This window comes from Haliotis rubra, unplaced genomic scaffold (assembly GCF_003918875.1).
Source record: "Haliotis rubra isolate DU_JTF1 unplaced genomic scaffold, ASM391887v1 Scf66, whole genome shotgun sequence".
NCBI lineage: Eukaryota > Metazoa > Mollusca > Gastropoda > Lepetellida > Haliotidae > Haliotis > Haliotis rubra.
Window position 1 is genome coordinate 2,729,295 of NW_025767368.1, and position 144,179 is coordinate 2,873,473.

Below are 144,179 nucleotides of genomic sequence, written 5' to 3' on the forward strand. Positions count from 1 at the left end.
CTTGAATCATCATTAAATATGCACAGGTAATTATTGGAAATGAAATCTTCCAGTATTTTGCCTTTAGTATTAGTGTTAGTACTGCCCCAGAGTGGGTTGTGACCGTTTAGGTCACCCATAATAACACATGGCTTTGGGAGTTGATCATAGAGTGATTGAAGATCAGTCAGCTGAAGGTTCGATGAAGGCGGAATATACAGAGAGCACAATGTAAATGCTACACCCAGAGTAAGTCGCACTGCAACAGCTTGGAGAGTAGTATTAAGAGTAACAGGGCTGTGAATAACGTTCTGTCGTATAAGGATAGTAGAACCTCCAGTAGCTCTATCACTTGGAGGGGAAAAATAATTATAGTCTTCAAACTGGCGTAAGTTAAAATGATCTGTTTGTTTCAGATATGTCTCTTGCAGACAGAACGCTGATGGTGTTAAATCTTGGACAATTAGCTGTATTTCATTAAAATTTGTCCGGAGTCCTCTACAGTTCCACTGCACGATATTGGTAGATAAACCTATCTTTTAGGCGGATTAATTGGGGATCTACCCCGCACTGTTTTCGAGGGCGACAAGCTATGTGCCCTAGAATGGACGTTTTCGGACACGTCCATGTCCTCAAGTGATCCATATTTGTTATACAATTTGACTTTATCATCGGAACCTTTTGGGGCTCTGCCACTTTGTTTTTTCAAAGAATCTTGCTTCGGTTTGCCTTTGCTTTTGACGATTGTTGGAACGTTACTGCTAGACTGAGACATTTGAGACGCCTGAGAAGACGTATCACGATCATAATTTGCTTCTGAGTGTGTTTGGGGCGTGCGAGGAAGTGGTTCCGCAGTTTGTGTAGACATACATGATTCCGAAGTATGCGTAGAACGCACGGGTGTGACAATTTCTGGCTTGTTCGTTTTGACCCAAGTCAAATCAGTTTGGCAGGTTACAGACGATGTGGATACTGGCGATGTATTTACATGTGGCCTGATTTCAGAGGGTGTCTTAGTGACAGATGCATACGTATCGTTTGGCAATGTAGATTCAACCAACTTTTTTGCATCAGCAAAGCTAATGTTTTGTGTGAATTTAATTCTGTTGATGTCCATTTTTGTTTTTCCACATTTTGCAGTCTTTGAAAAGAAGAATGGCTACCCGAACAGTTTGTGCACTTTTTAATGACATTGTCGCAGTCTTCCGTGACATGAGTCGTCTCGCTACAATGTCCACATGTTACTGGCTTTGTGCAAGTATTTGCGCCATGACCATATTTTTGGCATCTATAACACCTTAACGGATTTGGAATATAGATATCGACTGCAATGTTACAATATCCTGCCTTAATAGACTGTGGGGGATTCGGGGTTGAGAACGAAAACAGATAGGTGTTAGTTTGAATAGTCTCATTGTTTTTGCGGGTAGTGAACCTTTGACATAAGTAACTCCTTGGTCCTTCATTTCCGACACAATATCCAGTTCCGTCAGCGTCAGTCAACAAGCGTTCCCTGTCTCTGATTATGCCTTTGCTGGTATTCAGTGTTCTGTGTGCTGCTGACACGGAGACAGGAACACCCACAAATGATTCAATAGACATTAGGTTTGATGCTTGTTGCCTTTTGCTACATTCAATTAGCAATGCACCTGAACGTAAACGTTTAATGTTTTTGACGTCTCCCGCAATGCCATGTATACCCTTTGATACAGCAAATGGGTTTAATTTCAGGGGCGTTTTATCAGGACTTTCCAGCACCAGGAAACGTGGCCAGTAATCAGTAAGTTTGAATGTCGTTCATCGTCGTTGTCCAGTGGACGTTTGGTTTTGAGGGGGTTTGGTACTCCATGGTTGTTTATATAATGGTTCATCATCCGAGCTCCCCACCCGCCACGGAGTGTCATAAAGACAGTGCTAATAACAAGTGGATCTCCGACTTGCAGCACCAGGGATACCCGGATGATATACGCCAGCAGAAGAATTAAAGAATTAATTAATCTACCAGATTGGCCCATGAGCCACCGCCTTCTGGGTATATGACTCTAGGCAAATTACAAAATTGATGAAGATGCACTTGAAATTCAATTGATAAATAATTTAGCCAAGACTTTTCCGTACAGGGGGCGATGAATTTCACTTTAAACGGGGTGAAGGGCGCTTAAGTGACCCAGCAATCACGAGGAATAAAGTGAAATTAAGATTGCGAATTGTCATATTTTACCTTGCCAATTGAAAATTTGAATCTCAGAATTTTATTCAACTTAGGATAAAAGTTCTTTAACAAACGATCATAGTTTCAAATCGCTATTATTGGTTTGTATTACAAGGGGGTATGCACATCAAATGAAACACCGACAACAAGGAAGGTTCGTCTAAGTTAACGCTCATCACGTATCACACGTGCATTTGTTTCACTGTTCCAACTACTGCGCTTACCCCCTTGTAATACAAACCAATATAAGCGATTTGAAACTATGATAGATTGTTAAACAACTTTTATTCTAAGTTGAATAACATTCTGAGATTAAAATTTTCAACTGGCAAGGTAAAATTATGAGGATTCGCAATCTTAATTTCACTTTATTTGATTTACGTTTTTGTATAAAGTGAAATTCATCGGTACGTTTTCACCGCAAACAGACTATACCTGCCAATCTGATCGAGAAACGTTGCACTTTTTCAGGAGGGCTTTGGGGAATTTTGTGAAACATATTCCTTAAAGGACGATGAATCACCCAATCTTATTGAATTCAATACTGCTGTAGTGACCTTTATTTAAAACGTTCCAAGAAGCATGTAACTGCCATCGATGGGTTAATTAAGTGTTGAAGTCAGTACTCATAGAAAACGTCGACATGGTTGTATTTGTTTTAAAGAAAAATTGAGGACAAGACTTTGCATAATGCACAACTGACATTACCTTTGTGAATCAATATATTGGCCTTTTCAGGAACTATTTTTCAACATTTGGTATGTTATGGTCAAATTTAATTCTTACCCCAGTCATTATTGCCCGGGCCTTCAGCGTGATAGCCAGACACCTTACCACTGCTTTATTGCGCTCCACTGTGTTTACACCAAATTGCCCACAAACTTAACATCACTTCATTTGACTTTCAATGTATAACAAGTTTACCTCGGTGTAGTTAAATTTGTCCCTTAGTATATTAACATGCATTTATATATTGGGAAATCTAACAACCTATTTTTAAAAAAGGCATATTTCCTAAGAAATGGCAACTATTTGAAGACGAGATATCCGAGGATCATTGTGTGCTTTGGTTACAATAAATCGATGTTTGAAAAATAATACTGAAGTCCGGTGGATGAAAGCACTGAATATCAAGGCAGTTACAAAAAGACTACACAGACATAATTGGAAAACACCAATAGTGCATTTGAATAGTACAGCACAGAAGAGATCAAAATTGACTGTTGTACATGTGACCAAACTTGAATACGAATAAGTACAAGACATGTGAATAGCATAAGAGTCAGATTGTGTCTACGTGGGCAGACACTGTGGCAATGAATGGCTAGAATAGTTGTGCCAAGGTTGAAGGAACCTTCGTCAATACTTTGTCAATCTGACAGTTTCGATACAACCGCAAAAAGTGAATAAATACGGAACATACAGAAATACAGATTACATCAAAGTTTAACACAACTGTGTTAGTAGATATATCAGCATAAACTGATTTCGTCAACACAAACATGCCCTGACAAAATCAACATAAGATTGTGTTTATAAGACTACGATTACTTGGGTAGACACTGTAGAGAGCAGAAAGAACGGAATTATAGAACAGACCGTCAAGATCACTGGATCTAACTTAAAGAGCACTGGATCACTGGATCTAACTTAAAGAGCATGACTGAGGTGATACTGGTAGCCATCTGGGTATCTGGATTTCGTGTCACAAACCGATCGCTGCTGAACGAACGACTCAGCAATGGTTGATGAGTATCGCTCAACGCATTTGGGTTACGATGACATGTGTCAAGCATGTAAGTGAACCTAACCACCACGATAACGTTAGTCGCTTCTTACAATGACCATGGCTTGCTGAAGACAAAATCATCGAATTGCGACAGCCGTACCGCTAAAATCGCTTTAGGAATCGGGGGGTGGGGTAGCCTAGTGGTTAAAGCGTTCGCTCGTCACACCGAAGGCTCGGGTTCAATTCCCCACATGGGTACAATTTGTGAGGCCCATTTCTGGTGATATAGCTGGAATTTTGCTAAAAACGGCGTAAAACCATACTCAGTCAGTCAGTCAGCTTTAGGAATGAGGGCCCTCGGGTCAGACATGCCGGATAATATATGCTTTCGTGTCAAGGACAAATTAGTTCTTTGTTGTAAATCGTGAGAGATGTTTCTTGGCAGTGATGGTCTACCCTTCACTATCGAGCGTGCACAATTCTATAGGTGACGTCTCGGTCGCGTTCACCTTCGCGTGCAAACATCTTGACATTGCTCTCTGAACGCCGACATCTTTCATAAAACAATCGCAAACTTCTATTTAATGATTTTCTCTCCTTTGTTTTGGGGGTTACTCTCAGCATGGCCTGTGTACTTCAAAACGATTTTCTATATTGTAAAGGTCGATTGTGCTTGTTCTGTTAGAAACACCACAGGCAGGTCAATATGTAACCGTAGTGATATGCAAAATACCCTGAAGTATAAAGTACAGTACATATTGCATATTGTTCAGTAGGACCGTGCGTGTTCCAATGTCAGGGAGCGAGATCTAATAAGTTTTCAATGTGGCTCCAACTAATCCTGACGCTATGCGTAATTTCTTCATGGTCGCGTTTTGGACACACCGCGAGCTTTTGCACAAACATCAGCAACATTGCGGAGATTGCAAGAGATAGAAATCTTAAGGTGCCCAGCACCGAAAGTTTTAAAATGTCATCTGTGACATTATTGCAGTGTGTGCGAAGATGCCTTGGCTGGACCCTGTGCAAGTCGATTGATTTTAAAATTCCAACATTTGAATGTATTCTAAACAAAATCAACGCTTCTGATGTTGACCCGTCGGAGCTGAGAGTCCACACAGAATTTGTACACAGGTAAGCATTATTCTTCTGTTTTCATGAATCTTAGACACCTGCGTGGAAATCCATAAGACAACTTCAGATGCTGAAAACTCATCCATTGCTGCTGATAAAAAGACATATATTTCACAAACATTTAATCTTTATTTCTTGTGCATTTTCTGATTTTAGGTGTTATTGAAAGAAGATAGGAATGTTGTAATTAAGTGAAAATGAGGCTTACGGGTATTATGTTCAAAAGCATGAATTCTTTGTAAACAGCCATAGAAGACTTAATCAGTGCTGTAAGAAGTTTGGTCAGTAACTGCATATATAAATATAAGGCTAAAATACCTTGACCCAGACAAGGCTTATCCGGAAACTACTGTTTAAGTACGACTGTTACTCGATACTCGTATATGTTCGTACATCTTCACATAGCGATTATTCCCCAAACATGATTCCTTAGTTGAGATAGTTGTTAATCAGGGACGCTCATGTGTACATGAAATGTATCTTTGGTGTTTGTTAGCGTTTCCGTAGATACGCGTGCTTAAGCTAACACCACAGGGCATTATTGTTTCATTACTTTTAACTGAAATAATCCGTTTTCCAGTTCCATTTCAAGGTGGTCGAGGACGTATGCTGGTTTATGCTTCAACCACACATGCCTTGATGACCAATACTGTGAAGCACACGCTGGGTACACAACATGTACAACGTTGCCATGAGCAGAACATCGCAGAGTGTTCAAAAGGAATGACCCCAATAGGGTTAGCAACGACCAAGGACTAAAGTATCGTCGGAAATGCTAGAAAAATGCTTTTAGACATTTATTTAAAGTATTACAGTTACTTAAATACCAATATCACTTTAAGAAACATCTACCTAATATAGACCGAGGGAATAAATGTTGAGACGTGTCCTAAAATGTGTTTTACTTATGAAAATATCGAAAACTTAGAAATTTAAGGGGTAGTGGAACGTTGTTGTTTTTTTTCTATAAACATTAAGTGCCTTCGTTATATCATCAACATGCACGTTTTGTCGATAGGTGAAACTGACACCTTAGCACTCGCCCGGGTGAGGGGTCATCTCAATAGAATTTTTTGTTCAAAATGTTGAATATGTGTACGAACAGTATACGTATTGGTTATGTAAGGGATCATGTGATATCCACATTTCGCACACCAACAACACCTATAGATATATACATACATATATATATATATATATATATGTATATATATAGAAAGTGATGAGAATACCGAGCGTACAGTAGTACATATATAAGAAGAAGTTTTTGAAATAATCACACGACACGGATCTTCTCCAACATGTTTCACTTTTATCTTCAGGGAGAAGTGATTACAGTTAAACGGATTATGTTATGACGTCAATTTGTCATGACGTCACAATGCAACATATATATGTATACAAATGTTGTGACGCGGCGTTGCCATGACGTCACATTGGCGGCTTTATATTGACAGTACTAGTAGCACAATGAAAACAAGTATAATTCAGACACATTGCGTTACCTATTTAACGATGGACACAATTCTTTGATGAAAAAGTTTTCTTTAGCTTTACGCTGCATGGCGTCAGCAGTATTCATTTTATAGAAAGGGAATATTTTAAATTTTATTTCCTTTCCTGCTGCGCATTTGTCAATGTGAGCGCTTAAGGGCATGCACCTTGTTTTGGGGTCCTTAATCTGTTGTTTATGGACGCGCATTCTGTCCCTCAAGCACTCCGTTTGTCCAATGTATTCTTCATGACACCCTTGGCATATAATAACATAAATAATATGTTTTGCGGAGCAGTCCATGTTAGAGCGTACATGAAATAATTGTTTCCTGTTTTTGAACTTTATACATGAAGTTTCAAGTATATATTCACAAGTTCCACAATTTCCCCGTTTACATTTTGAGACACTGAATTCTGTAGGTTTAATACATGAGTCGAATGTGGCACGTGTCAATATGTGTTTTAAGTTACGGCTTTGGCGTTTACTCTTTATCATTGTGACATTAGCCATAATTCGATTCATTTTCATATCAGCATTTAAAATTGGAACATTTTGTCTTATGATATGAAAAAGTTCCTGATTCTTGGGATTGTGCGTTGAAACATAGGCCAGATTGACAGTGTTATTTATTTGTTTATCACGAACTTTCAACAGTGTCCTTCTGTCTATGTTTATTGCTTTCTTTATTCCATCTTCCACAAGAAGAACTGGGTATCCACGGGACTGTAGATATGATTTTAGTTCTGCAAGTCGTATGTTCCTTGTCGGTATTTGTGACACAATCATGCAGATACGTCTTGCTAAGTTATAGGGAATGCTTCTCTTTATATGACTCGGGTGGCAAGATGAAAAATGAAGGTATTGTTTAGTATCTGTAGGTTTATAATATATATCTGTTTCTAGATTACGTCCACATAGTTTTACCATGATGTCCAAAAATGGAAATTTCAGAATAATTTGAGTCCATGGTAAAATGTAAATGTTTGTTCAAGTTATTTAGGATGTTATAAAACAGAGTTAATTTTTCATCTCCAAAGGGCCATAACATGAAACAATCGTCAAGAAAACGTCGCCAATTTGTTCTAAAGTATTCAGCGACTTCAGGTCCTAACTGTTCTTTCACTTTGGTTTCCAGAGTTCGTTCCAAATACCCTAAAACTAACGTAGCATACGTGGGTGCAATTTTGGTTCCCATTGCTGTACCCTTCATTTGTCTATAATGTTCCCCATCAAAATTAAATGTATTATTATTCAAAATGAATGTAACACTTTCTATGACGAATTCCTTGGAGAATCGTGTTAGGAGTAATGCTGGATATTCGTGTAACCAGAATGATATAGCTTCAATCCCTAAATTGTGTGGAATATTAGAGTATAAATGTTTGACATCAAACGTAACTAGTTTGGTTTTTTCTTGAGTTTGTTGAGGTAAATAGTTTAGGAAATCCATCGTATCTCTAGTATAACTGTGCACTTTGGTAATAAAAGGTTTAAGCACTATGTCAATAAAATTACTCAACCGATGTGTAGCACAACTAGGTCCTGCGATTATCGGCCTAAGTGTCAAATCATTAGGGTGTTCTGTTTCAATGTAGCTATCAGTAGCATGTTCACATTTATCTTTAATATCCCGACACTTGTGCACTTTGGATAATCCATAAAAGTTGCTTTCTTTGGAAACGAAATTTGTTAGGTAATCTAACTCCTTTTTAGTTGTTTCTTTTGAAAATGTAGTTAGAAAATCTGTAAGTTTTTTATGAACATTGGCATTGTTTATAACCTTGTAATTTTCCTGATCATTAATTATTTCCAAAGACATTTTCCTGTAATGTTTAACGTCCATAATGACAACAGCCCCACCTTTCTCGGCCTCTTTGATAACGATGTTTTTATCATTAAGAATATCTTTAAGTGCAATCCGTTCTGAATTGGAAATGTTAGACTTATTTGAACATTTTTGTGGTAATAAAGGAACATTAGATATAGAATCAATGTATTTATCTAGATGTGAATTCCTACCTTTCTTTGGAATCCAATAACTTTTGTTTTTAACGAGTGATGTATCCTCTCCTGTGTTAGAATCATCAAAATACTCAATATTCCTTAATTTCCGACAAAACTCATTGATATCACTTTGAAGTTCATTCACATTATTACTATTTGGAGTCGGTGTAAATTTAAGTCTATATATGTGTGTGTTTGTGTGTTTGTTTTGAAATAAAAATACGAATTATTGACATTTATTGTGCATTAGAAAAAATCCCATCACTTGTGTTATTTTATCTGTTGATTGTTGAAATGTCCAACGTTTTAATAAATGTTTTGCATGACACCAGTATATTTCATTGCAGAAATATGGATGTAATTCCGTCAATTCAATCTGCTTGTGAACATTGGCCAAAGATTTAAGGAAGTCACTGGTATAACTTCTTTAGAACAGATATATTGTGATCTGGCTATGTCGAGGTAGAAAAGGATGAGCCATAATAGCTTTTATCTTGTTGTTTGTTTTGCTGAAGAGTCCGTGTATTAAAATAATCAATTAGTCAAAGTAAATTTATGATGGCCCGATGTGTATAAAACAAACTGTGTTGACGCAAGTACAGATTTTATTCAACTATGACAGATATTGGAATGAAGACCAGTAGAACACAGTAGAATCCAAATCTGACGAGTCTGAATCCGTGTCCTCATGCACTGAGATCACAACAGGTGTCACAACACTGATGTCCACTCCGTCACATTGACGGTATTGGCGTTCAATGTCAAGGACGTGGTCGTGTGCCTTCTGCCACACTTCAGGGATTATCCTTCCAAACGATGCATGGATCAACTCCTTCACTTGCGAGAGCTTGAAGTAGTGTTGTTCCTCGCAACGAACCCTTTAGAGTTTGCCCATATAAGTTCGATTGGGTTCAGTTCATAATGTCTCACAGGTGAAGGTAACACTACGTGACCGTGTTGAGCAGCCAGCACATCGGCCCTGTACTGGATGGGCTTCCTGTTCATGCGGATCTTCTCCATCAACTGTATCTTTGTTTCTGCCGGTCTGTAGTGAACACCACACGATGTGAGGAAACGGTAGCTGGCATTGTCCATCACTATGACAGTGGGTTGATAAAGATTGGGCAAAAGCAGATGTTCCATCCAATCAATGATTACACCTCCGTTCATCTCCTGATGGTAATCTCCAACCGTCGATCAAACCTTTGTCCCGGCTTCCTGCATGAAGCACAATCCTTCATGACAGCATGTCTTGCTTGACTGTATTGATTTTGCCATCACAAGGGATAAATATTTTAATGTCAAAACAGTGAAGGATCTTTTTAGTGTTAATTATCATTTAATCATTGAATTTTCAAAAGATATAGAATTGCTAGATAAATTTTGATGAATAGTTTGTAAATAGATACATATTTTATTATTGGTAGTTTAGATGAGTAACTACGATTTTTAGTGGCTGTACCCTCGAAGGGGGTTAAAGTACTGTAACATTATTGTCCTCCTGAGAGGGTACATAAGTCCCAAACTTTCAAAGTAAAATGTAAATTTACCACATTTTAATCGTAGTATTTTTGTTCTTTTAACTTCCGGCTAAATTTTCCTCCAATCGTCAGCGCTCCCTAGTATGGTGAACTACCTTCAGTTGCTGGTGATCTATGGCATTTTAGAAGTTGGGAAGTATAATATAGAACAAACTTTATGGATAACAACTTCTTTTTATTTGTGAGTGCGACGTTTCGATACAGATTCTTGTACCGTTGTCAGGCATGAAAACAGTACAAGAATCTGTATCGAAACGTCACACTCACGAATACAAAGAAGTTGTTATCCATAAAGTTTGTTCTATATTCTATCTTTAATTATTGTTAATATAGATGTCGTTTTAGTCACGATATGGCTGAAATATTGCCAAAGTGACTTTGAATATAATCATTCATTCTATATATCAGGGGACACTGAATAATATGATATTGGGTCCTCAGACTGTTGTGTAAAAGCGATTCGGAACACATTGTCCCAGACACAAATAGCTAGCTAGTATATCTTATGCTGCATCTCTTAATCACATCACTACTGGACTATGAATCAAAAATACGTACATTTGTACTGACAAGCACATGCAAGGACACTGCACATACGGTGTTAGGACATAACCGCTCTATGTATTATAGCATCTCCTCAGTCCAAGCACTTTACATTATTGTTATAACGGCACATACAACAGCTAACTTTAGCATCATAACGTCTGTTCTTGATCACTGGAATGTCTGGTCCAGACTCGATTATTTACAGACCGCCGCCATATAGCTGGAATATTTCTGAGTGCGGCGTAAAACTAAACTCACTCACACATATTGAGTCTGTTCAGTCTGAGCTATTTGCGCCATCGTATGTCTGTTCATACAACAGCTTACATTGGTATTATAAGGGCTCTTCTGCCCAGAGCAATACACATCAGTACCGTACTGGTTCTGTAACCTGGCAACAACAACGCGCCTGAAATTACAACGGATCCTAATCAGTTTCCACTGTCACAAATCTGAAACATATAAACAAAATTTACAATACTGATGTGTAATAGATTGACATAATGTAATGACCGTGCTTGCACTAGAGCGAGAACGAACAATTTAAATCTTAAAAAACCTTAAATTCCCCTGTCTAGCCCCGCGTATATTAAAGTACACTTGGGTCTCAGTATGAGATTTGTAAAATTATTCTCGGGAAATTTTAACTAAATGTTTTACCCGCATAATAGGATTAAGCATACATCTATTTGACTTTTATAATCTATGTACTAGCAATACCTTGTGTTCTCTTTGAAAATATCCATAAAAAGTACTTTTGTGTCTCAATATGAAATTTTAAAAAATTATTCTCTGAAAATGTCAATTGTTTAACTTTTTACCCAAAATAGGGCTTCGGATAACATTATTTGACTTTTCTAACTCATCTATTGGTACTACCTTGTGTACTCCTTGAAAATATATATGAAAAGGTAAATTTGTGTCTCAATATGAGATTTTAAATCTATTTACTGAAGATTTCAATTTTTAAACTTTTTACCCCAAAAAACTGGACTTAGCATCATATTTCAAGGGAGGACTTTTTAATACTCATTAGTTATAATTTAAACATGTTGAAAACACTCAAATCATTTCTGTACCAATTATTTGGAGGTTTTCTTTACATTTTGATTGGACTGGTACTGGTGCAAACTATTCCCTTTCTTATGTCCTCCTTACTACCGCTTCAAGCGAGAGAAATACCATTTTTCCTGTACCGAGCTGTTACGTCAGAACTACAACAACTCATTAGCAGGACACGTTGCACGGCCGAGAGTTACATGTAGCTCTCCTTAGCATTCTCACTTTTCCATCTTCTATATCTCTTAAACACACGGTCTGGCATGTTGTTGTTAGATGCTGCCGGAGCACCACCGCTACGTAAACTGCTTGATAACAGCGCTAGAACCTACACCGAAACGTCCCTCTCACTGTAGTTAAGAAGTTGTTCATCCATATATTGTTATCCTTCCTTACTGCTCCATCTTATAAATGCCTCCCAAAGAAGTCACTACGTGGACTGTGCAGATCATAACTGTTAATATTTGTACCACATGATCATAGTACATGGAGACAACGAATCCAAGAAAAGATCCCTTAATCTCCAGTAAACAGAGAATTGTTGTCTCTTCTGAACATACAACCAGATGCACATTTCTTGAGGCTTATAAAACATATTGGTCGGAATCTGCCCGAATACATGCATGGTTTAGTTATCTTTTCAAACAATCACCAGACAAAAATGGTGATGTGAGATTCATAAGGTATTAAATCCGATCTTAAAAAGTCAGCATATGCCAACAAACATACAGGTTATATTCACAAATCAGACGAAGATGCATTTACAATTCTTGAATCATACAACTTCTCAAGAATAACTGGCTCCCTTTCAATCACGGACTTGGCCAATTTCCGTTTAGATTCTTCGAGCAAACTCAAATACACACACAAAAATAATGTCAGTTGAAACTCTCCAGCCTCACACACTAAAATGTGCATGCCTTATAACGAGGAATAAATGTAATTGTAGATCTATTCCATTCTTCACACTTGAGACAAATAGTTCCAAAGCTAGAAACTGTTATTGAACCTTCACTCAAATGACAAGCTTCCCTCAATAATTGTTGCACATTTTTTTTAACCAGTCTTTTAACCAGTTGTTACTTTGGTGTGATAGACAAGCCTCATAACTTTGCTACAGGAAATGCAGCGCTTTCAGCCACGTCGAGATATGCCATGCCTCATCACTTGACCACATGCCTCATCACTTGACCACGGCCGATGAGGAGAGACATCATCCAGTTCCACACAGAAGGTATCGAAACCAATATCACTGGTATCTGATTATACAAGTCTCTTAGATACTGTAACTTGAGCTAGATATCAGGAACAATACTTATCTATGCAACCTTACCAAAATGGCAACCGTTTGATACTCGAATCCGACAACTTAATAAAGCTATGCATTAACGGGGATGCACGAAGGTAATTACTCAAAGACCCTGTCATCAGCTGGAAAACTGGACCCATCACAATTGTCATGGACATTATCTGACCACCAACAACAGCTATGTATTTAACTGGGAAATATCTATTTTTATATTGCAATAACACAGCAATCTCATCCAATACCTTATCCCTTATCAGTCTGGAACACCCATGGCCAATCAATAGATGATGTGTCAATCCTGAAACATAACCACTCTGCTTACCAAGATGGCAACCAATGGAACGAAACCTGATCGAAGTAATGCTGCTCCTAACACGCGACTTTCGTCCTGTGAAGAACCTGCAAGAAGATCATCATCTAAAAACGGTACTATTCTGTTCCCCTCACACTTCGATTTCCTAACCAACAGTCTTGTAATTATGGAGCTGATGGAGCTGATGTTAAAAGAGTTGTGACAGAGAGGATTCCTGTTTGATGAAACCATTAGAATCCAAAATGATCAGAATGAAGGCGGGGTGAGGTGAGGTGAAATTGGGTTTTACGTCGTGCTTGAGAATATTTCGCTCATATGACGACGTGCATGCGTGTACGGCTGCTTGTACTAGCCCAGGCTGAAGCAGGTTTTATAGTGCTAGTCCACTGAGATACCATGCCGCAGTGAAGCATGAATATCCCACCCAGACACATTATACTAACTCCGAGCCGAGCAGTCCTTGTTGTACCCATTAATGCCGAGCGCCAGGCAGGGACCAACAAGTACCATATGTTAACGTCTTTTGGTATGACGCGGTCGGGGATCGAACCCGCGACCTTCCTCTCTCTCCGGGCGGACGCTCTAACCACTACACCACGGAGGCGGTCTCGGTATAAAAGGTGGAAATGTCGATGTGGTCATGAGCGGGATGGATGTCATTATTTCTGATGTAATTGCAATCCTCATATTCTACACATAACTGTTACTTCTGCGAAGATCTAAAATCAATCCTTTCCTTCCAGAAGACTGGACTGAAACGGACAAGGAATTAACGGCACAAATCATTTACAACACCATAACGAGTAAACTACCCAACTGACAAGCCTTGAGAACTTTAGATTCCCTTTAGTTGAGCCACCGGCTGTAAACGTCGTCATTACCTGGGTTGATATGTTGTTTTGGGGACGCTCTCTAATAAAGTGACTGAAGTCCCTGCATCTGAAGCATGTTTCTGTCTGCTGGCACAAAAATGTTGATTTGTGATTGGTTGAATATGTTGGACAGAAGAAGCAGGAAGAAAACCGGTTGCTGACTGTATTATTACAATCTTAGCATGGTATTTCCCAGTATTATAACATAGCTGCTGCTGTTGGTCAGATAATATTCATGAAAATTGTGATGGATCCAGTTTTCCAGCTGATGACAAGATCGTTGAGTATAGACGTGGTCTACTTCTGTGCATGGCCAACCTCCGACATAGAAAGAAATGTACCAGGAAAACCAGGAAATCAGAGTGTTTCGTATGTTTAACATCCTTTGACCTGTATTATGAAAATGTCAAAATGTATTCGAAGAATATGTTTTTATGAAAAAGTCTTTGGTTACAATTAATCGATTTTTGTAAAGAGATATTGAAGATCGGTGCTTAAAGAGATAGCTGAATATCAGCACAATTACTGTATGCAACTACATTATTGGACATTATTAGATATAATCAATAGTTCACTTGAATAGGTGCTAAAGTCTAATCGGAATTGACTGTTTAGAGTACATGTAGCCAATCTTAAACACGAATAAATACAGGGCATTTAATTAGCACAAAATATCTTTGGGTCAGTAAAGCTTTAAGGTTCGCCAAAACATTACAGCCACCAGTGCATTGTATGCCATACGGCCTCCATGGTGTTGTTTTGTATCCAACACATTCAATTGCCATCTTAAGAATGATATTTACCCTGGCAGTTGCCTGTAAGTGCGCATGGTTAATATATGAGTGCGGACACTAGAACAGTTGTGTCGAAGTTGAAATGACCCACGTCAATACGTGGAGATATCCCAGTTCTGAATACGGATTACACAATCATCCAGACATCTATATGTTCGACACAACGGTGTTTGTACATATCAGCACACCCTGATCTCTTGAACATGAGAGTGTTTTTACTCACGAAGACAATGTGACGATGAAATTAATGAATAGTATATACGAATATACCAATGTATCCTGACTTAGTCAAAATAAGACTATTTGGTTAAGTAGGTACTGAAGTGTTGCAGGGAGAACGAATGTATACAATAGTCACCCTTGAATCTAATCTAATGAGCATTACTGAGTGATACTGCTAACTTTGAGCAAACCTCTCGTTACCTAGAACCCGTTTCACAAACAGATCGCAGTGATACTTTACTATAACGATTTCTTTGTTTTATAACATCGAATTACGATTATTTTTTCTTTGTTGTTAAGAGAACGATGAGCATCGATAAATGCAATTGGGATATAATGACATGTGTCAACCATGTCAGTGAGCCTAACCACCAGAGCCATATTAGTTGCCTCTTATATAAGCATAGGTTGCTGATGACCAGTTCTAACCAACACAATCCTCCAATTACGACAGTCGCACCACTAACGGCACTTCATGAATCAGGGCCCTGGGGTTAGACATTCCGGATAATATATCTCGTGTGAAAGGCAAATTAGACAATATCGAAGCTCCAAAATTAAAATACAAAACGTTTCTGTAAATCGTGAGAGATGGTTCCAGGCGATGATGGATTAGAACCCTCTTTAAGATTCATGTCTGCAGTTGCAAAAAAAGATCTATGCTCTGGAGCATTTTTGTGACCGTACGGGTATGAAAGTTAATCTGAGTAAGACAAAGGTAATGGTTTTCCGTAATGGTGGTCCATTGAGGAAATATGAAAGATGTTTTTTCAAGGGAGATCAAATAGATGTTGTTTCATCATACAAAACCTTGGTCTTGTTATTACACCCAAACTTTGCTGGAGTAAGACACAGGATTCTCTTGCAGCACAGGCAAATAAAGCATTATTAGCTATTTATACTTATTCAAGGAAATTTGGCAGTTTATCATGTAAGGACGTGTTTAATATATTTGATGCCACGGTTGTTCCAATATTGTATTATAGTTCAGAAGTATTGGGTGTAAATTATTGTAAGAAAATTGAGTGTGTTCAGATTAAATTATGCAAATGGATTCTTAAAGTTGGCAGAAATACAACTAAAAGAACAGCACGAAATGCGCGTGCATTAGTGACTACTGCTGATTGACAAATTGAGAGAAAATGAAAGTCTATAATTTTCAAGGACTGATTTCTTCAAGGATGAAAATGACAGGGGGTGACCCAAGTATGCAATTACTAAGTACATACAGCGCACTGCCTGTGCAGCTGGGGTACGTGTCATCTCGCCAGCTCAAGATTTTGTTGAGAACACGTTAACGCACGTGCATCTCACCTTTCGCGCTGTTCCTTTAGTTGCCAATGCGCCCTTGTAACAAACTGGGAAAACGCACTCATAAATGATGACAGTTTCTTAAACAACTTTTTGATTTTTGTGACAAAAATTATGCAATTTTTTGCTAGAGTTGGTCTGTTGTTTTTATTGCACTCCGCGATGTCCCTGCGGCTATATAAGTTCAGCGCTATATATAGTATGACCAGAAATTATTGAGAATTTTAGGAATATGTTTAATTGGATTTCTAGTTTGATTGTTTTATGTCTATTTGTTTTTGTGTAAGACTGCAATTCATCGGTATCATTTTGTCTCAAACGGACTGTAGGACTGCGTTTTGCAGTATCCACGGCTCTGGCCAGACGATGAGTCAAGTGAACAAACTAGATGTAGCTGGCAACTGCTGACTGCGACTCCCCAACTTCAAGGCGGCCTATGGCGATGTTTCGATTGGCGACACTCAGTCGTGGCATGATGATTTCATCTTTTCCAGGCAAAAATGAATGACAAAACTAAACACAACGTTTGCCGTTTTAAAGTCATCGATATAGCATGATTTTCTGCTTACTTGCACGTGCATTTTGCTTTGTATGTTATCTTAGTGACGTTTTGGTGAATATTTCTTCCAACCCTTCTGGGCACCCGTGAAGAGCCACCTCCTCGTGGTGGGTGCTGGGTCACTCTAAGAGCTCTTCAACCCCCGTGTGGACCCGGGGTCAGATAGGTCCATAGCACCCCATTCCTGGTCGCAAGGAGCGACAGAATAGGGCAACCTGTTTGCAGTGGGTTGCGCCCCTGTGTCAGTTGAGGACGGGAGTCTGGTGGTTGAGGGCACTGGTTCAAGGAATAGCGTTGCTTTGCCCAACACACCACTTTTACCCTTACTTCACCTAGACGGGTGGTAGAATAGGCCCGGTTCTACCAATCGGCTGGTCATGCCAAGCCCTGTGTATTTGGAATTAGATTGAATATATTTGTCTGTACCTTTTTGACTGAACTTTCTTGGCATCAATTATGTACAAAATTCATTGCAAAATGTTTAAAATGGATTGATTACTTTGCCTAGAGTCTTAATTCCCAGAAGGCGATGGCTCATGGGCCAATCTTGTAGGATGTATCTTTTTTTAAATTATATATCTCTGCTTGAATATTACCTCCTGGTATCCCTGGTGCCATATGTTGGCGATCCACAGATGTGAGGCATCGTCCTTGTTGACACTCCATGGTGGGTTGGGAGCCAAGTGGATGGAACATGACTACTACCAACATGATTCCACCTTACAAAAAACGATCTCATGAACCTGAAGATTCGCCCTCTTCGGAGGATGATGATATTTCCACACCAGTAATGAATCTTAATAATTGGTCAAGGTTTTTGGTCATGTCCTCCACAAACGGAAATCCACTCAAACTTAATCCTTTTGCCATAGCAAAGGGTATTGAAGGTTTAGCTGGGGATGTCAAAGAAATTAAGAAGTTACATTCTGGTTGTCTTTTGATTCAATGCAGGAAACAAATTCAATCCCCGATCCTCCTTTCATCAAAATCGCTAGCTAATGTCCCTGTACAGATTTCTCCTCACAGGACATTGAACAGCAAAGAAATTGTGTGAGATGCAATACGTTGTCTCTCGGACATGACGGAATCGGAAATGGTGACAGAATTGAAACCACTAGGTGTTACTGACGTCAAACGCCTCACATTGAAGAAGGACAATGAAACTGTATTGACGAACACGTATTTATTTACATTCTGCTTACCAGCTCGCTCAGAATTGTTTAAAGCTGGCTATTGTAACCTGAGGGTGGATGCTTTCATCCCTAATCCACTGAGATGTTACAGTTGTCAGAAATATGGACACGGGTCAAAGTCATGCCGTAATTTAGCAGCTTGTCATCGATGTGGTGGAACATGTACCATGTACCAAACCTCCTTCTTGCGTAAACTGTTCAGATAGCCACCCTTCCTCCTCCAAGGAATGTCCTGCTTGGAAATTACAGTCAAAACTCTCGCGCACAAAACATCACCATAATGTCAGTTTCCTAGAAACAAAGAAGATGGTTCTTGCCCAAGAGCAAGCTGGACCAACTTATGCCACTGCTGTGTCAGCTCGACTTCCAGAATCAAAGCCAAGAAATGTTTCACTTCAGACAGTTGGTTGCCAAACCGACTACACGTGGACTAAGACTTCCGCCCCGACTTTGCTATCTACTCAAGTTAAACAGAAACCATCTCAACAGAGCAAACTCAAGCAAGTATATCTCAGACATCCTGTGATAAGTATTCATCTATATCAGAGACACGACCTACATCAGACTCAACTGTGAAGCAAATCGGAAAAAATACATCAAATCTAGAACTGAACCTCCAAAAAAGAATCTTAGTGGAAGAGCTCCCAAAGGGGAAAACACCAGGTCCAACTGTTTAATAAGTTTGGTTCCCTTGAGGACATGGATGTGTCCGATAACATCCATTCTCGGACACACAGCTAGTCACCTTTGAGAAAGGTTAGGGGTCGATCACCTGTGAATCCCCCGAAGAGATCATTTCTTCACCTCTAGTACAATGGAATTGTAGAGGACTCAGGACAAATTTGAATGATTTACATCTTTTAACGCAAACATTCTGCACACAAGAGACAGATCATTTTGACTTGCGTCAGTATAATGCATATCACTATTTTTTCCTCCTGGTGATAGAGCTTCTGGTGGATCACTTATCTTGTTGAGGAATAATGTTATCCATAGCCCAGTTCCACTTAAAACAAATCTTCAAGTCGTTATAAGCCTTAAAATAACAATAATAATAAGTCATCTTCTATAGCGCACAGTCTCCAAACACCAAGTGATTGCTCGCGGCGCTTAATCAGAATCTGATTATCATTACCCCGGATAACCCAAGCTGCCTGTTTTGCGCCAGAAGGTCACATGACTTTATCCAACCCATTTTCAGCTGGGTGAACAGAGGCAATTTTGAACAAACTCACTTGTCTAAGGTGAGACCACATGTATCACATGTGCTTCGTTGTGGGGCAGGACGGAAGTCCTAGAAACTCTCAGAGTCAAGCTGTCAAACACGGTCACCCATCCAAGGACTGTCCGAGCTCAACGTTGCTTAACTTCAACTGATTCGTGACCTGAGCTCTGTGCACAAGACCAGACACCACCACACGACTTACATTACAGGTTGCTTTTACTTTATGTTCTTTGTTCATCCCGCCATCATCAGCTGTTCAACTAACTGATCTGCAAGCTCTTTATGATCAACTACCTACCTATCATGGGGGATTTAAATGGCCCAACCCACTCTGGGGTGGTACTAATACAAATAGCAAAGGTAAATTACTGGAGGATTTTATATCAAATAATGATTTATGCATTTATAATGATGGTTCAAATAAATTTACATATTTGCATCCTAGCACAGGAACCTATTCAGCACTTGATTTGTCGATTACTATTGAGTGAATTTACATGGTCAGTCCATGATGACCTCTGTGGACGTGACCATTTCCCAGCAATACTAAAACCAGTGAATCCATCTGATGTTCCCCCATCATCAAGATGGAAGTTTAAAAAGGCCAACTGGCCTTTATATGCAACTCTCTGTACTGACAAACTTAAACATGATTGTTTTATTAATGTTCCTGATGCTATAAAATGCTTTTCTGATGAACTGAACAACATAGCTTACGAGTGTATACCAAACTCCTCTGCAATTCCTCTCGTACGTAAACCATGGTTAAATGTTGAATGCAAACAAGCCCACAAGGCACGGAAAAGGCTGAGCATTATTTCCGTCACCATACTATGGTCCATAACTTGAACAAATTTAATATTTTAAACGCTAAACCACGGCGTTGTTTTAAACAAAACAAGAAGACAAGGTCATCATTATCCCCCGCAATGGCAAAATACTCTGCAATGAATATGTCTACGATTTACTATGTCAAATGTTTTGGCGTGTATATAACTAAGTGGAAGGAGAGTACTGAAAGGTTTCAAATTTCTGCTCCAGAAAGGAGTACTACCACCAAATTCAGTTGAAGCCAACATTGTTGCCATGGAAACTCATTTTTTTATATTTTATTCAGAAATCCAAAACTACCAAAAGGCACCAGTTTACCACTAGACCAACCTATGTATGAAATTTGGTGACGAAACAGTGAACAGTTTTTAAGTTCTGCTCCAGAAAAGAGCACTACCACCAATTTCAGTCAAAGTGAAATTTGTTGCCATGGAAACGCCAATAATATTTTATTCAGAAGTCCAAAACTACCAAAAGGCACCAGTAGACCACCAGATCTATCTATGTGCCACGTTTGGTGAAGAAATAGTGAACGGTTTTAAAGTTCTGCTCCGGAAAAAGAGTACTACCACCAATTTCAGTCAAACTTGTTGCCATGGAAACGCAAAAAAAATATTATATTCAGAAATCCAAAACTACCAAAAGGCACCAGTAGACCAACATATATCTATCTATGTGCCAAGTTAAGTGAAGAAATATTGAACGGCTTAAGAGTTCTGCTCCGGAAAATACAAATGTGCACGGACGCACGGAGTGCATTTTAATACCCCCAGCAAAACGGGGGATAATAAACGCCATTTGGGCGAAACTATGTCTCTAAAATCAATGCACGTACGCCAATTTCTAAAGTATGGAATATGATCCAGATCAAGGGTAAGGGCTCTAGATCTAGTATTCACCACCTAAAAGACGGAAGCCAGTTACTAATACATCCGATAATGCTAATAAACTTGGTGAAACACTAGCAAAACATTCCTTTTCATCAAATTATGTAACTCAATTCAAGAAGTATGAAAACTGCAAGAAAAGAAATCTATTAATTTTACTTCAAATAATGGTGAAGATTATAATGAGGTGTTTTCGATTCATTAGCTCCATATTGCTCTTGAGCATGCCCAAGATACTGATACAGGGGCTGATAACATCCATTATCAGCTCTTGAAGCATTTACCGGAATCATGTCTGGAGACCCTTTTGAATATTGATTTTAATATTTCTTGCCTTGGGAAGAATATGCATAAAATTGAAAGACAACTGCAGCTTTTCTTAAATAAGATTTATAAATGGTGTTTGGAAAATGGATTTTAATTTTCAAAATCCAAAACTAATTGTATCCATTTTTGCCGAATGTATAAACCTCATAAAGACCCAGAATTATATCTAGATAACACATATTAAAGTAGTAAAAGAAGCGAAATTGTAGGGTATGCTTTTTATGAGCATTTGACCTTTCGACCACATATTAAATATTTAAAAAATAAATGCCTGAAGGCTCTTGATTTGCTGAAAGTTACCTCTAACACAAAGTGGGGAAGGGATCAGAAAAACCCTCCTCTAACTGTACCGAGCTCTTATACGATCCAAACTTGTAAACGCCTCCACTGTATAAGGTGGAGCCTGCAAAAGCAACCTTAAAGTTTTAGATTCTGTCCATCACCAAAGTCTAAGACTTTGTCTTGGATCCTTTCGAACTTCTCTTGTTGACAGTCTTTATGTCGAGGCCGATGAGCCTTCTCTAAAACATCGCCGTATTAAACTCTCCTTGCAGTATGTTACAAAACATTTTTCCAATGAGTCCAACCCTGCATACAACTGTGTTTTTAATTCTCTTTACGACGATCTGTATGATAAGAAATCTTCTCTTACTCTGCCTCTTGGATGTCGAAGTAAACCTTTCCTTTCTGCTGCTGGCATTGACCTACCAAATATAGCTCCTTCCCGTTTGCTTTCTTCTCCTCCTTGGCAATTGGTTAGGCCAAAGGTTGACATAACACTGAGATTTTAAAAATCGGAAACTAATGAATTACAATATAAACAAGAATATAATCAATTAAAAAATAAATATAATGCACACAAATCCTTATTTACAGATGGATCCAAAGATGGTGGCGCAGTGGCTTGTGCCACTGTCATTGGATCCAGAACAATATCTTCTAGATTACCAGACCACAGCTCAATTTTCACTGCCGAAGCAAACGCCATATTAACAGCCTTAAAATATATCAATAAACACCACAAATGTAAAGAATATTTAATTTATTCAGACTCTCTTTCGTGCCTTCAGGATATTTAAAATCTTTCTTGCAAACGTCCACTTTTAATTGAGATTATTGAACTGTATAATGATCTTGCTACTGGCCAATACGACATCGTCGTACCCAGCCATGTTGGTATTTCTGGCAACACAACGGCCGATTTTGCTGCTAAGGCAGCACTCAACAAATCTGTGACACCACTTCTTATTCCATGTACTCATTGTAAAGCCGTTATTAGATCTTATATCCGTGATCTGATGCGAAAGAAGTGGGACACCCGGGTGGGTATTAATAAATTACATGAAATAAAACCGTATATTGGTTACACCGACTTGGGTTGTCAGTCCACATTTGTAGAGGTCATCTTGCGATGATTTCGTATTGGCCATACGAGATATAAACATGAATACCTGTTAAAAGGTGAGGATTCTCCGTTTTGCATCCCTTGTGATGAGAGAATCAGGGTCAAGCATGTCTTGGGGCAAAAGCAGATGTTCCATCCAATCAATGATTACACCTCCGTTCATCTCCTGATGGTAATCTCCAACCGTCCATCAAACCTTTGTCCCGGCTTCCTGCATGAAGCACAATCCTTCATGATAGCATGTCTTGCTTGACTGTATTGATTTTGCCATCACAAGGGATAAATATTTCAATGTCAAAACAGTAAAGGATCTTTTTAATGTTAATTATCATTTAATCATTGAATTTTTAAAAGAGGTAGAATTACTAGATAAGTTTTGATAAATGGTTTGTAAATAGATACATATTTTATTATTGGTAGTTTAGATGAATAACTGCGATTGTTTATGGCTGTACCCTCAAAGGGGGCTGAAGTATTGTAAAATTATTGTCTTCCGTAAAGGTACTTAAGTCCCAAAGCATTCAATGTAAATTTAGACCGACTGCTATTTTTAATCGTAGTATATATGTTCTTATAATTGTGGCTAGAATGCCTAAAATTGCTAGCTAATAGCTGAAAGGATGGTGTAAATCCAGCTAGGGTCCATGCAGGAATTAAGCAAATGTACTGTAAGTCCCAAGTCCCATGGTATGGTGATCAACCTTCAGTTTTTGGCAATCTATAGCCTTTATATTGTATTGTCATCTATACTCAAACTGTTTTAGATTTAATTACTAGCTTTAAACTCGTCCCTGTGATAATCTAGTAATTTTACTGTCCTTCGTAGACGGGTTTTTATAATTACCATTAATTACTATGAATACCAATTAATTGTTCCCGTCACGATATGGCTGAAATATTGCCAATGTGACGATAAATGTTAACTCACTCACCCAGACCCTTCTAAATCAAGGGGAAAAGTTAAACTTGCCGCGTTTTGGCACTGAAGCTGTTTACAATCACACAAAGACGAAATTTTGGAAAGCAAAAGTATATCTGTATTGTTTTTGCCGCAGCTACATGAGTCCAATATATTCTCAAAAGCACCTATGCGTTATTGTTTTGGGTTTTTTTCTAGTTTTTTGTGGGGATTTATGTGATTTATTATTAATTTTGAAGAGTGTATATCCAGGTGTAGTAAACAAGTCATGGGGGAATCAGCTGATACTAAAATAATACCGTACATGAATATGTCAGGCTTAAATTTCTTTTAGATGACATATAAGCTGAACGGTGATGTCTCTGTCTCTACGCGTGCAAACATATTATCATTGCCAACACGTTCAATAAAGCATGGCAAAGTGTGAAATTTGATGTTTTTCCTCCTTTGTTTGGGCCATTATTTTATATTTATTCTAAGCATGGCCTGTGCAGTTCAAACAATTTCTATTTAGTAAAGATCGATTGTGCTTGTTTTGTTAGAAACGTCATGGGCAGGTCAATATGTAACCGTAGTGATATGCAGAATAAACTTAAGTATAAAGTGCAATACATATTGTTCAGTTGGAAACCGTGCGTATTCCAATGTCAGGAATGAGATATACTATTCTTTCAAATGGGCCGACAACTAATCCTAACCTTATGCGTAATTTCTTCATGGTCGGGTTTTGAAAACAGCGAGAGCTTTTGCACAAACATCGGCAATATTGCAGAGATTGCTAAAGATAGACATCTCAGGGTGCCCAGCGACCAAATGTTTCGAATGTCACATATGACATTATTGCAGTGTGTTCGGATATGCCTTGGCTGGACCCTATGCAAGTCGATTGATTTCAATATTCCAAAATCTGAATGTATTCTAAACCAAGTCAAAGTTTCTGATGTAGACCCGTCGGATTTGAGAGTCAAAACAGGTGCTGTACACAGGTAAGCATGGTTCTTCTGTACAAGCTTACTATAGTTTCTTCAGATGCTCAAAAAAGATAGCATTTCATCTCACATTTCATCTCTATTTCATTAAAAGATAAATCTATTAAATTGTTTGCGTGAGTATAATATCTACTTTTAAGGTTTCATTTAAAGAATTTAGGAATTTTTTAATCATGTGTAAATGATTCAACAGGTTTTACCGCCTCCGTGGTGTAGTGGTTAGAGCGTCCGCCCTGAGAGCGGAAGGTCGCGGGTTCGATCCCCGACCGCGTCATACCAAAAGACGTTAAAATATGGTACTTGTTGGTTAATGTGTAATATAAACAGTTTGGACACATATTTCAGATAAAAAGCACCTTGACTCAGACCAGGCTAATCCGGAAAACCCCGAATGTTTCTGGAAACTCGTGTATGTTCGTACCTGTTTACATGGTGTTTATTCCCCAATCATAATTCCCTAGTCAGGATCACTGTAAATCAGACACGCTACCGCTCATATTGCTTTGGACCAACTCAATCATTAAGTCACCAGAAGCGTTTCCATAGATACGCGTGCGAAGGCTAACATTACAGAGCATTATTGTTTGATTACTTTTAACTGAAATGCTCCGTTTTTCAGTTCGATGTCAAGATGGTCGAGGACGTATGCTGGTTTATGCTTCAACCACACATGCCTTGATGACCAATACAGTGAAGAACACGCTGGGTACACAATATGTACAACGTTTCCATGACAATGTTACACAGAAATTGGATTTCTTGTTAATGTTCAAATACGTTATCTGTTCTTCATGGCAATGGTTTTAAAATACCGACGATCAATTGTGTAGCTGTGGAACTGGAATGAGGAGTCATTCTCAACTTTTTCCTGATGAATGTTGTTTCCAAATGTTTCTGATTCCGGGTTCGACGGCACCAGTTTAAAGGACAATTAGCATCATTTATCGCCATGGCAACTGTCAGCAGGAAGTACTTGCCGCTGTTAAACTGTGTTGAGTACAGTGGTTGAGTCATATGCCATCACCCTTCAACTGTTGTCAGTTGCAAGTGTTTGGGCTTTTTGTAAACGACTTCATTTGAAAGCGTAGCTACTCTTAATATTGCTTCAAGTCAATACTACTTACAGCGAACAGTTTCTATCAGTGTTACACGGTGTTGTCAAGGTTTATTCCTTTAATAAGTTCACCTACTTTAATCAAGAGTACAACACAGTATTGACAACTTTGGATCATTACAAAGTTCACCTTGTCACGTTAAAAGTATAATTTGTCCTGCCTGTTTGCAGGATGAGTGAGTGAGTGACTATTACCCAATGCAGCTTCTACAATGAGCAATGTTGATAAAGGTTGATAAAGAAAGCAGGATGTTTCTATACCCGAAATGCATCTGTTTTATACCAAATGTAGGCCTTGACAAAACTTAACCACTGAATCTGAATTTCATCATTGATAATTACTTTGGAAATAAGTTGGAAGATAAGTTGACATGACTTTCAATATGGTCATCCTGATCAAAAGTCAACCATTACATTTGAACGCTGACAAAGAAAACAGAAATGCTTTAATGTTTCAACATTTCTTTACCCGAAATACATCTGTTTTATAACAAACGTATGCCCGTGACTATTACTGGATTTACAAGCTAAACTTATGCTGTGATGCAACTAGATCACTGAAGCTGGATTTTATCCTTCCGCTTCCAGTGGCTGAGGACTGCCTCCGTGGTGTAGTGGTTAGAGCGTCCGCCCTGAGAGCGGAAGGTCGCGGGTTCGATCCCCGACCGCGTCATACCAAAAGACGTTAAAATATGGTACTTGTTGGTCCCTGTCTGGCGCTCGGCATTAATGGGTATAACAAGGACTGGTCGGCTCGGAGTCAGTATAATGTGTCCGAGTGGGGTATTCATGCTTCACTGCGGCATGGTATATCAGTGAGCTAGCACTATAAAACCAGCTCAAGTCTGGGCTAGTACAAGCAGCCGCACATACACATACACACGCATGCACGTCGTCATATGAGCGAAATATTCTCAAGCACGACGTTAAACCCAATTTCACCTCCAGTGGCTGAGCTGCAGCCAGTTATAATGGAACTTGCTGGAGACATTTTTCTCATACGTTTTAATTTGAATACCTTTAAGTTTTTACGTAAAACGTTTAATGGGATTTTGTATTAATATTTATAATTTAACTGTAAAAACCTGCAGATAATCGCAGTTTTAGTCAATGTTTATCCACCAAGAAAAAAGGTATTTTTGCCTCGCAAAACTGTAATTGCATTTTGTTTACTATTTGTTTCTTCGACACGCAGCTTGGCATATTGTGTGGCTTTAAATTAATACAGCCATAAAGTGATAACCACACGTTAATCTTAAACTAGTTTTTGATCACATTTATAATCACATTAGTCAAAGATTATTCTGTAAGAATACACAGTATTGTATCATAATGGGTAAGCGTCTTTTGAGCTTTTTGGTTTTCTTTAGCACTAGAAATTACATTACAAGTCCTTCTGAATAATAACTCAGATTTCGATTATTCTCTTTGAAAATCTCAACACAGATTGCTTCGCACAAAGGCGATTTTGTCACTTACACTAGAAGGGCAGCTCCAAATTTACTGTAAGTGGTTCAACAGTTTTGCTACATGTTATATTTAAATTGGTGCATTAGGACTATAAAAATCATTGTGATTTTGATTCACTTGCTAAATAAAGTCTCTTGTTGCAAACTGGCTTTTTGTTATTTCTTTACCTGTATTTACATAAACAGCACGCCAAGTGTAAATGATGCATTTGTATGCATTACGTTCTTTTCGAAGTAAATTCTACACAGTTCGCTATTTGTAATGATCAAGTTGTGATAGTGCATCAAGAACAGAAATGGTCACAATTCAAATATATGTATCGATTTGGGTCGTTTTTAAACTACTCTTTGAATTCACTAACTCACTCAAATGTACTCACGATGAATGCTGAATACGGCATTTCTCATGCATATGCTTTTTAAACAAACACAGACTGCGTTTTCTAAGTCCGCATCGGGGCAAATAGCATTGAATACACAACGACACATAAATCATTTCAATTCATCGCTTCCAGTAATACCAGTTTGTTGACATAGCTCGTATCTGCCAAGACTGTATTGCTGGACATTGCACGTTTAATTTAAATCGATATTTCAATTGTAATTTTGTTGTCCGAGTCTGTCCTTGATAAGTGCATCATACCAGCGGGAGCAAATAATATGTAGGTGCAACTGTTTAAATGGAAGAATCTTTTAAGTTTTTTTTAAAACTGAAGGTTTATTTCTACTTCAGAAAAAATATTTATACTGACAGAATTAGTTTCAATCACATTCGTTACTTATGTAATAGGCGCCCTCTAATAGGCAGCCCAGTGACAGGAGTTTCAACGCGGAATGTACCCTGATGTTTCCCTGTTCATGTTTTTATTGTGGACTTTAATATAAGGCGGAAAAACTACAAAACCAGAGGAACAATGTACAATTCCTCTTCGGTTCAATGACATCTGTCAGTCCTTTCAACTAAATATGACACAAGGCAGAAATGTAAATAATAATAATTTATTCTGTTAAATGAAAACAAGGAAAATAACAAAATAATAACAAAAATAGCTCTTCACTTAAGAAACCTTCCCTACACTATACCTACATTCTATATATCCTACTTAATTCCTATAGCTAATTTTTTCCCCATCCCACACTACCTACATGATATACAAAATACCCAACAAAATATACTACATCACAACATATGTATATATCTACCCTACTACTGCATAATTCCTATCTCTCCGACTACCGTTCAAAAGCACTACATCAATAGCTAGTCCTAAGGAAAACCTAACGAGCCAGAGGGAATATCCCCCGCAGAGACAGTGGACTTACTGCTCGGATCACCGACATGCAAGACAATGATATCGGTCGCATCAGGCTCTTATATACCCCGTGAGCTAACCTCCTAAGGGTCATCACAACGTGTTACCATTGGTTAAGACCATAGTAAACAACTTCACTGCGGCACTACGCACCTTCCGCTTCCGCACCAACATGGCGGACAGCGAAGCGATACGAAAGATACCCAGTTACCTAACATGACCGACGAAGGAAATCCCAAAGGAATTTGACTGCCAACCGTGAGTAATAAGTAGAATAAACGACGTCAATACAGCGCTTACATAATAGGTGAAAACGTAATTATATGCCACATGATAAACAAGTGAGCTAATTGCTTACAATCGCTAAAAAATATGTATTGAAATCCACCCAATCTCCCAAAGAATGAATATAAACGACCCATAATTATAACACTATTTCAAACCACCCAACAACCCATATAAATATAAATAAACCCGATTTCCTACACTTAGTTATTTTATTGCTGTCTCGGCGATTTATTTATGCTGCTGCAACAAACATTCGTTTAGCAAGTGTACTACATCAATATTCAAGGACAAATGAACATATTTAAAGCTCTTCAATTTTATGTTTATATTCTACTATACAGTGTAATTTGTAAACCCCCTCAGAGTAAGATGACCCCAGAGAGACGTTCTTGCCGTGAACAGAATTCGAACCTGGACATGTACATTTATTTAAGTTTTCAGATTTATGATGGAGGGGTAAAGGCGATGTTCAAGAGTTTCTGGCCCTTTTGAATGTTAACGTATTAAAAGAGGTAAAAGACTGACGTTTTGAAGTCAGTACTCACTGAAAACTTGCTCATGAATGTTTTTTAATTTGATTTAAAACCTTTAAAATTCAAGACAAGACTTTGCATAATGCACAAGTGCTGATGGCTATATCAGACATCTTACATTGGCCTTTTTAGAAAACTGTTTGTATTGTTTAACATTTCAAACTTGGGGGTCATGTTGCAAATACAATTCTTACCGCTATCACCATTAAACAGTATATGTTTGCACCAAATTACCCAGTAACAATGACCGATGATTACTAGACATTATCAAAGTTAACATCACTTCATTTAATGTTCAATTAATTACAAATTAAACTCATTTCTTTTGTCCCATTGTTTGTTAACCTACATTTCCAGATTAATAAACTAACAATGGATGCATATTCGCGTCTATGAAAAGCATATGTCTTATGAAAATGTCAACTCTTTCAAGAAAAGATAATCGAAGGATCATTATGTACAATGCTTTGGTTACAATTAATCGATTTTTGGAAAAAAATATTGAAGATCGATGAATAAAAAATATAGCTGAATATGATTGAAGTTACTGTATGCAACTACAAAGACATAATTCAAAAGATCAATGGTACACATGAATGATACAGCACAGGCAAGATCGAAATTGACTAATTAAAGTGCATCTAAGGAATCTTGAACGAGGATGAGTACAAGGCATTTAAATAGCACATTACTCAGACACGGTGGCGATGAAACGGTAGAAACGTTGTGTCGAAGGTGAACGTCAATACTTAGAGGTATTCCAGTTTAGATACAACCACAACAAATGACTAAATACGCAATGGTCCAGTTAACCGTACGTTCGGCAACATCCAAGTTCGACACAACGCTGTTTGCATATATCAGAAACATCCTGATTTCCTCAACATGAACATGAGATTGTGTTCACTCTGGAGGACAATGTGGCGAAGAAACGAATGAATACACAGTATTGTTGTATCGTACTTGGTAATTAGTTTTTAGACGTTGAGTATAGGATTTTGTTTATATAAATATATAAAATATGTTAATGTACACCAACACACCCTGACTAAGTCAACATATAGAGGATAGTATATGAGTGCCCATGTCATACTATGTTTACGACACGAGTGCCTAAATGTCGGTATTTCCCGAGCGAGGGATATGCCGATATTTAGGCACGAGTGTCGTAAACATAGTATGATATGGGCACGAATATAATATTCTGTTTATTACCGAAGTCGCTAAATTGAGAAAAATAAACCCAATTCTACTTTCAAACGTAAGCTGGCTACCCGCAGTCGCCTTATGTAGAACGCAACGTCATGGAAGAAACGTGACGTCATAGCACTGTTCATGACGTCACGTCACCATGACAAAGTGATATTTTGCCCAAGGGCATCGTACGAAAAATATTAACCCCGATATTTTCGCCCTCATAGGTCTTTACTTGGGTAGACACTGTAGAGTGCATGAAAAAAGGGATCATAGAAAAGCCATGAATAGGTCGCCCCTGAATCTACCAAAAGAGAAATACTGAGGTGATACTGAAAGCTGATTAATGATTACGGTTTGTTTGTTTTGTTTCTTTGTTGTTTAACTCAACAAATGTCCAGCTGCGGTCTGTAAATAATCGAGTCTGGACCAGACAATCCCGAGACTAACATCATGAGCATCGATCTACGCAATTGGGATCCGATGGCATGTGTCAACCAAGTCAGAGAGCCTGAATACCGGAATCCCATTAGTCTCCTCTACCCTTCAGTATCCAGGTGCAGTAAACAAGTCTTTTCAAACGGGAATCATCTGATACTAAACTGTACAGTACATGCATGCATGTTATGCATAATAGATGACACATGTGCTGAACGGGGACGTCTCGGTCACGTTTATCTGATCGTGCAAACATCTTGTCATTGCCCACGGAACGCGGACATGTTCAATTACTAATTTAATGATTTTCCTTCCTTTATTTGTCATATTAATTTCATACTTATCTAAGCATGGTCTGCGCAGTTCAAAACGATTTTTTATATTGTAAACATCGATTGTGCTTGTGCCGTTAGAAACTACCCAGGCAGGTCAATATGTAACCGTAGTGATGTGCAGAATAGTCTTAAGTATAAAGTGCAGTAGATATTCTTGAGTAGGACCCTGGTTATTTTAATGTCAGGAAGCGAGATCTACTATTCTTTCAAATGTAGCGACAACTAATCCTGACGTTATGCGTAATTTCTTCATGGTCGGGATTTGGGAACAGCGAGAGCTTTTGCACAAACATCGGCAATATTGCAGAGATTGCTAAAGACAGGAATCTTAAGGTGCCCAGCGACCAAAAGTTTCGAATGTTACCTGTAACATTAATGCAGTGTGTGCGGAGATGCCTTGGCTGGACCCTATGCAAGTCGATTGATTTCAATATTCCAAAATTTGAATGTATTCTAAATCAAATCAGCGTTTCTGATGTAGACCTGTCAGATTTGAGAGTCCGATCAGGATTTGTACATAGGTAAGTATGTTTCTTCTTTACAATTGTACGATAGTTTCAGTGATCTGAGACACCTGCGTGGAAATTCATAAGATAACTTCAGAAGTTGAAATCTTGCTTCTGAAAAAAATTCAATCTTATCTCTTTTTCACTAAAGAATTACTTTAGTAAATTGTTCGCTTGAGTATTGTATCTACTTTTCAGGTATTCTATTTTTCAACTTTTTTGATTGATTACTTTAACCGAACTTGCGTTTTCCAGTTCCATTTCAATGTGGTCGAGGACGTATGCTGGATTATGCTTCAGCCACACATGCCTTCATGACCAACACTGTAAAGAACACGCTGGGTACACCACATGTACATGTTCCATGAGGAAAATACCAAAATGTAAATCTAATAACCCAATAGGGTTAGCAATGACCAAGGTCAAGTAAACAAGGTTGTTTTTACAATTAATATATCAAAGAGGTCAAATCTCACAAACAGACTGTCACGATTTCAAAAAAAAGAAAATTGTTCGGGAGACCCTACATGCAAACATTTTTACGCAGAAATTGGATTTCATGTGAAAGTTCCAAACACGTGTACTGCTCTTCATGACAAAAACAATGTTTCCTGGGACTGACGATCAATATTTGGATCTGGAACGGGAAAAAACTCTGTCAGCGTCAACTGTTTCCAAATACACCTTCTTTCCAAATGTTCATTATTCCAGAATCGACGTCACCATTTTGAAAGACAAAAACATTTAGCATCATTTATCTCCAATACAACTTTCAGCGGCCATTATGTACCGCTGTACAACAGTGTCTGCTTTTGGCAGAGATTTCTTATGAATGTGGACAGGGTTTTGTCGCTTCCATTTGCCTATATCTTCCATCGTGTTGAAAGCTGAACTTAAGTTCCAAGTTTTGGTTATTCCGTTTGACTTCATTTGAAAGAGTATTTACTTTTGATATTTAAATTTACTTCCTGAAAATACTACTTACAGCGAAAAGTATCTTGTGTTGTGTTATGAACAGTGTTGGCAACTACGTTTTAATCTTTTTGTTGTATCAAGAGTACCATACAGTGTTGGCAACTTTGGATTATTACAAAGTTCAATTTGTCAATCAAGAGTTTAATTTTGTCTTGTCGGTTTTGACGGTTGATGTGAGTGATTGAATATTGCTTAATCAGGTGAGAAATGACATTGACTTTACATTGGAAGGTTGAAAGAAACCAGAGCCTGTTAAATATTTTCAATATTTCCCTGCTGAAAAGCAAAAGTTTTATACCAAACGTATGCCTGTGACTCTTACTAGAATTGCAAGCTCGATGTATACTGAGCTACAACTAAACTGAAACTGAAGCTGAATCGTAACACATGTTAAATAACTTCACTGAAATATCTTCAAATATTCCTACTTGCTGGAATGTTAGGCATCGTGAGAAATTCATATATTAGTTCAAGTCCAAAGTCCAGATCATGGTCGGATATGTATCAAATATTGTAGTCCCTTCAAAAGTGACAATTTAACTGTTGGCGTTGAGAACGAGGTTATCCCAGAGCAATCGTTCTCCCAGGAAAGGCAACTTAGATTTACGATGTAAGGCGAAAGTGATGAAGACAAAGGGTTTACATACAGATGAATGTATCGTAGGACTGAGACAACTTCTGACATCTTCAAACATATGGGGTACTACTCCCCGTTGAATGTTGTTATTAATGAGACTGAAATCAAGACGGGACATGCTGTTCAACATTCATCTCAAGGGTTCTCTCTTTACATAAACGCGGCGAATGGGTAACCTGGTGGCTCGGTACACGGGAGACCTGGGTTCAGTTCCTTTCACCTTCAATGTTTCTCTGCTATGTATGATATTGTTGTGACATTTCTAAAAGCGTTGTACATTAAGTCACTCCACTCCACTCCACTCCGCTCCACTCCACTCCACTCCACTCAATGGTGATGACATACCTAAAAACACAAACCGGAAATCGAACCCGAGTTTTCTGATACAACTCTGCACAGCCAACTGCGGACCTCCTCAGATACCACATTTAAGTAGTTGTCTACTACATTGGATTAAATATATGATATATCTTTCTTCATTTAGGATAGAACTATTATGATGTTTATGTCGAGTAAATCAGAAATGCGTTGCAAGTTGCAACTAAAAGAACAGAGGCGGAACATTTTTGTGTTATAAGCATCACATGGATGTTCAGCCCTTCTCAGGGAATTACTTTGACCATGGGACTGGCAAGCTCAGCCCTGATTCTATGACTGACCAATTGTAAATTCAGACTCTCTAATGTCGAAAGCTTTTTCAACATGTAGTGATGCCATAACCACAAATCACTTTTGTGCCGAAAAATCATTGGGTGATGGGACTCACTACATCTTTTCGGAAAGGATTTTCGATGTTGTTTAATCATTACTAAAGTTACGACTGACAGTTAGACATCGGGCAAATACACGGAACTTAGTATTGGAAAATACGCTTTAATACACAAATATCTCATATGTAAATAGCCATTCTTACAATGTGGATGTTAAACTTCACACTCAGCAAAAGGGTTACTTTTTTGTCAGTCTGGTTTCACTCAAGACTTTCAACAACCACCTCCTTTTGTTCTTCCTTGATAGCGCTAAATTATAAACATAAGAGACAAACCCCTTAAATTCATCATAACAAATCTCCCTGTATATCATTTAAGCTACGACCGCCTCCGTGGTGTAGTGGTTAGAGCGTCCGCCCCGGAGAATGGAAGGTCGTGGGTTCGATCCCCGGCCGCGTCATACCATACTTGTTGGTCCCTGCCTGGTGCTCGGTATTAATGGGTACAACAAGGACTGGACGTCGGCTCGGAGTCAGTATAATGTGTCTGTGTGGGATATTCATACTTAACTTCGGCATGGTATCTCAGTGACCTGGCACTATTATTATAGTATAAAACGAGCTTAAGTCTGGGCTAGTACAAGCAGCCACACATACACACAGACGCACGTCGTCATGTGATCGAAATAATCTTAAGTGCGACGTTAAACCCCATTTCACCTCACCTCATTTCAGCTACATAATTAGCATGTGCTTATGAATCGGATTCAGATATAACGATAACAGGTGTACGAGTGTGTATCAGTCACCATTTGTTTATTGACGCTTCAGTTCTGGAAATATCATTTCCGCGTCTACCATAAACCTTCTTTGATTGGCATTCTAGAAGTTGAGGAGATGAAAGATGAGGACAATTTTAATGGATATACAACTTCTCTATTCTGTATATTCGACGTTTCGACATAGATTCTAGCTTGACAACGACATAAAAGATAAAGAAGATGTCTATCCTCAAAAATCGTTCCCCTTCACTGTTCACTTTAATGTATTTTTTCTGCAAGTTTAATTCCTGATTTAGTGCGCAGACAAATAATAAAATCGTTAAACATATCAACGCACCTGACATTTCAGTAGGGATATTACAAAAGTATCTGGTAGTGTCAAATCGAACATAATTATGTTTTTGCCCAGTTCGCATCATTTCTAGATTCATGTAACGTTTCATGGATGACGTCCTGACTAGCGTTAAAGATTCGTAGACGAATTTTTATTGTGTGACCACTAAGATTTGTGTGACTTTTTATTTATTTAATATTTGATTAGTCAATTTCGCATTGTGCCAGGTGTGTGCCTACCTACGCATAAATATGTGAGTTATATCGTCTACTCTGTCACTGATTGACGGTACATCCAAACATGTTCAGTGTCGATTATGAAATACACTCTTAAAAAACGCACAGGTGATTTTGAGAATATTGGACTCATGTAGCTGCGGCAAAAACAATGCAAATATACTTTTTCGTTCCAAAACGTTTCAGCGCTAAAACGCGACAATTTTAACTTCCCTTGATTTAGAAGCGTTTGAAGAAATAATTGCCAAAACGTCACCAAGAAAACATGCAAACAAAAATGCATGTGCAAGTAAACGGAAAAGTATGCGGTATCGATCACTATAAAAAGGCAAACGTTGTGTTTAATTCTGTCATTCGTTTTTCCCTGGATAGTTCTTTAGAGCAGCACATCTCGCCTTTGGGATCGTTTCCTGCAAACCAGGAGAAATAAGAGACAGCGTGTTTACCGTCGGAGAAATGAACGTTTTGCCCCCAATTGCACTCGACAGGTCGACAGATTCGGAGGAGACAGTGTCATGGTGTGGGATATCCAGCACACAAAGATCTGATTTAGTGTTTGTCCAAGGGGATTTGACAACAAATCAGTACATCAACAAAGTCCTTGCACGCCACTTGCTTCCGATTATGGACTGACAGAGGGAGTTGTCCCAGCATGACAACGGTACTTCACATACAGCATGGGTCAAGGTCCGGTACCTTGCCATTTCTAACGTCAACCTCTTGCCATGGCCTTCCCAATCACCAGATCTAAACCCGATAGAACACCTATGAGATGAACTCGATGTGTACGTCAACGTCAAAACACGCCTCGGACACTTCCAACTGGCCATCGCATTGTAGGAAGACTGGGGAAGAATTTCCGCAAGATCGACTTCATCATATTCCAGTCTGCTGAGATTGTACCGAGCAGTAATTGCTGCAGATGGAGGCCATACAAAGTATTGACTTTGACGCCATCTTGTGGACCTGTCACCTTGTTACCATTGAAATTTCCGCTTCTTTTTTTGAAGATAGACAGCTAGTTTTAATCTCCTTATAATTTCAGAGGCATGTGGTTTGACAAAATTAGACAATCAATGACAAGGTGTATAGAAAACAGTCCTTTGAAAGAAACCTTTAAATTAAGTTTTATCTTTATGATGAAATTCAATGAAATGAATGTGAAAATGTGTGAAAAAACAAAATGGCGGTGGGTTTGAGACATTCAGCGAAGTCAGTGTTAAAGTGGTAAAACTATCTACCTTAAATGTCTAAGTGTTCTATATAAATATTCTCTTCTGTGTACTTTACTTGAATAGTACTTTGTTTGTGCAAGAATATTTAAAATGTATGATTTTATACCTGTTTCTTAAGTGCACCCCGATAAGGTGCATAGCATTGAAGGTTTCCAAGGTTTTCATTTACAGATGTCGAGTAAAAGTTGAAAGAAACTTTGGTTTCTAGACGACCTAAATTGCAGAAATGTTATAATTTCGTTCTAATTCATAATTGTCAGACGACGGAATGGTACTGAAGTCTTAAAATAAGGTAATGCTCAAAAGAAACTATATAGTGCAAAATATTAAATACAAATTCACAAAAATAAAAGTGAAGTCAAGTGCACCCGAGCAACTGTCATTAGACTGGTGCAACGACTAAAACAAACAGGCAATACGTCAGACAGGCCCTTGAATGGTCGACCACGTGTGCTAACGCCCGCGATGATCACCAGTTCCGGACAATTCAGTTCAGAAATCGTTTCGTAACGGCAACGTCAACGGCAGTGACGGCACTAGGATACCTTATAAGTCGACATAAAGTGTACCGTCGACTAAGAGAACATGATATTCGAGCACGTCAACCCTACCGCGGAGTACATCTGACTCTTCAAAACCGATCTCGTCCATTGACATGGGCCAGGCGAGTTCGACGTTGGCAGATGCGTGGTTGGCGTCGTGTTATGTTCACCGACGAGTGTGGGTTTTGCCTGTACAGTAATGACTGTCGGGTCGTGTTTTTAGACGAGTAGGCGAGCGTTTAGTGCCGAATTGTGTTCAGCAAGTCCGACCGTTTTGAGCCGAGAGCGTGATGGTGTGTAGAGGGATTTGCGGCGATCTCAAAACGAGACCTGCGATTATTCTAGTCAACCTGAATGCTCGAAGATACAGGGATGAAGTTTTGCTACCGGTTGCGTTGCCATTTATCCAGCAACAACCATATGGCATTGTCTACCAACACGATAACGCAAGGCCTCATACAGAAGGACTGACAAACGACCTTCTGCATAACGCTAACATCGTTGTTTGCCGTGGCCAGCATGTTCTCCCGACATGAATCCGATAGAACACCAATGGGACTACCTGGATCGACCAACACCTTGTTGATTTGTATAAAAGTTCACAGTATGATACCACGCGTGTGTCAGTGTCAGTCAAACAGTACTTTCGACTTTGAATGAAATGAAATAGTGTACATTTACTGTAAAATTGAAAACTCTATTGCAATTAAATAAATGTTCATTTATATATGCTTTAAATTTCTCTTCTTTTCTAGTTTGGTCTAACATTGTATACTTTCTTTTGAGTACTAGTTTAAATAACTTGAACACAGTATTATAATGAAACACCATGATTAATGTGTAATCTTTGCAGAATCTTTTTATGCTTAAACGAATTGCTAAAATCTACCACGACCTGGCTATAACTGAATTTATAATAATGTATAAATCTTAATAGACGGAACTGATATGAATGTACAAGGAATATGTCACTTTTGTTAAAAATATACCCGGTAAGATCTGGGGTGCAGAAACATATTTTGCAATTTCTAAAAACAAAATATTCAAATAAATTGAAAACAACACTCAATTATGTTCATTATAAACACGGGCGGTGGGGTAGCCTAGTGGTTAAAGCGTTGGCACGTCACGCCGAAGACCCGGGTTCGAATCCCCACATGGGTACAATGTGTGAAGCCCATTTCTGGTGTCCCCCGCCGTGATGTTGCTGGAATATTGCTAAAAGCGGCGTAAAACCAAACTCACTCACACTCACACTCGTTATAAACACTATGGCATAACTGTATTTGAAAATAAGCAATATTTAAAAAGTTGGAGATTAATGGGTTAACACACATTCCTTAAACTATTTTTATAAAAAGCAAGTACTGGAAACAAAAAAATATGTATAAAGAAGAAGGCAATATTCTAGGGTCGTTGCGGTAAAGTAATTGATTTTAGGGAAAGAGATATCGACCAGATGATCAAAGAGCGAATGACGACATGCCGATGAAACTATAGGAACATGCCTGTTGAAATGATAACAATACACTTGAATAGGAGATGAACACATTTGCCTGTTCGGAAACATGTCAGCGAATACGTACGCATTTCAAAAGCCCTAAAAGTGTCTTTGGATGATTGCATCTCTGTTTAATGTTTAACTTTAAGGTTTTCATCGACATCACAGCCACAACTATCTTGTGTGTAGATCAGAATACTGTCGTCAGAATACAGCTACAACAACTTGTCAAGATGTGTCTTCAGGTCATCCTGGCTTTCTGTAGTGTTACTTCGTATTCATGTTTAGTCGACACCACCAATGTTTGCACTGACATGAGTAACATCCCACAACTGCAAGTGAATTATAACCTTTTGTTAGATTACGTCTATTTCAAATCAATGGAACCACTAACAATTTTACAATGTGCGCGTCGGTGTCAGGGCTGGACACTGTGCAAATCGTTTGACTATTACCTCGAAACTTCTAGGTGTACTTTGAATAAGCTGACTAGTTCTGATGTAGAGCCATCGAAGCTTATATCTGAAGCAGGAACAGTTCACAGGTAAGATCTGTTTTTTTTATTGACCTTATCAATTTAAATGTAAAATAATGTTGTACAAATGTTGGACATTGTGCAAGTCGTTTGATTATCACCTCGAAGATTCTATGTGTAGTTTGAATAAGCGGAACAGTTTTGATGTTGTGCCATCTAAGCTAATATCTGAAGCAGGAACAGTTCACAGGTAAATATCATTTCTCATTAACCGTATCCATTTTATATAAAACCATATTCATTGTTGTTTGTTGCCGTTAAACTCTGGTGATCGTAACTTGATGTCTGTTGTTTAACGCTACACTATCCCTTCTATATGGCGGCGATAATTGAGTTTGGATTAAACAATCCAGTGATCATGATTCTTTGAGGCCCGTCTATATTACAGTGAGTGTGTTTCAAAACATGTCTAACGTGCGAGTGAGAGTTTTGAGTACGTTTTGCAAAACACGAGTTGTAATAAAAACGATATCTAGAGAGTATTTTCTCGGCGTTGTAGCTCCGAACCATGCCGGAATCTTCTGGTTTTAGATTGGAATTCCAGATTATCAAAATAAATAATAAACCCACTATTCCCGTTCTCGCGGGTTCCACTAACTTGTCATCGTCTAAATGTAAATGGGTTTATCTCACACATTTCATATGGTTGTCTATGATCTAAAATCCATCCCAAGCAGTATACAAATCAAATCATTAAAGGTGCGACTCAGGGATGTCTGAATAAGGCCATTCTACCGTTACATTCGGTATTGTTACTCATTAGATAAACCAGAAGTGTTTTGATTGATTTATATCCAATTCATATAAAATCATACTCGAAATGTTCAAGGGTAGTATGAATCGATTTTTACACTGTTTGAACGGATAGTATAGACGAACGTGGCAGTTTGCAACCGTGGAAAACAGAAATCCAACTCACTGGGAAAACTATTCTTATAAGTTCTTTTATCCCATTTGTTTTTAGAATATGCTTTATTTATCTTTTAAGTGGAAATAGACAGGAGTTGAAGACACATCCTAAACGTTGGTATGATTTTAGGTCCCTTAAAACATATGTTTTAAACCAGCAAAAGTTGTTTTCTCTTAGAGTATCGATCGATTATGTTCGTCTCAGACATCGATCGTGGCAAACGCATTGGATAAAATAGCGCGGCGAAGAGAAATAGATGAAAACGGTTTAAGAATTTTTTTAAAAACTGTACGGCAATGAATGCCATTGCCATTTTCCAGGTACTATGGGGTTGTACGACTCGTTTAAATGTTTATTTCATGACAATGAAAGGAAACATGGGTTCAAAGTTTAACCGTCCCTGCCATCGTTTACTGTCTGACAAATGGTCGTGGAACTGGAAGTGTACCGGTCTCAAGTTGGTCTCAGTGTAGTCAGGTCCACTGTCGATAGCATGAGTCGTGTGGTACTTGAGTTTAAAAATGTCTATATATAAGAAAATCAACTCTGCGTCAAAAGTCAAGATCCAATGTGGCAGCTTCTTTGTACCAAGGACTTCTGACAAGGTCACGGGTATATGATTGTAGCATTAAAAGAGTCAATTATGCAGTTTACACGAAGGAAATAATACACAACTTTCGTCCTCCTCGAAAAAATAGGCTGAAATTTGACGATGGAATCAAACTGTAGTGACAAATCTCAAAACCAATCGGTTCATTTAATGAATGAATGACCAGTGATAAACATTACATACATTAGCAATGATAGGAATACGACTTTGAAGTTTCTTTTTATGATATCTATGTATTTCAGATGAAGATATATGTTTATAGAAACTATTTGTGTTTTATCAAAACTTCCCACTAACGCTAACATCTTCTTTCAAAACGTACCCATGCAGATACGGGACATAGTTTTTTCCATCATCACGTAAGGGATGAGCCAAATTCACCAACAAATGGATTATCGTAAGGGTAATTCTCGCTTTCTTTAGAATGTTTCTTTTAAATATATAGGTTTTGTTCATGAATGATGATTCCGTAAAGTGTGGGATTTGAACTTACACCTTAAACAACACAACAATATTTTTTCGAACCATTTAAACCCGTTGAAGACCTGCGGAATACTTCAAAGCTAGCTTCAAAGAGTTGTGATCATTGGCATTTTTATTATATCATGCTTTATCGATTACAGTTACAATATATAACAAGAGGTAGATATAAGGGAGTATTCTAGGGTCACGTTATCAAAACACGTAAGTATTGATTAATCGATTTTGGGAAAGAGATATTGTAGTTCAACTGATCAGAGAAGGTTGAACACCTCACAATAGGTTCATGCAACTACAAAGACATAATTGAAAATAATTAAACACCGATGATGGGACTTTCCTGTTCAGAGTGCGTCAGTATCCCTGTCAACGGTTAAGTGTGCATTTAAATAGCATTGAACGAGTCTGTGGGTCATCACATCCCACGTTAAATATTGAGGTTGAAGGTTTTCATTAACATTACTGCCACAGCCAGCTTGTGCGCAGATAGTCGTCAGAACACTAGTACAGTTTTCAAGATGTGCCTTCAAGTCATCCTGATGTTCCTTATTGTTGCTTCGTATTCATGTTTGGTTGACACCATCAATGTATGCACTGACATGAGCAAGATCCCACAGCTTCAAGTGAATTATAATCTCTTGTTAGGTTACTACCAATTTATATCCATGAAACCACTCACTCCTTTACAATGTGCGCGTCGATGTCTCGGCTGGACACTGTGCAAATCGTTTGACTATTACCTTGAAGATTTAAGGTGTACTTTGAATAGGCTGAACAGCTCTGATGTAGCGCCATCGAAGCTTTTTTCTGAAGCAGGAACAGTTCACAGGTAAGATCTTTTTTTCTATTGACCTTATCAATTTAAATGTAAAATAATGTTGGAACAACATGTTCTAATGTATTCAAGTGTGCATCCGTAAATTTACATATCTGTATGACCATGTGAATTAATTCAGGCTATAGGAAACGTATTACATATGATCCCTGTTGATTAACATAAGAAAAGGTGATGTGAAGTGGTTCGGCTGTTGTAACCTGATATGCAGAATTTCGCCCAGCGGACAGGATATGTACGCTGATCAGGAGTTCAAATCTCATAATTCGTTGAATTATGTATTACCGATATTACGTGATATTACTGAAATATTACATGAAACACAAATAGGTCACGAATCAATTACTTGCATCTGACTGTTGGCGTGTGATGTTACGATGTGCCCCGTTACATCAGTTTACTTAATCAGAGTAAGGACTGATGGCGTGACTTTTCATATACTTTACATTCCCTTTTCAATCCAAAATAAGGTTCTCCGTCGATCATATTTTATTTGAATAATTTTTGAATTGCAAGGGATTCATATTCTCAAGTACATTTGAAAAATCTACTTGTGGGAGCGGGAAATCGGTTTCTAGTATAAATTGTAAACATGTACGAGTATAACTAATTGTTTATGTTTAACTTAAAATAAACGAAATGGAGAAATGTTTATAACAAGGAATTGTTTTTTAAATATAGCTTTGAGGTCGCATACAAACCAAAAGGCTGGAAGACCTTGAATACCAGCTAACTTTGCGTGTTTCTTTGTAACCCCGCATGCAAGAATGTCTAAGTTATGTGGCGGCGTCTGTATACACTGACCACATAAAGAAACTATGCACACAGAAAATATAAAGATATTCAGACAGTGTCTTCATACATAGATATAGGTGTGAACATAGCAAGTATTGGAGACAATCAAACGCTCATGCAGGTGCCAGGCGACATGACGTCATTGATGGTGGCCTATGGACTTGTAATGCGTTACTGCACGTGCAGCCTGTGCAGCTGCACACAACTTGTGAAACTCAGAAATTGCTGTCACTGTCGAAAGCTTGATCTTTGCTCATTCAAACGTTCACAAATTCACATGAAAAGTCACATGTACATCATGCCAAGATTAACATCTGCTCAACGTCATGAAGCCATTGGAATGGTTCGAGCAGGCATGAGCCAACAACAGGTGGCAGCCAATTTCCAATGCCATCGTAACACGATATCTGCATTTGTCAGGCGTTATGGAAACAGTAATGACGTCGCCGACCACGCACGTTCTTGGCGTCCCCGAGTAACGACGCCAAGACAGGACAGATGGATTCGGTTGACTCATCTCAGACACAGGTTCCAGACGGCAGTGACCACGTCCCAAACCATTCCCCAGGCCTTCAATGTTCATTTATCTATGCGTCGTCGATGCACTATTCTGCTTCACGCGCATAATGGTCATACTCGTTATTGACTGTGACTTCGACGTGTGACCCCCCTACTCAATTGTTAACTTCTGATGTCATCGTTATGGATATTGTTCATGTTCTTTTGACATGTTGTTGTGGCCCGATACTTCAGCTTATAAAGTGTCTACATCATTTCGTCTTTTCTGTGTTGTATTCCAATTCTGAAGGAATTTTCTGTGTGCACAGTTTCTTTATGTGGCTAGTAGTTAAAATACCAGCGCCTTGAGCATGCACCAGTGTGTGGATATGTGCGCTATATAAATATCCTATAATAATAATAATAATAATAGGATATAATCGAGTCTTGATAAGACAGTTTAGTAATTGCCATCATAGGTATTAATGCCAGCAGTTAAGCAGAATGACATGCAGCAACTCAGCCAGCAATCTCCCTAATCTATTACAAGTATGGATTGAAGATTTATTCTAAACAGTTACTCAAATAAGTCACCAAGGAGTTCACTTTCTGTCAAGCAGTATAGTTATTTCTACACACCCCACCAGTTTATCTTCCTTTACCACAAAGCAATTTGAATATCTTTTCTGTATTTTATCTGTTCTTAACTCCAGTTCCATCTCGCTGTGGCCGAAGAGCTTTGCTGGTGCCTGTGATGGACATAGCTGTCCTACCAACAGATACTGCCAGGTCATTCATGATGGATCCACAAGGTGCAAAAGATTTTAAAGAACAGACACGTCTATCAATAGTTTTAGTTTGTATCGACAGAAAATGCACAAGGGAATTTGCGGAAAACCTATTGAAGTCTTAATACCGACTACGATGATGATGATGTTGATACACTAATAGGTTCAGTTAACCCTATTGACGGTGAAACTATAGACATCACGTAAAACCTGCAGAAGGAATGCTTCAGATGAGAATAATACAAACTTCAAAGATCAAAGTCAGGATGAAGATGAGGATGTTTGTTGTTAAAAATCCTCTCCTACGTGGATATTTCCAAGAGCATGTCCTGGGACGTGATGGTGATGGAAGGCGAAACCTGTCATGGGCACGTGTGCACTTCATGCTCCAGTATCACGTTCCATCAAATCATTCCTATAGCTTGTATACAGTTTTAATATGACTTATGATCTCCAACGACCTTGTCTTTAATGGTTAAACCGCTCACACCACGATAAGCAATTTTGTTTTAAAGTAAGTATCTTTTGTTATCATCAACTTAATATGAAACAAAGTGATGCTGTGTGTTGTGACCAAAGTGGTAAAGGTCTGAGACTGCATTGCGTCGTGTTTTCTCCCCACACTCACCTCACACTCTGTGATATAACCGGGATACTGTTCCAGGGGGTATTAAATCCAACTCCAAAACTCAGTCTTTTCACACAGGTGTCCTTATATAATAAACAAATTGGAACTTGCATAAATTGTGTCCGGATGTACTGGTGTCTTCAAATGGTACACTCTCAACATCAATAAAATCGCGAAAACCCTTTCCACGTTGTGCTGGACAAATGAGGAACAGGTATATTATTGAACGTATGTTTCGTGCGCAAGCTCAACGCCAACCAATCGCCGACTATTTGCCACCCAATCTCAATGGATTGAACCAAAACGCCATAAACGTTTTCCAAACGGTTCTAAGCTACTTTTGGTATTCTATGGCTACTGAAAAGCTGATTGAACGAAAGAGATCTGTTTTCGTCTTGTGTATTGTACACGGATCATTGCTAGCAAGTTGTTGTTTCAAGCAAGTTCATAGACTTTAATAGTCACTTCATCAACTGTGCCACTATTGACTCACTTCAATATTCAAACGTTAATGTCTGACCATGACCTTTGGAATATCCGGATCTGATCCCGTCCGAGCATCTGTTGGAGGAACTCCATAGACGTCAACATCAGTGGTAAAGTACCAGGAGTGGAATACCGACTGAATATGATAAATATACTCCACACATATGTATAGAAATGCTAAAAGGCTTGGTCAATATCCAAAAATAAGCTTATTACTTTATTGGCGGTAACTGGCAGAATATTTTCAAAAATCTTATGTAATATGTTGAATAAGTGGGCTGACAAAGAAAAGGTATTATGTAATAAACAAGCCGGATTCTAAACAATCGACGACATTTATCATCGAGACGGTAATAAGAAAGTATCTGCCCCTATATATTGTGTTTTTATTTACCTGAAACCTACATTCAATTCTGTCACACGTAATACTCTCTTATGTAAACTATGGAAAGAAAACATTAAGACATGTGTCACATAGCATCTATGTGCTCATGCGAAGTCATGTCTGTCTTTTGGAGAAGGATGTATATCTTTCATGTGTTTGAAGATGACATTAATCTGGCTGATACTACTGAAACAGGACTTCAGAAATCAATTGATAAACTGACATATCATTGTGATATGTGGCAGTTAAACACTGACATTGAAAACTAGTTTGTATTTCGTGAAGGTGGTTGGCCTCTAGGAAATACGAGAGGTTTATGCTTCAAGAGAAAAGAATAGATATTGCACCTACCTATAAATATCTTGGAGTTCATCTCTCAAGTTCCGGCACAGGTATGCTACCCAAAAGACATTAAGCATGGACAATTGTGTTTCGTTGAAATCTCAGATTACAAATATCAATACATTAAAGCACTAAAGTCAGCAATGCATCTGTTATATGTTTCACCGGCCACGTAACATTTTTTATGTGCATGGCAGTTACTGTTATTTTAGAATTCCACACCAAATATTGTAGCTAGTATAGAACTTGGTCGGTATTCCTTGAAGGTAAATCAGGAACTTACATACTGAACAAGACAATAATTTAGCAAAATAATGTTATTCTTAAACAAATGTATTGTTATCGATATGGTTTAGGAGAAAGGGGAACTAATTGATGAATCTTATGGGTTAAGCAATTTGGGTTTGGAAATGTTTCGGTCCATGCTTCTTTTGATGCATTTGCATACAGATTTAAGATATTATTATTATTAACACAGTATTAGTCAGCGAGCCCTGACCACCAGGATCCCATTAATCTCCTCTTACGACAAGCACGGGTTGCTGAAGATCAATTCTAACAAAGATCTTTATGGGTCATGGAATCAAGACCATCGTACAGATAGGACAAACGAGATAAAACACGATCGAAGCTCCAAATGCCAATGCGAAAAAAACGAGTTTTTTCTGATAATCAGGAGAGATGTTTCGGGGCAAGAGTGCAATCTATAAAAATTTAATGATTTTCTTTCCATTGTTTGGGGGATTAATTTCATATATTAAGCATGGTCTGTGCGGTTCAAAACGATTTTCTATATTGTAAATATCGTTTGTGTTTGTTTTGTTAGAAACGTCCGAGACAGATCAATATATGTACGCGTAGTGATATGCAGAATAACCTTAAGTATAAAATGCTGTGCATATTGTTCAGTTGGACCGTGTGTATTCCAATGTCAAGAAGCGATATCTGCATTTCTTTCAAATGTGCCGACAACTAATCCTGACGCTATGGGTAATTTCTTCATGGTCGGGTTTTGGAAACAGTGAGAGCTTTTGCACAAACATCGGCAATATTGCAGAGATTGCTACAGATAGAAATCTTTGGGTGCCCAACCCCCAGCAGTTGCGAATGTCACCTGTGACATTATTGCAGTGTGTGCGGCGATGCCTTGGCTGGACCCTATGCAAGTCGATTGATTTTGATATTCCAAAATTTCACTGTTTCCTAAACCAAATGAACGTTTCTGATGTAGGTCTGTCGCATTTGAAAGTCAAACCAGGATATGTACACAGGTAAGCATGGTTCTTCTGCGGCGCAATTGTACGATAGTTTCAGGGATCTGAGGCACCTGCGTGGAAATCCATATGACAATTTCAGATGCCGAACTCTTGCTTCTGCCAAAAAATATACATTTTACAAAAAATATTTCACTAAAGAATTACTTTAGTAAATTGTTCGCTTGAGCATAGTATATACTTTCAGGTATCAAAGTACTAGAATCTGTATTTTACTGAGAAAATGCAATCCCAAATATAGCATGTGTTACATTTGACCACTTTGTAAATGGCATTGTGTATTCATCATTGAAGAAGTTAGGAAAAGCGTAATCATGTGAATATGAGGCTTACAGGTTTCATATTCATAAAGATGAAATTGGGTATGTCATGAAGTAATAACAGTATTTATCAATAGTTTACTTTTGATATTTAAATTTACTTCTTTCAAATACTACTTACAGCGAACAGTATCTTGTGTTGTGTTCTGAACAGTGTTGGCAACTATGATTGGATCATTTAATTGTATCAAAAGTACCACACAGTGTTGGCAACTGTTGAATATTACAAAGTTCACCTTGTCAATCTAGAGTTTAATTTTGTCTTGTCGGTTTGGACGGTTGATGTGAGTTATTGAATATTGCTTAATCACGCAATGGTGCAGCTATTTGTGGTGAGAAATGTCATTGGCTTTACATTGGAAGTTTGAAAGAAACCAGAACCTTTCGATTATTTTCAATATTTCCTTGCTGAAATGCATATGTTTATGCCAAACGTATGCCCGTGACCCTTACTCGAATTGCAAGCTCAGCTTATTCTGTGCTACAACTAAACCACTGAAGCTGAAGCTGAATCTTAACACATGTTAATCATAAAACACTGAAATAACTTCAAATATTCCTACTTACAATAATGTGAGGCATCGTGTAACATTCATATGTAAGTTTAGGTCCAAAGTCATGTTCGGAATGTATCAAATATTGTAGTCACTTCAAAAGTGAGAATTTAACTGATGACGTTGAGAACGAGGTAACTTAGATATCCGATGTAAGGCGAAAGTGAACAAGGGTTTATGTACAGATGAATGTATCGTAGGACTGAGACAACTTCTGAAACCTTCAAACATTTCGGGGATTTCTCCCCGTTGAATGTTGTTATTAATGGGACTGAATTCAAGACGGGACATGCTGTTCAACATTCTTAGGGGTTCTCTCTTTACATAAACGCGACGAAGGGGTAGCCAGGTGGCTCGGTTTGCGGAAGACCTGGGTTCAGTTCCTTTCATCTTCAATGTGTCTCCGCTATGATATTGTTGTGACATTTCTACAAGCGCTGTAAATTCACTCCACTCCACTATACTTCACTCCACTCCACTCCACTCCACTCCACTCCACTACACTCGGGGTTTTTGTTTTCATTCAAGACTTTCAACAACCACCTGGTTATGCTCATCCTTGATAGCGCTAAATGATAAACATAAGAGACAAAACCCTTTTATTTATCATAAGACATCTCCCTGTATATCATTTCAGCTACTACATTCGCATGTGCTTATGAATCGCTTTCAAATATAACCATAACAGGAGTACGAGTGTGTATCAGTCACCATTTCCTTATTGACGTTTCAGTTTTGGAAATATCATTTCCGTGTATTTCTTTGATTGGCATTCTTGAAGTTGAGGAGATGAAGAATGTGGACAATTTTTTATAGATACACATCTTCTTTATTCTGTATATGTGACGTTTCGACACAGATAGTAGCTTGACAACGACATTAGAATCTATGTTGAAACGTCGCACATACAGAATAAAACAGTTGTATATCCATACAAATTGTCCTCATTCTTTGGCATAAACATTTCCGAGAGATGTACGAAGGCTTTGCATTTCTGGTCAAACAATCTTTTTAGAAACAGTTGCATGATTTGTAGAGTAGTTTGGAACAGGTTTTACCAAATTTCGTTTTTACAATGTCATAAATACGTATTGACTTATAGCGCCAACTGAGTTCGTCCTGAACATCGATCTTGTTACGGTTTAAGATTCTTTTATTAGTTTCATTATCTCTGTCAATGAATAAGTTATGTATGTATTTACATAACGAATTATGTCTCGTTTCGTGTCGTTGAACATTAGGTTTGAAGGTATTCCTCCACATTACAGTTTCACGAACACACGTACGACAACTTGCCACAATGTGCCTTCAAGTCATCCTGGCTTTCTGTATTGTTACTTCATATTCATGTTTAGTCGACACCACCAATGTTTGCACTGACATGAGCAAGATCCCACAACTGTAAGTGAATTATAATCTTTGGATAAGTAATGACCATTATGAATGGAGGAAACCACTAACACTGTTACAATGTGCGCGTCGGTGTCTCGGCTGGACACTGTGCAAATCGTTTGATGTTCACGTTGAACAGTCTGTGTGTAATCTTAATCGGCTCAATAGTTCTGATGTAGATGCATCGAAAATGAAAGTTCAAGCTGGAGTAGTTCACAGGTAATTAATATTTCTCGTGACCTCACCCATTTGATGTAAAAGAGATTATTCATTTATTATTATTCTGAGTGTATTCTGAGTTCTGTGTATATGAAGATCTTTATGAACTTTGTTTTTCAAATATGCTGTTTTTATCTATTAATTGGAAACAGATTGGAGTTTTTTTATGTATTCTAAAGGTTGGTACTATTTTAAGTCCCTTAAAACAAGAGTTGTGTCTCATGTTTAGTCGACACCACCAATGTTTGCACTGACATGAGCAAACTTCCACAGCTGCAAGTGAATTATTATCTTTAAATGGGCTATTACCAATCAAAATTTAAATTTAAATCTCACTCATTTACAATGTGCGCGTCGGTGTCAGGGCTGGACATTGTGCACATTGTTTAACTATTACCTCGAAGATTCAAAGTGTTTTCTGATTAAGGTGAACAGTTCTGATACACCAGGGCTTTGAGTTAAAATAGGAACAGTTCACAGGTAAGATATTTTTTTCTCAATGAATTTATCAGTTATGTTATTTTTACCAATCTGTATTCCTTACAAGTTATCTCGCGACTTGATTTGTTTGAAATCGCTCAAGTTGTCTTGAAATTGTAATCCTGACAAGCATCATATTTTTGTATTCCTTATATATAAGATATAAGGTTTGACAAAAAAATTGAAGTGTCATGCAGTTTCGTCACGTATCTGTGATTGTATCCGCTTTTCAAATATCCCATTCACCATGGGAATATTGATAGGGTTTGTTCGTGCTTAGTACATAGGATTTGCTTGCTTCACCAAACCTTTAAGCGTTAAATTGGAAATTAAAAAGACGTTCAGCTGACTCTCTCTTAATTACTACAGCTAGTATATGATTGAGTTCTGAGCTGAATATATGCTGCATTAGTCAGCATGGGTTGGCCTGCTGCGTGATAGGGCCTGTTTGATACCATTATACATATTCCACCTGAGGTACGCCAAACTGTTCCACACTTGAAATCAAAAGGAAATATCCATAGATGGGTCTGTTTAAGTATTTTTTCAAAGACTGCTCAATTTCACTAGAAACTGATATGATGAAGAGGAACGATATTTGTGGATAGACAATAAAGAAGCTGTCTATCCGTAAAAATCGTTCCCCCTCACTGTTCATTTTAAATATATATATATATATATATATATATATTAGTTTAAATCCTGAATAACAGTGCAGACAAATAGTAAAATTGTTAAACATGTCAACGCACCTTACATTTCAGTAGGGATATTACAAAAGTATCTGGTAGTGCCAAAACGAACATAATTATGTTCTTGCCCAATTCGCATCATTTCTAAATTCCTGTAACGTTTCATGGATGATGTCCTGACTAGCGTCAAGGATTCGTGAGTGAGTGAGTGAGTTAAGATTTTAAGTCACATCGGCAATATTTCAGCCATATCGTGACTAAAGCAAGTTATAAATATATCAACAATTTAAGTGAAATTATAAAATTCTGCCGACGAAGGACAGTAAAAGAACTAGATTATCACAGATATAGATATAAAACTAGTAACTAAATCTAAAACATTTGAACTATACAAGACGATACAATATAAAAAACAGGCTATTGATCGCCAACAACTGAAGGTAGATCACCATACTAGGGACCCTGGGGACTTACAGTACATTTGCTTCCTGCATGGACCCTAGCTGGATTTACACCATCCCTTCAGCCATTGGCGACAGAAGAGAAACCTAGCCATAAATTAAAAGTACACATATTCTACGATTAAAAACCTGGTACACTTAAATTGACTATATGTTTTGGGACTTACGTACCCTCTCAGGAGGACAATAATTTTACAATACTTCAACCCCCTTTGAGGGTACAGCCACTAACAATATCAGTTACTAATTTAAACTACCAATAATAAAATATATATCTATTTACAAATCAGTTAGCAAGTCTAATTTTTTTAAAAAGGCAATAATTAAATGAGAACTTATATGACTAAAAAGATCCTTCATAGTTTTTACTTTGAAATAAATATCCCTTGTGATGGAATATTCAACACAGTCAAGCAGGACATGCTTGACTGTGATTCTTTCATCACAAGGGATACAAAACGGAGGATCTTCGCCTTTCAATAAATATTCGTGAGTATATCTGGTATGGCCAATGCGACATCGTCGCATAATGACCTCTTCAAATCTGGACTGACAACCCAAGTAGGTGTAACCAATGTAGGGTTTTATTGCATGTAATTTATTAATACCTACTTGGGTGTCCCACTTCTTCTGCATTAGATCACGGATGTAAGTTCTAATGCTGGCTTTATAATCAGAGTATGGGATAAGAAGTGGTGTCACAGATTTGTTGAGGGCTGCCTTAGCAGCAATATCAGCCATGGTGTTCCCAGAAATGCCAACGTGGCTGGGTAACCAACAAAAGACGATGTCGCATTGGCCAGTAGCAAGATCATTATATAATTCAATTATTTCAATTAAAAGTGGATGTTTGCAAGATAGATTTTTAATAGCCTGAAGGCAAGATAGAGAGTCAGAAAAGATTATTTACGGTGTTTATTCATATATTTAAGAGCTGTTAAGATGGCATTTGCTTCTGCTGTGAAAATTGAACTGTCATTGGGTAGTCTGGAAGAAATTGTTTTGGACCCAATGACAGTGGCACAAGCAACCGCGCCACCATCCTTGGATCCATCTGTATATAAGGATTTATAGGTATTATATTTATTTCTTAATTGACTAAATTCTTGTTTATATTGTAAATCATTAGTTTCGGATTTTTTAAATGTGGTTAATGTTAAGTCAAATTCTGGCCTCACCAATTGCCAAGGAGGAGAAGAAAGAAGACGAGAAGGAGATATATTCTCCAGCTCAATGCCAGCAGCAGAAAGGAATGGTTGAATTCTGTGCCCAAGAGGCGGAACAAGAGAAGGCTTTTTGTTATACAAATCCTCATAAAGAGGATTGAAGACACAATTAAATGCAGGATTAGATTCGTTTGAATATAGTTTAGTAATATATTGTAAGGATAATTTAATACGGCGTTGGGAAAGCGAAGGCTCATCTGCCTCAACATAGACTGTCAACTGGAGAGGTTCTAAATGATCCTAGACAAAGTCTTAGACCTTGGTGGTGAACAGAATCAAGTAATTTAAGGTTGCTTTTGCAGGCTCCGCCATATACGATCGAACCATAATCAAGTTTAGATCGTACCAATGATCGGTATAAGTGAAGGAGGGTAGTTTGATCCCCTCCCCACTTTGAGTTGGAAACAACTTTTAACAAATCGAGTGCCTTCAGGCATTTAGTTTTAAGTGCTTTAATATGTGGTAGAAACGTTGAGTGTGAGTCAAAAATAATACCCAAGAACTTGGCCTCCTTCACAACTTTGATAGGAGTGCCATTTAGAGATAGTTCCGGTCTTTATGCAGCTTATATTTTCTACAAAAGTGTAGACAATTAGTTTTGGACTTGGAAAATTTAAAACCGTTTTCAAGACACCATTTATGTATTTTATTTAAACACAGCTGCAGTTGCCGTTCAATAGTATGCATATTCTTACCACGACAAGAAATATTAAAATCATCCACAAAAAGTGATCCATCTATTGAATCATTTAAAACCTTGGATAAACTGTTAATTTTGATGCTAAAAAGTGTGACAGACAAAATACTGCCTTGTGGGACACCCTGATCCTGATTATAATGGTCAGACAGGGTAGAACCCACTCGGACTTGAAATTGCCTGTCAGCTAAAAACTTGGATATAAATTGAGGCAAACGGCCTCTCAATCCAAAATCGTGTAAATCTCTTAAAATACCATGTTTCCATGTAGTGTCGTATATAGTCTAAGTCGAAAAGATCGACACTGCATGTTGTTTATTAATTATGGCATTTTTTTTACAAAAGACTCTAAACGTACTAAATGATCGATGGTAATACGGTTTTTACGGAAACCACATTGTATATTAGTTATAAGGTTATTGGTTTCCAAGTACCAAACAAGTCTGTTGTTGATCATACGTTCCATGGTTTTGCAAACGCAGCTTGTCAGTGAAATTGGTCTATAATTAGAGGGATCTGTATGATCACGTCCAGGTTTAGGGATGGGCACAATTATAGCATCACGCCACGACGAAGGGAAATTTCCAGTTGTCCAAATGTCATCAAAAATATGTAACAATGTCTCCAAACATGACTCTGGCAAGTGCTTCAGGAGTTGATAATGTATGTTATCAGCTCCAGAAGCAGTATCGTGAGCCTGATCAAGAGCGGTATGAAGCTCATGTATCGAAAAGGTTTCATTGTAGTCTTCCCCGTTATCTGAATTGAAATTAATAGCTTTCTTTTCTTGCTGTTTTTGATATTTTTGGAATTCAGGTACATAATTTGCTGAGGAAGAATGTTTGGCCAACGTCTCACCAAGTTTATTTGCAATATCTGATTTACTAGTCAATAATGTGTTCCCATCTTTTAGATGGTGGATGCTAGATTTAGAGCCCTTACCCTTGATTTTCTGGATCATATTCCACACCTTTGATATAGGTGTGCGAGAATTCATCTTTGATATATAGTTTCGCCAAGATTGACGTTTACTTTGCTTGAAAGTGCGTCGTGCTTTGGCGTTTAAAATTTTAAATTTGTCCAAATTGTGGACCATAGGATGGCGACGGAAATAGTGCTCGGCTTTCTTCCGGGCCTTCCTAGCCTGTTTGCAGTCATTGGTAAACCATGGTTTTCGTACGTGAGGAATTGCAGAGGACTTTGGGATACACTCGTCAGCTATGTTATTTAGTTCATCTGCAAAACATTTTATGGCATCAGGAATGTCATTAAAAAGTTCAGGTTTCAGATTGTCAGCACAGAGAGCTTCATATAAAGGCCAGTTAGCCTTTCTAAAATTCCATCTTGACGATGGAGGAACATCGGATGGATTAACAGGTGTCAGTATTGTTGGGAAGTGGTCACTTCCACAGAGGTCGTCATGGACCGACCATTCGAATTCACTCAGTAGGTTAGAGTCAGCAACAGTCAAGTCAAGAGCTGAATATGTTCCTGTGCCAGGATGTAAATATGTCTGTGAACCGTCATTATATATGCATAAATCATTATTTGAAATAAAATCCTCCAGTAATTTACCTTTGGTGTTTGTATTAATACCACCCCAGAGTGGGTTGTGGCCATTTAAATCCCCCATGATTAAACAGGGTTTAGGTAGTTGATCATAAAGAGCTTGTAAATCTGAAAGTTGAACAGTTGATGAAGGCGGAATGTATAGAGAGCACAAAGTAAAAGCAACCTGTAATGTAAGGCGAACTGCAACGGTTTGGAGATTTGTTTTAAGTGGGACAGGGCTATGTATAATATTGTTCCTCACCAAAATTGATGCTCCACCAGAAGCTCTATCGCCAGGAGGAGAGAAATAGTGATATGCACTGAACTGACGTAGGTCAAAATTATCTGCCTGTTTCAGATGGGTTTCTTGTATGCAGAACGCTGATGGTTTGAAATCTTGGACTAATAGATGTAACTCGTTTAAATTAGTCCTAATTCCTCTACAATTCCATTGAATTAGAGGTGAAGCCATTATTTCTTTGGCGGATGGACAGGAGATCTACCCCTCACCTTCCTTGAGGGTGACAAGCTATGTGTCCTACCATGGCTGTGGTCGGACACATCCATGTCCTCAAGGGATCCAAACTTATTGTAAAGTTTGACCTGGTTAGTCGACCCTTTTGGGGCTCTGTGACTTTGATTCTTTTTGTTTCCATAGTTTGGTTTGGATTGATTCTTCACAGTTACTTTCACATTTTTGTCAGATGGTTGCTTCTGAAATGAGGATGTGTCTGTCTCAGAAAGTGCCTTAGACGGAGTGATGGTTTGCGAAGGCATGGTTTGAGCACTTGAAGTCACCTTTGGAGGTCTCGCTTGAATTTCAGCAGTTACCAAGGTAGGAGCAGAAGTCCTAGCCCACGTATAGTCGGTTTGGCAACCTACTGAAGTATATGAAACATTTTTTGGTGTAGAGGGCTGAACCGAAGCCGAAACAGTGGCAGCATAACTTGGACCTAAATGTTCTTGAGCAAGAACAATCTGTTTAGCTTCAAAGAAGGACACGTTTCGCTCATGCTTCACTCGCGAAATTTTGGATTGCAACTTCCAGGAAGGACATTCCTTGGAAGAAGAAGGATGGCAACCTGCACAGTTGACACAAAGAGGTGTTTTGTCACAAAGGATACTGTCTTCGCATGTTCCAGCACATCGATGACATGCAGCTGGATTGTTGCAAGACTTGGCCCCGTGACCATACTTCTGACAAGTATAGCATCTTAAAGGATTGGGGATGAAAGTATCCACCCTCAAGTTGCAATAACCTGCTTTCAGTGATTGTGGGTGAACTGGCATACAAAACGTGAACAAATAAGTATTTGTTTTCAAGGTTTCATTATTCTTTTTAGCCGTGAATCGTTTGACATGAGTTACCCCTTGAGAATGCAATTCGGTAACGATTTCAATATCGCTCATGTCTGATAGGTAACGTCCATTATCACGGACGATGCCTTTGCTGCTATTTAATGTCCTGTGAGGGGACACCTCCACAGGAACATTTGCTAAAGATGTTGTTTTCAGAAGAATGTTGGATTGGATTGGTTTCCTGCATTCGATTAGCAGGGAGCCAGATCGCAACTTTTTTTATTTCTTTAACGTCTCCGGCCAAACCTTCAATACCCTTTGCAACAGCAAAGGGATTCAGTTTAACAGGGCCACCATCGGGGGCACACATGACTACAAAGCGAGGCCAATTGTCAGGGTTGGTGATAATATTTTGAGCTTCATCCTCTGAAGACAATGAATCATCTGATTCATGTGAGCGTTTTTTGAGTGGGGGTGCCATGGTTAAAGTATATATGATTCACCCTCCTAGCTCCCCACCCACCATGGAGTGTCAACAAGGACGATGCCTCATGTCTATGGGTCTCCAACAGACGGCACCAAGGATACTAGGAGGGTATACTCAAGCAGAAAAAATCTTGAAAAGATAAATTCTACCGGATTGGCCCATGAGCCACCGCCTTCTGGGCATACGACTCTAGGCAAAAAACATACATGAAATATTGTATTTGAAATTATCAGATCAAAATTGGCCAAGACTTAAAAATATCATGATATAAATCCAAAAATTTTGTGTAACAATTCACAATTGTAGTACACACAGGGCTTGACGTGACCAGCCGATTGGTTGAACCGGGCCAGTTCAACCACCCGTCTAGGTGAAGTAAGGGGCGAAGTGGTGTGTTGGGCAAAGGAACACTGTTCCTGGAACCAGTGCCCTCAACCACCAGCCTCCCGTCCTCCACCGACACAGGGGCGCAACCCACTGCAAACGGGTTGGTGGACCAAATATGCCCCCGGGTCCACAACGGGGGGTTGAAGGGCTCTTAGCGGCACCCAGCACCCACCACGAGGAGGTGGCCCTTCACGGGTGCCGTCAAGGATTCGTAGACCGGCGAGATGGAAGAAAGCGTGTTTACCGTCGGAGAAATGAAATTTTTGCCCCCAATTGCATTCGACAGGTCGACAGATTCGGTGGAGACAGTGTCGTGGTGTGGGACGCGATATCCTGCACACAAAGATCTGATTTAGTGTTGGTTAGGGAAATTTAACAGCATATCGGTACATCAACGAAGGCCTTGCACGTCACATGCTTCCGATTATGGACTGACAGAGGGAGTTGTTTCAGCATAACGTCAGAACACGCCCTCAGACACTTCTACAACTGGCCGCATTGCAGGAAGAGTGGGGAAGAATTTTGACCAATCCCAGTCTGTGCCAAGACTGTGTCGAGCAATAATTGCTTCCAATGGTGGCCATACAAAGTACTGACTTTGACGCCATCATGTGAACTCACGTAAACAGAAGCACAATAATACAGGCTGCTGTTGTGTTGGTGAACTCTTTGTCTATATACGTGTGAATTGTCACCTTTTGACCATTAAAATTACATGAAATAATTGCTCTTAAATTAAAGCAGTAAATTCTTCTAAACATGGCCAGTGCGTTTCTATTTTGAAGAGCGTACGTCACGACGGATATAATTATATAATCTCCTTATAATTTCAGAGGCATGTGTTTTGACATAATAAGCCAATCAATGACAAGGTGCAAAGAAAACAGTCCTTTGAAAGAAACCTTTAAATTAAGTTTTATCTTTATGGTGAAATTCAATGAAGCGACATGCCTTGGAGGTGAACATTCTCACAAATTGTTCCAGCCCCTTTGAAAATGGTCTCCATCAATTTATAAACGATGGCTGTAGCTTAATTATGTATTCAGCCAGTGAATGTCAGACTTGAATTTACTCATTTTATTCATGTACAAGATACTAGTGAAAGGACATATAAGAATCAGAAGATGAATATAACATGTTCTTACATGTATTGCCAAACTGAATTGCTAATACCCTGAAGATCCGGGTTAGAATTGGTCCTCAGAGTGAGTGAGTGAGTTAATATTTAACGTCACATCGGCAATATTTCAGCCATATCGTGACGAGAACATTTGGCAGTAAGAAATAGAATATATATATAGATATTATAAAAACCTGCCGACGAAGGACAGTAAAAATACTAGATAATCACAGATATGAAAATATAAAACTAGCAAACAAAGCTAAAATATTCCTATGAAAGAAGACAGTACAATGTAAAATGGGCTATAGATCGCCAACACCAGAAGGTAGATCACCAAACTAGGGACCATGGGGACTTACAGTACCTTGGCTACCTGCATGGACCCTAATTGGATTTACACCATCCCTTCAGCTGCTGGCGATTGTAAGGAATGTTAGCTACAATTAAAATTACAAGAATGCTACGACTAAAAACCTGGTACTCTTAAATTGACTTTGAAAGTTTTGGGACTTACGTACCCCCTCAGGAGGACAATAATTTTACGCTACGTCAACCCCCCTTTGAGGGTACAGCCACTAACAATCTCAGTTGCTAATTTAAACCACCAATAATAAAATATTTAACTATTTACAAATCAGTCAACAAATCTAATTTTTTTAAAAATGCAATAATTAAATGAGGACTGACATTATTAAAAAGATCCTTCAGAGTTTTGGATGTGAAATAGATATCCCTTGTGATGGAATATTCAATGCAGTCAAGCAAGACATGCTTGACTGTGATCCTTTCATCACAAGGGATACAAAACGGAGGATCTTCGCCTTTCAATAAATATTCATGAGTATATCTGGTATGGCCAATGCGACATCGTCGCATAATGACCTCCTCAAATCTGGACTGACAACCCAAGTAGGTGTAACCAATGTAGGGTTTTATTGCATGTAATTTATTAATACCTACTTGGGTGTCCCACTTCTTTTGCATTAGATCGCGGATGTATGTTCTAATGCTGGCTTTATAATCAGAGTATGGGATAAGAAGTGGTGTCACAGATTTGTTGAGGGCTGCCTTAGCAGCAATATCAGCCATCGTGTTCCCAGAAATTCCAACGTGGCTGGGTAACCAACAAAAGACGATGTAGCATTGGCCAGTAGCAAGTTCATTGTACAATTCAATAATTTCTAATAAAAGTGGATGTTTGCAAGAAAGATTTTTAATAGCCTGAAGACACGAAAGAGAATCGGAAAAGATGATATATTGTTTATATTTACGGTGTTTATTAATATATTTAAGGGCTGTTAAGATGGCGTTTGCTTCTGCTGTAAATATAGAGCTGTTATCCGGTATTCTAAAAGATATTGTTCGGGATCCAACGACAGTGGCACATGCCACTGCGCCACCATCCTTGGACCCATCTGTAAATAAGGATTTGTATGTAGTATATTTATTTCTTAATTGACTAAATTCTTGTTTATACTGTAATTCATTTGTTTCTGATTTTTTAAATGTAGTTAATGTTAGGTCAACTTGTGGCCTAACCAATTTGCCAAGGCGGAGAAGAAAGAAAACGGGAAGGAGCTATATGTTCTAGCTCAATGCCAGCAGCAGAAAGAAAAGGTTTCACTCTTATACCAAGAGGCGGAACAAGAGAAGGCTTCTTGTTATACAGATCTTCATATAGTGGATTAAAGACACAGTTATATGCAGGGTTTGACTCATTGGAATAAAGTTTTGTAATATACTGTAAAGTTAATTTTATGCGGCGTTGTGTAAGAGATGGCTCATCAGCCTCGACGTAGAGGCTGTCAACAGGTGAAGTTCTAAAGGAACCAAGACATAGTCTTAGACCTTGGTGGTGGACAGAATCTAAAAGTTTTAAATTACTGTTGCAGGCTCCACCATAAACGATGGAGCCATAATCAAGTTTGGAACGTACCAATGATCGATATAATTGTAGGAGGGTAGCTTGATCCCCTCCCCCACTTTGAATTGGAAACGACTTTCAACAAGTCAAGTGCCTTCAAGCATTTAGTTTTTAGGGACTGGATATGGGGAAGAAACGTTAGATGCGAGTCAAAAATTAAACCCAAGAACTTGGCCTCCTTTACAACCTTGATGGGAGTGCCATTGAGAAACAGTTCCCGGGTCTTTATGCGGTTTATATTTTCTACAAAAATGTATACAATTAGTTTTGGATTTAGAAAATTTAAAGCCGTTTTCAAGACACCATTTATGTATTTTATTTAAACACAGCTGCATTTGCCGTTCAATAGTATGCATATTCTTACCGCGACAAGAAATATTAAAATCATCCACAAAAAGTGATCCATCAATTGAATCGTTTAAAACCTTGGATAAACTATTAATCTTGATGCTAAACAGTGTTACAGACAAAATACTGCCTTGCGGGACTCCCTGATCCTGATTATAATGGTCAGACAGGGTTGAACCCACTCGGACTTGAAATTGCCTGTCATTTAAAAAGTTGGATATAAATTGAGGCAAACGGCCTCGTAATCCAAAGTCATGTAAATCCTTTAAAATCCCATGTTTCCATGTTGTGTCGTATGCTTTTTCTAAATCGAAAAAGATCGACACTGCATGTTGTTTATTAATTATGGCATTTTTCACAAAAGATTCTAAGCGCACCAAATGATCGATGGTACTACGGTTTTACGGAAACCACATTGTATATTAGTTATAAGGTTATTGGTTTCCAAGTACCAAACAAGTCGATTATTTATCATGCGTTCCATGGTCTTACAAACACAGCTAGTTAATGAAATTGGCCTATAATTGGAAGGATCAGTATGATCACGTCCAGGTTTAGGGATGGGCACAATTATAGCATCGCGCCACGACGAAGGAAATTGTCCAGATGTCCAAATGACATCAAAATAGATAAGAGAGTCTCTAAACATGAGAGTCAGGTAAGTGTTTCAGGAGTTGATAATGTATACCATCAGCTCCTGAAGCAGTATCGTGAGCTTGGTCAAGAGCAGTATGAAGCTCATGTATCGAAAAGGTTTCATTGTAGTCTTCCCCATTGTCTGAATTGAAATTAATAGATTTCTTTTCCTGCTGTCTTTGATATTTCTGGAATTCAGGTACATAGTTTGATGAGGAAGAATGTTTGGCCAAAGTTTCTCCAAGTTTATTTGCTATGTCAGATTTATCAGTTAATAATTCATCTCCATTTTTAGATGCTTAATGCTAGATTTAGAGCCCTTACCTTTTATTTTCTGAATCATGTTCCACACCTTTGATATTGGCGTGCGCGAATTGATGTTTGAGACATAGTTTCGCCAAGATTGGCGTTTATTTTGTTTAAAAGTACGGCGTGCTTTGGCGTTTAAAATTCTAAATTTGTTTAAATTGTGGACCATAGGATGGCGACGGAAATAATGTTCAGCTTTCTTCCGTGCCTTGCGAGCTTGTTTGCATTCAGCGTTAAACCATGGTTTACGTACATGAGAACCTGCAGAGGATTTGGGGATACACTTGTCAGCTATGTGTCTGAGCTCATCTGAAAAACATTTGATGGCATCAGGAAGATCATGAAAAAGTTCAGGTTTGAGTTTGTCAGCACAGAAAGTTTCATATAAAGGCCAGTTAGCCTTCTTAAAGTTCCATCTTGATGATGGAGGAACATCAGATGGATTCACGGGGTTGAGAATTGTTGGGAAATGGTCACTTCCACACAGGTCGTCGTGGACTGACCACTCAAATTCATTCAGTAAGTCTGAGTCTGTAATTGATAAATCAAGGGCTGAATAAGTTCCTGTGCCAGGATGTAAATATGTGCTCGAACCATCATTATATATGCATACATCATTATCTGAACAAAAGTCTTCTAATAGTTTACCTTTGGCATTAGTTGTTGTACCACCCCAGAGCGGGTTGTGGCCATTTAAATCTCCCATAATGATACAAGGTTTTGGGAGTTGGTCATATAAATTTTTAAGGTCAGACTTCCGAAGAGTCGAAGACGGAGAGATGTACAATGAGCATAATGTGAACGCAACATGTAACGTCAGTCGTACTGCAACCGCCTGGAGACCAGTATTAAGTATAACAGGGCTGTGGATAACACTTTGTTTGATAAGGATCGAAGATCCTCCAGTTGCCCGATCACCTGGAGGTGAAAAGGAGTGGTATGCATTGAAATTACGTAATTCAAATGTATCCGTCTGTTTTAAATATGTCTCCTGGAGACAAATGGCTGATGGTGTGAAGTCCTGGACTAAGAGCTGCAAATCATTGAAATTATTCCTTAGCCCTCTGCAGTTCCACTGTACAAGATTATTAGAAGACATTATCTTTTGGGGGATTTACTGGGGATCTACCCCGCACTTGTTTGGAGGGCGACAAGCTATGTGCCCTAGAATGGACGTTTTCAGATACGTCCATGGCCTCAAGAGATCCATATTTGTTGTTTAATTGAATTTTGTTTTGCGACCCTTTTGGGGCTCTGCCACTCAGCTTTTTAGATAAATCTGGCTTGTTACTTTTGGGTTTAGTGATATCTTGTTGAGACTTCGTTGACGACTGAGAGAAGATGGTTCATGATCACGGGAGGACGTCTCTGACTGGATTCGAGATGGACCAGGAGGTGAGTTTCCAGTTTGTGTAGTTGTAGCAGTCGAGAAAGGTTTAGGAGATTCTGTATTTACCCAAGTTAAGTTTGTCTGACAACTTGTAGACACTTTAGTTACCCTAGATGGTACCTCAGCTGTTGGTCTGGCAATAGAAACTTTCTGTTTGTTCTGAGCTGTGGACTAGCTTCTTGGCATCCGCAAAACTAATGTTTTGCGTGAATTTTATTCTATTAATTGCCATTTGGTCTTTCCATACGGGGCAGTCCTTAGAGTAAGATGGGTGGTTCCCTGCACAGTTGGTGCACTTTTTGACATTACTGACACAATCTTCAGTTGTGTGTGTCTTTTCACTGCAGTGAGCACACACAACAGACAATGTGCAAGTATTCACGCCGTGGCCAAACTTTTGACATTTGAAACACCTAAGAGGGTTTGGAATATATGTCTCAACATTGAGGTTACAATAACCTGCCTTCAGTGATTTTGGAGCATTTGGTAGAGAAAAGGAAAACAGATAGGTGTTGGTTTTAATAGTTGTATCATTTTTACGTGTTGAGAAACGTTTGACATACAGTACACCCTGATCCTTCATCTCGGATACGATATCAAGTTCCGACATGTCAGCCAGCAATCTATCGCGGTCTCGCACGATTCCCTTGCTTGTGTTAAGTGTTTTGTGGGCCGTGACGGTAACCGGAATGCCAACAAAAGTGTCAGTGTTCAACAGGTTGGTAGACTGTGGTTTTTTTGCTGCACTCTATCAACAGCGCACCAGAACGTAGTCTTTTGATGTTCTTTACTTCGCCAGCAATGCCTTGAATACCCTTAGACACAGCAAAAGGATTTAACTTTAAGGGTGTGCTATCTTTCGTGTCAATGACAACAAAACGGGGCCAGTAATCAATTTGTTTGGACAGTCTGAGGTCGTTGTCATCAGGATCAATTTCCAGAGGACGTTTGCTTTTTTTGGTTGGGGTTTCATAAGCCATGGTAAGTGTTTAGATTTCATCATCCGAGCTCCCCACCCACCACGGAGTATCACAAAGGACAATGCTAAAAACAAGCGGGTCTCCGACTTGCAGCACCAAGGATACTCGGATGATATACTCAAGCAGAAAAAACAAAAAGTAATTTTTCCACCAGACTGGCCCATGAGCCACCGCCTTCTGTCACCAGCATCTAGGCAAATTTTCACAAATTTGAAAATCCATACATCACATAGTAGATATACAAAAACAAAACATGTCAATATTGTTACAAAATAAAACCAAGCCAAATAATATTAGAGCAATGAAATTTAGTGCTCAGGGCTCGGCATGACCAGCCGATTGGTTGAACCGGGCCAATTCAACCACCCGTCTAGGTGAAGTTAGGGCCGAAGTGGTGTGTTGGGCAAAGGAACACTGTTCCTGGAACCAGTGCCCTCAACCACCAGAATCCCTTCCTCCACCGACACAGGGGCGCAACCCACGGCAAACGGGTTGGTGGACCTAATATTCCCCCGGGTCCACAACGGGGGTTTGAAGGGCGCTTAGCGTGACCCAGCACCCACCACGAGGAGGTGGCCCTTCACGGGTGCCAATTGGTCCTCAGAAACCTTTGCTTGTCGTAAGAGGCGACAAACGAGATCGGGTGGTCAGGCCCACTGACTTGGTTGACACATGTCATCGTATCCCAATTGCGTAGATCGATGTTCATGTTGTTGATCACTTGATTTAGGAGATAAAGCTACTCTGTTTTCAATTTTGCGGTCCTTTATCGTTGATGTAAGACTGATAAAGGTAATTAAAAACCGAACTCGTTAGCGTGAGGTTTTAAATTAAACATTTAGCGGTCATAAATCAATGATAAAGGACCGCAAAATTGTCAACAGAGTAGCTTTATCTTAATTCTAGCACAACTGATAAGCGTTTAAAACCGAACTGTGTGGCGCGCAAGAACACAAGGCGTGAAAGGGCCTTTTCCCTGGAAATCGCTTGGAATCGTCCCGTTCAGGGACAGGTTGTGTAATGAACAAATAAGACATTTTCAACAACATAAATGCTTTATTTCAGGAACCAGTATGCTTGTATTTGTAACAAGTAGCATACATAATTAAAAAATGCAGTTTATACTGTGAGCAAGTACAATTATTTGAAGCGAATTATCTATCTCCCCCATTGTATGGCAATCGACTCGCCCAAATTCAAGTCGTGAACTCGCTAAGTTTAGTCGCCGCTAACTTTATAAACGGAAATAATTGTTATCATATTGATAACCACCCTACTATTCCCAATTTGGAAAAGACCTGACATGCCACGTTTTATGTGGGATACATGGACAGTGGAAGTGGAAGGACTGGGCATTACGGCCGGGACGGAAGCGGTCAGGTTAGGACGTATGGGCCGACGTGTGTTGTCGACGTCATGCCCGCTAGATCTAGACCCGGTTTGAATGCTGCCGATTTTGCGCTGCTGGCGAATTTTCCTGCTTCGTAGTTTCTTCACTGGGATTAGGGTGAAGAAATTCGTCTTCAAACTATTCGTTTTTTACTTCAAAAAGATCAAAGATGCTGCCGTGGTAGAAATTGACGATGTCCGACATGTTTGTTTACAAACAATAGGGTCAACGAGTTCTTGTATTCATACGTGGTGAATCGGTCACTTTAATTAGCGATCTTAAACTACCATTTAAGTACGGTTTGATGAGCTCTCAGCCAATCAGAATCGAGTATCACACAATGTCGTGCTAGAATGTCTATTGCTGAGTGCATCGTTATCCCCTGCTTTCCAATCTACTTTTTGTCTTCTCTATATTTCTGCCACTGGACACCTTCTCTAACATTTGTATTGACAATGTACTGAGTTATATGATCATACACAGTGATTTCAAGCAGTACGAAGTTTGTGACAGGTTCCTAACAGTTCGTGTTTGGAAATTACAACGGAGGATTCTGATAGCTGGCACTCAGAAACCCTAACAAGTCGTGGTTTTAACAGCATATAACAGAAATAATTTTAGCAGCCAATGCTACTGGCGCAAAGCCAGCATTAAAATCTAGCTACAGACGCCCTAACTTCCGACTTTGCTAAAGTTACTGAGTAGTTTTATCCTTTGCTTGTGTTTGAATGGGACATTGAATGTCTGCGAATAGCAACTGCATTGACTCCAGGAATACATCACATGAAATACTAACAATAGTAATCCCCACCCCAACCTTCGTGTTGATGCATGATTAACGCACATTCCTTGGTTTATTTTTTAATAAAAAACTACTGGAAACAGAAAATATATATAAAGAAGAAGGCGATATTCTAAGATCGTTGTGGTAAAGCAGTTCAGTAACAATTTATCGATTTTAGGGGAAAGAGATATTGTCAACCAGAAGGTCAAAGCAAGCGAATTACGACGTGCCGATGCAACTATAGGACCATGTTTATTGAAATGAAAACAATACACTTGAATAGGAGATGATCACACTTGCTTGTTCGGAAGCATCTCAGCTGACAAGTAGACATTTCAAAAGCCCTATAAGTATATTTGGGTCATTGCATCTCTGTTTAACGTACGACAACTTGCCACAATGTGCCTTCAAGTCATCCTGGCTTTCTGTATTGTTACTTCATATTCATGTTTAGTCGACACCACCAATGTTTGCACTGACATGAGCAACATCCCACAACTGCAAGTGAATTATAATCTTTGGATAAGTAATTACCAATATAAATCGAGGAAACCACTAACACTTTTACAATGTGCGCGTCGGTGTCTCGGCTGGACACTGTGCAAATCGTTTGATGTCCACTTTGAAAAGTCTGAGTGTCATCTTAATCGGCTCAATAGTTCTGATGTAGATGCATCGAAAATGAAAGTTCAAGCTGGAGCAGTTCACAGGTAATTAATATTTCTCTTGACTTTTTCTATTTTATGTAAAAGAGATTATTCATTGAGTACCGTTATTATTCTGAGTATACTCTGAGAGTACATGAATTATTTTTAGAAACTTTGGTTTTAGAATATGTTGTTTTTATCTATTGATTGGAAACTGATTGGAGTTTATGATATAGCCTAAAGGTTGGCACTATTTTAAGTCTCTTAAAACAAGAGTTATGTCTCATTGAGTGTCGATTGATAATGTTCGTCTCAGACATCGATCGTGGATCAAATACCGCAGCTGGAATACAAGAGAAATAGATGAAAACGGTTCAGGAAAACGCACATAAAGAAACACTCAAACAATCTGTAGGGTAATAACTTCGTCACATTGCCATTTGCCAGGTACTATGGGGTTGTACGCCTCGTTTGAACACGTATTTCATGACGCCAAAAGGAAATGCAGGGTTCAAAGTAAGGCCGCCCGTACCATCACTTACTATCTGGCAAATAGTCGTGTAACTAATGATGTACCGTTCAATAGTCAGCTCTTAATCTGGCTTCAGTGTAATCAGATCCATTGTCGACAGCATGAGTGGTATGGTTCTTGGCGCTCCTTGGTCTGATCATAAGATCATCTGTGTCCAAAGTCAAGATCCAATCTAGATGCGTCTTTGTACCAAGGACGTTTGACAAGGCCATGGGTATATGATTGTAGCATTAAAAAGGTCAATAATGCAGTTTACACGAAGAAGGAAATGATACACAGCATTCGTCCTCCTCGAATAAAAGCTGAAATTTGATAATGGAATTCAACTGTAGTGAGGAATCTCAAACCTAAACAGTTCATTTAAAGTATGAAGGCCTCCCTTTTTTCATTTACTGTACGCTAAAACACCCATTCAGTGAGGAGCGCATGCAGGTGCCTTGTTATTCTTCTTTGCCGATGTGACGTTAAATAATAACTCACTCACTCACTCTTATCATAAAAGGGAAGTTGCATAAAACCGTTCGGAACAATGATAGGTACATTTGGTTTGATTGGATTATTGTTATATAAGGTTGTTTCACAATCCGGATTTTAATTGTTATTTTTCAGTTTGGATGACTGACTACCAGTGACAAACATTAAATACATTAAATGTGGCCATTCGACTTCAAGTAGACATGTTGGGAATAAGACTTTGAGGTTACTTTTTATGACATCTCTATGTATTTCAGATGCAGATACAGCTTTATACAAACCATTTGTGTTTTGTCACAACTTCCCACTAACACTAACTTCTTCATTGCATACAGCTATTGGCACTCGGTTCTTTCAAAGAGTACCTGTGAAGATCCGGTTCAGAACTGGTCTTCAGCAATCCATACATGTCGTAAGAGGTGATTAACGGGATCGGGTGGTCGGGCTCGCTGACTTCATTGACACATGTCATCGCATCTCAATTACTCATGGTGCCAATCACCGGACTGTCTGGTCCAGATTCAAGTATTTAAAGATATCAGGAATAGTGCTGAGTGCAGCGTTACACAAGAAACAAATGCTCTCACGTCTTTGTTCACAGATCGGGAAGATATACACGTAGTCTTTTTCATCATCACGTAACGGATGTGTAAAACGGCTTGTAGTTCATTAACAATGGATTACCGTAAGGGAAATTCTCGCTCCCTCTAGAGTGTTTCTTTAAAATCTGTAGGTTTTGTTCATAAATGACGATTCCCTAAAGAGTGGGATTTGAACTTACACCTTAAACAACAAAACAATAAATGTTCAAACCATTTAATCCTGATTAAGAGCTGCAGATTACTTCAGTGCTAGTGGCAAAGCGGTTGTGATCATAACCATTTTTATTATATCATGCTTCACCGATCACAAGCATGTTTATTATATCATGCTTCACCGATTACAGTTACAATATATGACAACAGAAAGCAATACCGAGGTCTGGCGAGACAAAGCACACATGTCCTCCTTTGAATAATAATCAGTACACTGGGAATCAATGTCAGTTGTGGAACGTTTTATAATCAAATTAATGTCATATCATCAGTTTTGTTTCTTAACACCTAATGTATTACGTCAGGATTCAATACGTCATACCTCAATGGCATTCAAGTCACACCAAGTATTCGTCTCTGTGTCCCGAGAAATGTCAACTATAAGAAACATGGACAAATATAAAATAAGGGGATATTCTAGGGTCACTTTATCAAAACACTTCACTAACGATTAATCGATTTTTGGAAAGAGATATTGTAGTTCAACTGATCAGAGAAAGTTGAACACCTCACAGTGGGTCAATGCAACTACAAAGACATAATTGAAAAGAATTATAGGACTCTTGTGCGCCACTAAACACCGATGCATCCCTGTCAACGGTTAAGTGTGCATTTAAATATAGCATTAAACGATTCTGTGGGTCATTATATCCCACGTTAAATGTTGAGGTTGAAGGTTTTCATGAACATTACTGCCACAGCCAGCTTGGGCGCAGGTAGTAGTCAGAACACTAGTACAGCTTTCAAGATGTGTCTTCAGGTCATCCTGATTTTCCTGATTGTTACTTCGTATTCATGTTTGGTTGACACCATCAATGTATGCACTGATATGAGCAAGATTTCACAACTGCAAATTAATTGTAATCTTTGGATAGATTACGTCTATTTTAAAACCATGAAACCACTCACTCTTTTACAATGTGCGCGTCGATGTCTCGGCTGGACACTGTGCAAATCGTTTGACTATTTCCTCGAAGATTTTAGGTGTACTTTGAATAGGCTGAACAGTTCTGATGCTGCGCCATCGAGGCTAATATCTGAAGCAGGAACAGTTCACAGGTAAATTTATATCTCATTGACCTTATCCATTTTATGTAAAAACAAATTAATTGTTGTTTGTTGCAGTTAACCTCTGATAATCGTAATATAATATTTCTTTGTTTGTTATTTAACGCCACACTAAGCAATATCCCACCTATATGGCGGCGGTAAATAATTGAGTTTGATCCAGTGATCATGATTCAGTCAGTCCCGTCTATATTACAGTGAGTGTATTTCAAAACGTGTCTAACGTGCGAGTGAGACTAGTACGTACGTTGATGTAATCCACGAGTAGTAATAAAGACAATTTCTAGAGGGTATTCGCTCGGAGTTGTCGGTCTGAACCATGCCAGAATCTGCTGATTTTTAAATTTGATTTCCAGATTATCAAAATAAATAATCAACCCACTATTCCGTTCTCGCGGGTTCCAGTAACATGTCATCGTCTAAATGTCAGTCATCGTATCCAAGTTGCGTAGATCAATACTTATGCCGTTGGTCACTGAACTGTCTGGTTCAGACTCCGACGCCATATTGCTGGGAAACAACAAAAACACAACAAACCCTTTCAAAACGGCATTGTTAACTGATCGGTGAGATATACATTGTTTGTTTCATCATCAGGTAACGGGTATGCAAAATGCTTGTAGTTCACCAAAATGGATTATTGTAAGGGAAATTCCCGCTTTCTCTGGAATGTTACTTTAAGATACAAAGGTTTTGTTCATAAGTGATGATTCCATAAAGACTGGGATTCGAACTTACACCTTAAACAACAAAACAATAAATGTTCAAACCATTTAATCCTGATTAAGAGCTGCAGATTACTTCAGTGCTAGTGGCAAAGCGGTTGTGATCATAACCATTTTTATTATATCATGCTTCACCGATTACAGTTACAATATATGACAACAGATAGCAATTCCGAGGTCTGGGGAGACAGAGCACACAATGTCCTCCCGTGAATGATAATCAGTATACTAGGCATCAGTGTCAGTTGAGGGACATTGTAATATCAAATTATTTGCCAAATCATCAGTTTTGTTTCTTAACACCGAATGTATTACCTCAGGATGTAATACTTCATTACCTCATTGGCATTCACATCACACCTAGGATTCGTCTCTGTATCCCGAGAAATGTCAACCATTGGAAACAATATTTTTTCGAACCATTTAAACCCGTTGCAGACCTGCAGATTACTACAAAGATAGCAGTTGTGATTATTGGCATTTTCATTATATCATGCTTTGCCGATTACAGTTACAAAATATGACAAACGGATGGAAAAGGGGGATATTCTGGCGTGATTTTATAAAACACTCCAGTTATCGCCAACACATGGCTGTAGCGCTTGCGCAGACAGGTTGATTTTAACTCTCGTAGCCTATCGCTTTTGTGATGTGTAAATATGTGAAATACTACGGAAGTACAAGTCAAGCTGTAGGTGCTAGCGCTACAGCCAGGTGTTGGCGCTAACTGGTAAGCTGCGCTAACTGGTACTGTAGTTCAGCTGATCAGAGAAAGTTGAACACCTCTCAAAGGAGTTCCATTTCCGTCTAGCATTATAGTTAGTTTTACACGCCCACCCCCCACACCCAGTTGATATTCCTTTACCACAAAACATTTTGAATGTCTTTTCTGTTCTTTAATCTGTTCTTAACTCCAGTTCCATCTCGCTGTGGCCGAAGAGCTTTGCTGGTGCCTGTAATGGACTTAACTGTCCTACCAACAGATACTGCCAGGTCCGTAATGATGGTTCCACAAGGTGCAAAAGATTATAAAGAACAGACACGTCTATCAATAGTTTTAGTTTGTATCGACAGAAATTATACAAAGGAATTTCAATTTGCGACTGTTGGAATGGTGTGAAAAGCCTAGTATTGAAGTCTTAATACCGACGACGACGACGACGACGACGATGATGATGATGATGATACACTAATAGGTTCAGTTAACCCTATTGACGGTGAACCTATAGACATCATGTAAAACCTGCAGAAGGAATACTTCAGACAAGAATAATACAAACTTCAAAGACCAAATTTAGGATCAAGATGAGGATGTTTGTTGTACAAAAGCTCTCCTACATGGATATGACCAAGTGTTCCAGAACAAGTCCTGGTTCGTGATGGTGACGGAATGCTCCAGCAAATCATTCATACAGCTTACATACAGTGTTCACATGACTGATGATTTCCAACGGCCTTGTTTATGGTAGACGTTCTACGTTCTTCAGTAAACCGTCTAGGTTGACAGCCTGATATAACGTCGAGGACGTTCTGGGCAGTTATGAAGCCGTGGATGCGATTGGGGATTTACGATTCTGTCCGAGGTCTTGTAATTAAGGGGTTCTATGCATGTAAGTAGTTTGGACAAACCCAATGCCCATTTTTCTGTGATGTGAAATTACAGTGTCATTACTGAGCAAATATGTATGGTGTTTTGTGTACAATTCGTATTAAAGAAATACAAGCCACAGACTTTTAGTGTTATAAATCTGTAGTTGATTTATGTATCACTCACCCCTTATCCAATTTAATTTAAGCAATGTTGTGCGTTGTCACCAACGTGGTAAAGGTCTGAGACTGCATCGCTTCGTGTTTTCTCCCCATACTCACCAGAGGGGCGGTGGGGTAGCCTACCGCTTAAAGCGTTTGCTCGATTGCAGAAGACCCGGGTTCGATTCCCCACATGGGTACAATGTGTGAACCTCGTTTTTGGTGTCCCCCGCCGTGATATTGCTATCATATTGCACAAAAAGCGGCGTAAAACCAAACTCACTCACTCATACCACACACCGTGATATAACTTGAATAGTGTTTCGGGGGTGTTAAATCCAACTCCCAAACTCAGTTTTTTTCACACAGGTATCCTTATATTATAAACTAATTGGAACTTGCATACATTGTGTACGGATGTACTGACGCCTTCTAATGGTACACTGGTAATTTGTACGGGGTCACTAGTATAATCATTCTGTTGTCCTAAATATAGATATACCAAACACAGAGGGATGAAAACAATAACATCACGTTTATCATTTCGAGTTATATTTAGAAAAAAACATTATTTAAAATGGCAAATAAGTTGTATCTAAGCATTTAGCGACCATGTAGTATTGTATGTTTGAAAATATTTGACCCGCGTCCTTCACCATCAGAATAACTTGACATGCGACATGTTTATTCAATTTTGATAGATATTTTTGCCATTAATTGTGATCACGATGGTTTCTTAACAGTAAGTGTTATGAAACTTTGAATCAATAGTTATTAAAACGTAAGAAACTAATAATCATTAATTCCTTACTTTGCTCTCTTTTTCAAGAGTTGCGTATTTTCTAAACATAACTCATGATTCAACAATGATAGCAATGATTCAGTAGGTATGCTTTTTGGGGGAGTTCACAACATCAATAAAATCGTCAAAACCCTTTCCACGGGACGCTGGACGCCTGAGGATAAACACATGTTTATTATTAAAAGCTAGGTATCGCCATCTCAACGCCAGCCAATCGCCAACTGTTTGTCACCCAATCTGAATGGTTGTGGGGGCGGTGGGGTAGCCTAGTGGTTAAAGCATTCGCTCGTTCGCTCATCGTTGAAGACCAGGGCTCGATTCCCCGCACGGGTACAATGTGTGAAGCCCATTTCTGGTGTACCCCGCTGTGATATTGCTGGAATATTGCTAAAAGCGGCGTAAAACTAAATTCACTCACTCACTCAATGGTTGTGTCGCCGCAAACGCCATAAACGTTTTCCAAACGGTTCTAAGCTATTTTGTAATAGAAACATTAAGGCTAAGACACATGCATTGTCAAATAAAATGTATGTGCTCATGTGAAAGCATGTGTGTCTTTGGGGAAAGGATGTATATTTTCTTTGAATGTATGTTCGGAGTTCGTGAAGGCTGCTTGTTATCCCATTCCTGTTCACCAATTTTATACAAGTCTTTTTTTAGCTATGATGGCCAAAGAAGTATCAGTTTTGAATTTTATATATTTATTCATGTATTTGCAAATGACTTCAATTTTGCTGATAGTTCTGAAACAGTTCTTCAGAAATGAACTGATAAACTGCCATTTTATTGTGACAAATGGCAGTTGAAAAATTGACATTGAAAAACTTTAGTTTGAATTTGGTGGAGATGGTATATTTTTAGCAAACATGCGAGGTTTATGCTTAAAAAGAAAAAAATAAATATTGCACCTACCTATAAGTATATTTATCTTCTGTTCTGGCATGATTATGCAACTCAACAGACTGACACATTAAGCATTGAAGAAAGAACTTCGTTGAGATCTTCGTTGAAGATTACAAACAGAAATACATTGCCTAAGCACTTAAAGGCATTTGGTTAGTCAGATATTTCCAGTTTTATACATATGTTTGTTTCACCGGCTACGCAACATTTTGTATGTACTTGACGGTGACTGTTATTTTAGAATTCCACGCCAAATATTGCAGCTAGTATGGAACTAGGTTGGTATTCAGGAAGTTAAAATTATTAGATACTGGACAAGACTACTAGTTCAGCAAAATAATTCTATTTCTAAACAAATATACTGTCATCAATATACTTTAGGACAAAAAGTTCTTGTTGTTGTTGTTATTGTTGTTGCTGTTGAGATGTGTTTTACGTCGCATCGGCATCATTTCAGCCATATAGCGACCAGACCAAGTCTGCATGCATAAACATTTCAAGTACAAACCTTAAATGAGGTGAGGTTTTAAAAATATTTTACTCATTACAATATTATTTACAAAACATCATAGCGCCAAATTTGAAAACTAGCAATCCGTCATTCACATTACAGTATTACAATTTATGGTACAGGTCACGCGGGAGAACAGATCTTTTGGAGAACTGATTGCTGGGTTTTACATGTATGTGTTAAGCAAATGTTACTTAGATTTGGGTTTGGAAATGTTTCGGTTTATGATACATTTGCTGCATTTGTTTATTTCATACAGGTTTAAGACATCATTTTATTCTCCGCTATTATATTAAATAGTCCACAGAAAGAAACGTAAGGTTTCCAGTTCTTTCCATAACACAGCATTCACAATATTCTAGCCTTGGTAAGATATAGCTTTCTTGTGTTTTAAGAAACTCAAAAAAAATATTTAAATAACAAACCTTTAGAGTGCATCCTTGAGAAAATGTATTATGCTTTTTAGATTGTATTTTGGTCCGTTGGCGTATAGACCGAAATAAAGCATTTATTTAGTCAGCAATAAACATTGCCATTATGTTTACAGAACATGTGTCTATAACCATGTGTAGGTCAAATTAAATGAAATATGCATAATGTAATTTACCACAGAACAATTTTCAAAGGTTCTTTTGAGTCTATCAGCTAATAGGCTTACAAACAGTAGAAGAATACAGAAGGAAATGAGTTGGGGTTATTAAGTCGGAAATGACGAACAGTTCAGTAACAAACATTGCATTGAAGGTAAAACAAGAGGCAACGCTTGTAGATCAAACGGTTCGAAGATCTCGTTATAATCCAATATCATAAAGTGGCATTCAATACGGCTGAACTCCTAACACCATGATCATGGTGCATGACATGATCATGTTAAAAGGTTTGCTGTTTCCATTGGGAATATACTGCTGCATGAAGACGAAGACTTGTATTCACTGTTCCATCCTGACCGCACGTGTATGTGGGCCTTAGAATAACTAGACTTCTCAAGATGTGCAGTCGGATCTTGCTTTTCTGTATTGTATCTTCATGTTCACGTTTAGTCGACACCAATGTATGTACTGACTTGAACAAGATCCCACAGCTTGCCAAGGATAGTAACCTGTTGGTATCTTTGGAACTCAGCAAACAATTGATAGACTCGTCTCTTCTAAAATGCGTACAACGTTGTCACGGATGGACACTGTGTAAATCATTTGATTTCAACTTTGGAAATTCTGACTGTTCTCTTAATACAGTCAACAGCTCTGATTTAAGCCCAGAACTACTCATACAACAAGTCGGAATGGGTCACAGGTAACCACTCTCTTTATACTTTAGGTTATATTGCTTTTAATCCCCTAGTTGTACCGCCTCCGTGGTGTAGTGGTTAGAGCGTCCGCCCGGAGAGTGGAAGGTCGCGGGATCGATCCCCGGCAGCGTCATACCAAAAGACGTTAAAATGCAGTACTTGTTGGTTCCTGCCTGGCGCTCGGCATTAATGGGTACAAGGACTGGTCGGCTCGGAGTCAATATGTGTCTGATTGGGGTATTCATGCTTAACTGCGGCATGGTGTCTCAGTGAGCTACCACTATAAAACCAGCTTAAGTCTGGTCTAGTACAAGCGGCCACACACACACACGCATGCATGCACGTCGTCATTCTGAGTGAAATAATCTTAAGTACGACGTTAAATTCCTCGGACATGACTTGAAACAGTGAGTGGATATGATTTTACGATGCTTTTAACAATAGTGAGTGAGTGAGTTATTATTTAAAGTCACATCGGCAATATTCCAGCCATATTGTGACGAGAACATATGTGACATTGAAATGGAATAGATGTATATTATAAAAAATTGTCGACGAAGGACAGTAAAACAACTATAATATCACAATTACAACTAAAACTAGTGTGGAAAATTAAAACTAATAGCACTATTTGGACAATACAATACAAAAACTGGCTATAGATCGCCAACAACTGAAGGTAGATCACCAAACTAGGGACCATGGGGACTTACAGTACTGTTGCTACCTGCATAGACCCTAGTTGGATTTATATCACCCCTTCAGCCGCTGGCGATTGAAGTCAAATTTAGCCAAAATTAAAATCACAAGAATACTACATTTAAAACAGCTGGTAATATTTAAATTTCCTTTGAATGTTTCGGGACTTACGTACCCTCTCAGGGGGACAATAATTTTACGCTACTTCAACCCCCTTTGAGGGTACAGCCACTAACAATCTCAGTTACTAATCTAAACTACCAATAATAAAATATGTATCTATTTACAAATCAGTTAACAAGTCTAATTCTTTTAAAAATGCAATAATTAAATGAGAACTTATATTACTAAAAAGATCCTTCATAGTTTGTGATTTGAAATAGATATCCCTTGTGATGGAATATTCAACACAGTCAAGCAGGACATGCTTGACCATGATTCTTTCATCACAAGGGATACAAAACGGAGGATCCTCACCTTTTAATAGGTACTCATGAGTTTATCTTGTGTGGCCAATACGACATCGTCGTATGATGACCTCTTCAAATCTGGACTGACAACCCAAGTAGGTGTAACCGATAGTTGGTTTAATGGCATGTAATTTATTGATACCTACTTGGCTTTCCCACTTCTTTTGCATCAGATCACGGATATAAGATCTAATATCAGCTTTGTAGTCAGAGTATAGGATCAGAAGTGGTGTCACAGATTTGTTGAGTGCTGCCTTAGCAGCAAGATCGGCCATTGTGTTCCCAGAAATGCCAACGTGGCTGGGTAACCAACAAAAGACGATGTCGCATTGGCCAGTAGCAAGCTCATTATACAATTCAATAATTTCTAATAAAAGTGGATGTTTATAAGAAAGATTTTTAATAGCCTGAAGACACGAAAGAGAATCGGAAAATAGTATATATTGTTTATATTTACGGTGTTTATTAATATATTTAAGAGCTGTTAATATGGCGTTAGATTCTGCTGTGAAAATAGAGCTGTTATTTGGTAGTCGAGAAGATATTGTTCAGGATCCAATGACAGTGGTACATGCCACCGCGCCACCATCCTTGGACCCATCTGTAAATAAGTATTTGTATGTATTATATTTATTTTTTAATTGATTATATTCTTGTTTATATTGTAATTCATTAGTTACAGATTTCTTAAACTTTGTCAGAGTTAGGTCAACTTCAGGCCTCACCAGTTGCCAAGGAGGAGAAGAAAGAAGACGGGAAGGAGATATATTTTCGGCATTGCAGAAATGAATGGTTTAATTCGCAAACCAAGAGGCGGAACAAGAGAAGGCTTTTTGTTGTACAAATCCTCATAAAGAGGATTAAAAACACAGTTAAATGCAGGATTTGACTCATTAGAATATAGTTTTGTTACATACTGCAAGGAAAATTTTATACGGCGTTGTGTAAGAGATGGGTCATCGGCCTCAAGGTAGAGACTGTCTAAAGGACCCAAGACAAAGTCTGAGACCTTGGTGGTGGACAGAATCTAATAGTTTGAGGTTGCTTTTGCAGGCTCCACCATAAACGATGGAACCATAATCAAGTATGGAACGTACCAGTGATCGATATAGATGTAGGAGGGTAGCTTGATCCCCTCCCCACTTAGAATTGGAAACGACTTTCAACAAGTCAAGTGCCTACAGGCATTTAGTTTTAAGGGATTTAATATATGGTAGAAACGTTAAGTGTGAGTTAAAACTAATACCCAAGAGCTTGGCCTCCTTCACAACTTTGATGGGTGTGTCATTTAGAGATAGTTCAGGGTCTTTATGCGGTTTGTATTTACGGCAGAAATGTATAAAATTAGTTTTGGATTTAGAAAATTTAAAGCCGTTTTCAAGACACAATTTATTTATCTTGCTTAAACACAACTGCAGTTGCCGTTCAATAGTATGCATATTTTTACCACGACAAGAAATATTAAAATCATCCACCAAAAGTGATCCATCGATTGAATCATTTAAAACCTTGGATAAACTGTTGATCTTAATACTAAATAAAGTCACAGACAAAATACTGCCTTGTGGAACACCCTGATCCTGATTGTAATGATCAGACAAGGTAGAACCCACGCGGACTTGAAATTGTCTGTCCTTTAAAAAGTTAGTTATAAATTGAGACAAACGGCCTCGCAATCCGAAGCCATCTAAATCTCTTAAAATGCCATATTTCCACGTAGTGTCATAGGCCTTTTCAAGATCAAAAAAGATAGACACAGTGTGTTGTTTATTAAATAGTGCGTTTTTAACAAGTGATTCCAAACGCACTAGGTGATCGACAGTACTTCTGTTTTTACGGAAACCACATTGTATATCTGTTATAAGGTTATTAGTTTCCAAGTACCAAACAAGTCGATTATTTATCATGCGTTCCATGGTTTTGCAAACAGAGCTTGTTAGTGAAATCGGTCGATAATTGGATAGATCCGTATGATCACGTCCAGCTTTAGGTTTTGATACTACTATAGCGTCACGCCATGAGGAAGGAAATTTCCCTGACGTCCAAATATCATCAAAAATGTGTAAGAGCGTCTTTAAACATGATTCTGGTAAGTGTTTCAGGAGTTGATAATGTATGTTATCAGCACCTGTAGCAGTATCGTGAGCTTGCTCAAGAGCAGTATGGAGTTCATGAATAGAAAATGTTTCATTATAATCTTCCCCATTATCTGAATTGAAATTAATAGTTTTCTTTTCTTCTTGTTTTTGATATTGTTGGAATTTAGGCACATAAGAGGGAGAGTGTTTAGCGAGATTTTCACCCAGTTTATTCGCAATGTCTGATTTATTGGTAAGTAATTGATCTACATGTTTAAGATGATGGACACTAGATTTAGTACCTTTACCTTTAATTTTCTGGACCATGTTCCAAACCTTCGACATGGGCATTCGAGAATTTATTTTGGATACATAATTTTGCCAAGATTGGCGTTTATTCTGTTTAAAGGTACGCCGCGCTTTAGCATTTAACATTTTAAATTTATTTAAATTATGCACCATAGGATGGCGACGGAAATAATGTTCTGCTTTTTCCTAGCCTTCCTAGCTTGTTTGCACTCATTGTTGAACCATGGTTTTCGGATATGTGGATTTGCAGAGGACTGTGGTATACACCCATCAGCTAAGGTATTCAGTTCATCAGAAAAACAGTTAATATCATCAGGAACGTCAATAAAAAGTTCAGGTTTCAGTTTTGTAGCTCACAGTGTTTCATATAAAGCCCAGTTAGCCTTTTTAAAATTCCGCCTTGATGATGGAGGTACATCAGATGGAGTTACATGTTTTAGTATAGTAGGGAAATGGTCACTTCCACATAGGTCATCGTGAACTGACCATTCAAATTCATTTAGTAGTTCTGAATTTGTGACTGACAAGTCGAGAACAGAATATGTTCCTGTACCAGGGTGTAAATATGTGTTGGAACCATCATTATAAATACATAAATCGTTATCTGAACAAAACTCCTCCAGTAATTTACCTTTAGCGTTTGTATTTGCACTACCCCAGAGTGGGTTGTGCCCATTTAAATCTCCCAAAAGAATACAGGGCTTCGGGAGTTGGTAATATAGAGCTTGAAGATCAGTTTTGTGAAACGTTGAAGACGGAGATATGTAGAGAGAGCATAATGTAAACGCAACGTGCAAAGTTAGTCGCATTGCACTGCCTGAATATTAGTAGTAAGTGCAACAGGGCTATTGATAACGTTCTGTTTGACTAGGATGGAAGATCCTCCAGTGGCCCGATCACCCGGAGGTGAAAAACAATGATATGCATTAAAATGACGAAGGTCAAAAGTATCTGTCTGTTTTAAATGTGTCTCCTGTAGACAGATCGCTGATGGTATAAAATCTTGGACTAATAGCTGTAAATCGCTTAAATTAGTCCTCAGTCCTCTGCAGTTCCACTGCACAACACTATTGGAATAAACTATCTTTTGGGGGGATTTTTGGGGATCTTCCCCGCACTTGTTTGGAGGGCGACAAGCTATGTGCCCTAGAATGGACGTTTTCAGGTACGTCCATGTCCTCAAGAGATCCATATTTGTTGAACAACTGAATTTTATTTTGCGACCCTTTTGGGGCTCTGCCACTTTGGGGTTTTTTTAAACATCAGGCTTAGGTTTAATTTTACTTTTAACAATTTGTTGTCTATCGGATGACGATTGAGACTCTGAGCGTGATTGAGAAGATAATTTATGATCAGAAGAAGACCTTGACGTACCAGGAAGTGATTCCTCAGTCTGAGATGATATCGCAGGGTTCAAAAGCTGTGGAGAGTCGCAATTGACCCAAGTCAAGGTTGTTTGGCAGCTAGTGGATGATATTGTTATTTTAGAGCTAGACTCAGATGGTGTTTTGGCTACTGCAGCAAAACTTTCTCGAAGGTCGGATCTCTGTACCATTTTTTTTGCCTCAGAAAAAGTGATATTTTGGGTAAATTTGATTTTGTTTATCGCCATTTGCTCTTTCCAAATCGGACACTCTTTTGAAAAAGATGAATGGTCGCCTGAGCATTTGGTGCACTTTTTAAAATCGCTGTTACAATCTTCTGTTGTGTGTTTCTTTTCACCACAGTGAGCACACACAACAGACATAAAGCACACCTCAATTTGAATAGAAAATATAACCCTATAACTTTTCAAAGACAAACATCTTATGAACGCACCACCATTTATCTTTATCACCACTCTTAACACAACGCATGGGATTCACGTGCACAACGTAGTAGCCCCCATAATCGTGCATGGGGTGTCATTCTTGATTTTGACGGTTTTCAAGAAGGTCGATAAATCACCAAAGACCATTAATTTTGACAGTCATCTTGCATCACACAGTTGTTAGTGTTTGTTTCTAGCTGTTTAGCGATTACTGTACAAACAACTATGGTCATGAGGAAGTGCAACTGGTGATGCACTCTCATAACATCCATTATCATATCAACATTGATTGATTTTGATCTTCCAGATGTACAGAGAATATGAAATAAACTAAATAGTTAACATCCTCACCTAAAAAGCACATATGGCATGAAGACCAAAACTGTAGAAATGAAGGTACACATCAATTTATCTTCGAGTTGTAATGATCTGAATTATACGAAATTTCGACTTTTTTAGTATGTGAAATATTTGCATGTCTATTTGCTAGTCTTGATATGAAAATATTGTATTTTGTGATAATTATGATGCGATTAAGAACATCATTTCTTTTCTCATGGTATCCAAATAATACCTTTTTCTTATCTAAGTGAAGAAGAGTGCCCGTTTTATGTTGAATCCACGCAATAACATTATTCCAAATCTCTTTGACAATATCGGATTCACAGAATATGTGTTTTGTGGTTTCCACACTTGTTTTACAGAAAGTACTAGCATTGGTTTTAATCAATTTCATTTTGGATAGCATTTCGTTAGTTGATGTACACCTGTGAATAATACTAAATTGGATCCATTGATGTTTTACATTATCAGCGCCCTGAAAGGTATTTTATGGACATATCTCCAATCATTATCAGATAAACATTCGTTTACTTCTAAATGCAATTTAGTTCTATACTTGTTGTTATTATTATGAATTCTAGTTGCCTGTAGTGTATCATAAAATATTCTGCATCCTCTGTTTGGATTAACTAAATCTTGTAAAAGGTAAGGAATAAAAGACATGCAGGACTTTTATGTAGTGTGGTATTTGTTAAGATACAATATTTTTTAATCGTTTTCGAAATTCCGGCATATTCTATAAATTTTGTTTTGCAGTTATACATATTTTTAAACTGTTCAAATATTAGTATGTTTCCTATGTCGTCTACCAAATCGTTTATAGTATTTATTCCTGCCTTATCATAGTGTCTATAGCATTATGGCTTGTTGTCGATACGTAAATTGTCATTGTGCCACAGTGGTTGTGTGAGAATATCATCTTCGTCCTTGATGTTTTGTATTTTACTATTGATGTAATTTCCCCATGAGAATACAATATCTGTCTAAAAGTCATTAGTTCGCATCGTCAGTACATTTTCCTTGATACATTGTTCACATTTTGATACAAAGTTCATATCGTTTGTTTTAATATTATTATAAAATAATGTTTTAAGTTTTGATATTTAGAAAATTGTTATGATAAATAGACATGAAGTGCGCAACTTACAATCGAGCAACAATAATATATTGGACATTACTTCTGTCAGGCAAATTCAGTGTATGAAATAAGCCAAAAATCCAGCCAGACATCAGGGCTGCTAACTTCAAAATGTTACCAGCCCAAACTGGATTTAACCAGACCAAATATGGTGAATTTACTCAGATGTATGGAACATCAAAAAATTTTACCAGACCGACGGGCTGACTAGTTGTAAATTTAGACCGTCCGTCAGAAATCTAGACCATTTCGGTCGGTCGGACGGGCCTTATTTCATACACTGGCAATATGAAGCAAATGTAGATCCAAAACTTCCTGTCAATACTGGCAGAGGTAACCTAAAGTAGAAAGGTACACATGCGTGTATATTCATGGTCTTAGTTCATGATTTATGGGACAAAGACTTGATGAAAATATTCTGATCAGGGAGACATGCTGTTATTGTTAGGTGCAAGGGAATCGGCTTACATTGTTGTTTATTGTTCAACGCCACACTCAGCTATATTTAATCTATTTAATGGCGATCTGTTCAAGATAATCCAGTGGAGACATCATCGATTCACGCATTCGGGATTCCATGACATACAAGAACTACGTCAGCGAGCCTGACACCTGATCCCGTTTGTCGCCTTACGACAAGCATGGGTTGCTGCTGAAGGCCAGTTCTAGCCCGTATCTCCATGAGTGCTAGAGCTAAGACTATTGGCCAAGTCAAGGAGCCGGATCCCTTCAGTAACCTCTTACGAGAAGCATGGGTTGCTGAAGACCAAAGATCTAACCGGGTGTGCACACGTTATGCAAGAAGGAATAACAACAAGTATCAGTATCTCACGGATTCCTGACAATAAGAATGTTTTGGGGTTTTTGTCACTCATGAATATTTATTCAGCAAACAAGAAATCTTCCAAAGTACATCCACCTCCCATATTACGTTTCCAGAACCGATAGTTAACCTAGATTGGACATCAGACTGAAACTGGCTTCTGACATTGTTACTGAAAGTTTCCAACCATGGAATCGAGCTTGTATTTTGCGTCTTTCACGACGATTTTTGTTTGTATCTTTCCAATGACGATATTGTTAATATCCAAAGATTAAATGTTGCAACTGCACTGTTATAATCACTTTTTATCGAGCATGAGGGTCCGTCTGTCAAAAGCTAAATGTTCAACGTATTGTTATAATTGAGTCTTAATTAACCTAATGAAGTCATCGAGAGTGTCCTAAATTCCGTTCTGCTATAGTGTAAACAACTTCTGAGATGCATGCAAAATTTCACGAAAATAGTTTAGGAAATAATCACTTTTTTAGCGAGCATGGGGTCCGTCTGGCGAAAGGTTAACTATCCAACGTATTGCCGCACTTGCTATAAAGTAGCGAGGCGATAGCTTCTTGAAGCTAAATCATACCGCAGCTCTCGGCAGTCGCCTGGCATCGCCCAGCTGCCGTCTCGCAATCAGCGAGCGAGCGCTGTGAGCAAGTCGCAGTGTGTCTGTCTTGGCTTGTACAGACGACCGACCGACCGGCTGGCTGGCTGGCTATGTTATGTTGATGGCCGTGAAACAGTTTATTGTGAATCTCCTTCTATGATTTGTTTGGTTTTCGTAACAAAGGCTTGCCGGGCCTGTTGCTTCCCTAGTTCTATGAACTTTTTTTTTTCTCGTCTTCGCTGATGACAGTGCTTTTACGAGTCTTGGTTCGAATCTCTTGCTTCATTCTGTGGTGCTTGGCGATTTCTGAGAGCACCAAGCGAAATTCTTCCTCTGATATTTTGCTATCGGTGAGAGCGGTGGAAATATGATCGTCTATGGTGTTTAACTTCGCTTCGGCTAGAATTCTAATTTTGTCGTGTTTCAATGCTTTACGTTGCAGTCTGCGAGATACAAACTTAAGGGCCAATCCCACCAACCCTGCCACTCCGGCTGTTATTTCGATGCCTAACACCATGGGTGCCGCCACGACGGTGGATAACAACCCGATACCTGCCGCGCCTAATCCCATGCTGGTTGCCATCAGGGCGGTGTCGACACCGTCCATGGAATTGACAGCCCTGTGATATTTTTTCTGCAATGCCGACCGTGTATCGCGTTCACGTTCTAGTTGTTGTTTGATGTCGCATAACTGTTGCAAATGAAACCCATCTACGGTTTCCAGTGTTTTGCTACTTCGTCGACGACTGGGTACAGTCCCATCCTGTATATAATCTTTATTTATAAAATAATATTTAATTGGTTTTCCGTCAATCTTTGATGAATATATTTTAAGCTGATGAAGTACATATGTTCGTATAAAAAAATGATATGAAGTAAAATTTCAGGCTCCTGAAAAACCATGACCCCTCGAGGCTTGTGGTGGGGACTCTTCCTACTTGTATATAAATACGACAACATTTATTTCGATGGCGATCATGCCAGTGTATTTTTAACCCATACAGAATTCTCACATCTTCTTCGGGGGGCATCTAAAAGAAAGACTTCGATAATAAGTGTAGAACCTTGTATCACATTGATCCACGAGTATGGGACCTCAGTATTCATTCTTAATTCTAACCAATTATGTTCGTATTCCGGCCGGGTGACTAACATATTACCCGTTTGATCTGGTAATGTTGATATGTACGTCGCCTTTTTTATTTCTGGAATGAAACTAGTCATTACAAACCCGTTATTTTTAGTTCGATGATATTACTATCATTATCCACAATAAGATAGGAGTAGGTAAGGATAATATTGATGATCCAGTTCAACTGAGATTCGATTATCGCTTCTCGTCGTTTGTATATAATATGTTACGAACTAGTTTTCAATTGGTTTTGGATAATTCCTAGAACGTGCACTTCAAACCCATAAGATGTATGTTGTCGGGTAGGAAAATTTTGGTGAGCGATATCGTTTCTTCCACGGTGACGGTGACTCCCTGCAGACTGGTGTAGGCATTAACGTTGTGTGTAAACGGAGCAAACATGGTATTGTTGTTGGTAGTTTAAAGGAGAATCGACTCTGTTCATCCTGGACGATTGCAGCGCCAACAAGGAATTCGTGAAAAAAAGATGCGCTGTCGTACCTGGCCTTCTCGGGTCAGCACACGAAACACAGCGTTTGGGTGCTGACACAGAAATTCAACTCGGTGCTGAAAGACTTACATGAACAGACGCGATCGGTCGCCGTATTTCACTGCAAGGACATGGATTCGTTCGAGAAATGCTTGCGAGAAAATGACGTGATTCCCAACAGAACAGAACGAGAACACGTGAAGAAACTGCTAGCAGAAACGAAACACGCCAAACTCGTGCTAAAACGGACCAACCCGTGGCTTATCGAGTGTTTTAGCTTAGCAACTGCTTAGCAAACTGCTAGAAATTTTATTTATATAGACATAGCAAAGCCATTCATAGTCAAGTTTTACCTGATTGGCTTACCAAATTAATACTATGATGAGTTTTATCGAAATTATCATCGCATGTAACTTTCATCTCGTTGTGTTTAGCCTCCTTCGGATTTTATTCATTTAGACTTAAATATCGTTTGTCATATTATAAGATGGAGTGCAACTTGAAGCTCAAAATCAATCCCAAAACCATCAAAATCCGTCGTGTTTCACAATCTTCGTGGGTATGATTCTCACTTGATCATGCATACCATCGTGAAGGTCGACGGCAACCTAACGTGCATCCCCAACAACATGGAAAAATACATCTCGTTCTCCTTAAACGGTCTGAAATTTTATCGACAGCCTTCAGTTCCTGCTGTTGTCTCTAGGCAGTCTAGTAAACGCCAGAGGCCCGGACGACTTCGACATCACCAATCGATACACCGAGGAGGAAGAGGATCTACCCCTACGAATACATGGACGACTGGTCAAGGTTCGACGAGACGCGATTACCTCCCATTGACCGCTTTTACAGCAACTTGACCGACTCGACCATCAACCCGGAAGATTACACGCATGCCCTCAACGTGTGGGACAAACTGGGTTGCAAGAATTTGGGCGACTACCACGATCTGTACTTGAAAACCGACGTGCTGCTGCTGGCCGACGTGTTCGAGATGTTCAGAAAAACGTGCTCGAAACAGTACAGCCTAGACTCAGCGTTGTATTTCTCCTCCCCCGGTCTCTCTTGGGACGCCTTGTTGAAGAAGACCCGCGTGGAACTGAAACTACTGACGGATTAAGACATGCACCTGTTCGTAGAGAAAGGTCTGCGAGGCGGAATTTCCATGACCTCCAAACGGTACGCCAAAGCCAACAACAAGTACGCTCCTGGTCATGACACGAGCAAACCGAGCAAACACATCCTCTATCTCGACGCCAACAACCTGTACGGCTGGGCCATGAGTCGGGGGATTCGAATGGGTCTCCTCGACCGATATCGACGTGAATAGCATCGCGCCAGATTCAAACAAAGGCTACGTATTCGAAGTGGATTTGGAATATCCAGCATAATAACACGAATCGCACAACAGCTATCCGCTAGCTCCCAAACGATTGAGGGTGAACCCAGACTGGATGTCCGAATATCAACTTAACTTACTAGGAAATAATAAGCCTGCTAACGTCGATAAACTCGTACCGAACTTGATGAACAAGACAACATACATCGTGCACTATCGCAATCTGCAGCTGTACTTGTCACTGTGAATGAAATTCACGCGAATTCAAGGGAGCCGTGTCGCAGCTGCTGGCCAAGCACAAAGTCCAGGTGAGACGAGGCGTGGCCGAAGCACACCGCAGCTAAGTCATAGTCGATTCAATCGCATCTTAGCCGAACGACTGTTCTCACACCAGTACTCACAGGATTTAATCGATCCCAGAACCAGAAACACAGAATGGGTCGAACGCTTGTCTCGAGTGGTGGCTGTCATCAACAACGAAGTCACCAGACTCGTGGGTAAGAGACCCGTCGAAGCCATCAAAATGAAATCCGTCGCCGCAGAATCAGCAGCGGCACGTTGCGATAAAAACAGAAAAGAAATTACCGGACCGTGTCAGCGTTAAGTACTTGTACCAACCGGGAAAATATGAGGGAGACAGCAGAAATCGCGCCACCAATCTGATATGGTCCATGAAAATGTACAACGTAGACCAAGGACAGCGACCAGAACTTGTACTAATTGAAAGACGGACCGCCTAGATCATTCGTCCGAGAAGAGTTGATGATCGTACTTCACGACACAGTCCCTTACAGATCGTCCACTGCTGAATAATTCTCATGATGATTTTGTGTGTTGTGTGTGTGTGTGTGTGTGTGTGTGTGTGTGCTATTAGTTGTAGTATGATATGTTACTGTGACTGTAAACACAAAGTTTATAGCCGAGCCGAGACACACACACACACACTGCGACTCTCGCTCACAGCGCTCGCTCAACCTAGGAAAACAACTGTGAACTGTGACCTCAATTAAGGCCTTGGGAAGGCCTGGTCCAGAACCCCCATTGTGTATACTACTGTTGTTAATATGGATGAAATATACTGAGTCAAAAAAGAAACTTCACATTCTTTCTTCAGGGCACTATAAAAGAACAAGAGATGGTAAGATGGTTAAATTGTTATTATTTCATTGCTGAGATCTGTGTGATGTACTCGATACACTGACAGTGCCATAATCAGTTCCATTAGGCTACACCGCCGTTCCAAAGTATGGGTATACAGAATGTCAAGTCACAAGAATAAAAATGCGAAATTTCTCAGTTCAATATCGTGTATGGCCGCCCCACGCATTCACCACTGCCAAACACCGTCCCCTCATCAACTGCCTGATGCTTGTGAACACGTGGTTGGGGATTCTGCGCCATTGCTCTTGCAAGGCAGCGCCAAGTTCCTGCAAATTCTGAGGTTGCTTCCTAAGACCACGAAGCCTTCTCCCAAGTGCATCCCAAACGTGCTCTATTGGATTAAGGTCAGGGGACCTCGATGGCCAGTCCATGACGTTGATTCCAGCGTTTTGAAGGAAATTTCGTGTCAACATCGCGGTATTCGGCCAAGCATTATCATGCTGGAACTGTAGACCTTGGCCATGAGCCGCCATGAATGGAATGAGTTCAGGGGTGAGCACCTGGTCGCGGTAAGCAGCAGCTGTGAGGTTTCCACGAATGACCAGAAGTCGGGAACGGTTGTTCCCACAGAAAGCACCCCACACCATGCAACTTCCGCCCCCGAATCTGTCGACTTCCTGTACACAACATTGGGCATACCGTTCACGACATCTTCTCCAGACTCTATGCCTGCCGTCCACGAATCTGAGGGTAAACCTGGATTCATCGCTAAAGACGACTCGATTCCAGTCTCTCTGGGTCCATCGGAGGTGACGTTTGGCCCACAGCAGACGTTGACGTTGATGAAAAGGCGTCAATATTGGCCCACGATATGGACGTCGAGAATGGAGATTGGCAGCCCGTAACCGATTTCGAATGGTCTGTGAGGACAGTCGACCTCTAAACATCTCAGCCCTGGTTCGTGTAGCCGGCAGAAATCTGTCACGTAGGTGACGTAGGACGATTTGACGGTCTTCTGCTCGTGACGTCACACGTGGACGACCCGACCTTGGGCGATCAGAAGTGGTGCCAGTTTGTTGTAGACGACCTCGCAAGTCATACACAGTACGACGGCTGCATCCCATTGCTCATGCGACGTCAATAACTGATCTTCCCGCTTGCAACATGCCAACGGCACGTTCACGTTGCACATTTGACAATCGTGGCATTTCAAGTACCGTTAGAACTGTGGTTTAAAAGTGTTTTTTCAATTCTTGAGGCCAATGCAAACACGTGCATATGAAGAAAACTTCGATGCGAAGATCACTTGATCGACTGCACGTGCAAAACCTGATTTGGCACTAACGTCATTTGCACGACGAATGGATGGATTTGAGTGGGTTTTGCTAACGTTTTTCGAGAGCCGAAAGCTAGGGATCCCATTTCGGATACATAGATGTATCATCAGAGAAAATTATTCATTATTTTTCAAATTACATTTTGTGAAGTTTCTTTTTTGACTCAGTATATCTTTCCAACAAATTAACATCAGATACGTTAAGCATTTTGGAAGACATAGTGAAATTATTAGAATGTATCCCCTACCAATATAAAAGTACAAGGGGATCGGGCTAAATATGAAAGTCAAACAACTGAAATCTGTTTCCAATTTGCTACTTTAACTTTGTCGTGGTAATTGCAAACGCAAACGATTAAAGGCATGTGACATTCAATTTTTATCAGATACATTACCTAAACCTAGTTAATTACACGCCAACCATTGCAATAATCGTAGGGTTAGGGTCTCATGGAAGACAGTATCAAATACTTATCAAGAAGATTCATACTTGCCTCCTGGTGTTTACGTTAGTGGTCATCAGATACGTTGACCACAAACAAGGGTGACTTTAGCATTCGGATTAGATCGATATATACATGATAATCTTTACTTTCCACTGTATTTACGGGCATTTCCGGTTTGAGCACATAGTTGGAACTTGACGCCATTGTGTGTGTAGTATCGGGAGGGCTATTGCCTGTTTTCTGGTGAGTATTCTAGAAATATAAACTGTTCTTATCAGACCAGCTAGATAATTGTGTTTTTGTATACATTTATAACGTAATAAATTCAGATAGTATGTTTACAACTTTGTCTTATCAGGTATATGTTTTGATGAAATAATGGTTATATATGGCTACACTGTCCAGTCAGGATATAATGCGTTGTCTGTTTATTACGTTTCCTTGTTTTGTCTTTCAGCAATGATGAAGATACAGGTAGAATAGCAGAGAATACAGAGAACGCAAAAAGTAATGATAGCACTTTTGGGCAAGAGAATAAATGCGTGTAAAGGGTATCGAAAAAGGTACAGTCACTTTCGAAAGGGGCTGGGGAAAAGGCAAAGGGCAGAGAAACAGAATATATAGTCAGACGGCCCTGAGACCACGAGGATGGAAACAGGAGTGACAGATCCAGGTGAACAATCAAATGTTGTTTCAAGCACTGATCCCAAGGATATTAAGTCTCGTGATACTATATCTACTGCAGCGCCTTTAATTGTGAGGGATGGAAACGCACTAACCGTTATCGGTCACTGGCCTCAGAAGTGCCCATGAGAATGTAATTAAGATTTCACAGGAGGTCGTGTAATACAAATGGGCAAACTGGAGTCGAACAAGAAGTTAGAAGTTTCTCTCCCTCACGTTCCCGCTACAACATCGAAGTTGGACGAAGTTTCAGTAACCTGAACTAATTCCACATCACGTCGAGGCTGAGTCTACACCTTCAACTAGAGTCAGACATGATTTGCGTCAGTCTGGGATTAGCCCAACAAAGATACCTGCCAATGTAGTAAAACGGCTTGAGTATGCCTAATGTTCTTCTAGATGAGGTGAAGCATACTCGTCAGCCAAACCCCAAGGAAAAGTAAATCAAAGCTCTGACTTCTGTAGTGGGGAGGTAAAGAAGTACAAATGCATATCTCGAATATCCACAGCAAGTGGGTTATCCAAACGACAACTGAGAGGTGTCAACAGTACTGTTATAAATCTCAAAGGAAGAGCCAGACTCACATTTGTCAGGGAAGCACTTCGGCACAGGGTAACAGCATTTCTTGAACGAGATGACATCAGCGTAACCAGGCCAGGAAAAAGACAATGGCAAAAAGCGTGAAGGCGTTCTGCGTCAATCAAGAGTTTTGAATGACTACCTTTCCAACATTTTTTTTATAAATTCAAGACATAATGAGACCAAGGTATATTCTGCTGACATCATTTATTTCAAGAATCACCTGTCTGTGCAACCGACACTAGAACATGGCAATGAAGCTTAAGTACCTACGTTCCTTAGATCTGGATATCTCAAAATGCCCAGAAATTGTATCATCTCAACTCAACCAGGAAGATATGGGTAACCTTCTTGAAACTATAACATCGCAGAATGTGGAGTTTGAGAAAAGGAGCAGGTTTGAAGTTGAAGGGAAAAAAGAAGATGAAAATCATTAAAGTCACTGTGGATGTGAATGATTTTATTGGGGTCTTGAAAACTGAGTATTCTGACATCCTGAATCACGTTTGTAGGATGAAGGCACAATATCGAGCGTTACACACTCTGAAGGATACATTGCCCATCAACCACATCATCTTGCAAATGGACTCTGTCGAAAATTGTATTTGTGCTAGAATGGATGAAATCCAAAGTGTTGACGTAAAGTTGTCCTTTTGTCCTGCACCTCAAAGAACTCTTTGGCATTGAGGGAAGATGGAATTACTTCGAGAGTGGCCTTGGAAAAGGGCCATGTGATGGATTAGAAGGGCCATCAAAGAGGCAAGCATGCGATGCAGTGAAGCAGGGGAACGCCACTACACAGGATGCACATGATTACTTCAAATGGGCAAGAACATGTCAGAAGTCCATCAATTATATGTTCTATTCTTCTACTTCTACCTGACGATTTGGACATCACCACTCAGGATCTAGAGTAGTACAAGCAGCTAAAGTAGTACAAGGTGCAATGAAAATCCATGTAGCATTTCAAAAGGATGGCGTTCTCTACTCAAGTGATGAATCCTGCTACTGTTCGGGATGTTTGCAACGGAATAACCTCTGTCCAGACTGGCAGTGACGTCAGCTAACGGTTGTCACAGATCACAATGCGTCCCCCAATGATCCATCTTCAAAATCAGTCTTTGTTCCAACTGTAGACAAATTTGTTGCAGTAATGTATGATGAGCAGTGGTACATTGGACAGATCTTAGAAATTGACATGATTGGTGGCGATGCCAAGATATCATTTATGGGAAGAAGTGGGAAGGCAAGAATCCTACTTTCAAGGTCCAATGAGTTATAGCTGAAGACATCCTACATATTGATCATTACCAGTTGGCAAGACGAAACGACAATACACAATCAAAGTGATGATATGTTAGCTGAACGCTACAGCTTTCTCACACATTGTCATCTGGGCGCAACTGTTCATTAACGTTGACAGTTACCTTATGAACAGTTGAATCTTATTAACAATAATTGAATGATTGTTTCGTTAGAAGTTCCCTTATTGGTTTATTAGTTTTGTTGAGAAAACAAAATGTGTCGCATTACAATGTTAATGGTTGTTTGTGTTGATATTGTGTTACGGTACTATCCGACAATGAATGTTGATTTTGTTGTTTTAAAGTAATATCCAACCATGAGAGAAGTCCATCAGATACGTTAAACAGGCATCTTCTGTCTCAGTGTCACAGGTGTTTAGTTGAGAACATATTACAATGTTAATGGTTGTTTGAGCTGATGTTGTTGTGTTGAAGTGATATCCGACATTGAATATTTGAGATGTTGCTGTTGTGTTAAACTGATATTAAAAAATATACACATAATGAGAGATGTCCATCAGATACATTAAGCATGCATCTTCAGTCTCAGTGTCGGAGGTGTAAAGGATATCTATTCTCATAATATGTATTTTGTTTCAAATAGTTGTGTTATCTCATGGAAACATGTTTGAAGGAATTTTGAATAAAGTGAAAAAGAACATCAGATACGTTAACTTTTTAATCATTTTTTTATTTCATGTTCCTGAAATCCGCTCCTTAGAAGCAGTGATTTTACTTAGTCCACCATAAAGAAAACCTTCAACTAGCTTTGCATAAATACCGCGCCTCACTTCCGGGGACAGTCAAGTTGTGATTTAGAACGACAAATACCTATCAATTTTTTCAAATGATCTGAAGTTATATGTCTTCTTCATATTTACTGTACATCACGAACTCTTTCGATCTAAGACATGATGTATGATGAACTATGATTAACAATACATTCACGAACTCAACAACCAATGCTGAAAAGAACATATTGTTTACATTTTCAAAGCAGTATTTTTCTTAATTTGTGTACTATGTTAACGTATCTGATTTTCTGAAATTTGATACGCATTATTTAAGGCATTGCTTAAAATGAATTTAAATCAGATTTGGGTCATCAAGTTATTGTTCCAGATATCTTCTGTCTTCTAGACAAAACTTATAAAGCGCATAATATTCGGAAGAATTTTTGAAATGTTAAAGCCATTAAAGTGCAGGCAAACAGGTGAGTGAGGTGAAATTGGGTTTAACGTCGTGCTTGAAGAATATTTCGCTCATATGACGACGTGCATGCGTGTGTATGTGTATGTGCGGCTGCTTGTACCTAGCCCAGACTTAAGCTGGTTTTATAGTGCTAGCTCACTGAGATACCATGCCGCAGTGAAGCATGAATACCCCATTCAGACACACGGTATACTGACTCCGAGCCGACCAGTCCTTGTTGTACCCATTAATGCCGAGCGCCAGGCGGGGACCAACAAGTACTATATTTACACAACGTCTTTGGTATGACGCGGTCTGGGATCGAACCCGCGACCTTCCGCTCTCGGGCGGACGCTCTAACCACTACACCACGGAGGCGGTCGCAGGTAAAACAGGGGAATACACTGGAGCAATTACGTGGCTGCTGTTGCCTATAGTTCTTAACCAGTGGACTGTAACGGAAACATGGCGACGCCCTCGCGTTCAGTATATAGTCGTCGTGATACACTCAGCTGTAGAATGCGATCATTTAGACTGGACTTCTCTCAAAACAAGATTTCTTTCTCAGATAACTAATTTTGTTAGAAATATTTGTGCTATTACAAAACCAAGAATAGCTGTAATGGAGCAAACGAGTTTGATTTCCACGCTGCCTTTAACTGTATTCCTGTTATATTACGGCATTTCGTGTTTATGTGGTATAATGCAGGTTTCATATGTTTACCACTTTGCGAAGCCTAAGAGTAGTTTGTTGCTTAACGCCGAACTGATCAATATTCCAGCTATATGCGGGCGTGGGTTACTGAAAAACCAAGTCTAACTCGGATCTTCACAGGTAGAAACATAAGAGGACACTCCGGACGCACGCCAGTTTTGGCGTTGCTGAGCGAATTTCAGGATTGCTGTCTGTGTTCAGGAAAAGATGCATTTGGGGTCGTGCCCAGTGTTTCCTCTCTTCTGTACTGAAGATGAACTTAAAACATGAAAGTAGACGCAATCAGCGCATGATGAGTAACAAATCGAATGTATTGCTGGGTGCTTGTGTCATTATTTTATTGAAATGTCTGTACATCAAAGGGCTTGTGGAGACCCAATGACCTCCGTTGGGCTGACGTCTTAGAACAAATGTTTCGTGAAGAAACTTGCAGCCAAAAAACCGTCAGAGACTTAGTAACAGCTGTGGTATGAAGCAATAAGAAGCTTTTATTTCGTTTGAAATTCAGAAAATGAATCTGTTTGTTTCTCCTTCAACAGATATTCACGAATTCAGTCTTTAACTAAGTTTCATATTGTAGTTTAGGGTGGTGATTCAGAATAGTGGCCAATGCACCAGAGGCGCCGGTGTTTTTTCACACAGAAGATAAGAATCCAGTTCAAATTGCGTCCGATTTGACCCGGATTGCTGGATTCTTTACATGACTTGACATACGAGGAATATATATGATATATATGCTGCTTCATTACGTCAGGGGGCGGTGGGGTAGCCTTGCGCGTTAAAATCGTTCGGTCGTCACGTCAGATGCCCGGGAATACATGGGTACAATGTGTGAAGCCCATATCTGGAGTTCCCCGCCGTGCTATTGCTGGAATATTGGTAAAAGCGGCGTAACACCATATTCACTCACTCACTCATTACGTCCAGCACAATACATTTGTGAATGGATTCCGGTATTCGTAAAAGCTACTACGTGCTCATTTTGAATACTGAAGGAATTATGCCAAGTTTAAAACAACCCGTCAAATGAACGTTTAACAACATGTATAATTGTCATAATGTCTACCCGTTGGTGTTATCCATACTCTCATTTAAACCAGACACATCTTAACGGGGTCTTAAAGAAATACAGCTGACCTCTGACTAACGCCAGAACACACATCCATATGAATTTGGTCAGTTTGTTCCACATCATTCTAAGATTTGGAAATCTTCAGGAAATCATCCCTATTGCCAAAAGCCAAAACCAGCTGCGCTAAATGACTATAGACCAGTTGCCCTGACATCGGTAGTTGCCATGAAATGCTTCGAGAGAATAGTGCTGCAATTTCTACTCCATAACGTCGCAGAACAGTTCGATCCGTGACAGTTCGCCTACCGCTCCAAGCGCGGAGTCGAGGATGCAACACTAACTATTCTTAACAATGTATATAAACATTTGGAAAAAACACGATCTTAAGTACGCATTATATTTGTTGACTTCTCATCTGCTTTTAACTTTGAATTCAGCCACATCTTTTATTGGAAAAACTGTTATCTATGAATGTGAATTTTAACCTCTTGTTATGGAATGAAAGCTTTTTAACTGAAAGACCACAATTTGTTAGAGTGAATACATCTCACTCAAGAGACACTGATCACCAACACTGGAGCCCCACAGGGTTGCGTAATCTCCACCAGTGCTGTTCATATTGTCCACAAACGACTTTGTTAGCCAGCATGGTGATTGCTCTATTGTTAGAAGTTTGCTGACGACGCAGCTCTTGTAAGCCTGTTGACCAACACCGAGGACGCCTACAGACAGGAAATCGTGAATCTCACAAGCTGGTGTAAAGACAATCACTTACTGCTCAATGTGTCTAAAACTAAAGAGATGATTATTGATTTTAGAGCACGTAAGCCTGAGCATTTACCAGTCACTGTCCATGGTTCAGATGTTGAAATTGTCAAAAACTACAAATATCTTGGAACAATAATTGATGACAAATTGAACTGGAATGATAATACAGATGCTTTATACAAAAGGGTCAACAACGTTTATATTTCTTGCGGAAACTTCGCTCTTTTAATGTTGACAAAACTATTCTTTCACTGTTTTATCGTAGTTTTATTCAAAGCGTCTTAACCTTCTCAATCCAGCGCTGGTATGGATCCCTATCAATTCAAAACCGAAACAAACTTAACAAAATCGTAAAATTAAGCAGTAAAGTCGCAAATGTGGTTTCGACCCTTTGGCTTACGTGTATGAGGAAAGAGTGTTAACTTTGGCAAGTAAAATTTTACATGACTCCTCACACTTTTTAAACACAGAATATAAACTTTTACCTTCTGGCAGACGTTTCCAAATTCCAAAATTTAAATAAAACAGAGCCCTGAGAAATCGTTCATCCCGTCCAGCATCGGCTTTTTAAACAATATATTATATATCTTTACATACAAATCTTATCCGTACCTGTATATGTACACTGTTGTTGTTATATTAATCATAACGGTTTTACCCGCATATTTGTAACCTGTGTTCAATAATTTATTTTACAGTACATTTACCTGTAAGAAACGCTCTTATATTTATCTTATTTATCCTATATTTATATGTGCGCTCTGTGAGGATGTACAGCAACACAAATTCCCATTCAGGGTAATAAAGTTTTTTCTTTCTTCTTCTTAAGGTATTGTATCCAAGTGATAGTTATGAGGTTGGTGAGATATTGGTTAATTTTTTTTCTTTCATTTCAGTTCAATATCAGATTGGCCTAACAGTTTTGCTGGTGCATGTCAAGATCACAGTTGTCCTAATGACCAATATTGTGAAGACGTTGATGGTGCCCCAACCTGCCACTCGATCTAATCGGAAGAACGGCACAGTTTCCTCACTTGTGTTGATTCTGCAGTATCTTGAGGAAGACCACAATGTGCATGTGAAGAACAAAATGCTCAAAACACACAAAAGACGTGTGAACAGTTTCTTGACTTAATTCTATATATGGACGTTTTGCGTGCGGCGTTAAGCAGCAAATATATGAACAGAATTGAAAGAATTTAAATTTAATCGGACAATCAAATCGTTTCCAGTTAAGTCTTCATATCGATGTAATGTCTAACAACCTTATTTTCAATGCGATTTCTTGTTGCTCCTAATTTAGATTTGATGTAAATTATTTCATTTCAAACATGTGTTAGATTGTGTTACAATTTACGTCGGAACAATGTGTCATTGACAAAATACTCTAATATACTGAACAGCAAAAGAAACGCAAGTTTCGAAAAATGAAATCTCATAAAAGTAAGCGTTTATGTTTATGTCTTCTATTTTAAAACTTGACAAAAGCCAGAGTTTTTCGTTTCTTTTTTGTTGTTCCGTATACATATATGCTTTTGTATGTTGTGCAATATATGAACTGTATTATGCTATGTATCTTGCATGCACATAACAGTTCATGCGACTGGATGCTGATATGATAGATAAACCGTTCTACACTTTCTGGTAAAGAAGATACACTATGGGTACACAAATTTCTGTCACTGCTAATACAACACTATGTCGTTACTGTGTACCTCTTTAATCCAGAACCTCTGGGTAATGTAACGTGTACCTACTCTCACACATTACTTCAGCACTATTTATTGTGTCTATATTTGTGTGAGGATTTGAGCAGCTTTTCAGAAAGCACCGTCATTCTATAACACATAAGAACAGAATACAAACTTACAGATATCGCATCAAGATATATTTTGATTCATTAACAACATCCCTCTTGGTACCCCAGAAAATGTCACACACTGACATATCAAAGTACGATGAAATCGATGATCATAGGCTTACTTACCTCTAGAATTTGTACATTTTGTAGATATATCTCTGTAATAACATGCTTTGTCTCACTGTAATATTTGTATATGCTACTTTTCATTTGCCCAGAGTTATCCATTGGTAGAAATACATCAGATAATTTATAAAATAGGAATTGATTCGACAAACCGAAATGAGTTTAGGGAGGGGTTGTCAGGTGGCACGTTGGCAGTCCCATTTCTGGCAGTGAGATTATCACACCTTTTAATTGGTCTAGCGCGCTGTTCCATTTCTGGCAGTATGCTGTTCACACCGCTTAATTGATAGGTAATAAATTGCTAATTGGACTTGAGTAGGCTAATTAAATGGGTCAACTGAATCGGTCAATGATACCTTACCAGGAGAGACACAAGCAAATAAAAGAAACATGGTTAGCAGCATTAATTACATCAGATTAATTATAGTTAATTTTCAAACCTTCTGTCTGAATGTCTAATGAGATTGTAGAGGTGCCACATATCTGTAAGAAAATTTAAGATGAAATTGGGATTCTAAGCATATTTTACATGGCAAGATATATTTTTGTGACAGATCATTATTTAGAAAAAAAAATCTCATTTTGTTTTGATTAAAATATGAAAATAAATATTCCTATTTACTTGAAAGTGTGAATATTAGATTAGAAATAATATTTGTTTATGCTGGTTATCTTTGCATCAAAACAAGTGTTTAATATCTATAGAAGCCTGTACATAATACTGTCAGTTAAATAGACACTATTCTCAGTTTCATATTTTTACACTACACTAACTGTAACAAACAGAACATTAAACAATTGTTAAAATATGTTTATGACACGGCAAACTACAAAGCCAGTTTTCTGTTTAAATAATCAATAAATTGAAGGTAATTATTTATATTCCCTTTCAAAGTGAAAATGACATAATCACCTGTAATGTCAAATGTGAGCATAATGTTAATTTTTTCAGATTGCTTCAAAGTATATGCATTGATATACCTGGTATACATGTAAATGGACTGTACAGTTCTTACACTTAAAAAAATATGTATTAACCTTTTTGTTTTGAAATATCAGCTAATTATTTAGGTGTTCCATTGATAATAATAATTTTCATATCGGCATTTTGCAGGTGTTACTCTCCTAAAACAATATACTTTCATCAGAAGCGCTTTGTCACACACATATTTATAATGTGTCGTGACCTTGACATAATGCTCGTTGTTTTTCGTTGTGAAAATACTAATAATTGGCAGCTACAGTGAATATATTAGGCAAATATAATTGTTGTAGGTTGTAGTGAAGTGAGGTTACGTTTCCATGCAAACAAAATTATTTAAAGTAAACATAGATAGTTGCAGTCGAGTCATAGTAACATCATGAAAAAGATCTAGCAGGTTTCGGTAATGCTGTAGTGAGTGAAATTAACTTGGCAGTTTGTGGCCATCATTCCTACTGCATATAACGTTGTAACATTAAGTTAAACTCCTGCTTAAAAAAATTAAGAATACATTGATAGTTCGAGCCTGTAGTCATATGTCTGCTTACTCATTTGCAAAGTAATCTGTTCATACTGACACACGTACCTTAAAAAGACACGTCACCTTCAAAATCAAAGGCAACACGTGTAATCGTGGCCATCGTTTCAAATGCTTTAAAACCCTACTGTCATCGTTTGGTGCTTAGTTAAGCTGTGTAATATTTATTGTCACACGCAGCAACTTCAGTATCCCTTCGAGTCTTTATCAGAAGGCCAGGGTTTCGTAAAGTGTAACTGTGCTGGCAGCAAGAGATGTGGAACCAAGATTGCAAATATTATAAGAACAATCTTCTGTGCAACAGCCGGTGTCATTCAAGTCTCACTTGTCAAAAGAAGTAATGCAAAGCTCCATGCTGAAACTGGATAAATACAGTGTTCACTTTATTTGTGTGTGTGTGTTTCATTTTTTTAACTTAAACGATTTAGTCATTTGGTCAAATGACAGAGAATTTTAGTCTTTTCCCTCCAGAAATAGCATACTCTAATATGTTGTAGCTATACTTGTTTAAATAAACATACTTATAGGACTCATGGTGCAAGCTCTTCCGTTCTGATGTTTGACAGAGAAGATGTGACTATTTTAGTCTGCTCATCCTATCTAAAGCGACCGCGTTGTAATGATCTGATTTTTCAACAATTGCCTGATTATTTATATGTTATATATAAACTATTTGACATGATTATTAGTTGACTGAAACTCGATTCGATCACGTGTCATCGAGCACTGGTGCACAAGGTCGTGGCTCATACCATCAGTGATCACAGCAGAACGAAACCCATGCTAATCTTGTCTTCTCAATAATCCCTGTTCAATAAGCAGTCAATCTGTACAATAGGTTAAATAATCAGGCAATGTACACAATGCCTGGAAATATTAGACAATGTACACAATGACTGAGTGAATCAGGCAATGTACACATTGCCTGATTGTAGACATTGACTGTAACATATACAAAATCACAGAGTGTCAACGAGCCATGCCACATCCAGTTAGACACACACATTAGTATGTATCAGATCTGGTGCGTTTCACACATTTATCATTCCGTGGTTTCATGGAAACATCATATGGTTCCCCCCACACCATCATAAAACATATGGCGCACTATAACAACAGCTTGCTCACTTCTACCTCACCTAATGAGTGAGTGACTTTAATTTTACGCCACTTTAAGCAATGTTCAAGCAGTTGTCACGGCGTTGGACACCAGAAATGGGCTTCACACACTGTACCCATTTGGGGAATCGAACCCGGATCGAACGAACGCTTAACCAGTAGGCTACCCCACCGCCCCCTTACCTTATAGAAAACAACCTAATAGCTAAATGAAAGTAATAATAAGAACAAACTTCAAGAATCCTGTTAACGGAAGAATGCTCCATTACATGGATGAAAGCCGTCGACACAGGGGGAATTACCAGTTACAATTGTCTGCCGAAACATATTCCACAGTTGTGAAACTTTAATGAACTTAGATAAGTGAAGTCTCATACAACGTCCCAAGTGAACTACACTGTGACTTATAAATTCTTGTGATCGTGCACCGTTGTTCCTGAAATGGAAACATCTGTCAGCAAAGTCAACGCACATTGCAACCTGTTCCAAGCTGAAGTGACATTTGTATTCTAAGCTTCCTGAGGTCAATACAGCCATCTGTCTTTTTCGCTAAGCTAATTGGCAAGTAGGACGTGTGTTCATACACTTGGACTGGTATAAATAGAGTTCAGATTTCTTGAACTACATCTTTACAAGATGAGTATTCCTACTTTCCTATTTTTCACCATGATGAGTTCATGTTCCCATATTGTCAACCCGTTTCGTGTGTGCACTGAACTCAGAAAGATACCCCGGTTGCAACTGGATTATAATCTTCAGGTATCTTCGTCTTACTTCAAAACGGTGAAGCCAATATCACTTCTAAAGTGTGCGCGACGATGTCAAGGATGGACACTGTGCAAGTCTTTTGATTATGCAACAGATGTTTTCCAATGTCAACTGAACAAGGTCAACAGCTCTGATCGTAATCCATGGAATCTCAGAGCCCAGTCAGATTCGGTTCACAGGTAGATGTTTTATCACTTACCCCACTTTAAACCTTTGAAACCATTTTAAAGGCTTGTCCTTGAATTTGAAGGTCACTTAAAGGAGGTTACTGTTTAATCGATGGCATTTAAAGTTTTTTTTGTTAGCGTGTCTGAATGTGTATTATTATAATAGAGAATTCAGCTTGTTTGAAATAATACACAGCAGTGACAGATTTCAAAATGAATCGGACAAACAGATATCAATAGCATGGAACTTTTTGTGTCTGTTAAAGATCACATATACTCTAGGGGGTACAAATACATAAATCACTCCCATTGGAATCGTTATAAATGAAACCCCGTCATTAAAACTACTCATTTCGATCTTAAATTAACTTAAATCGACCTTTTTAGACAACAGTGCACAATATTCACCCGCGAACGAAATTTCAACCAATCAGAGGGGCGCGTCTCCGTGACGTCATGTGAGGAATAGATATGAGGGCCCATGTAGAATTCATGTACATTTCAGGGGTACATTATCTTGTTTACAAGTTTGTATAAACCTGAAATCGTGACAATTGTTGTGAAAAATGAAAGCTATATCTTCTCACAACCTACTGTTATTTAGTTTTGTCTCCTGCTTTGCCTAGATTCCGAGTTACAACTTGCTTTCATAGACGATTCTGTCAGAATAGCTTGGTGTAGCTTAGGCTTTATTTGTTTGAGCCAGACGCTAGTGATAGTGAAAACGATGATCAGCCCTCGCTCATCATGGTTACGGTTAATTTCTTCAACCTAAAACAGTGCGACATAAGGAAGGATGGATGCCCATCAGATGCAGTTATTTGAAAATATCCCCGGTAACTCTTGTCTGAGTGTAATAAAGTATCAAAGCAGTGTGGGCTTTTTTCAGGTTTTCTAATGCCTGGATGGTATAATGACTGATCCAAATTGATCCCATTTCTGTGTATTTTTACCTCGATATTTAATCATGTCATGTAAAAAATATGACGTCTATCACGAATGATATTAAAATTGACATTTGATTTATTTGAATCCGTAAACCAAACAACCCCACTTTGCCATTTCTAGAAGAATCTGAAAAAAATTTACTTAGGTAAATAGGTACATACAGTTTTAGCACACAGCAAATGCTTATATGTATTGCTTGTGCAACAATTAAGTTCTGTTCGTATTCTTAAAACAGTGTCGACCCATAAATTTTCACATGCGAATTAAAATTGCATGCAATACAGAAATTAATACTCCCTTGTTGTAACCCGTGTTAGGTGGTATAAACCTACACATGTTATTTGTCATCATTCACTCGATGGTCAGTTAATGAATTTATAACAGGTATAATTAGTGGTAACACCACTTAGATTACCCGACAAAGGTTCCCATTTGGCATTTCTTGTGTCTTGAGTAAATACTCAACATTATAAACATCGATCAAAGGATTAACCGACAACACGCTGATTGATTAATTACTTTTATCTTGCACAGCGGATTTGTCAAAAGGTAGTGTTTATGTATGTAGATTTACTAATCTATACTGAATACAGTCTGTCGTGTCTGTGTCTGTGTAAAAAACAACGTCCTTCTTTCAAAGGATTAACCGCCAATACATTCATTGATTGGTCATTATTGGCTAACTAAATTACTTTTTTTAAAGAATGGCGGACATTATGCAATTAGTTGCCCGGTGTGCTATCCTGGGTGACCAATCAGACTATACACCAATGTCAAAAACCTGAAACGATATATCACTTTTGCGCATATAAGACCCATCACTTGGAACAGCTGCAGATGAATGGCATATCACTCGTTTTTGTGGATATTGATGGATACATTCCTCGAACAAGGTAATAGCCTGACATTGTTCCTATAACTTTAATCTGTTTTAATTTGAATATTTGAAGTTTGTTTTTATTCATTTGTCATATCATTCAACAGAATCATTGTTTTCGCAGTGAAGTGTAATGAGACAGACAACATACACTAGGTCGCACTTAGGGCGTGTGTGCAAATTATGACTAACATTGGCAAACTATAAAATGTCTACATATTACAGTCCTGTTATAAATTCACTTTACATATCAGCAGATCGCCTGTTTTTTATTAAGTTTCAGAATGCATGCAAGTATGATAATAAACTAATTAGGATTAAAAGACCAAATATAACGACGTACATGGACTAGTATCTACATACTGGTCAGTGGACGTTAACCACGTGAATGTAGCAATGACGCTATTGTATCTACTAGTATCTACATACTGGTGAGTGGACGTTAACAACGTAAATGTAGCAAGAAATTTATCACGCAGTATTGTCACTTCGACCCCCACCTCGCTTCCATGGAAGAAATCGTTATGTTACAAGTTGTGTCATGCAAAATGCTTTTCGTCATAATTCAAATACACATTTAACTAAGAGGAGAAAGTAGTTTTGATTTTCTAACTTGATGAAAACAAACCATAATCTCATTAATTCTAACAGACTTTAGCCCGTGACTTCACGATTTGTAAAAATGGCGGCGCCCTGTCGCGAACATCTGCCAGTCTGAGAATAAATGCTATTTAGGTTTGTTTTCACCGAGTTACAAAATCATTACTATTTTCTACTGGCACTAAAATACGTATTTGATTGATGGCCAATAAGAATTTGCATGACATAGCTCATAACATAACAATTTCTCTTGTGGAAACGAGGTGGGTGTCAAGATAATACTACTTACAATATTATTGTCACTTCGACCACAACCTCGCTTCCGAGGAAGAAATCGTTATGTTTCAAGTTGTGTCATGGAAAATCGTTTTGGTCATCAATCATATACATTTTTTACTACAACTAGCAAGTAGTTTTGATTCTTTTACTTCCGTGAAGCGATCTGAACACAAGTATAAGATATCGTTCCGGGCTTCCACAACGCTCGCTTCGTACTCACAAACATAACCCATTTAGCACGAACTACGGGGCCCGGTCGAAATCAGTGCTAGGTGACACCATCACCCGACCCCCTAGGAGCAATTGACGGCAACGCAATGATTCGGCATGTCTTCGTTGACGTCAAGAAATCAGCAAAATGACGAGCATGTTACACACTATATATACAACTAACTGAGAATCTTCCTCCCATGACATCACTTCCGGTTTGCTGCAGTGCCCTGGCGACAGAGTTACGTTACCTCTCTGGTTTCGTTGGCGGGGAAGAATGAAGCAGGCGACTTTTTGGCAACATTTAATAGCTCGGTATTAATTAACGGCAAGTTTTTTAAGAATGAATTTGGTGTTCTGCTTAAGACTGTAACCACACGTCTTTCATATGGTTAAAAGAGTACAAAAAACAAAAGTTTATTTGTTCTTCAAAACTTCAAAATCGACATTAATTCCGAAAATGTTCTTCATTATGTAAGAATACTTCATTCAGGCGAGCAACGTTCCTACACCTCAGTCCTGCAACCAAATTGTAATGTAACAAGTAATGTCTACTGTGAAATGAATGTGACGCCATTTAATTGGTTGAAATGTGTTGTGAATTAATATACATGTATAATATGTCAAGGCTTCACCCGCTGTCTTTTGATGATGTTTAAGCCTCGAATTGGTATATGGTTCAATTAAAGTTATCCAACCTTATAGCAGTTTGGATCCAAACCACCATCTAAAAGACGACATATGATGCCTAGTGGTATGATATTTTATTTTAATTTTTGCCGGAACTTTGCTATAATTGGCTTTGTTACACTTTAAAACCATTTTCGCAAGAACAAGAAATCTCTGATGAAGGTAGTAAAGACCAGGATCCGGTTGTATCATTGCTTCATTAACTAATGTCAACATTAAACCCTAATGATACATTAAATCCTTAATGCATCATTAGTTAATGGCATCATTAAAAACGGTTGTATCAAACACTTATTAGCGTATCATTATCTAATGACGTCCTAATGTAAATATTTTCATTAAATCCGGGGATTCCCCTATATTTTTCCCACAATTCCGCGCTGTAAACATGTAAGTGTTACTCTCGGTCGTCTGTCAAAATGGCATCTTTAGGGCTAAACCCCTCGGAACAAAAAAACATTTCGACTGCTGTGAAGAAACACGTCTAAATAATTCTGAAACGTCGCCGATAAACCTAGAATCGGTTGGGATGTTTTGGAAAATACACGAACACGAACGCCGAAGTGAGCTTTCCGTCAAATTGGATAGTGTTTACAAAATCAAGTTTCGCTAAGGCCAGTCATAGGACGCCTATTACATCATGTATATTTCATATTCAGTTGTGACAAATGCATCGCTGAATTCCTCATACATTTTAGAATCAAATTCCAAATGGTCTTTGTCACCAAAACCAGGGATACTCTACAACTCTTATAGAGTCTCCCTGCTAAAACCAAGTGTCTAAGAAAACACGGGACATATTGGGTGTGAAAACGGGACGTTGTGCTCATTATACAGCCCTTGCTAGAAATATAAACAAAGCAAAAATCAGATTTTATACTGTTCAGCATTTTCTCAGTTTTTTAGACTTTAGTTCGTCTATTCGTAGCATGCATGAGCTCAATATTTTTAGAATATGCACGGAAAGAGTATCGTAGCAAGAACTAGAAAACTTAAGACAGATACAATACTGAAATTTGATATATTCATACGAAAGTTCTGTGCAGCGTGACGCCATGCGAGACGCAAAATCATGGAGAACGACATAGGCAATTATCGGCATTTCTGACTTTTTCAATGAAAACAATAAAAACAAACAACCATACGCAGATAGTCAGAATGTTTCCGATTACTTACATCATACATTTATGGACAAAGGTTCCCTCGCAAAATCGTGGGCACCCATATCCACGAAGCCACCATTTCATGAGAAATCGGTCATCAGTAGTGGTGTCATACATCAACATTGTTGGACATATGTGGCAATTTCTTTGAGGTGAAGGTCGGTTGAATAAGAGTAAACACAATCACACTGTCCTGCGGATTACACTTGTATTATTAGTTCACATATGGTTTCATGAAACTAATTTCATTATCAACATTCAGTATTTTAAACCTGACATAATAAATAAAAATGATATATTTATTTCATGAAATGTATATATGCACACGTTTTTAAAGGATATGTCTTGTTCATTGAATTTGTTTATGTTGTGTTATAGACAAAACAATGGCGTATGATCATTGGCCAGGTGCGCGTTTGTCACAAATGTTTTGTGTATCATTGTTTTCGATAATTCCGTGAACAAAACATCACGAAAATATTGTGTCCTTATTCACAGCAAATTCCCGCCAAGGATCTGAGTTACAATGACTTAGTATTAAACATACCGGAGTGAGGCCCCTTATCTTTATAAGCGTGTGACCTTTATATAGCCATTTGACTACATAGGGGAAAATCCATTTTCAACACATATTGCGAGTCACTTTAAGATTGAGTGTATATCGTGATACATAAGCACACAAACTAATTTAATACATACCTATGTCATTCAGGTATCAGGCAGAATTTTGTTTGCTCACACTTTCCGTAAAGATACCAAATTGAAAATATAGTAGCACAGTACTTTTGCCAGTGCACGATAAAAAGCAGAGAAATTTACTGTTTTAACGCATAACAAAATTAGGAGTAACATTCAGCAGTGTCTACTTTTCAAACTGAGTTTACTTCATGAGATACGACATTTAATACTCTACATTTCTGTGTAATTTTATAGCTATAGGTAGATCCAGTGCGGCGCAAACGACATTCTGGCGCAATGTTCACTTTTCCAGGAAGTTTAATGACGCTCGAATGATACCCAAGGACCTTCATTAAGTTAATGACGCACTAATGACAACAGAGCATCATTAAAACGTTAGTACAACAGAATTTAATGATACATTAGTTAATGAACTTTTAATGGCACGTTAATGCTTCATTAAAGTTTGATACAACCGGTCCAGTTTTCTATTCATAAGATGTTTTTCATAAATAATATACTCTTCAAAAGAGGAAACTTGTAATGCTGTTTTGAAGTAAAATGTCAGTATCTGGTGTGAACATTCATGAACATCGACAACAGCTTTGGCAATAGGGGCCCACAGAAGAAAGGAGGTGCCTAATGCAGTCTTGAGGAATGTTTCGATGCTCTTGCTGAAATGCTGCGTGCAGTTCTTGTAGTGTCTTAGGTGGCGGATTACGCTGGCGCAAGAGTCGATCAAGAGTATCTTATAGATGTTCTATGGGGACATATTGATGATCGAGAAGGTCATGGTAACACCTGAACGTTGTTTTGCTGGAGGAAGACCTTGCAAAACGTGCAACGTGAGGTCGAATATTGTCATGCTCGAAAGATCCACAGTTGAGGTTGATGTAAGGAACGACGTGACGTTGCAAAATCTCGTCTCTATAGCGAACCCCATTCATTGCATTACGCCACGTGCACAAGCACTATCCAGCCATTCTGATGGATACCTGCCCACACCATGACACTTTCACCACCAATATATCGATATGTTGTACACAGTTATCAGCGTAACGTTCGTTCCGACGTCTGAAAAAATCGAGACTCATCTGAGAACAAAAGTGTTCATCCCGGTTTGTTTTAGCGATTCACTACAAACAGGAGTGTAACGTTACGTTTTTGTTCAACGTTTCTTATTTTAAACGTTAAATGGGGTTACCGCCCAACAAGGAATAAACGACCTGTTAACTATGCAGCCCAGTCAGCCTTCCTACGGTAATGAAAGCAACCATACTGGAAATGGGACTTGCCCCAGGGAAAGGTTTCAAAACCCGACCAAGAATATCTTGGTCAAACTATCTTAAAAACCTCACTACTTGAGTGTGCAAGAGCGTCACGATGGCCTGAAAATCAATGGAAAGTCGCTTCAGCTGCATTGGGACAATGCCACGCCCATGTATGCTTACTCTGCTCCAAAAGCTCCTGAGACCAATCCCGGCGACTTAAAATCTCATGCGCCGTGAGCCAGTTGAAGCCACAACTGGAGTCCGTCAGGAATCTTTGCATCAGCAGAATGCTCAAGTGGCAGCTATTGCAGAGGTTAAAACATAGTCGGGCCTTTATCTTGAAGACGCACGTTTATTGGATTATTGTCCGCAGACTCTTTACAAGACGCCGCAGCGTAGGTAGAATTGAACTTGATACGGTTCAAACTGTATAAATAAAATATACAATTATTAAAATACAGCTGAACAATTTCCAATGCTAAATCAATATCTTGACTACTCAGATAAATGCAATGTATCTGTAAATATAACGAAAATATGAAACACGAACCCACGTGCCTGACATGACAACACTGAAATTATTCTAAACTCATATAAATTCATCAAACTTAACACGCTTTGTGACCCTATCAACAATGTTCATCAATATAAATAATAATCATCAACTACTTACAAATTTTCTTGGCCCCTTGCCCCTCTACAAAAAATGAATCACCGCAGTGACACCAGCCATGTGCTTTAGTCGACCTCAGTCGCCCGGATCAAACTACCGGCCGGGACCACTTAAAATCCGGATCCTTACCGGCGGCAACAAAAACAAAGCCCAGATCAGTTTACCGGTAAAAAACAAATTAATTTTTATCCTTAACATTCCGGCCCCATAAATGTGAAGCTAATACTTTTGTGCAAACATTTATCCTTCTCAACAGCCCCAAACAAACAGATAATATATAACTTAATAAGAATCATATCAAAAGTCTCTGAACTGTTCACTGGGTGAGTGAGTATGGTTTTACGCAGCTTCCAGCAATATTCCAGCAATATCACTGCGGGGGACACCACAAATGAGCTTCACACAACGTGCCTATGAGGGGAATCGAACCCGGGTCTTCAGCGTGACGAGCGAACGCCCTAACCACTAAGGCCAGGCCACCCCACCGTCCCTCTGAATTGTTCACTGAATGTCCCTCAGTGTTTGATCACATATCAAACAAGTCACTCAGACACTGTTTTGAGTACACACAGTTTATGCACTGGTCTTACATACGTCCTCTTGAAGTAAGTTCAACCTTTCTGACAAGACCATCTTTGCCAGGGAATGTTTTGATAACTCTACCCAGCGGCCACATATTACGTGGGGGTGTTCTCATTCATCACAAGAACAATATCTCCAACAAAGGTTGCAGGTCTGTTTGCGCCATTTTGCCTGAACTGTAATGTTGGAAAGTACTCGCAACCAACGCTTCCAGAAAACATCTGCAAGGAACTGAATATGTTTCCATCGTCGGCGATAGACATCATATATATGGAATTCACCTGGTGGCATTGAATGACACGACCGCAGTAAAAGTAAAATGGTTTGGAGACAGTGGTTCTGGGTCGTTTGTATGGTCTGATACAACTGTAATCGGTCTGCTGTTGACTATAGATTCCATCTCGCAGAATAATGTATGTAGACCATCATCGTGCAGGCCATGGTCGCCATTCAACAGCCCACTAAGAACTTTCCTCGCCGTTCTTATCTGACGTTCCCAAACGCCTCCCATATGCGATGCTGTAGGAGGATTGAACTCCCAATGAATATTCTTCTGTGTGAGGTAGTTCTGTATTTTGCTTTCATTCCATGAATTGATTGTTTCCCTCAATTCCCTGTGTGCTCCCTTTAAAGTTGGAACCATTATCAGATCTGATTTTCTCAGGTTTTCCTCGTCGACTCTCAAACCGTCGCAATGCATTTATGAAAGAGTTTGTGTCCATTGATTCCAGTTTCTCAATGTGAATAGCTCTGGTGGTTAAGCATGTAAAGAGACACATTACCGTTTCACTAGAGCCCGTCCTCTTTTGACTTCATATGGCCCGAAGCAGTCCACGCCGACATAAGTGAATGGGGGTGCCCTGCAGTAACCCTATCAGATGGAACGTCAGCCATTCTTTGGATATTCTTCAGACCTTGAACACGCTTGAAATGTACACAGTTTCTCAGAATCTCATTTATTGTCGTACGAGCACTGATAATCCAGTTTTATCCTTAACAGCAGCAGACCTAAAACTCCTGATGGACGTCCGCGTTAACCTCTCTCCTCTTCCTGATGCAAACTCTTCCAGCAAAGAGACAATTGGCCCCGAAATTTCTTACCTTCACCTTGCTGAAAATCCTGTTTACATTTTGTTCAATTCTATATTGAAAGGCAAAAGAATCGTCGTAATATTGGAAATGGCGTTTAAGTATCTATGAACCTATGTTTTTATAATATACATCGGAAGTCAAGTATGAGGAAACCATGAATCGTGGTCGTATAGCCTGTTTTGCCTAATAAAGTATTGTTTGAGATTGAGGTTTGAGGTTTTTTGTTTGTGGAAAGCGAAGAGTTCGCTCAAACACACCATTGAAATCGAGATGCAGTTGCATCATGCTTGCATTCAGGCATAAATTGCCGGCTTGAATGGCAATCGTTCACTTTTTTTCTGAACACAGCAGCCATGGCTTGGTTAACGAGAGGTGTTGATGGACGATATGACGGTCCTGGCGACGGGTTGTTATGGTCATCAGAGCTATTGGTGGCTTTGTATCGCTGTCTAAGACTTTCTATAGTTGGTACGCTGAAATTGAAGTCATTAGCAATGACTCGAGCACGTTGACCATGGTCTAGGCGTCCAATGGCTTGTTGTCGTTGATCTCTCGTTAACCTAGCCAACAATTTATGCCTGAAATATCTGATTTACCTTTGGACAAACGGAGGCCAATTAAACAAACAAATAAATCTTTTCCCAAACATGAAATTAATTTATTAAATGGCATTATTTCTATGAAACTTTCTGTAGACTGTTCATTACATGAAGCAAATTGTTGTGTCTATGCTGCAGCTCGAACCTTGGAGGAACTTCACACAGTTTCCAAAAAAAGCTTCCACTGCCAAGAATCATTTTTCTTAAAAATGCCGGTTTCAAGTTAAACTAACAAGAAAATACATTTCCTGGATTGAACTGTGCATTAAGTTATGATCATCAGAAATCCATTATCAAAAAGGCAAAAGGCAATTTGGAGAAAATTAAAACTTATATACAAAACAACAAAAGAAAAGATATTTCTCCCGATTGTCGATAGAAGAAGAAATTCATCAAACAGAATAAACTTTTTAGAAATAATGAAAAGCACTTCTATAGGAATCTGAAAACAAATGGTGATGGTGAACATGATAAACGGCCTCCCATGGACGCCAATGAGAGGTTCTGGAAACAGTTGTGGTCTGTACCTGGCGATTGCAACCTTTGGGCACCATAGGTCAGATCACGCAAGGCATAAAAAAATAACTGGGTCGTTTGTCTGTTACAGCTCACCAGATTGCCCAAAAGTGTTATCAAAAAGTCCAAATCTAATACAGCTCCAGGGCCTGATGGCATTCGAAACCGGTATTGGAAACTATTCCCATGTGTCCAAACACCATTACTTCACTGCTTCAGTTCTCCCGTGGGCACAGGTGATGTTCCTCCATGGTTCTTTGAAGGTCGCACAATACTCCTTCCCAAAAAAGGAGACTTGACTGATCCCAAAAACGTCCGCCCTGTCACATGTTTAAATACACAATACAAAATCTTCACATGGTGTTTGACAAACCTCGTGTCTTCTTACTGCTTTTCCAATGACATAATTTACAGAGAGCAGAAGGGAGTGAGAAAGGGGTGTTGGGGGTGCAAGGATCAACTTCTTGTACAAAATATGATTTTGGAAGAGGCAAAAACATATCACCGCAACCTCGCTGGATTGACTACAAAAGCATACTTGACTCTCTGTCCCTCATAAATGGATTCTGGAAGTTTCTTCATTGTATTGACGTATAAATCTCCCTGGAGCGGACTACTTGATTTACTCAAGTCTTTTAATGAGTTGCTGGCCGACTCAACATGATTGTTTTATTGTGTACTTTTGCACAAATTTATTTATCGGATGATCCTCTGGTGATGCATGTGAAGACTCATGATGAAAGCAAGGAATTCCACAGCGTGCCAAGGTTGTTGGACAGAATCTGAATTTGAGGTTGATTTTGTTGATGGCAATGTGCTGCTGGACGGTGCAACGATGGGAGTAAACCAGGTGAAGTTATTCACCAAGTCTGCTCAGAGTCGGTCATTTGTGGAGAAGCTTTCTGAGAAGCCATTGCATCCTTTGTACATGCAGTGTGTGGAACAGAATAGCAATCCAACCGATTCCTTCGCCTGGGTGAAGTCGGCTGGTCTAAAATGTGAAACTGAGGGCTTACCTTTTTACTGCCCAGGACCAGTCACTGCCCACTGGCAATTGCCAAAATGTGATTCTTATAGAAAATATCAACATGAAATGTAAATGAATTCACAGAGACTGTCCAACACCTTGTCAGTGGATGCCCTTCCTTGGCACAAACAACATATCTTAAAAGACATGATGGCATGGCTCGCTGCTTTTATTACCGTCTGCGCCATGTCTGTGGCTTTGACTCCGAGGTCCATCCATGGTACGACCCTGAACATTTTCAAGGGTGTCATAGAAAATGCTGCCTTCAAACTTCTGTGGAATAGGCCCATACACAGCTTCAGAAAAATTCCTGCCAACAAACCTGATCTTGTCCTCTTTGATAAAGCCAATGAATTGATTTATATCATTGCATTTTCTGTCCCTTTTGACAGCAATGTGATTGGCAAGATTCAGAAAAAGCATACTAAATATGCAGACCCAGATCCAGAAACTCTGGCGAACGTTACATGGACACATGACATTAATCCTACCGATACCAATAACCCGAAAGAAGGACAATGCGGACAGTTTCACTTGGAACGCTATCGTCTGGTTCAAGGAGATTACGTATGCTTTAATTTAAATGCTACTTCAAATAAACACAAACAAAGAGTCTCATTAAATGCGAGATGGTAATTCAATTAAACATTTAATCTAAACTTTCATTCTAATAAACGAAGGCATTTGTTTGAGAAAGCATGATGACAGTGATTCAGTGACCTTTATCTCGATTCGTAAAATAGTACTTGGCTGATATATGTAACATATGGTATATGTGGGATAACACTTTCTCAGTAAAGTACAGATTCTAGTACTTTTGGGGTTGGGATCCGAACCCACTCCCTCAGAGCCAGGCACCTAATCGCCAGCACACAACGTCAGCCGTCTAGCCCATTCAGCCACCGCGGCTTCCACATGTTCACTGAGATAGTGTAATCCAAAATATAGCATATGTTCCATTTGACCACTTTCTAAATGGCATTGTGTATTCATTGGTTGATACAGCTTGATTATGTCTGTGATGTTCAACTCAAATGCTGAATATAGTCAGAATAAGCACCATTGTTTACATGTAATTCCCTAATCTCACACATAATTTCAGCACGGAAGGTAAATTCCAGACGGAATACCAACTTGCAGATACCGCATCAAGATATATATTTTGGTTCATATAACAACATTTCTCTTGGTACCCAGAAAATGTCACACACCAAGATATAAAAGTACGACCAAACCGATGATCATTGGCGTACCTACCTGTTTGTGTGCTGTGTTTCTAGAAGTTGTACATTATTTTCGATAGATTTATGTAAATACATGCATTGGCTCGCTGTAATGTCTGTATATATTACTTTTGATTTGCCGAGAGTTATCCACAGCTTGAAATACATCAGGTAATTTACTGAATAGGAATTGATAGGACAAACCGAAAAGAGTTTGGGAGGGGCTGTCACGTTCATGTGATACGTTGATAGCAACATTCATTATGCATTCACATTCAGTATTTTCATCACTTAGTTCAGTTTGTTTGAAGGTAACGTGTCCATGTATAAATTTTGAATACATCTCAAGTACCCTCTTAACGGAAGAATAATCCATCACCATGCACTTGAGCATGGTCTATACCAGGGAATTACCAATTTCAATTGTCTGCCGAAACATATTCCACAGTTTCCACAGCTGTGAAACTTTAATGAACTTTCCTACCAGAGATAAGTGACAGTCTCATACAACGTCCTAAGTGAACTACATTTTCAGTGGTGGCTTACACATTCTAGCGGTCGTCCAACATTGTTCCTGAAATGGAAACATCTGTCAGCAAAGTCAACTGTGGCAAAGACACGTTCATCTTCAACGCACATTGCAAACTTGTTCCAAGCTGAAGTAATATTTGCATTCTAAGCTTCCTGAGCTCAATATAGCCATCTGTCTTTTCGGCTAAGCTGATTGGCAAGTAGGACGTGTGTTCATACACTTGGACTGTTTTAAATAGAGTTCAGATTTCTTGAACTACAACTTACAAGATGAGTATTCCTACTTTCCTATTTTTCATCATGATGAGTTCATGTTCCCATATTGTCAACCCGTTTCGTGTGTGCACTGAACTCAGAAAGATACCACAGTTGCAACTGGATTATAATCTTCTGGTGCGTTTGTCTAACTTCAAAGCGGTGAAGCCAATATCACTTCTAAAGTGTGCGCGACGATGTCAAGGATGGACACTGTGCAAGTCTTTTGATTATGCAACAAATATTTTCCAATGTCAACTGAACAAGGTCAATAGCTCTGATCTCAGTTCGTTGAAACTCAGCGCCCAGTCAGATTCGATTCACAGGTAGATGTTTTTTCTCTTACATCCCTTTAAAGCTTTGAACCATTTTAAAGGCTTGTCCTTGAATTTTAAGGTCAATTAAAAGAGGTTACTATTTAATCGATGCCTCCAAATAAAAAACAGTTAACGTTTTCGTTAGCGTGTCTGAATGTGAATTATTATCATAATAGCGAATTTAGCTTGTTTCAAATAATACATAACAATGACAAATTTCAAATGAATTTCGACAAACAGGTATCAATAGCATGGAACTTTTCTTTCTGTTAAACATTTATATGTGCGGAAAATAGATATTAATTCAGAAATGTGTTCATTGTGTAAGAATGTGTTGGTATAACCTAATACTTCATTCATGCGAGAGACGTTCCTACACCTTAGTTCTGCAACCAAATTGTAATGTAACAAGTAATATCTACTGTGAAATGAATCGCAATATGTGACACCATTTAATTGGTTGAAAAGTGTTGTGAATTAATATAAGATGTGTCTGAGCTAGATGATGTGCATGCCTCGAATTGGTATATGGTTCAAGCACGAATTATCCAACCTTATAACAGTTCCGATCCTAACCACCATCTTAAAGACGACATGTGTTCATAAATCACAATCAAATCTCGCATTTGCGAAAAGGTAAGGGTTCCTGCCCCACCTGTGGCATTCCACAAACACGTGCAAAGACAAAGCAACTGTTACTCTGGAAAAAAAACACACGTTCAGATAACTCTGGCACTGTGACTGTTCCTTACTTTATGGATGTTTCACGACAGCGTTCATCACTTTATGTTAATGATGATGTTAGAAGGAGCACGGTGCCTTTGATCTCTTCTCAAACCAAAATAAATGTTACTCGAGGCCTGGAAACGTCTTGGTATCTCACTGCGTGTGAACTATTACTATGTCCGAAATGGCAAAAGCATGGCATTCGACAAGACCACATGAATAGCCAATCAGTGCCACATTACGTTTGAGTAATGTTTATAGGTAGAATTGTTCGCAGCTATCTGCTCACATGGTATGATTCCATGGTGGTGATGGATTGATCTAAGACAACTGAATTTTCTTTTTTTATTTCTTTTTCTTCCTCATATTGATAATTTCTGCAGTGTCCGAAACAGAACATGATTTGATCTTTCCTGTCACATTATTAACGGAAACACCTTGACTGCCCAGTGTGTCCCAATCTATCTACGAGTATAGAGAATATTTTTGTCTCTTTTGTAAAACGTTGACTACTGGTTACGCATTGTGCATGTAACAAACGTTAAAATTGACACTAAAGTACAGTTTCTAGTAATTTTTGGGGTTGAGTTCGAATCAACCCAGACGAGTACTAGAATCTGTACTTTAGTGAGAAAGTGTAATCCCAAAGTTTACATATGTTACATTTGACTACTTTCTAAAGTTTTTATTCATATATTGTGCATATAACACTCCGCCATGGAGACAGAAATCTCAGATCCACCAAGATATATTACTCATGATTTGAGTGGTTGAAAAGTGGCATGTCAGCTGACTGTCAACAGGATACCACAAATGAGAAAGAAAATCTGCAATTCAAATTCAAAAGGGACAACACACTGACCAAGGTATGTCAGAAAAATTAGCGTCTCCGTGGATGTAAATACTGTGGCAAGGAATGACGAACCATTACAGAGCTACTACGTACTCATTCTGAATTACTGCATGCATGTTGGTTTAAAAATTCCTTGTCAAAATTCATGACAATTTCGGTAATCATATTATCCCCATATAGTCTTGTTAAATCAGACACATCAAACTGGGGTATTAAAGAAATGAAACTGACTTCGGACTGACGTCTGAACACACACATCCTTATGAATTTGGTCAGTTTGTTCCCAGGTTATTGTATCCGAGTCAAGGATGTGATGGTGATGAGATTGTGAGATATCGGTTAAATTCTTTTCTTTCATTTCAGTTCAATAACAGATTGGCCTAAGAGTTTTGCTGGTGCATGTCAAGATCACAGTTGTCCTAATGACAAATATTGTGAAGACGTTGATGGTGCCCCAACCTGCCACCAGATCTAATCGGAATAACAGTGTATTCACTTGTGTGGAGTATCTTGAAGGAAGACCGTGTGGATTTCTCGAAAAGACGGCTGAGATTGTACATTTACAGGAAATTGCTAATCGGAATTACGGCACAGTTTCTTCGCTTGAGTTAATGTCTGCAGCATCTTGGAGGAAGATCCTGTGGAGAAGATGGTTGGGATGGTACATTTACAGGAAATTTCACAAAAGCACAAATGTTCAAAGTACACCAAGGATACGTGTGAACAGTTTCTTTATGTACATCCTATATCAGACACGATGGACATAGTGTGTGTGTCTCTCTTTCATAGATTATCAACATAAAACGTATTTGTAATATGTATGTGGTAACTAACCATTTATTCTTCTCCAAGGAGGCATGATAAGTTGGAGACAAGGCTTAATGTTTAGGACATTTGTTTTGTAAAACGTGGACTCTCTGATAAGTATTATATGGATAATATATAATTTTTCAGTTCACACGTTTTCTCAGGATTTCAGACTGCGTGTTAAAGATCAGGGTTAGAATTGGTCATCAGTAACCCATGCTTGTCGTAGGGGGCGACTAAATGTCATCGTATCTTAATTGCGGAGCTCGGTGCTCATGATGTCAATCACTGGATTTTCTGGTCCAACTCGGTTATTTACAGAAATAAGCTGGAAATATAGCTGGAAAGTGCTAGGTGATGCGTTAAACGAATAAACAAACAAAAAACATGATTTTCAAACGGTCGGTACTTTATAAAGTATGGACAGGCTGCTTTAGAGTTACGATTCGTAAAATCGGACAATCAAAATATTTGCAACAATTACGTCTTTGTATGGGTGTAATGTTTAACAATGTTAGTTCCCATGCGATTTCATGTTGCTTTCAATTTTGATTTGAAATTAGCTGTAAATTATTTTCATTGCAAATTATTTGTTAGACGTTACATTGACAAATTCTCTATAGATATTTTGTATATTGTATATTGTATAATATGTGAATTGTTTTATGATATTTATCCTGCATGCACATGCCGATTAATGTGACCAGATGCTGATATGATATTTAAACCGTTCTACAGTTTCAATATTTCCTGGTGAAGAAGATGAATAAGGGAACACAAGTTCCTCTTCCTGCTAATACAACACAACCTCGTTTCTTTGGAGCTCTTAAATCCAGAAACTCTAGGAAACGGTAACATTAATCCTACCGATAATCCGGCCAGTTTTACTCGGAACAGGAACGGAGTGTCACGGTATTAATCCTTTAATATAATAAATGCAAACACTTTTTGGACAAAGCTCTAAAATTGTGTGTTTCAATGACACTTTGAATCTAAGCACTTGTTTAAGAAAGCGTCATAACTGGTTCGAAATCAGTGAAAATTATCACAATTCCCAAAGTGGTAGAACTTGGCTGATATAGCTTTATTGTGTCTTTATTTTTTTCGTGTATTGGAGTTTCCTGTGACGTTCAAATAAAATGCAGAGTATGGTCAAAATCTCCTCATTCTTTCAATAAATTATCACACACCATTTCGAACAGAATTCTATTAATTCAAACTGGTATTTGTTTGAGGATAAAGTCTCAGTTACGTCGTAACACCAGAGAACAAAATGCCAGTTGGCAGATATCACATCAAAATCCATTTTGGTTCATTAGCAACATTCCCCTGTTAAATAGAATATTTCACGCACCTAGTACGATCAATTCGATTATCATTGGCGTACTTGCCTCTTTGTGAGTTGTGTTCCTTGAATTTGCACCTTCTTTTAGATAGATACCTATAAATAAATGCTTTTGTCCCACTGTAATATTTGTGTATATTACTGTAGAAACTTATCCGACTTGTCTTGACTGGCTGAAACATACAATGAGTCTTTTAAATACAAATTGTGTTGTGTTGAGTGAAATAGACAGGTAGTATATAACAAATAGGAATGGATTGGTCAAGGTGAAATGATATAGACCAAAATTTATGGATAACAACTTCTTTTTATTCATGAGTGCGACGTTTCGATGTACCGTTGTCAAGCATAAATGCACATTGTACTCCCAAATTCTAAATTGCCACTCAAAGAAGTTAAGGTGAAATGAGTTTTGAGAGGAATCACGTGGCCGTAACATAACGATATCACACAATTATATCAGATTAACTATAGTTAATTTTTACTCCTGTTATGTGGATGTCTAATGAGTTGTGTGTGTCTAAGGACCGGAGACGATGGTAATTGCATAAATAAAATTTAGTTATTTTTCTGTCTTGTGCTTTATATTCATACAGTTTTTTAGGTAAAGGCCTGTAAATAAATGTATCTTGTCCCATTGTAATATGTATTTATATCACTATAGATGTTCAGAGAGTTATGCTCTTGTGCTTGACAGACGTTTCCAAAACACATCACCTTCAAATTCTTAAAGACAACACGTGCAAATTATGGTCATCGTTTGGAATTCTTTGAGCGGGCAGGTTTACAAAGATTTGTAGCCCAAGTGTTATCGTTAGGGTTCTTAGTTAAGATGTGTAATACTGATTGTCATTGGTGTTGTTAGACTCATATACATATATACCTTTTCATTTTATTGTATCTGTACTTGTTTGAATAAACATGCCTAAAGCATGCATTTTGTGAGATCTTCCTATTTTGTACAGCCAATTTGAAATGAAATCTCTAAGTTGATATCAATTATATGCTCGAAAATAATATGTAAGAAATTATAGCCATCTTGTAACATATGTTATATTTGGGACTACACTATCTTTGTAAAGTACAGATTCTAGTACCCACACCCCCAGAGTCAGGCACATAATCGCCAGCACACAAAGTCAGACGCCTAGACCGCTCAGCCACGTCTAACTTTGTGTGCTGGCGATTATGTGCCTGACTCTGGGGTGTGGGTTCAAATCCCGGTTGGGACTCAACCCAACAAAAGTACTAGAATCTGTACTTTACAAAGAAAGTGTAATCCCAAATATAGCATATGCTACATTTGACCACTTTCTAAATGGCATTGTGTATTTTGTAGCCACCTTGTTGTCAGAACTGTATGAGAATTGTGTAATGCATTGCTTTTATACCAGCGGTTGTTTATGGAGAAATTCGAAGTTCAAAAGTACAAGACAGGAAATAGGACCAGTTCTGTCTGTTTGACCTTTCTAAAACCTGTACCTTGTATTGATTGTGATTCTTTATGTCCATTTTCATGTCAGGTATATCAAACTGCCTTAACATCTACATGCACAGGATATGACATTGAGAGATAAAAAAACAGTTAAACCAATGGCATGGCATACTTGTATATAGCTGTACAACAATTCAGGGTGTTAACAGATACTAATGTCAGAACCTTTACTGTTTTAAATGGACTGACTGACAACATATACTCGTTAACTTAGTATATTCTCCCATGCCGAAGAACCAGAAACCCCTCTGATGAACCCCGTCTTGTGGTCTTTATATATGGCTAGGAATTCAGCCAAAACTCGCGTATTACCAAGTCACTTCCTTTGAAGGTTATGGCTAGAGTCATCTACGTCATTGTGAAATATTTACCTACCGTGTGTCTAAAAAGACAAGAATTATATAAATGTCCATTTGTTCAATTAGGATTGTGGACTTTTCGTTTTTATAGGATGTGACCGTTTACATCAAATTTAGGGAGGAGTGCAGCGATGTGTCATTATATAAACAAACGATATATAGACACGAAGATCACTGACAGAAACAACAAAACCATTTCCACATCCATAAGAAATCTCTAGAAGCAGAGACGATTGTTCAATTCTGATTATATAAGGTGTATGTGTTTGTTTGATGCTTCACTGACCAGTATTACAGCTGTACGACGCGGTCTGTAAACAATCGAGTCTGGGTCTGGTGATTGACAACATTGAGATACGATGATAGAGCTCGGTTTATGAATCACAATTACACAGTGATACCTGGTGTTCGCTAAACGGTGAGTGTATGGAACACATCATTAACTTATCTTATGCAAAGGTTAGTTAACTGTTCACCAGACAAAATTGGGAATGTATGCTTCAAGTCAAAATAGGGCTTGCATCGGACATAACTTTGTCAAATTTAGCATTGTCCTCCACATGTCTACCATAAAACGTTTTTCGGAGGGCTTGAATGTTGTATTGAGTGAGTGAGTGAGTTTGGTTTTACGCCGCTTTTAGCAATATTCCAGCAATATCACGGCAGGGGACACCAGAAATGGGCTTCACACATTGTACCCATGTGGGGAATCGAACCCGGGCCTTCGGCGTGACGAGCGAACGCTTTAACCACCAGGCTACCCCACCGCCCCCTTGAATGTTGTAACCTTGATCGGGCAACATCTGAGCAAGAGTGGTTTGACGCTTTTTGAAAAGACCATGCACGATTGTGCCAAAAAGGTTTTGAAATGTAAACACCAAAGGCTGGAGCTGTTGGAATATTGCTCGACATGAAGGAAAGTTGAATACTATAAAGTTGAAATCCACGTGTACATCGTTGTGTACAACGACCTCACACACTAGAACACGATATTCCTGTCAGCCTATATTGAACTAATTTGTACTTTCTTTGTACTGTTTATTGTCCTTTCCGCGACATTGACGTTGTGTCAATGCTTCCCTGCACATTATGGCTTCTGGAAGAGAATGTAAAAGTAGCATTCTAACAACAAACGCTATCAACAGCGGAAGTTAAGTGCAGCACATTAGTGCCTTCAGGAAACTCTCCAGATGCATGAACGATAACAATGACGGGGAAATAGAGCATAGTACCAGGACCCACGACTGTATTATGAAGGTATTTTGTTTGATATAATCGATACGATATATTCGACTAAGGAAAGGTTGGTTCAAATCATTAAATAAATGAGTAAGTATGGTTTTGCGCCGCTTTTAGCAATATTCCAGCAATATCAAGGCGGAGGACACCAGAAATGGGCATCACATAGTGTACCCATGTGGGGAATCGAACCAGGGTCTTCACCGCGAGGAGCGGACGCTTTAACCATTAGGCTACCCACCGCCCCCTTCAATAAATGATCACAAATAAGAATCATTACAGTCGTCAAAACGTTTGACCGCCCCTTTGAACCTAAGTGAGTGAGGCAGTCGGGGGTCCGCTTAAAAATAGCAATGTTCATTGATGGCACAGGAATGTTCAGCAATAAAGATGTATCTGCCATCACACTATTGAACTGCTCAGTAATATGAATGCATATGTTTTAGAGTGAGAGAACATGGTTTTACTTTTTTACGCCGCTTTTAGCAGTATTTAGGCAATATCACGGCTAGGGACACCAGAAATGGGCTTGATACATTGTACCCATTGTGGGAATCGAACCCGGGCCATCGGCGAGACGAGCAAAATCTTTCACCGCTAAGTTACCCCTTATTCTGGGTATATATCAGCATGAGGAAATGTCATTTGGTGAATATTTCTTATGGTCAACTGATACTTCCCGTGTCATTATTCTAGAAGTTTCTCATACAGACCTGAAACAAATATCCCCAATGCAGCCCATGCAAGCCTAGGATATATAGCAAGTCTAGATTAACACAGTTTCAGGACAAGTGAAGAAAGTCCCTGGGCTCCTTTTTGTAATAGATTATGATTATAACTTAGGAACTGGTTTTGTCTGTAAAACATGTTCATGACAGAGACGAGATAATAGTCTTTAATTCTAGCAAACTGAATGAACAAATAACATTAATAGTGCATATGCAAATGAATCATACTGATATTGCTCATGTGTGTTATCAACGATAATTGTCAATAACCGATACATGAGCTGAGTTGAAATTGGCTCTAACTTCTCATTCAAAACTATTGCCATACATGGCACCGTGCTTCATGTGCGTTTTTGTAGTGGTAAGATAGCACGTGTAACATGTAACACATTATAGTGATTCCAAGACGACCAGTTATTGTATAATTCGTGCCAAGCACCAGGCAGGGTTGCAAGCAAGCGCCATTCTTAAGGTATTTTGGTACGTCGAGGTGAGCGGATCCAACCACCGACCTCAAAGCTGACGCTCTGTCCGCTAGACCACAGAGCTGGTCTGTTGTTTCTAGAGCGTCACGAAGTGAATGCATCGAGTGAGTGAGTGACTTTAGCTTTACGCCGCTTTTAGCAATATTCCAGCAATATCACGGTGGGGGACACCAGAAATGGGCTTCACACATTGGACCCATGTGGGGAATCGAACCCGGGTTTTCGGCGTGACGAACAAACGCCTTAACCACTAGGCTACCCCACCGTAAAAATAATCCTAATAATAGTTAGACAGGTAACTTCTCTTGATGCATGTCTAATCTTTTCAATTGCATGTTGGAAATATTAAAGAAACAAATACTGACTCACTTTGGCAAGTATGCCGCATAAATGTATGGACCCCATAACCTTTTCGTCACCTCTAAACTCAGTAGCAGAATAAGATCAGGAGAAAATGGTTTTGGAAGTGGTAACTATGTTTCTTCAGGAAGGAAGAAGTAAACTGCTGGGGTTTGTACCTTCCACCTTTTACATTACAATTTTACTTTAACAGTTTCATGCCACTGAACTGGAAGGAGATGAGTGTGTGTGTTATTTTGAAAAATCAAGTGCAGAATTATTGAACGTAGGCTGAGTGTCACGACGTGCGTCGTCGTTTTTTCCGGGTATTGACGTCGACGTGTAATGTTACAACATGACTTGAGATCCATACGTCTTCACCCACGTCACCGCAAACCAAGCATTTAACATGTATTCTGAAGCAACCAAGCGCATCAAAGCAAGTGTTGTGAAAATAGCTTTGGGTGGGGATTCAAAGTTGTTTATTGTGAACCGTGGTTGACACGGAAGAGAAAATTACTTACAAGAGTACTGGAATCTTGACATATATACACAGGAAAAAAGTATCGCAACTCCCATATTTTTCATAGTATTAATATGTTAACATTAATAACAGCAAAGAAACTTATCCAAACCTCAATTTAACTTACTCTTTGGATAAAGGGACCCCAAAGGAATAATTAAATGACAATTAAATTAAACACAAAAGAACGCAAACCTGTAGTTTATTCAGAGAAGCAGACATGAAAAAGACTCATTTTGTAGTGTTAAAAGATGGTTGTTTGACGTTAACAAGTTTGGTCATTTTCAGGATTCTGGCTTGGGTGTTAGTGATTTACCGTTGTCCATTCAGATATTTGTCTGATCGTTACTAGGTCACGTTTTCACGTGAGAGGCATGCCCGCACCATGAATGAACCCCTGCCAAACGGTACTTTCTCCAAGATATTCCGTTGTGCATGTACAGTATTTCTGCGGCACCAGACAGGAGACAGGATCAATAATGATTTTCGTCCGACCGGTGAATCTCTCTTCATTGCCTAAAATACCCGTGTCGTTGAGCTTGAAAGCAAGCTGTTTGTAGTGAGTATTGTGTGTTTGTTCGTTGGTTGGTTTATTGTTTAACACCACACTCAGCAATATTCCAGCTATGTGACGGCGATCTGTAAATACTCGAGTTCGGGCCTGACAATCCAGTGATTGACATCATGAGCATCAATCTACCAGTTGGGATACGATGACATGCATGAACCGAGCCAGCGAGTCTGGCCACTCAATCCCGTTACGCCAAACATGGGCTGCTGAAGACCAGTTCTAACCCGGATCCTCACGGATAATTTGTAGTGAGTAAGGCTTTAAGCCAATTTTTGCAATAGTCCAGCAATTTCATCACAAATTGAGCCCAAGGTGGGAATTGAATGACGAGCGAATGCTTTAACCACTAGGCTACCCCTTCGCAGTAAGCTATTGGTCACATTAAAATGCGTTGTTAGTTTATATACTGCCTATAGAGATCTCTTCATTTTAGACTGTATCCAAATAAGCCTGCTGTTCTAAACTGATTACAGTGTCAATTTTACTTCAGTTTGTATGTGTGTTTTGACAACCACCATTAATCGTTTGTCATATATCTCTTACAAATAATTCGTGTTTCTCCTTTGAAGTCTTACCCCCCGATAATCCTTGCCGCAGAAAGGACTGTACACCGTACAGTGCAGCTAGAGCTCCCTTGGGGGCCTTCGTCAACCAAATGGCAGCTGTGTTTTTATTCCATAATCTGAAAATGTAAGCACAAATACGTTAATAATTAATCCAGCAGGTGTCAGAAGGGACCCATGGCGCAGCCCTGCCGAGCCTGTGACAGTGTCGCAGCGCGTGGGTGGAGATAGTGGGTGAAGGGTTGAAGGGGTATCATACAGATATATCAGGTTAATTGAGTTCATTCGTTTATGATTTGACGTGCAGCCAAACTCTTCGAATGTTGTTAACCACTGTAGACACATGTGAGATAACGATACTTTCGGTGTGTAGTACTTGTGGAAAATGACTTAATAAGCATTTATTAAAAACGTCCATATCAAAACATTAATGCATCCTGCTGATAATTCTAATGTCTATTTTTTCAAATTCCTATAGCTAGCTGTTTTCACTGGTCATTTCTTTCTTTGGTCGTTTGTGGTGGTAACTTTCCAGGTGATGACAGTGGTCTGTAAATTTTCGACCTTGGACCCGACGAGCCAGTGATTAAAACCACGACGTTAGAATCAATCATGTCCCGCTGTCTGATCCCCTGATTCTTTGAATTACCAAATATCTGATGAAAAATTATTTGATATTATTGTGTCAAAATTGTTATTGTTTGTTTAAGTACTGGGACTAAGTTAAGCACATATTGCGTTACGCACGATAGCTGAAGGGCGGTGAGGTAGCCTAGTAGCTAAAGCATTCGCTCATTGCGTCCAAGACCAGGGTTCTATTCCCAACATTTGTAGAATGTGTGAAGCCCCTATTTGGTGTTCCCCGCCGTGATATTGCTGGAATTTTGTTAAAAGCAGTTGAAGACATATTCACTCACTCACTCACTCACTCACCCAGACCCACTCACTCACTCACCCAATCATCATAGCTGAATATAATAATGGCTTGAGACAGGACTCTGTTCCATGTTACAGGAAGTTAGCATCATAGCAATGGATCATAAAGATAAAATACAGTATGAGGAGTTTTTCAGTTCTGTGTGGAACAAACATTAACTTACACTCCAGTAGAAACTGCTATCATTAGTTTTCTAGTACCAGCAGGGGAGCTGGAAAGTCCTTAACATAGTCTGTACACGTGGTGAATGTTAGTGTGAACAGCCCCCTTGAGAGACCGCCTCAACCTCTTCAGTAAACAGACTCGACAATAGACTGTCTTCGGTAGGTGTAACGACTCCTTCGTCCTTTACTGTGGAAACACAGGTGATGTATCGACCTCGTGTTGGTGTAGCGTGGAGTGCATCCATTAGAACACATTCGTTTTCTTTTGAATTTCTTAAGACCACTTAAATCGGTTGAACCATGGCCAGTTGACGATTGGAGGCTAGGTACATCAGCTAGTCTTCTAGTCAATCAACTGTTACAGACAAGGTAAATCAGTTGAACCAGAGCTGGTATGTTCCTACAGACTTGTCACGTCAGCTGGATCAGAACTACTCCACTCCTACAGACTGATTACGCGAGTTGGGCCAAAGGTGGTCCACTTCTACAGCTTGTTACGTCAGCTGGATCAGAACTACTCCATTCCTACAGACTTGTTACGTCAGACTTGTCACGTCAGTAGGACCAGAGCTAGTCCACTTCTACAGACTTGTCACGTCAGTTGGACCAAAGGTGGTCCGCCCCCTGTTGACTAGTTACGTCAGCTGGACCAAAGGTGGTCCGCCCCTGTTGACTAGTTACGTCAGTTTGAACAGAGCTTGCCCGCTTCTACAGACAATTTACTTCGTGCAAGCATTAATTGATTTGTTTACTGGTGTCAGGCTAGAAATGTTGCACCATTACGTACCACACTATCTGAAATCAAACTGTTTTTGACGATCAGTGGAAACACTACTATTGATATCAATTTCGATTTCCACACATGAATACATGTGAGAACCGATGTACTACTAACATATTCAAGTTATACCGAGATAAAAATCATTCTTTTGTTTTTTAAAATATGAGGTTGGTTTGGTTACATAACTTTGGATATTTGAACAAACAACAAACACACATATTGTCAGTTAACTATTATATGTCACCAAAACTACATTAGAAACAAGTTTGGATGTTCCTTAAGAAATAGCATCCCATTAATTATTTTAATTATTCAAGTAACACGTTCCGCGGGTTAGGTATGTCATTTACAACCACAATTTGATAACAGTAGAGTCAGCTTGACGTCAGCCTCAGTTATGTAGTGAATCATATGTCCAGTATGTACATATACTAATCTATCGTAACAGGATGGCTACAACTTAAACTGGATAATCGAGGGTTGGTGCAACAACAGTCAGAGTTATGCTCACGTTATAAACTATATTTTACGTGCGGTTTCACTATTTGTTATCTGCTTGTATTGTGGGATGATAAGTAGCGTTATTAATAGACATTGTTGATGACTCTATCACCTGAGATGGTCGTGATGTTATCACTGTTACACACGATAAACTATCCCAAGATAATATGTCTGCCAGTTTGCAGAACATCATTATCTAAACAAACATGTATCATAATACTATAGACCACTGTCCCTGCAAATGTAGACAACGACTGGAGCATTGAGAAATTTACAAGTGTTTACGTGCGTTTCTTACATTCCACGATACTTGTACATAGAAATACATTCGCGAGTAGAGAGCGGGTGAGGGAGGAGAAACAGGGGGAGTGGGGCGGTCAGATGGCATTTCTAAAAACATATGTACAGTCACTCGGGGAGGGTAAAACACATATTTTCAAAGGGTAATAAAATAGTTGTCAACAAAACAACACATGAAAAGTGGTTCTGCACACTTAGGAGATAATTATCCTTATCTGTACTGAAGGCTACACCCACGAATGTATACTTAATTCTGTCCTTTAAAGAGGCAAGTCTAGATAAGCGGATAGTATCAGGATGCTAGTCTGTCAGATTTTTATATTGTTTAGAAATTATCGTTTAAACTATTAATTATTACCTTAGAGACTTGTGCAAGTCTAACTTATCCTATAAATCATGTGCTGTCCCGTATGTGTACTTGGCATTGAATTCCAGGTTTTTAATTACCATTTAATGGAGGGGTAGTGGGGAACCTGTGGGGAGTTTACTTTCAAATTACACATATTTTCCCAACATTACCATCCATAAACCAAAAAAAATTCTACCTTCACTTTTCTGGCAGCTGAGAAAGGAATGGAAATGTATACTTATTCGTGTTTCCGTAATCACAAACAAATATAATATTGCTTGAATCCAAACCCAAATCAAATCTGCAATGTCGACTTTGAAAACTGATAAATGCACCCGTAAAATCTCCGAAACCGCTCCGCGACCGAAGCAGTAGTCCGTAAATGAAACATCAGAGAACAATATAAACCTAATTAGTTCCTCCTCTGATTATAACATGTAAATAACGGATAAAGGCAGAACATCGTAAACTACCACACGTGTGTTGTGCCCTTAAACGCACAATGGTCTTAAGTGCACAGAAATCATAAATAAACATGAGTGGGCGGAGCTTATTTGACCACGTGATACGTGTTTCGTACGCACTACTTCTCTCTTGAACACGGAAGTGTCTTTACTTCTGCTGAGTCGTGTAAAGTTGAATAGCGTGTAATGAGAGTGCATTTTCCCCTACAACATAACAAAAACAGCATTTCCTTCCATACTACCATTTATAAATATTAAAGAAAATATAGCAATATTCAAATGTTTGTTAAAAGTTCGATCGAAAATTTGCAAGGGACCGTTCATAATGTATAGCTAGGCTGGGATCGAGTGATGATGATTTTTATGGAGAAGCACGTACAATGTGAATAACAGTTCCACCCCACCCCTCTTCCTTCATGAAAACACCAAGTGCATGTATTCAAAATTGATGACACCCCTCCTCTCTCTCCCCCTCTCCCTCTCTCTCTCAGGTATGTATCATTGTCTCAAAGAGTTTGACAGAGGAAGGGATTGTTATGTGTCACCCACATTCTTAATGATTGTTGATCAATCTGTCAAGTCATAATTGCACTTTACTTTAATCAATCAGTACATTCATAAACTGTAGAATAAATAAAATATAATACATCTTAAGTCATGACAGAGCCTGTTTTGTTACCACTATGCACACAGGGTGAGTGTGTAACTTTAGAAAATTTGAGAGAGTGTGAATTCTACTCTTTTAGGTGGGGTGGGGGTAGCCTAGTGGTTAAAGTGTTCTCGTCATGCCAAAGGCGGTTCGATTCCCCACATCGGTACAATGTTTCAAGTCCATTTCTGGTGTCTTCGCCATAATATTGGAATATTTCTAAAAGTGGTGTAAACCCATACTCAGTCTTTTAGCAGGGTGGAGGGTTGTCTGCAGGTCTTCCCTGAATTTGGTGTTTGGTAATCAATTCTTGAGGTTATGTGCCATGTTCTTTATCAATAAGGCCAGACCATTGTATTTCTTGTTTTACATATTTTTGTCCTCAGAAGAATTTCTTGTAAGTTTACATTTTGACCAATAAAAACATTAGGATTTTTATTTTTGGTGAGGGAAAATTCACTTTTATTTCTTTTAAGTATTCTTGAAAAAATACAACTGGAGGATACGTAAAACAAGAAATAGAATTGGTCTGGTCTAAATTTGAAATATAGGTGTGCTTATACAGCATGCATGAGAAGCAATGTGTACAGGACACCTTTAGCACAGTTTACTAAAGGTAAAAGATGCAAATGTGTTATGTGATTTTTAAGATATCAGAAGTTTAAACATTTTGGACATCTTTGAAATAGTGTGAAATGAGAGATAGTTGGTTATGATGCCTCTATCAGTATTATACCAGTCACATCCCAATCAAGGGCATCAACTTTATATATTTGCATTGGGGTAGGGAGTCAAACCAATGCCTGTGGCGTCACATAAGTTTATGCAGCTGAACATAGACAAGCATGTGCAAGGTGAACATGTCACAGTGGAAATTTTCTGTCCAAGTATAGACATCCATCAAATCCTGCATGGTGTTAGTTGTTTGTGTATTCACAAATGTTGTAGAGCATCAACTGAGCAGATAAAACTGACCATTGTCAGATTTCCCCATAAAATGACAAAAAGAAATGAGTTTTGTTAAAGATGTTTTATTGCTAAAATACAAGAGCAGCCTGTCTTGAAATGGGACAGAGCAAGAAGAATACTATGAAATGTAATTATATGTAGTACCCGAACTCATTAAGTTGGTTCACACACATATCTTTATGTCTGTTGAAAGACTCTTACAAACAATTGAAGTAATGTCATTGGCTCACCAGCGTGAAATGTGTAAATCGTGGAGGTTACATGTATGGCATTGAACATTACACCCATCATATTTGTGAAAATATAAACTAGTAAACAAACCAAGGTAACTATTTGAAAATATTTTCATAAACAGAAGCATCCCCTACACCCCATTCCTTAAAGTATTTTCAAGTGTTACAAGAATAATTTCAAACCATACAACTGATTAAAATCCAACAATAACCAAGTCTATGATATAAATACAAAGTATTACAGTCACATTTCACAAAATGTTAAGCTCATCACCCAGAAGACCCTGTTTTGATTCCCCACATGGGTACAGCCCATTTCTGGTGTCCCCGTCATTGATATTGCTGGAATATTGCTAAAAGTGGTGTAAAACCATACTCACTCACAATCACCTCAAATGTCACCTTGAATGTTGACATAGCACTAACATTAAACATGGCAGTAATTATAACCAGACATGAAAATAAGGAATACCTTGCATCATATATGAGTAATAATAAGTGAAACATGTTTTACAGCTACATGAACACTGACATCAACTTTAATGATCATGACCAAAACCTTCAAAGAACAGGGTATCCATTTGAAGAAGAAGGCACATGTCATGTTTAATTATGCATGTGTGAATTCCTTCTTAGAACCTGTGTTGTCTTGTGACATGAACATTTTACCAAAACAATTCCCGGGACTAATGAAGAATAATCTCATTAAATTAATCTTTGTGTTGTAGTCATTCACGGAAACAACACTGTTTCACTGGGCTGCACATCTTGTTTATAAATTATTACCTTTATCAAATGATTTGGTATGAACTCATGATAGGTAACTACATTTCACAAAATGTCCTCCAGAAACAAAATATGGCAAAATCTGGAGCAACAAAAGGCTGACAAAGCTGAATATTTCAAGATGGGGTAATTTTCTTTTTCTAAGACTAACAGCATACACATTAAATATTTAGATGTAACATCACATGTCAGACATTATTCACATATCATGAATTACACATATAAAACTTTCTTCGTTCTCGCAAAGGGCAACAGTTTTACATGCCTTCCATGGCAGACATGCAGAGACTTAGTTGCCAGTATGTCCAGCCTTAATTAAGTACTAACTATCACAAAAGTAATATAACAGCCAGTATCATGAAATACAAGAAATATGGCATAACTTTACTATTCCATTGTTTACTACATGCCACATATACTAATATCAAACCATCAAACTATATCAAATCATACTTATAAATCACATTGTCATGCAGTGTAAAAAAAATGTCACTGGAAAGGTGGTCCAATTGTTCAGCAGGACAATAAGCACAAATGGGGAACAGAAAAGCACAAAATGTTTGTGAGGGAAAATTAATGGAAACTTCTGTTCTGCTGGCAAAATAAATAAAAATTCTTGCTGAGACTATTTTACTGCTTCAAAACAGAAGTTCCTTAATTTGTCTCCATTATGGAGGTGTTACTCAGCTGACATCAGAATGCCAGAACAATTATCAAAATACATCAAACAAATCTGTAAACTGCATAATGAATGCACTTGAATCATTCCTGTAGTCCATCAAGATAACTGTCATCACTTGTGGAGTCTACAGTGATGGGGACACCTCTTCCTGGTACTTGGTCAGCATCATATTCTGTTGATTTGCATTCCGGTTAACCTCTCGAGGTAATATGTGGCTGCTCTGAAGTACAAAAAGATAGAAGTGTTTTTATTTATATTGAACAATTTTTTATGGATAACAACTTCTTTTAAGTGTGGCGTTTTGATAAGATTCTTGTACCATTCTTGACGAATGCTTGGACAAAGGTGAACTACCATACATGTATATCATGTACCTGCATCACAATATTTGGTCATATTTGGGAAACTGTGTTATACATCAGCGAGATACATTAACTCAGTTAATGTTTTATGCTTGTTAAAAATAGCAACAGTCAGTTTCAATGAGATAATAATAGCATTAGCAAGCTAATTTTCTTTTGGCAGTACAAACTTAAGTCCAACAAAAATCAAAGGGGGAGGGAGAGAGTTTGATGATTTTTATGGAGAAGCATGTACAATCTGAGTAAATTAAAATTTATGTACAAAGTGACCCCCTCCCATGTACAAATACAATTATGCCCCCCCCTCCACATTAATTTGTATATTTATAATTTAAATATAATTATGTACAAAATTGCTGCCCTTCCGGTACATGTGTACAAAATTCCACGACTACCCTACCTCCCAGAGAAAGCGGGTGACCCCTCCCTTAAAATCATCACCACCCCACCCCTCAAAGAGTGAAATTAATCAATCAATCAATCAATCAATCAATCAATATTAATAAATAAATAAATAAATAAATAAACATCTGTGCATAAAACAAGCACCACCCTCTATTTCTACCAATTAATTTTGTCTGAAATAAAATTCTCAACTCTTTCCAAAAATAACCTTTATGATTTGATAGAGCAAGCATTTAACATTTCAAAAGCAGAAAACATCATTGAATTTTGATGAGGATAATTGCCCATATTAAAAACAGGTGTTTTGAAAAGTGAAAGTAATAATTGATTGTTGTGTGGCCTATACATTCGTTATTTATTGTGAATGGATGAAAGTTTGTAAACTAAGATTTAGGAAAAGTTACAGTCAAACTAAAAAAGGCAAATTTTAGAATGCATTAAAAGTTGCTTTACAAACAAAACAAACAGATTTTAGCTGTAATTATCAGTATCCGGCAAGGGAAGTGTTTATTCATTACAATAAACTCAAAATCATAACACATTTATTCCAAAATCTTATTAATGTGGCCTTTTCAGATTTTGTCAAGTAGCAATCTGAATTGTTGGAAAAATGTCTGAATCTTTGACATTCGGGTTCTTCCTGATTATGCGTAATTAAAAGCTTACTTGATGTGTAAATGTCATCTTGGTATATAACAGAATTGTTATTCTTAGTCAAAAGCGTAATTCAATTGTGTAGTTTGAGCAGGAGAGGAATAATTATTTTGGGTAAAATTTCAGTCCAATCACATTTTAATCAACATATTCTTTCATAAAAATAGAAAAGGTTATGGTATCTGTAAAACTGTCAGTGGATAAAGCTTTTTTTTTTTTTAACTAAAGGTTGATTAAATTGATGGCTATACCCTAACTTTTCTGAAGCATCACATTTTATTTTCAAAATAGGGTGGTGCCTTATTAATGCACAGGGGTATAAATGCATAAATAAATGCATAAATAAATGCATAAATAAATGCATAAATAAATAAATAAATAAATAAATAAATAAATAAATACAAACAAAATAATAAATAAATAAAATAAATAAATAAAATAAATAAATAAATAAATAAATAAATAAATAAATAAATAAATAAATAAATAAATAAATAAATAAATAAATAAATAAATAAATAAATAAATAAATAACAAACAAACAAACAAAAGCCATAAATAATGAACATTCCCTTAAATGGACATTACATTACCCTAATTTTTCTGAAGCATCACAATGAATAAATAAATAAATAAATAAAAGATAAATAAAAAAATAAATAAATAATAAAAAAATAAAATGTAACAAAAGCCATAAATAATGAACGTTCCCTTAAACGGACATTACATTACCCTACCTTTTCTGAAGCATCACAATGAATGAATGAATAAACAAACAAACACACAAACACACACACACACACATACATACATACATAAATAAATACATAAAAATAAAATAAAATAAATAAAAAAACCCAATGTAACAAAAGCCATAAATAATGAGCGTTCACTTAAGCGGACATTACATATCCACTTTTTCTATTCTGCACCAAGATGTAACATGTTGCATCGTTACACTGTTACAAAACAAAACATTCATGTTTCTTTTACAAATGTTTCAAGACTGATCTCATTTTGGTGGTTTTGAGACAGTGCAATAGATATGCAGTTAGCTGCCCTTCTTGTTCAAAATTTCAAGATCACAAAATGAGGCCTATAGCTCCAGTTCTTTTACAGTTTGTACCTTCTAGTATTCCCCCCTCCCCATACACATTTTCATGAGTATCACAAATATTCTTCAATGTATGTACAAATGTAGCATTTATCAACTGAGACAATAAACCATTTCAGAAAAATGAATGACGTGAGAAAATGCCATATCTGAAGCCAAATGAGAAACTGACACAACCTCATACTTAGCATTTGCATACCAAATTATGATTCATCTTGACTTTATTAGTCCCATATACTATACCCATCAGCTAATACCTTTCTTGGTGTCATCACATCTACTCTTCTTTGGAGTCTGTTCTCCCCTTCCTGAAAAGTAAAATTATTTATCACCAAGTGCAAACATGTTCCTTTAGCATAAAGGAATGCTTACCATTATGATATTTCTTAAAAGTGTCTCAAATTGTAATAACCTTTTTGTCATGGGTTTCTCCTTCTTTTGCATCTGGCAATGAGTCTGTTAAGACAATACATGTGAAAAAATATGATATTTTACCTACTTTGGTACAAATCAGGCATCAGCAATGTTTTCATTTCAGAGGTACATATAAGAGTGAGTAGGTGAGTTAAGTTTTCACGCCATACTCAGCACTATTCCAGCTATATGGCAGCAGTCTCTGAATAATCGAGTCTGTACAAGACAAACCAGTGATCAACAGCATGAGCATCGATCTACCCAATTGGGATAAGATGGCGTGTCAACCAAGTCAACAAACCTGACCACCTGATCCTGTTAATTAAGCCTCTTCACGACAAGCATGGGTTACTGAAGATCAACTCTAACCCTTATCTTCATGGGTTCATATAAGAGTGGATCATTGTAAATGGATTAAAATGTACTGTTTCTTTGTTGGCTCTAGAAATTGCTAAATATCAACAAATGCTTCATCACATACTCTAAACGAATTACCTCTTGCATTTAGGCACTATATACCATCCATACCTGTGCTGACCATGAACTTGTTTAAACAGTGATGATTTTATTTACCACTAAGTTACCATCAACCAATGCTCATCCAGTGACATAAAAATCAGTCGAGTGCAATTTTTTATTAGAAATTTACCTATGACCCTGTCATAATTTTGTGGGTTTTTTTAGGTGTGTGTGTGTGTGTGTGTGTGTGTGTGTGTGTGTGTGTGTGTGTGTGTGTTTGTTTGTGTGTTTGTTTGTTTGTGTGTTTGTTTGTGTGTGTTATATTCCTATTTGAAATCTATGGCAATAACACATTCTCTAAATAAAACAACTATTTGACACAATCCAGCTTGATCATATAACCTTAGGAACATTGATAAGAAAGGTTACTGTCATAAAACATTAGCCCTCTCAAAAGTAGTACATATTTTAAGCTCATTGCCTAATCCTCCAGATGGCTTTAGCAAAGTTTCTTGAAAGATATTTTCAAATTCATTTGGAATGGTAATAATGATATAATAAAAGAATCACAATGAAAAGATTAAAAGGCTGAAGGGGACTGGGTATGGTTGATATAAAACATTTATTGAAGCTCTAAAATTATCCCACTCTTAGACAATAATTACTGTAAAAAATCATCCGACAATAATCCTTTCAATATACCTTATAATGATATCTTCAAGTATGGAGCAAATATTCACAAAATACTTAACATTGAAAACCCTTATTGGAAAGATGTTTAAAAGCATGGAACAATTACTGCAAAAAGGTTAATGCCGATTCTGACAATACTGATCACATTCTTGCACAACCATTATGGCTCAATCATAATCATAAAAACACTTATATTAGACACTGGGCGTATAAGGGTTTATTGACAGTAAAAGATGTATGTGATGAGCATGGATTTATGCCTTTGATAAGTTAAAGATACAATACAAAATAAAGAGGGACACAATTAGACTATAACTATCTACTTCAAATCTGACCTGATATTTGGAAAAATGTTATTAAAAATACAGTTATCATTCCTTCCTACAATTCATATATCAATGTTTACCAAAAGAATTGAAAATTTTATAATAAATTGTATATTTATATACTTATCCTATCTCACGGTATGCACCATCTCTCTCTTCTCTGACCATGACCATGTGAGAAGCGTGCTGTCAGCTAAAGTTGAGTCAAATCTAACTGGCCTCTGATCCGCCCTGACCTCTGCCTGCACCCGACATCAATGCCTGTCAATCATCCATCAAAGCGTGCGGCTCACCTAAACGATCCACATGACCACCTCTACTTGTCATTCTCGTCTTGGAGCTTCCAGTAATCTGTGATGTGGGGCAGGTCGGGTGAATCCAACGTGTGAGATAGGACAAGTATATAAATATACAATTTATTATAAAATTTTCAAATTCCTAAACTTATCCTATCTCACGGTATGCATAATCCCACGGTTGGTAGGCGGGTTGCAGATTACCGGTTACTACTACCACCGGGGAAAAGCGCTTATATAACTCAAAGGAGGCCAGGAGAAAGCACCAACTCGATATGCAAACTCAAACTTGAGATGTTTTTGTTGTTTTGTGTGTTTTTCAGGTAACCCCTTGGCTTATACAGCACAAAACTCTAAGGAGTGGGCTCGAGTTAATGTGGTTTTCAGCCGCCAACTTTTGACAAGCAAAAAGGGCCTTAGTTTGGCAAGAGAGGCCCATACACCCAGCGATTTATCAGGTGACCCAGTGAATTAAAGTCCAGGACCTTAATCTGGACCCAGTCCCTGCTTCGAAAGTATCCCCCACAGACCTGCGCTGGAAGGCGGTGAAAAGAAGGAATAGCCTGGTTGCTCCAACTGGTTTAGCGTTCGAGTACCAATCTCCTAACTTACCAAAGGTGAGAAAGGACTTAGGAGCAGAGCGGCTTTGAAAACCACCATACAGGTGTCCGGGATCAACACTTCACTGGCGTGATTGCTCAAAGTAGTGGTCAGTAGCGGAATCATCAACCTTCTCTACATGTAGTACAGGACTTGCCTCATGAGTCTTCTGAGCCCGGCGTCAAAGAGGCCTAGGAGTTCCTGCCATTGGCCGGGCGTCCTGGCTAGCAGCTAGAGCTAGGGAGACCAACGCTGTATCTGCAGAAAGCGATCCGGGACAAACATTCTGTTGACCTGTGTGGCCGAAAACAGCTCCGATGAATTGAAGTGGCACATTGGGACTAGTTCGATTTCTGCAGATTGATTAACCATCCTAATTGGCAAAGAAGCTGTATACATAAACTTCATGTTGGCGAACCAGAAGGGCATGATCGTTCTGTGCCTGAATGCAGTGGAAGTGCGATGTAGGCTCGAACACTGTCCTCTTGCGATGAAGAAAACTGGTGATAAGCCCCGTTACCCGTGTAAAGCAACCCGGGGCGAAGAAATTCAAACTGGAGAACCATGCATTGATAGTGGATGTCACCGAAGATGAACCGAAAGGAATTTCGCGATCGCCAGGAATATGGGATGTGGAGGTAGGCATCCTGAAGATCCAAACTGACCATGCAGTCTCGGCTTGATAATTGTCTTGAGGAGTGCCACCGATATCGTAGTGAAAATGGCGGGGCTGCGAAATTTCGTTGAAAGTCTTCATGTTGAAGATTAATCTCAGTTTGTCGAATCTTCTTGGGCACCAGAAAGATTGGAGAATAGAACCCTGGATTGGTGGGGCGGACCCAGGGATTCCGATCATAAAGTTTCTTGAGTAAAGTGTTTATCGTTGATCACAGAACCAGCCGATTATTTGTTTGGGATCACGTTCTGCGATCGGAAGCATTGTGGCGGAGGTTTCCCGATGACTGGTAACTGGAATCCCTTGGTTAACATGGACAGGGCGTAAAGGGTCTCCCAAAATTGTCCAATTGGGAGCAAGTCAGCCTCCCTACAGGGGAAATCTGAATAGATGCGACTGGAGGTGGAAGCTCCCAGTGGCCTTTCAATGTCAACAAGTCATTGCCTATCATGTCTCTGTGAGGTGGGCTGAGTCGGTGAGTGGAAGTTGATCGTGGAGCAGTGGCAGTTCTTAGTTGGCGACTCGATGGAGTCCTCTTCCGTGGAACCCCTCCACGAAAAGAAGTGGGAACCGGCGAAGGTCGGATTAGTCGGGACATAGTGAGCTGGTGAGTCGCTGTCTCATTGATTGCTCCACTTGTAGTTGCTGGAACCTCAACAATTCGACCCGAGACTTGTAGATGGGCATCCTTCCCTCTTTGGCTACTTCCCTAATGCGTCCCGTTGAACAGAAGAATTGCCGACCAGGGTGGGTGAAACTGGTCCGTTCTGAATCTGTCTTCCCAGGATGATAATTATAGCGGTCCTCTCGCCTCATAGCCCGTGACATAGAAGAAGAAATGAGGCAAAAAGAGATCTGGGGACGGTTTGGAATTGTTCCTGCAACTTCGGATGTATGCTTGCTGATGGGCAGCGCGCATGTCGCGATGAACATGGCCACGCTTGGTAGTTGTCAACATTAAGTTCAATGGAGCCATAATCTTCCTTATGGGCGCATCTAAATGTATCAGTTCCGCGGTCCTGACCAGAAAGGCGAATAATCTCTGTTTAAGTCCCAAACGAAGCGTGATATCATCATCTACTGGAGGAGGCAATCATAGATGACAATCCATGTACATGAGCCGATGCCAAGTTGAGGCGAGGCGCAGCAAAACCATCTTTAATCTTCCTCAAACTAGCAAAAGCCTCATCCAGGGGCGCAGTCAGCTGAGTGATGCACCGGTCGAGGAGGAACATGATAGAACCAAAGTCTCCAGTCTTCATATCAAAACTGGATAAAATGTCATCGCCAGTACTCACATAGCCTTGAGGTCATCAGCAATCCAGATAAGTAGCTGAGGTGAGTCAACAGCATCCACACTCACATCCGAAGAGACATACTTCCTGAAGACATAGGCTTGGCGTTGTTGAGCGTAGAATCTCTTGCACAGGCACGCTGGCGTGGTCGAAATCCCTGATGACTGAGTAACAGGAGATGACACTGGCTCCTGATGCTACGCCAACACAAAGGCATCAAAGTCCATAGGTTGAGGCGTTGCCCCTCAGACACTGGATTCCAGGAAAGCGGCAAAACAGATCTGCCCGTCGAAACTGTAGCAGAAGGAACTGATGAAAGTGCCAGCAGCCCCAGAGGAAGATGAGGTATGTCGCGCGGCGAGGATGAACATACATCTGATTGAGTCGCCCACATGAGATGATGGCTTTTGTGTGAGTAGCGGCTGAGAAACCTGAGAGGCGTTGAACCATGAACCCTCCAGTAGCTTGAGATCGTGCAGCACCAGGAACACCATAAGTAAGCATTGAGCCTAGTGGCCAATGGTGAAACTTCATAATAGGAATCCCTGGGTGGCGTTGATCCAATAATACTATGAGTAAGCGCCCGAACCAGGGCTGACGTGGCAGAAGTGGCTGAATTAAAAGCAGCATGATGAAGCGTCGAACTAGTAGGAGGCGATCAAAACCCGAGGAGGCGGCCGGAGCAAGCGCATGCACCAGGAGAGCGTCAAACCCTGAACACGGAAGCAAGCGTCGAACCGGGTGGAAGCGCGCGAACCAGGATGAAGCCCGGACCAGGAGTGAGTGCAGCCAGGAGTCCTAGGAAGGGTGCCAAACCGTGCATACCATGAGCAAGCGCCGAGCCAAGACCAACATTAGTATGAGGTGCCAAACCCGGGAATCCTGGGAGAAGCGCCGAACTGGGAGGAACCATAAGGAAGCATCGAACCAGATGCGAAGCGTCAAACCAGGTTCATTGGGAGAAAGCATAAAACCATGAAGCGCCGAACCTGGAGTAAACACCGAACCAGGAATACCAGGGTTAAAGCGCCCGAACCAGTAGAGCGCCGAACTGGTAGTAAGCGCCCGAATCCATCAAAGCCACACTGGAAGAGGCGAGCTCTGAGTATGCGATGGGATCCGTGACAAGAAGCTCTGCCCGTATATAATTGTCCTAATGAGGCGTCACTCGAGGTAGCGCCCGCTCTGGTTGAAAACCGCACCGCTACCTGTAACCCGTCACTTGTGATGTAATGAGTATGAGTAGTGGCAACCTCTGACCCATTAAGGCGTTGTAGTCACATTTACCAACAAGGATGGCCATGGTTGTATGTCAGATGTGGACAAAACAACAATCGTGGAAGTGGCGAGATCTTCAAAGTAATAGAACTGGACAAATGGGGTCAGAACAGTTGAAGCACAGAAAATCTTCTTTAGGAGATTTGGATTTAGAAACGTATTGCAGATTTTGTTATTCGTACGATCTAATTTAGAACGCCGGCTCCGATGGACCTTCGATGGATTCCTCGATCTCTATCTGCCTTAGCCTGCTAGCTACCGGCTTGATACTCTGAAGAATGCATGCGTCGTCAGGTTAACACATAAAACTAGCGTTTAGACCAATTGCATCGTTCATGGCAATCCACGCCAAAGAGTTATGAGGGGTCAGCTGCCGAATAGTTACTATTACATCTATCACAATGTTTGTGTTTCTTTGAAGCGTGGTGATTGGCTTTCCCATAGTAGAAAAACACAAAGAAAAACCTCTCTTAACCACAACACCGTCCACACAGCGTGGCGACCAAAGAAAGAGAATGACCAGTAGAGGTGGTCATGTGATGGTCATTTAGGCAGGCCGCACGCTTTGATGGATGATTGACAGGCATTGATGTTATTTGGGGTGAAAGACAGAGGTCAGGGCGGAGTCAGAGAGCCAGTTAGATTTGACTCAACTTAGCTGACAGCGCGTTTCCACATGTGGTCTTAGAAGAGATGGTCTACCGTGAGATAGGATAAATTTAAAATACAGTGAAGCCCCGTTAATCGGGACTCAGATGGTCGGAAGTCTAAGAATGGTGCTTATTGCAATCTATGCCTACTTATAATTTGAGATAGGATAAGTTTAAAATATATCAGTAAAATAAACAAAATTGCTTCTCAAAGGGTTCAAGATTACTTAATGACAAAAGTGTAAAAAGCTCCCGATTTTACTAAAATGACAAAAACTTGTGATTGGTACTAAATGGGAAATGATATTCAATGATTGCAATGAATTTGATTGGCTGTATATATTAAACAAAATGACAAAATTTTTCATGATATTCTTCTGATTGACATGTATTGAAAGATGTTAACCTTCTTTATTTTCAATACACATTTCTGCAAATAGTTATTTATACTAAAATATAATTATTCAAAATGGAGACCTGACTGAAAATGATTTGTCTACCGTTAGTTTGCAATGATGTTTCACTGAGGCATTTGTTGTGCTTATTAGGACTGTTGTGAAACCATAAAATTCTGGAATGATCTCGAAATCAATTAATAACTATTTACCATGAAAAATAAACATTACAAAATATTTGATTTGGTTTGGTACATTACATAATGATGTATTACTAAATCAAATCATTATCTCTGCCAAAAAACATATCAATTTAAGTAAATCCTAAAAAAATCAATTCCAAAATTCATTAAATATAAAATGGCATCAAAGAGATATTTTCTGTTCAAAACTTTTATTTTCAAGGAAACAATGAAATTGATAAATAAATTGATAAATTCAGTCTTAAGTCTTAAATGGAATTCACTCATGCCAATATTCAGCAACAAATCCATAATTACATCTTTACACCTTTTTTCGGTGTTTGTTGTTACTGTATACCTTTGACTATAGGAACAAATAAAAAAAATACATAAAAACATGGGAATGTTAAGATACAATATGAATACACTTTGTCAAACTGATTTTAAATCATAGCTTTTTTGCAAAAGAGTAACAAGAGGGGGCACAAGAAATCTACATCCTTTTTCCCTTTCAATGGTGCATAAAATCACCCAGAAGTGTAAACATAAAGAGAACATACCATTAATCCTAAAGCATTAATGAGCACAAGTTACATAATAATGACTACGAGGAAATCTTTCCTCCTCCCTACTCTTAAAAGCTTTCCAATACCTTGTAATGCCCTTGAATTAGAAATGGTACCCTGGTACTTTTCAGTGACTGATTTTGCATTTGACAGCAAAGGCTGAAGTCATAAATTCATAATAATAATAATCATAATAATGTAGCATTCATCAGTCCTTTAATGTTTGTATGATGCTGTACCTTTCTTTATAATTGACTCTGCATTATAATTAACATCAGACTACTCAGCTGTACCATAAAGCTAGTCTACAAGACTGGCTACCTCCTGGTCACCTGACTCAACATAGGGATTTTTCCTGGGGATCTATTTTCACCTATATAGATGCAGCACTGTTGTATGACATGGGATAACAGATGTGCCCACTTGCCTAATTAAATGCTAAATCTAAAAATTCAACGAATTGCCCTGCATACAGTTCAGATTGCTCCTCTTCACAGCAAGAATAGGCATCAACTGAATTCAAAGCTTTCCTCAACAAACTGTTGATCTGGACTGGGGCAACCCAACATGGGATGGTATGGTGAACAACCTGTAAACATATGAAGTTATTTATACACACAAACATTTTTGTTTTAATGCCATAATATAAATAATAACTGCATCCATGTGTTATGTTTTCTGGTAACCATGAAGGGATGCACAAAATAGACACAGATGTTGAGATTTAACTTAAAAATGCCTTATTTGACAATTGAGGTTAAAATGTAACATCAAAACAGAAAAGTCTAACTACAGTATATAACACTGCCAAAGAGGAGCATACCTGTTAAGGTGTCATGACAGTGAAAGATGTGAACTGTCAAATACATTGATTCACTCAATGGAAAAATATAAATACATCTTCAGCCATGCATGTTACCAAATGGGAAACTAGCAAAATATCTCTATAATCCTAACAAAAGTGGGGTCAATTGTCTGATTGTGACTATGGCATACAGTGTTCATGAATTACTACCAGTTTATTGTGGTGGTACCAACAGTTCAAAAAAAAGCTGAGCATATATTGCCTGACCAGTGAGTGGGAACCTGCAAGTCCAATACATCTGTTCTGTGTTTGTGGCTCTGCCCTAACGTTGATATGTTCCAACTTACACCAACAATAATTTCCTTCATATCAAGCATCAGGAAGATGCCTTTTACATCTATGACCTTAACCATGGACATGACCTTTATAGATTACATATCATATTCCAGATCCCATATATGTTATTTTGTTATTTATCTCCTACTCTTCCCTGATATTAGGGATGATGAGTTAAGACTTATGACAATTATTGTTCCCATTTCAATGCATAATTAGTAGTGTTGGGAATTGGTTAAAAATTGCTCATTGGTCCATTACAACCGATCAATCATAGAAAATAATTGGTTAGGATCATTTATCAAAATGTTCTCCATTTCTATATTTATACCATTACATCCTTTACAAATCATTTACATGTAAAACTTTGGGTTTCAACGAGTGTAGAATGCTGCACAAAATACATTTCATCCATTTAGGAATACGGCTTCAGGCTGGTTGGTATGAGAACATGAGTACAGAATAGCACTTTGAGATAAATTAAAATATGGCTTTGGGCAAGCTTGCAAACACGGTATACGGAAATATAAATATAATGACTCGCGAACCAGTAAACGCTATGGCATCATTTAAA

At 38.7% G+C, this 144,179-nt stretch overlaps 4 long non-coding RNA genes across 4 annotated transcripts; 3 read left to right on the top strand and 1 right to left on the bottom strand.

Moving 5' to 3' along the window:
• The first annotated feature begins 47,192 nt into the window (after positions 1–47,192).
• LOC124257411 lies at positions 47,193–58,089 on the top strand. Its single transcript, XR_006893262.1, has 2 exons — positions 47,193–47,559; positions 57,792–58,089. It is a non-coding gene; the product is annotated as an uncharacterized LOC124257411 (long non-coding RNA).
• Positions 58,090–69,490: 11,401 nt separating this feature from the next.
• LOC124257412 lies at positions 69,491–72,199 on the top strand. Its single transcript, XR_006893263.1, has 2 exons — positions 69,491–69,738; positions 71,390–72,199. It is a non-coding gene; the product is annotated as an uncharacterized LOC124257412 (long non-coding RNA).
• A 3,151-nt stretch (positions 72,200–75,350) lies between these two features.
• Positions 75,351–97,631, top strand: LOC124257410. The gene is made up of 2 exons (XR_006893261.1): positions 75,351–75,730; positions 97,056–97,631. It is a non-coding gene; the product is annotated as an uncharacterized LOC124257410 (long non-coding RNA).
• Positions 97,632–132,222: 34,591 nt separating this feature from the next.
• On the bottom strand, positions 132,223–143,015 carry LOC124257433. Its single transcript, XR_006893270.1, has 3 exons — positions 142,938–143,015; positions 134,892–134,942; positions 132,223–132,319 (listed from the first exon to the last, which is right to left on the bottom strand). It is a non-coding gene; the product is annotated as an uncharacterized LOC124257433 (long non-coding RNA).
• Between the last annotated feature and the right edge of the window lie 1,164 nt (positions 143,016–144,179).